Genomic DNA, 144,179 nt, shown 5'->3' on the forward strand with positions numbered 1-144,179 from the left:
CTTTACCCCGCATCTTCAAAAGGTCTTTTTTCCTGCTCTGCACTTATATCTTATTTGGCTACTAGCTGTGGGGGTCAACCTTGAGTGGACAGACGGTCCCTTTGGATATATATCCACTATAGTATATTGGTTGAAATTGGTCTAACGGTTTTATTAGCAATTGTCTGATTATTAGACAAAAATTTTTTAATTAAGGGTTCGCTGAACAAATAATTTCTAGATGGGGGTGTACATTGTTATTAAATTTTTTTTTAAAAAGTTGGAAACGGGTGCATTAGTTTCCATAACAATGATGAGATACTGAAATACAGTTTCTACTTAATTTTACACGTACAATTACAGTGTTATGGTAATGTGATTATACATTCCTATTTGAAATATAATGCTAAATCTTTTGATAAAACACTAGCATTACATTTGAACTTTTTCCCCCCAGGAAAGGAAGTCCCTTCTGGTCAGTCTTAAGCCACGTCCATAGCAGGGGAAGCGGCGCTGAGCCGTGCGGACGCTCCGCGCTGAGCCCCGTCATCCTCAATGAGAATGTCTTTAGAGGGGGCTCACGTGAGCATCCGCAGGCGTGCGGAGGAGTTGGATTTTTCAGCCGACAGCCAAGCTGTTTTTCAGCGCGCTGTCGGCTGAAAACATCCAATCAGCGCATAGCAGCGTCAACGTCACGGCGCCGTGATGTTGGTGCGTCGCGGGCGATTGGCCCAGCGACGTCACTGCCCCGTCTCCCTCAGCCTCCCCCCGCCTCCCGATCGCGCCCGCTGGCTCGCCTGCTGAAGCCTGTGCGATTTGATGCACATGCAGGCGAGCCTCAGCGTCAGCGCGGTTCAGCACTGCTCCCATCTCTATGGACGCAGCCTTAGGAGTCATGGCAACTTAGTAGAAAATTGGTAGATCAGATAAAGAAACCAGCAAACACAAAAAAAGTCCTGCTTGTTCAGCTCGTCTGTAACCTGTCTGGTAGAGGGGTTTTGTGACTTAACAACCATAACCTTAAAGGCTGTTATTCTTTATACTCTGAAGAGGCAGTTTACAGCCAAAAATACCTATTCAAGTCATGGGGGGGGGGGGGGGGGGGGGGTATTTGGCTGGAAACAGCAGCTTCAGAATATATAGAATTACTCCCGTAATGGTGAGAAGGAAACCAGGAACTTAACTGGATTAAAGTTAGCAATAACCTGCATTTTTCTACGTTAGCTCTGTATCACATCAAACTAAAAGACCTTCCTGTACCAATAACAGTATAAAGACATAGCTATATAAAGATCTATAGCTCTACTGATCAGTCAACTTGTGTTCCTTTAGTTATTAATGCAATTTAACCCTAAGAGTAAGTACCTTTACTTCAAATATGATGCTTGTTTTCGCATTCCAAAAAAATTGGAGGGTACAGTATAAAGGCCTTTTATACTTCTGGGGTAAATGTATTAATACTGATTGGAAACTAGATCATAGTATTGTCGTTGGCAAAACTAAATTTCTCACCATACTGTCCTTTTAGCCAGGGCTACTACATCTTCACATTCGTCCATTTGCTGGCCACATAAGGAACCCATATGTACATCACCCAACCGCTGTTACAACTGTACTTCTCCGTAGAGAACAAATACTTGTTTTTTTCTCTATAAAACAGAGCTATAATTCCCTATTTAACCCCTTCACAGCCAGTGGGACTATAAAGACCCTCACATTCATCTGACACAGCTTACTGGACATAACATGGATTGATAACCATACAGGAAATGTGAAGGGTAATGTGAAGCAGACTGCAGTTCATTGGTTTACAGTAGAACTTTGCACACCATAAATACTGAAATAATGACAGGACAATGCAAACATAATTTTGATGATGAGCCGGCTTCTGAATGGCCTCTGGCATTTCACATGGGACCATAGTTTTTATTTATAACGCTAATAGAAATGCCTTCACCATATAGACATGGAAGAAACTAGCAGGCCATGATGATAGCCTTTCTTGGCCGTCCTTTGCATTGTGTCTTCTCGATTAAGGATGGGCACTAACATTGTACAGATGACATGTGTTACAGGCCTGGCAAACACCCAAACATTTGGCTTCTCCAAAGTATTCAGTGATAATACACATTACAATAACCATATAAGGTAACAGTGACATACATGTGTGACTTTCTACCTTATTATTCTTATTTGTGGAGACTTTTCTCTGCTTTCTTATTAGGTTAAAAAATGCAGTCTCGCTTAAGACCAGAATTAACCAACGGCAAAGATATGTTTAGTTGATTAATCTTAATGACTGATGTAACAAAAACAGAAAAGTAATGTAGGTGTTTTTGAATCATTGTTTAATGCAGCCGTCAATATGTTGGTAAATTCTTTAAGTTATGACTTGGGGGTTACATCATCTGCCTTTTATTTGTCCGACTGCATGACACGTACCATTCTCCTTTCCTCATTATGGTCAGTCTCCGATTTTGAGAGCGGTGGATAAATCTTATTAGGATATTATTATTATTATTTGGACAGAGGAAGCAATTTAAAAACATTATCCTTCTCCCGCAAAGGCCTCACTGAAATGCAACATTTTCAAACACTTTAAACCACATTTAAAAAATAAAGGACAAAGATTTTTAGCAATTTGCTTCTGCTCTAGTTCACTTCGGCCCTTTGCAGCAATGCACACATTAACCCCTTCACTGGGGCCCTGCTCTGAACTGCTGCTGTATCCTTTTATAGAGGGATGTATTTGTAGACACGGTCGCTAATGTACAAAAACGTACATCTCCCCTCAACCAGTGGGGGTTAGTTATTGTAATTTCTGAAGGCGGACACAAATTTTTCTGTGTCTCCAGTCTCTAAGAACAAGACTATTTAGGACAATTGGAAGTACCGAAGTCATACTTAGTATTGCTTCATTTTAAAACATATTTTTGCACTTTAGGGCAATTCACCGTCAATACAGCAATCCAAACGTTTTTTCAACATACCATCAAACAAACTGTTTTTTGGAATAACAATGACAATTTACAAATATATATATATATATATATATATATATATATATATATACATATATATATACACATACACACACAACACACATGCGACATACTTCAAAATGAGGGTTTTTTGGGGGGCGCAAAAATGACAGTACACAGTGACATGATCCCATTTACAATGTTCGTGAGTTGATCCCAAAAGTTCATTTCAAATTGATGCCATGCGGTCACGTTAATCATATTGCGATTGCCTGACGCATGAAAAGAAACGCATCAGTACGCTGCTGTCTGCGCAGGACACGCCAACGAAATAGGACTTTTTCCCCCACAGACCGTGTGATAATGAAAGGGGGGGGGGGAGGAAAAAAAAAAAGCCTTTTTATACAGTAAAAAAAATAAATAAATGCAAATGTATAATAAAAAGACACATCTACATTGGTGATCGGAGGCGAGCAATTTTCCTTGGCTACCATACCATGGACTGACACTGTAACCCCTTCTCTGCCAGAAGGTACCGAACAGCATTGACTTCTGCAGCAGAAAAGTAAAACACATGACAGAAAGTGTTCAAATGAACACTGCGCAGATCTCACTTAAACATTTATATTGTCTAAATCCCTAAAATGATATCCTATGTTAACCTCTTCAGTGCTAAAAGGTGCCAGCAGCACAATGCAAAAGGAGCAATCCACCCTAATTAACTGCCATTTCTTTTGTTTACAGCGGGATAGGAACCAGAGGAGAGGGTCTTTCACAGCTGAACCGTGCTATTTTTCAGCTCCGTGGACCTCCTGGTTCCCGACAGATTTTCTGGTGAAGTTACCGGTATTACCTCCTTGTTTTAAAGGGGATTTAAATGGTCACCCAATAGGACACTACAATTTATGATGTTGCACCTTCCTATTGGACAGAAATTTGGCAGACATTTTGTTTCCCCGAGTCAGATTTAAGCCATGTAACTTCACTGGTAAGTATCTTAGGAACATGAAGGTCCCTGTAGATCAAAATAGAGGTGTTTGGCCCAAGGGGACCACAGATTCGAACCCTTTAAAAAACAAGGGGAGAAACTGCTCCTTTAAAGTCGCTCTCCCTTTCAAGAGGTTATTAAGATTAGTCAATGGCAAGGCATGGCACACACAGAAACAGAATGAATGATTCATTAGCTTTAAAGCACCAAGGGGTTATAGGTCTATTCACTCTTAGTTGAAGTAATTAAAATACTCCCATAAATTCCATTTGCAATAAACAGATTGTTGTTTTGATAAATCGGTCTCGGTATCGGCCCTTCCTCACAGCTCCTTTCCAACCATTAAGCTCAACAATGGAGCAATTTCAGTGGTCAAGAGCAGAAAAACAGATTCCAACCAGAATTAAAGCAGCTCATGGAGGATAAATATTGGCTCATAGCAACTTCCTGGCTGACAACTATCAATCATGCTATTACCATAGGCACCATACATTTCATACGCTTCTATGGGATATAAAGTGCCTTAAGGTTTAGCACTACTTTGTGAATAAGTGAAGAATCCCAGCAGGGTATGCAGGCGGAGCACAGTCGATCAAATAAGAGGTTAGTCCAGGGTTACAGCATGTCCATAGAAAAAATACTGTATTAAATAGACATCAACATGGTGCAGGAAGATAAAAAATGGGGACCTCTTACGCGTTTCACGCCTTAGACGGCTCTGACGAAGCGCCGTCTAAGGCGTGAAACGAGTAAGAGGACCCCATTTTTTATCTTCCTGCACCATGTTGTTGTCTATTTAATAAAGTATTTTTTCTATGGACATGCTGTAACCCTGGACTAACCTCTTATTTGATCGGCTGTGCTCCGCCTGCATACCCTGCTGGGATTCTTCACTTGTTCACATCGCGTGATGCACGCCAACGGAGACAGAATGGGTGACCAGATGTGAGTACATTTCCATTTAGATTTATGCTGTGGTTATTGCTGAGTTGCTACATCACAAGATTTTATTTTGTGTGGAGACATAGTCACAATAGGAGAAGTATTAGTGGGATTTTGATAGTATTTCCCATCTACACCACCTACCAGGGCTCATACATGTGTCTCATTGCATGATTATACCTGCGTTCATCAGCACTCACTAATCTCTGGTCACCCATATCATGAACTTTCTTCAATCAAGCATATTCATTTAGTACACAAGCTATCAATGATCTGACTTTTTTGAGCACTGTATATTACAGAACTTTGTTCTATATATACTGTATGCCTCTACTTCGTGAATAAGGCCACCGAGTGTTGGGAATGCATAAGCAAGTTCTGATGACATTGCTACTATCACTGGTGATGATTCTATGTTGCCAACTGGTTTAGTTTCCCAGACCAGTAAGAAAAATGTAACTATCTCCAGCAAAGAGGCTGGTAGGGAGTAAAAATCACGCGCACATAACCCCCACCCCCAACATTTTACAGTTATTAAAATTCTATAGCAAGTGCAGCAATAATCTGAACTTCCACCTAAGAGTGAATGTACCTTACAAATAACTATAAGTGAATTCCAAATTTGATACAGCTAGTTGACACCGGTTTTAACCCCTTCATTGCCACATGGCCAGCTGTGTCTTGTGTCTGCCTCTGGCAAGGATGGGGTAAAGATATCCGCCAGGAATTAGCTGCAGCCGAACCATTATTCCGCATCTATGTACAGTACAAATGCTTATGTGAATAGCTGCAGCCTAATACCAAAAAGCATACATAACGAGGAATTGTCACGTCTCATAACTTATTTTTTAACCCTTTTACAAAGGAACAATACATCTTAAAGATGACTGAACGCATACCGATTATACAAAAATAAAGGTACCATTTTTGTTTGTTCTGCTTTCTCGGAGTAAGAGAGGTTGTTTAAAAAAAAAAATTATGATATTCAAAGTACAAATGTCTTTACGGTAACAGAAGCGCCCTTCGTAGAAACAGTCAAAAATTCCATTTACTGTTGTGTTTTCCAGATCATACGAGATGGTTGTCTATGTTCTTGTAGAGTAGTGTTCATCTGTTCTGGCTTGGCAAAAATGTGATCTAATCGCTAGAAAATACTCAATATAAAGATATTTTACAGGACATCAAAAAAAAAAAAATTTTGAATGTAGACTAGTTATAGCATCCTAAGGCACTGTGCGGAGATAGGGGTCACATTTATACAGAGGAGGGTTTGTGGAGTCTGTCACGTTCTTGCTGTGTTATTCCAGGGGAGCAGCAGGTTCCAAGTCTCAGACATAAGCTCCAAGCGCTGCGTGGAATTCAGTCAGGCACTGTACCAACTGCTGGAACTTAGGTCTCTCTTCTGGGTCCAGAGCCCAGCAGCACGCCATGACAGCAAACCTGGGGGAGAACAAACACCAGGCATGTCAGAGGTGCGGTTACAGTTGGGGATGCATTAATATGAAACATTCCTAAACCAGAAAAAATTAACTTTTCTCCCAAACGATAATGACAAAATGAAACACATTCAGGTTATATTTTTTTCTTCTTTTCTGGTTAAACAAGGTTTCCGTGAGTTAGTGTGCGCTGATTCAGTAGTCAGGCTCCTTGAGAAAGCGCACACACTTGCATGAAACGCGTGGGAGGACTACCCTGACATTTTTAACCACTCACCTATGCTTCAATAAAGCCTTTTCTATTTTCCATACCTGGGTACCCTGTTTTTTCATATGGTTTCTGTTTGAGGACTGCCCGGACATTGTTTGAGTGCCCTGAATCTCTCCAACTCTGCTGTCTTTAGCCAAGCTCCAAGACTCATTATGAAAAAGCCGGCACTGCAGCTACATAACCACCGCAACATAATTTCTTTGCATCAGATGGTATTTTCACAAGGTAAGATATGTTTAATGTTGTATTACAGAGAGGTCTAGTGATCCTAGAGAAGTGTAGGTTTGCTATAGGTTATACCGCCTCTCAAAAGAATCTGCATTGCATGTCCTGCAGAAAAATGGATGAAACTATCTGAGGGATATTTATAATGAACATATGTCCACAGGAATTAACACAGGTAAACAGTACTTAAAACCCCTCCACTGTCCTATCTTAGGTGGTAACACACTGCTGCATTTCTCCAACATCAATCAAAGCACTTACAGTTCATCGGGGCAGTTGATTGGCTGAGCTATTCTGTAACCATCTTTTAGGTATGCAGCCATCTCAAAGGGGTCGATATCAACGTAAGGAGTTTGCCCCAATGTCATCAGCTCCCACAGTGTCACTCCAAATGCCCACTGAAAGAGTCGAGAGAAAACCGCATGATGCATCATGGCGAGTGACATACGTTTATATCTGTTCATGCTTCGTCACTCCTGCTACAAGCATTAAACTATGAGAAACACTGCACTACACAAACTGTATACAACAAATTGTAAGATGCATCACACCCACAGTGCATTTACAATATAAGCATCATTAAAACGTAGCAGACAAAAAATCATGTAAAAACAAACAACGTGCTTAATCTGTGTATTATATGTAAAATGTATGTTATGAACATGGCTTTTATTGTTAAACCGAATAGCTAATTATTTGACCCAAGTAATGCTTTTGATTTTCACATTGCGCCCAATGACTTCCAACAGTAATAGTTGCATCAGTCCCATCGGTTAGAACGCCATCAGCTCAATGCCTCATGGATAAAACCATGAACAAATGAAAAACATGAGGATAGTTAGTGACATACAGAGACCTGCGTAATGGTTCGATATGAAGAATTTACTTCACTGCTGCAAAGAACTTGAAGCAAAACTGCTTAAAAAGTGGCACTAATCCACTGGTTACAACTCAGAATCAGTCTCATGCTGAAGTCTAAGGCTAAGGCCCCGCTCCCAGAGTCAGCGCACCCGCACTGCTGACAGGCGGTGCGCTGAGATACACAGACCGCGATATGCGGTCTGTAGGGAGCGGGAGCCGGAGCGGGAGGTGGGCGGGTGGTGGGCGGTTTGACAGGGACCCGCTACTCCCCCCCCCCCCCACGGACTCGGGCTGGAGCTGGAAAGTAAGTTTAAACACACACACGCAGGCACTCATTCATACACACACACACACACACACACGCGCACACACGCACACACGCACACACACACAGACAGAGGCAGGCACTCACGCACTCGGGCACACACATACACACACAGACAGGCACGCACGCACTCAGGCACACACACAGAGAAAGGCACTCACCTGCTTTCACTCCACACTCCTCCCCGCTCCCCGAAGCCTCTCCTCCTCCCGAAGCCTCCCCTCCCCATTGGCTCACAGCCACACACGTCACGCGTCGAAGCTAGGAAACACCATTCTGTGGTGTCTCCAGCGGCTGACGCGCGACAGCGTGTAGTCAGCTGTGCAGCCAGTGGGGACCGGGACCAGCTCGCGAGGATTCCCCTGCTGGTGGGGAACTCGCTACATTGCCGCCCGCGCCAACGAGCGCAGCGGGACCGAGGCCTTAGGCCTCGTCCATAGTGAAGGCGTGCACGCGCGACCGTTCGTGTGGAGTCACGCTCGCCTGCAGCAGGAGAGATTTCTGTCCTGCAGGCAGAGGCGACGGGGAAGCTTGTCGAGGGGAGGGGCAGTGACGTCACCGAGCTGGTTCGCCCTCATTGGACGAACCGATCAGATGACCCGGTTGCCGCGCAGCAAATTCAAGCAAGGTTGTCGCGCGCAACACTGGTCGTCCCGTCGCGCACTATACACATGGCATGCACATTGCCGTCCTAGTGTTTGTTTTCGGCACGAGCAACGTTGCTTGTGCCATCTCCTGCACTATAGATGCAGCCTTAGAGATTAAAGATGTGGTCCACTTCAAAAAAAAAAAAAGGACTGGCCCTTAAGTGCGTGTGGAGCCATAACATGGAGAATTCCACAGTGATCTTGCCCAATTACAGAGCATCCCAATTTCAAAAGTCCGGGTGTTATTCCGTCAGCCAAAGCTGCTCTTATTTTGTGCTGGGCATGGGAACAAACCTCTCGAAAGTCTCCTTCAATGGAAGGAAGTGCATGATTTCATAACTGTGAAAAACACAACTTTTTTGGAATGTTCTGTGCGTTGGGGATGTCGTGTCCTGTGAGGGAGCTCTGTTCAGGGATCAGGAGCTGATAAGCAGAGGCGGAGTGGTTTCCAGGTACAGTATATCACATGACGTGCATCAGATTGCAGAAACAAAGCAAACAAAGCAACCCTCGACATACAAACCCAGTCAGAAAATGCGTGGCGAGAAGGTGCCAAAGGTAAAAGGTACACCGCCCGATTCAGGGTGAATACCAAGAGTAGAGCAATATGCCAAAGCTATGGTCGAAGTGTGATGATATAAGGGCGTATGTAGTGTGGGACTGAAATACAGCTACGTTTTCGTTTTAAAATCCCACTTTCCCCCCTTTTCTTTAAAACTGATTATCCATCACAGTATTGGTAGAGCATGACATTTTCATTTTAAGAAATGTCAACGGACATCATCCCATTGCTTAAAATGGTCAAAATCATACAGTACAGTTATTTGAGGCACAAACCCACTGGTAACAACTCATCATCATAATTCCTTGGCAGACAAACATGTCTTTATACACAGAAGATTCATTTCATGTTTGCTAGCTTACTTGAACTGGACCTCATCGTAAGATAACTCCTGTGTTTATACAAGAGTTCTGCTAGAAGAGCTATTAAACAGTGAGAGATAGAAGTAGCTTGATGACCGAATTCAAGCAGTTTACATAACGTCCTAATTCAGCGAGAATTTTGTCGATACCCTATTGATGCAGGTTGTAATATTTAATGGACCAACAGAAGATTGCTTTTGACAAACATGACAACTAGAAACTCTATACCATAATGCTGCTCTTGTTCTATTGATTGATTATCTGGTGAACCCCTATGCTGCCAGAGTGGCAGGCGTCGGTCAGCAATGTGTTGCTTGCCTCTCTGACAGCGAAGGAGTTAAACTAAAGAAGGTCGGCAAACCCTTTTGGAACATAAAGACAGGGCAAACATGGGATGACATTTCCTCATAAAATAAGAGACTGGAAGGCTGCCAGGACCTTGATTAATGGAGATTAATAGGTCATATGTATTTACAGGACCTTCCCAGTCGACAGGCAACAGGCAACACAAGGACTTAAATGTGCTCAAGGTTTGATAATAAAATATGTAGTGTGCAATGTTAGCAGCCATTCTAGTGCTGGAAAACCGTACTTCGGTGCGATATCCTTTTCTGGTAGCCATATTGGCCCTGAAGAACTGATTCATTATACTTTTAATTAAGCAATAAGAAAGCTCTTGGAAGAACTCCATAGAAATTGGAGACCTGCGAGGTTGGGAAAGCTCTGTATATTGTAACATAGTTACATAGTAGACAAGGTTGAAAAAAAAGACATATACGCCTATCAAGTGTAACCTATGCTAAATTTAGATGACAGATAATTTATCCTATATCCGTACTTACAGTATATTGATCCAGAGGAAGGCAAACAAAAAACCCCACTGAAACATCTAATGATGTCTCATGAGGAAAAAAATAAATTCCTTCCGAACTCCAAGTATTGGCAATCAGATTACTCCCGAGATTAACATCCTTCCCATATTTACTTATTTGGCATATCCCTGTATATCTTTTCCTTTCTAAAAAGATGCCCAACCTTTTTTTGTTGATATTTATTGTTTCTGCCTTCACAGTCTCCATGGGTAATGAATGCCACATTTTAATTGCCCTTACTGTAAAGAACCCTTTCCTTTGTTGCTGGTGAAATCTTTTTTCCACAACCTCAAGGGATGATATTATCCCATACTAAACCTTCAGGTAGCGTCACCACTATTGGCTTACAGGTCTGCATTTCCCAGGTTGTGATCTAGCTCCCTTTTTAAATATAGGCACCTAATCTGCTTTACACCAATCTTGTGGTACTGAGCCTGTGGAAATGGAGTCCTTGAATATTAAATGTAATGGTTTGGGTCTTTGGTGGGGCGCATGCGCGACGACGGACTGCATGGACGTGTGAGCAGATAGCTCCGTTCGCAGCCGACACTATATAAATAAATAAAGCACTTAAACTTAAACGAGCACCGCCAAAGTTACCTCCCCAGAAAGCAGCTAATCACAGGATGTCGAAAGGGACGAGATCTAAGCGCCCTTCCACGGTATTAACAGACTACTTTGCGAAGGGAGACCCGGCGCGCGCCAAAGGCCACGAGGGACCCACGCAAAGCGGAATGGAGTCGGAGGATGAGGAAGAAAACGATAGGGGTAATCAAGTTATGAGACGGCGTGACATGAAGGAGTTCTGCCTGGATATAAAAAAATGCCTCCAAACTGAAGTAGCCACCCTAAGGGCGGACATTGGCAGCATAGGCATATGCACAGACTCACTGGAGAAGAAGCTTGACTCCACTTTCAAGGCTCTCCACAAAACTGACAGGCAATTAGCCCAGGTAAAAGACACTGTGCGAGACCTCACGGATAAACAAGAAGACTCTGAAAATCGTGAGCGCCGAAACAATGTCAGGATAAGAGGGGTATCGGAAGAAGAGCTAGACCCTGAGGATTTTTTGGGAAGATGGCTGACGCAGCTAATGCCAGACAAAGCCGAACAAGAGATCCACCTGGAACGGTGCCACAGGGCCTTACGATCCCGGCCACAGCAAGGGGACCCCCAAAGGGACATAATCGCACGATTCCATTACTTTAAAATTAAAGAATCCTTCTGCCAGATGACACGTAATAACCCCACATTCGAAGGCCACAAAATCCAAGTCTTCCAGGACATTTCCCCCACTACCCTGATGAAAAGAAAGCAGCTCACCCCCATCACGAAAATTCTCAGAGATGAAGGAGTTAAATACCGGTGGATATACCCGTTCGGCCTCCTGGTTACCAGAAACGGGGCATCCAACACGATAAGATGCCTGGAGGAGGGGGGAGGCTTCCTCACAAAACTGGGCCTGCACAATAAAATCCCAGAGGAAATGGCAGGTGGTGGAGCAGCGCCCGACCCCGCGTGGCGCGAGGCGGGTAAAGCAGACAAGCACAGGCAACCCCGCAGCCCCCGTTGAAGGGAGACTAAAAGGGACACACCACAAGTTTAAAGTTAAAGTTACCCTTACCCTCACCCGGTTCGACCACCCGTTGTGGTCCCCGACGCTGTTACCTCACAAACTGAAACCCCAAAGGAGACTCGATGCGCCCAGCTGGAGTCCAAATTCACCCATGCATACCTGAAAGCCTGGCAGCGGACCACGGAGACTGGCGGCCATCTTGGAGCGGCTCCAGCGATAGACTGGCAGCGAGGTGGAGCCAGGTGACGTCGGAGGGGAGGAACCACCACATCACGCGAGAAGTCCCGACGAGCGGGACGGGGACCCCTCCAAGATGGCGACGAGCGGAAACGGAAGGGGCGGAGCCTAAGGATCGTCGCGGAGGTGCCACTGGACAACGCAAGCACCGGAGAAGCTGCATGCTGTCGCGGACAGAGGGGGAGGTCAAGGGAAAGGCAGAAAAAGGCGGAGGGGGGGAGGGAATAGGATCAAATGAGGAAGGGGGGGGAGAAGGCCAAACGGAGGAAGGGGGGGGGAGAAGGACGGGATGTGGAAGGGGGGGGGGAAGGGTCAAAGAGAGAGGGTGGGGGAGGAACGTAGAGAGGCATAGGCGAACCAGGAGAAGTAAGTGTACAGGGGTAGAAGGTGGGAGACACCGTATAAGCTGGAAAGAGGAGAGTCAAGCTGGGGAAGTTACAAGAAGGGGATGATATAAGGCAGGAGAAAAGGGGCGATGAACTACAATGAACTACAACTCAGGTCTGGGTCCGTTAGGACGGGGATAGCATAGGCAGGAGAAGGGGGGGGGAAGGGGGACCTCTGACTGGAAAAGCCTTAGGCAGGAAAGGACTAGGGAAAGCAACGCAAGGCACCAGCGGCCAGCAACTCCAGCAGCAGGATGTAAGAAGGCTGAGGCACACAGGGACCCAAGGGGTTAAGGGAGGGAGAGGAAATGTTCAGCTCATTCTAGAAGTATAAGGGGTAGGGTATAACGGGGAGGCATTGCTATTAAGAGCTATTAGCACACAGGTTAAGTTGGTGCTTTAGAGGTTCACAAGTTTAACAATAAGATTCACTCTGACTATTTTTGACGAAGATAATGAATTGTCGGCTGGGACGGAAGTCCCGTAGTCACCATGTGTTTACACTCTCGGGCTAGGGCAGCTGCCCTAGACCCCGAGGAAGACTTAGGGAAGAGGTGGAACATGGTAGCCCTGATGAGGAGACAGGAGACAGAGGGTGCTCTCCAGAGTTCCACCATCCTAAAGGCAAGGGGGCGGATGTGGTCTCATGCCACTGATACCTCTCCCACCCGTTTTTTTGTGTTTCTTATGTTTTTTTCCCCCTTTGTGTCCCTTGTCCCCTTTGTTTCGGCCCCACCCCACATTGTCTCCTGCACAGGTGGTTTCCCGCTGAAGTTGAGCGACACACTATGCACTGCAGAGGAACAGAGGCTCCCCAAAATAGGCCTGATTCACCAGGTTGCAACACTACAGATGAGAGGTAAGTTCACACTACCACGATGCCCCTAACCTTTATTTCACACAATGCTAAAGGGCTAAACTGCCCCCGCAAACGTAAGATAGCACTCACTGACTACAAAAGAAAGAAGGCAGACTTCGTATTACTCCAAGAAACACACTTTAGCACCACCAGCTTCCCCAAATATTTTGATAAACAATTTAAACAGGTGTATTTATCCTCTGCCCCAGAAAAAAAACGGGGAGTGGCAATATTGATCCATAACAGAGTGGGGCTGGTGGTGGATAAGGTGAAGACAGATCAAGAGGGCAAGTTTCTGCTGATTACAGGGTCCATAAACGCACAGCCAATAACGGTTGTCACAATTTACGCCCCAAGTGGACACGATCCAGACTTTTTCACAAAAACGTTTGATACTATAAGAAAATACAGTAAAGGCGCTATAATCATAGGCGGGGATTTCAACACAGAGTTAAACGCATCACTGGACAGATCAGGCCCCCCCAGACAAAGAGCAACGCCACGACCCCTAGCCCTGGAACAAGGTTTAAAAGATCTACAGTTGTTAGATGTCTGGAGAGAGATGCACCCACTAGACAGAAATTACACCTTTTATTCCCACCCCCATGACTCATTTAGCAGAATCGACTACTTCTTTGTCTCTAGTAGACTGGTCCCCGTGATCGCTCATACTGGGATCCATGATATTTCATGGTCAGATCATGCACCCATTGAGCTACGGTGCGCACAGATAGGGCTGGAAAGGCCAGGAGCAAATTGGAAACTAAACGAATCCCTCCTAAAGATCCCTGATTTGGAGAGAAAGATCGGAGAGGCGATCAAATATTTCTTTAAAGAAAATAAAAGTAGTGTTCGCTCCCACATAACCCTCTGGGAGGCACACAAAGCAACACTGAGGGGGGTTTTGATCAGCCTCGCGGCCAAAAAGAAAAGGGAAAGCAACGCAAAAATTATTAAAGAACAGGCAGATTTAAAGCAGCTATGGGAACAACACATGCGCTCCCCCCCAAATGTGGCCACTCTCCAACAAATCAAAGATACCCAGATTAAACTGAACCTACTCCTCACCTCCCAGGCTGAGAAATCGTTAAGTTGGTCAAAGAGAAGATTTTTCGAGAAAGCAAACAAACCAGATACCTTGCTGGCTAACATGATTAACTCTAAAACAAATAACTATAACATTCAAACCCTGCGCCGGGAATCAGGAGGTGTCACGGCCAATCCCAAACAGATAGTAGGGGAATTTAAATCCTTCTACGAAAAATTGTACGACGGGGAAAAGGTATCCCGATCTGCCAGTACGACCGAGGCCCTACGGGATTACCTGAGGAACTCGAATCTACCTGGCTTGAGCGAGTCGGATAGAGAGGTAATAGGAAGTGATTTTACAACCGAGGAATTATCAGAGGTTATTAAAAACCTAAAACCCTCTAAAGCCCCGGGTCCTGACGGATATTAAAATCTTTACTACAAGAAATTCAGGAAACAATTAACCCCATACCTTCTCCGTATGTTTAATCAAGTGTTAAGCGGTACCCCCTTTCCCGGCCAGATGCTCCAAGCGTCCATCTCGGTAATACACAAGAAAGGGAAAGACCCTCAAGACTGTAAAAGCTACAGACCAATATCCCTGATTAATTCGGACATTAAAATTTATGCTAAATTACTGGCCAACAGATTAAGTCTTATCCTACCCAGACTGGTGCACCCAGATCAAGTCGGGTTTATACAGGGTCGACAAGCATCAGATAACACCCGACGAATCATTGACCTGATAGAAATAGCCAACTCCAAATCCATACCAATTATGGCGCTCAGTCTGGATGCGGAAAAAGCGTTTGATAGGATAGACTGGCCATACCTGGAGGCCACGCTTGGAGCATTTGGCATGGGCGACAAATTGATAAAAGCTATATTCGCTCTCTATTCAGCCCCGTCAGCTAGGGTTACCCACCAGGGATTTGCCTCAGACCCCTTCCAAATTAAGAGCGGAACGAGACAGGGATGCCCGCTCTCTCCCCTCCTCTTTGCGATGTGTATGGAGCCATTAGCGGCCCAGATACGAGACAGCAAAGACATCACGGGTATTGACATCGGAAGCCAGTCGCATAAAGTGGCACTATATGCGGATGATGTATTCCTGACAATATCTAAACCCCTTACCTCTCTACCAAACCTGTTCGATCTGCTCGGACGATTCAACAGGGTCTCCGGGTTCAAAATAAATCAGAGCAAATCCGACGCCCTAAATATAAATCTCCCCAAGCATATGGAAAAATTAATCGCCATAAATTTTAATTTTAATTGGCAACAACATCAAATTAAATACCTAGGAATCAACGTCACCAAGGCGTATAGCACAATATACCAAGCAAATTATCCCAGACTGATGCAGACTGTGAGAGAGGACATTAAGAGGTGGGCCAAATATAAAATTTCATGGATTGGTAAAATCCATTGCGTTAAAATAAACTTGCTTCCGCGCCTTCTATATCTCTATCAAACCCTATCCGGTGCCTGTAGGATTGAAGGATACTCTCTCGCTCCAATCTGAGATAGATAAATTTATCTGGGGAGGAAAGAAGGCGAGGGTGGGCAAACAAATCATGCGCTAACAAACCGGGGCAGGTGGGCTCGCGGTACCTTGTTTGTTGTCCTATTACAAGGCGGCTCAATTATGTCAAATAGTGCAGTGGCATTCTAACCCAGACTCCAAAAGATGGGTCGCGCTAGAAAGAGAAGTTTGCTCCCCAGTGGAACTGGAGCATCTGATTTGGTACCCCAAAAAGGTGCGAGTAGGCGCCAAATTGCCGCTATCCTCAATGACCAACTCACTCTCGGTATGGGAGGGCACTAGGCTTAAATGTACATTGACCCATAGGGTGTCGGGCATGACGCCATTGTGGGACAACCCACTTTTTGCTCCGGGCCAGTCCAGCACAGAATTCACTATCTGGAAACAAAAAAACATTAAGAGATTGGTAGATCTGGAAGGGAGACGAGGCATTCAAACATTTGATCTACTTAAATCTAATCAAAATATCCCCAATGCCGAGCTCTTTAGATACCTCCAGATCAGTGCATTGTATCAAAATGTCCAGCCGCATACCCCCATGACAAATTTTGAAAAGCTCTGTCGATCGGGACATCCACGGCGGGACTCACATCGCAGATGTACAAAGAGGTGACCGGTTCTAGCGCGACTGTGACGAACAAAACGGGATATATGACTAGCTGGGAGAAAGACTTAGGAGAGGAGCTGGAGATGGAGGAATAGACAAAGATTGTGACAGCGACATCCAAAAGCTCCATGTGCACGACCTTAAGGGAGAACGCATATAAGGTTATGATGCGCTGGTACCACACTCCCACAAAACTAGCTAAATTTCTGCCCAGTTACTCCCCATTGTGTCCTAGACAATGTGGACAGCAGGCAGATCTGTTACACATGCTGTGGTCTTGCCCCAAGATCGTCCCAGTCTGGGACTCAATTAAAGACTGGTTGAATAAGATTACAGGTAAACCCGTACGATTTGACCCATGGCTGTTCCTTCTGAACAGGCCAGATGAAGGGTTTACCAGAGGAGAGAACAAACTAATAGCTCACTTTGCTATGGCGGTTAGGGGAGAGATCGCAGCACGCTGGAAACAGAATGAAATTCCATCAATTACTAAAATTCGGAACCGAATTTGGTCAGTTTGCCAGATGGAGAAGTTGACAAGTTTGGTCAACGACACTGGTACAAATTTCCTAAAAGTCTGGCTACCATGGTTAGCCCAAACAGACATCCCGGGGGTGGAGAGGACCACAATATAGCACTGATAGAGGAAAATGCGTTCTCCCTTGAACGCGCACCCAGGAGAGTTGAACAGGGCATAACATATCAGCTCACATTACGCCCCCAGAAAATACCTAGAGAACAGCAGACAGGGACCGGAAGGTGAATCAGGACCAATATAAGGGGAGCACACTGACTCCCCGGACGCAGAGAGCCAGCTGGAGCACGACAGAGGCGGAGCCACAGTAGGAGAAACCCATACATCCCCATCCCCATACCCCCCCTCCCTTCTTTTCTTTTCCCCCCTATTCCGGGGACTATACGTACGTCTGTTTGTCTGCCCGGTTTGTCTGTAAATGTAAGTCCTCACACATATTGGGGTTACATACGTTGCATGCCGATCTTGTATTATGTTATCAACTGTATGTACATGATATATGAACAAAATAAAAATTTAAGTTGAAAAAAAAAAAATGTAATGGTTTGGCCATTACTAAACTTAACTCCTTAAGAACTCTTGGATGTATGCCATCGGGGCCAGGTGCCTTATTTACTTCAATTTTATCAAGCCGCCTATGAACTTCTTTATCAGTTAACCAATTGTTCGTTAATATAGAGGATGTGGCTTGCTCCTGCGGCACTACTATTGCAATTGATTCTTCCCTGGTAAATCTCCAATTATCACCAATAATTTTCCTGCCCATCTCACACTGAAAGAGTCCTATATTTTCTTTTCAAAATTTTCTGTTATTAAGGTACTTAAAGAACTTTTTAGGGTTGATCTTACTTTATATTGCAATTCTTTTCTCATCCTTTTTTGCTAATTTGATTGCAACGTTTGCAATTTTTGTTACATTTCCTTATAATCCCTCCTACTGTCTCTGTACGTTCTCCCTACCTACCAATTAGATTGTAAGCTCCTCGGAGCAGGGACTCCTTCCTTAATGTTACTTTTACAGTATGTCTGAAGCACTTACTCCCATGATCTGTTATTTATATTATTTGTTATTTATATGATATGTATTACTACTGTGAAGCGCTATGTACATTTATGGCGCTATATAAATAAAGACATACAATACAATACAATACAATTCGGATATGATGCCTCTGTCCCTTCTGCCTAAGAATCTAAACGCCTGCCTCTTCTTGTCCATTTCCTCCCCTACCTGTTTATTTAGCCTGTTTATTTGGTTTAGACTTGTTTCTTTTATACTTATTACCCAACGGTATACACTGATAAGTGTGCTTTTCTAACAATATTTTAAAGACTGCCCATTTATCTTCCACATCTTTCCCTGCAAAAACATCATCCCAATTTATTCCTTGCAGTTTAGTCCTCATTGTATTAAAATCTGCCTTTTTAAAGTTTGAAGTCTTTGTTGAACCCAAGTGATATGGTTCTTAATAATATACTTTAAATGAGACCATGTTATGGTCACTGTTAGCCAAATGTTCCAGGACTTGAATATTTGTTATTATTTTTACATTATTTGATATTACCAAATCCAGTACTGCCCTTCTCCTGGTTGGTTCTTCAATAATTTGTGTCGTGTAATTGTCTTTAAGCACCCCACAAACTTGTCCCTTTTGCTGTAATGCTAATCTTATTGCCCCAGTCTATGGATAATTAAAATCACCCATAAAGCAAACATGACCTAGTTTTGATGCCTTCTCCATTTGCCAAAGTATTTTGGCTTTCTCCATCTGTGAATTCACTACTGAAGAACTGGTATGTTGCTATCACAATCAGCAACTAATCCGATATTCTTAAATTACTATCACAATACATTTTTACTCTTGCCCTCGAAGATGGACTATTTTATGGCAATAACGTTATACACCTGTGCGGTACAAACAAAATAAAGCAAGGCAGCATCTTTCAGAGTAACAACATGTAAGAAAACAGTGTGTAGAACAGACTTATAGCAGAGGTGATGTGGAAAAATTAAAGGACTTTTATAAGGCTTAGACAGGGAAACTCTGAGCCCCCTAAACAATATACGGTGAAGCCGCTTCCTTGTGCTGGAGAAGAGATCATCTCTATTCAAACTAAAAAGTCTAAAATGTTATTCAGCACAGGGAAGCTGATTGACAGCATATTGAAACAGACTCAAGTGCTTAAGATGTACAATACAAATCTAGTATCAAACGATGGTGGGGATTCACCCAGCACTGATGCAGGATATTGCTTTCAAGTCAATGTCAGTTAACGCAGGATGGAAATTCAGTGACCACATCTGTGCTTAGTGCATCCCGTAGCGTCAAGACAGAGTAGAAAAACGGCCAGATTATATAAACCCAAACGGTTCTCATCTGATGTCTATCTTTAGGTTTCTATAACTTGGCATGTACACGTAAGTCAAAGGTCTGGTTTTAGTTTCCTCTTCCACTATTTTCTTTAACTTTTGTGTCTATTAACAGAAGCCTGTGCCCTTAGGTGGTGCACGCCATATGCATGCGCATTCTTGGTGTTAAAAATCCAATATGGAAGTTCTTGTGTTGAATAATCTTGTTACAAAGGGAGCTTGCAGCTTTTCCTTTTGTTTTCACTGCATTTCTCTCGTGATAGCACCTTGTTATTTTACATTATTCCCATTGATTACCATTACTTAATAATAATAACAACTTTATTTCATATAGCACTTTTCTCCCAATAGGACTCAAAGCGCTTCACAATTATAGTATACTGCACAATACATTGCACATAGGAATTTTACAGACACGGTCCCTGCAATCTATATTTACAAGCTATGATTTTAGTGCCTGAGGCACAGGGACAAGTGACTTGCCCAAGGTCACAAGGTGCCAACACCGGAATTGAACCAGGTTCCCCTGATTCAAACTCTGTCATTGTTCACATATAGTCAGCACCTTTACTCACTTCAAAAAGGCATACATTACATCTAGCAAACCAAGAACAGAATATGGGCGACAAACAAGGAGAAGGGGGGGTGGGGGGTGGCGGGGTGGGGGGAGTTCCTGGCACTCACTGACGTGTAGAAAGAAAATGTGAAAGCGGATATGCCAAAAATAATCAATTTAATGTAAGGATAGAGCAAAAAAAGCACAAAGTACTAAACCTGAAAAATGCTAAACACAAGAGCAGCACATAGGACTATAGGAGTCCTCGGTGAAATAGTGAAGGAGAAATACACAGGGACAGGGAAACAAAGGACAACTACACACTGGGTAGGGTAGGTGGGAGCAGGTTAAAAAGGGAAAATAGGGGGGCAACGTTTCTTAGTAATGACCCCTTCCTCAGGCCCGTTCCCAAATGTTATAAAGACCTATGGTACTTCCCTATACCCTGTGTACAAAAATAAATCCCAATCCTAAATATAGTACAAACAAGCTAAAACTAATAGAGCTAAAAGGTCAATAAATCAAGGAAAAAGTCCATCACAGTTTGGCACAAAGTTCACCAACAGCTCAGAGGGAGATAATGTAAAGTATACTGCTCTAGGTTAAGCCGTGGTCTTCCTCTCAAGTCTCCTGCTGGTGGCGTCAGAAAATGGCTGCTGGCATCAGAATTAATTTTTTGTAGAACATGGGCGACGTTTCAGACCTGACGGTCCTCTCTCAAGAAGAGCTTGACACAGGTCCGTCAGGTCTGAAACGTCGCCCGTATTTGTTCTTGTTTTGCTAGATGTAATAAAAGTATACTTTTTTGATACCACACCATAGTGAGTGCTGCAGACTTTTTCTGTTGCTATATATTATCTTGGGCTGGATGGTGATCCTGACCCTGCTGGAAGCTAAGTATTTTTCTACGACACACACATATACACTCACCACATCCCCTGCACTGGAGAATTCCTTATTCACCAGACTCTCAAGAGCCATCCAACGTACTGGTCGGTTCTCGTTGTCTCCGAGGCAATGGTAATCCATGGGGAAGAGGTCCCTAGAAAGCGCGTTGTCTGTTATCTTTACCTGGAGCGACTCGTCAATTCTGAGGAGAAGCAATGTGTGAATCGTCACATCTAAACGACAACCGTAATAAGAAAGCTTAATAATAGGAAAATTAGTGACTCAGTTTTACACACGTGATCTGGACTTTACACACGAGAACCTATTTAAAAACAACAAATCGGACATGTATACGTATTTCAAATATTATACATTTTAAACAAATCTGTTGTAACCGAGCTTGAGAGTTTTTACCATCTGTAAACATTCTGATGACTAAAAGCAGTTTTAAAGCAAACATTTTATTTTTTGCTTTGTTTCATTTTCTGTATGTGTTCAATAGCAGCCTGAGGCTTACAGCCCATAGCAGTGTAAAGTACAAAGTACCACTATACAGGTTGATCTTTAACTTCACCCCTTATCTTTTGCATTTGAAAACTACATTGAATATATCCTCACAATACACAAGAGTGGAGGGTTCTTCTTCCTTGGCTGAGAAAGCACCCCCCTAAACGACCAAATGTATCCTTAATGGTGCCTACACGTTAAATCGTGAACCACTGGGTTATGGAAATGGAGCTGTGATGTTTATTCTGGAGTTCTTAGAATTCTCCCGTGCAGGGATACTTACACACAATTTCTAGCAGCAAGGTCTTTGTGGATGACTTCTCGTCTGGCCAAGTAGCTCATCCCACAGGCAATCTGAATAGCCATGTGCACGAGATCCTGCTGGGAAATGGCCTAAGGAGAGGAACGTGTGTGTGTGTCAAAGCAATGAAGAAGTCAAATGAAAAACAGAGTAGTTCTTACTAATCCCGCAGCCTAGCAGAAACTTTCTGTAGCAGTTAGACCACACACAAAAACATTCTAAGGAACCAGCAAGCCATCTAGTAAATTAACTATTCGTTATCTCGTTCGCAGGTACATGGGTCAGCTAAGTGTTCCTCTATAATATTCACAATGTTACACATGTCAACTGTTTAGAATCAGACTGAATAAAATAGAAATAATCAGGAAGGGTTACTGTATGCAATATAATGTAATCAACAAAACTATTTTTTTTTTATGATCAAACATGATGATATGGATTGGACACCCTTACCATAAAACACAGCCATTGTTTGCACTTTGCACGGTGGTTGAAATTACCCCCTTTTGATTTCGCACCTCAGGACGCGTGCGGTGTAAACAGATGAATAACAAAGCACATTCCAACACATCTTGCACTGAAACGAGTCTGGACATTTCTCTTGCACAGGATGTAGTGGTACAGTAGCTATTATATGGAGGGCAAATAAGTTGAATGGGGAATTCAGCCCCACGCAGAACTGAACTAAACTAATGACCGCAATGTATTTAAGAGCTTTATTCTTTGTGATTGACACTTTGCAGGATAAAAATCGGACATGCAATTATATTGTTTTTATATTTAATTCTTTCCCCTGCCTTTCTTGCTTTACAATGGAGAGTCTGAAACAGGGAAGGGCTGCGACAGTCAATATGGTTTGATTTACCCAAATGATAAGCTACTGAGAATTACTGTACAGTATGTACTTTTCATGATCGTCAAAGGGGACGGGATTTCAGAGAAATAAGGTCAGTAAAAATCACCCATGCTGGTCTGCAAACATATCCAGGATAAAAGTTACAAATTATTTAAAGACATACATTTGTCTGAAGTATTTTTTATCTTTTTTGCCTCGGATTAAACTATTAACATATTACAGTCATTAGATTTCTATGGTCCCAAATGAGTCTGCACCTTTAGGAGGCGGCTATGCTTTTTTTGACCTCACTGTACAGTTAACTGTGCACATGAACCTTAAAAGGCAGCTCTATTGTGTCTGTAATGTTCCAGCACATGCATTGCTGCATACATTGGCAGCTTAGTATAATAACAGGCTAGATTTTATATGCCTGTTAAAACTTCAACATCAATCAAAATCAAAACACAGATCACATTGAATTCCCATAAGGAATCTGCAACATAAAATACTTCACATCCGTCATGCACATCTTTAGAAAGCCAAGAAAACTATAAACTAACTTGTCCAAACTAGCATGAATATTTTCATAGGCGTGAAGGTGGCTATGTGGGGAAAAGCTTTTCCTTTTCAAATGATATAACCTTGTCAAAATAAATAGAGAGATATAAAAAGGTAAAAGAACGTTCAGATTATACGAAGTAAAAATGGAAATTAAACAGGCTTATAAAAAGGAGACCGTGAACAAAATTACTTGGGCCCAGATCCATAAAAGGGTGCTAAATTTGAGCACACCTTTACTCCAATTAATTTCTAATAGAGTAAAGGTGTGCTTTAACGTAAGACCCTTTTGTGGGTCTTGGCCTTAGTCGATTGAAAATGTAAATAATCTTTAGTACAATATATCCCCACACTGTTCTATATAGTTTTAATGTGGATGCTTTATCTGCTTTAGAAATGTTGCCAGTTTTAGGAAGTAATAGTAAAGTTCAATGAGACGGTCTTCATAATGTTGTAAATAAGAAAACCGCAGTGACACAAGACACTATAGAAATGTTTATAAGCAGAGCGGATACCTTCCCAAAGAGGAGGCAATCCAATGTGGAATAAATAGAGGACTTTATCACTCAGTTAAAAGTCAGTTGTGATGTAACCCAGAAAATTTGAAGGAGATCTGGGAAAGACTTCCCAAGCACTCTTTATGCACAGCAATCCTACAGCTGGGATACAAATTATTCTCATGCTTGCCGGTCTTTAGACCAAAGTAATTGTTGGCGATGATGTGGATGGTCTGGCACAGTAGTTCATATTTACTGATCCTGCCATATTACACAACTGCTCTCCTTGGTCACATCGCAGGCACTGTTAGACCCCTGGGTCTGTTTACTGCACAAACCAAGCCTTGATGCCAGCAAGTCTCGTCACTGCCTTACAGCCCAGATCACAGTAGCAACTACTGCAAGAGTTTGAAAATGGTGTTCATGACATACTTTTCTCAGGTAATAAGCAATACCAGTGACATCTGTATCGTGGAAATAACGGTCTAATTGATATCTATATCGATCTAGATCTATAAATACACACTTTAAACATGGTGATGTACTTACTTCTTATTGGAATAACAGACTTGCTTAAGAACAGCTCACACAACTTAGCAAGTACATTTAATACAACAATTCCCACATGTGGTACTACTATGTTTTCTTTGAAATGTATTCTTGTGACACAACATCGACTCCTTTATTATGTTAATGTAACTTTTCCCTGCTCGAAGTACATCCTATCATACAGGTATGTCTTAGGCTACGGCCCCAGTGCCTGTGCTGCACGCGCGCCTGCGAGGCTGGCGCCGGTCTACAGTGAGCTGCAGGGGAAAAGACAGGGGTGTGGGGGGGCATGACGGGGGCGCGGTCATGACATCACCCGGCAGGTTCGCCCTCATTGGCTGAACCGTCGGGGGCGTGGCCTAGCACTCCGTCGCTAGATCTAATCACAATTTTAACATGTCTGAAAAACTTACCGCACAGCGCGGCGGCCGCGCATCGCAGCGGGCCTGGCCCCATTGAGGGGCGGCTCTTGTCCTCGCAGCACCCGCCATAGCGAGCACTGCAGCAGCCAGCGGGGACCAAGCCTAGGGCTGCGGCAAGGCAAGAGCGCGTTGGCGCTCATGCGCGATGACGTCACACGCTCCTACTTGGCCAGGCGATTTGTGGCTGGCTTGAGGCGTGTCGGGGGGGTGCAGCCAAGACGTCACGGACCTGGTTCGCCCTCATTTGGTGAACCGCTCACGTGACGCGTGAGTGTCAGATTCAAATTTGCTTGCTTTTCATGCATCTAAGCGCTGAGCAAGCACAGGCTCTCGCTCACAATGCAGCAATGTGTTTCATCGTGGCCAGCGTGAGCGCGCGCGCCCAGCGCCACCCTGGACGAGGCCTTACTCTACACCCACATCCTGACATTTTTGGTTTACTCCATTGTACGTTCCTTATGTTTTGCAACTATTTCCTTTTTTATAAAATGGTACAACTCTTAAAATAAAGTGGTATAAAATAAAGGATAAGATGGCAGTGGATTATAAGGGACATTAGACTACATGCCAATTGATTTACACTGGGACAGTCTAAGCCACACCTAGTAGGCCACCTAGAATCTTTCGGCAATGTCATAAGTGAAATGAAAAGGTAGTGAAGATAGTCTACAAGTGGATAGTTTCACCTGTCCAACTCAATACTAACCTCTATGGGCCCTCACAGCCTATTCAATTTGCTCTACTGAAGACAATTAGGCATAGCAGTACTAGTCTAGTACTAAAAGTGTTAAGCAATAGGTTTACCAGTGAACAGGCAAACCATGTAGAACACCCAATACACGCGGCAAAAATTAAACTACTTTAACAGTTTGTGGCTGTTTTGATTAACCATGAATGTGAAGGCATCTTGACATGAAGAATGAACCTTTGCTGGCCAAGAATACAAGTCAAAGGGCAACATTTGACTCAGAGGAAAAGCCATCAGAAGCTTGGCACTGTGCTAGCACCGGAGGCGACTTAAAGACTGAGGGCAGAGGAGTGTTTTTTTAACTTTATTTGAGGAGGAGGGTATCAAGGGGAAAACAGAGACTGTTTTCTGTGCATGATAGACATTCAGAGAAATTCAGGTAATATGTAAAGTTCTCAATAAAAATTGCCACACATTCATCTGGCCTCTCCTGAGACCAAAGTTCACATCCTCACATTCAGCTTTTCCTCTGCAAACTGGCAACTTTTTTCAGGTTCAATGGGTTTTCCTACCAACGGAGGGACAGTTTGGGAGCCTCCCTGACTAGGACAGCACTGTGTTTGCCTGAATGAAGCACTACACCCCTGATGACTTTAACCCCTAGGCTACCAGGGGGACAAGCAACACATTGCCGTGCAACACATGGGAGTCCATATCCATAAGTAACAGTGGGGAAAAATCCACTCCAAGGTTCCTCATGGCATAGTTCTCTTTAATTACTTTTCATCACATGCACCCCCTCTATCGCCTCTGCTTCCATTTGTTGTCATTGCTTCTGGGCCCTTCACACTTGGTAAAACATAATGATCTCATGTTTGGGTGCTGTCCGTACCAAACTATTGTTTCCACTGCATCTTCCCAAAAACAAACAGATAACGGAGTATCTTTCAACTGACACCAACATATATTTATCTTATGTTGCAACGTCTACTAGATTAGCTAGCCTTAACGTTTTTCCTGTTTGGTGGGTGTGTGTGTGGGTATATATATATATATATACAGGCATACCCCACATTAACGTACGCAATGGGACAGGAGCATGTATGTAAAGCGAAAAAGTCCCTTATACGTGCATAACTGATGTAAATAACGCATTTGTAACAGGCTCTATAGTCTCCCCGCTTGCGCACAGCTTCGGTACAGGTAGAGGTGGTATTGCTGTTCAGGACGTGCTGACAGGCGCATGCGCGAGCTGCTGTTTGCCTATTGGGCGATATGTACTTACTCGCGAGTGTACTTAAAGTGAGTGTCCTTAAAGCGGGGTATGATATATATATATATATATATGTATATATATATATATATATGTGTATATATATATATACAGTATGTATATATATATATATATATATATATATATATATGTATATATGTGTGTGTATATATATATATATATATATATATATATATATATATATATATATATATATATATATATATATATATGTGTGTGTATATATATATATATATATATATATGTCGGTGTATAAAAAACCAGGATAGGATCATTTAAGTCTTTCTGGGTAAATTGATCCATCTGTTAAATTCTTGGAAGCCTTTATTATTTTATTATCATTATTATTATAAAAAAAAAAAAGTTTAGATAATGGGTGACATACATCGTCATGTAGTGGTTCTGCATTGCACATTGCATTTTCCTAGCATCACAAATTTGGGCGTTTGCAAGGCTCGACAGAAAGGGTATTTTTTTAAGCAGGGAAATAAATGTTTATCTTGTCGTAGCACCGGGAGAGTATACAATACTAATCTCTTCATCTGCCATGGAATGCAAAGTTGTTGAGCGAAACATTGCAAAAGAATGTAAAAACGGTGCTTGCAGGCATGTGTTTTTTATGTAATAGGTGGACGATGGTTTTGTGCGTTTTAACTGTGGCAGCCAAAGGAGGGGTCGATAATGGGAAGTCCAAATTCCTCCTCATCACTAAGCAATGTTTCAGACAAATAATAAGCCTATGACCTAGGGATGAGCAAAATTTGGAGACCTGATTGTTTCCTATGGGTCCTATACGTGTTCAGAATATTTGGATTTACACACACAGGCAGAACCGAAATGTTCCACTGGGACTACTTCTAACTTTGAAAGCCGACACAAATATTTGCATTCCTGTAACTTATGTGGTTTATGATAAAATTGTGCAGAAACAAGTTCTGCTGGAGACTCCTCAGATTAGACGGAGACATTCAAGAAGCAAGGTTTTAGAGGCAAACATTTAGTAGGAAGTGCAACATTTTACGGTTCAAGGCTGGGTATGGTTAACCGTCATGAAGTTTTATCACAATGAAATTTATGACGAACACATCTAATTGGGATTTTCCTGAAATCCGAAAACCCTTAGGGGGTATGAAGAAGCTTAGGTTCCTGGAGGGTGCTTTAGTTTGAATTCCTGCTCAGACATGTATCTGCTGTTACTAATCTTTGACAAAGAAGTGTGCGTATTTCCTGCTCATGACAACAGAGCTTGTTGGTATTGCCCATTAACAAAATGTCAATTAGAGAGAAATCTGTGCAAATTAGGAGTCCGCAAAGCTGTGTTCGCAATGAAGACGCAAGTCTACACAGGATACAGCCCATACACAAGAACGATGATTCAGTACTGTATGTTTAATAAGAGGCATCCATTGGGTAGTGGAATAGGACTCAAATATTGCGTTGATAATATATATCTTCATAAAACAGATACCAGACATAGGCATCCAGTTCTATGAGTACGGTGTTTGCCAGCAGAAAGTGGCGATCCCACATTGTACTTTAACCATATCTTTGAGTCACCCTCCTTAGTTTCAGTTACGTACTTTAAATTACACATTGTTCTACATTTCCCTCTGTCCTTTTTCCCCAGGCATCAGGAGTCTTTGCAGTCTATTCACTGACATGCGATGATAATCAGTCATTACCAGCTATTTATGTGAACATTTATTAGCAACTGATAACCGCTATTACTTTTCAACCTCTTCACTGCCAGGGAGGCCAGAAACACTCACATCATTAGCAGTTTGGTAAGTTTACCTGAGGGTTATTGGCTTCCACTAACTTGCACTGCCGCAGAAACAGCTTCAGGTTCCCCCAGTTCATAAAGGGCAGCAGCACCATTGGTTTCTCTGCGTCCTCTATACAGACGTGACCGATGGGGAGCAGGTTCCTAGAAAGCAAGAAAGAGGAGAAGTCAGTGTGGGACAGGAAGTCAATGATAAATCACCAAGAGAGTCCATAGAAACATAGAATTTGGCAGCAGATAAGACCCCCGAGGCCTACTCAGTTTACTCATTTTCTTATCTGTATTAAAATCTCAGACCCTATTGGATCCTTGGGTCTCTTTCATATTTAGGATGTCAGTCTATCCCAAGCATACTTGATCTCCTCTACTGTATTAGCCTCTAAAACCTCAGTTGGGAGGCTATTCCATGATGTACTTCCTCACATTTCACCCTCCAGCTTCAGAGCATTATAACTTATCATTTTCCCACATTATGCCGTACACCTAACAGAATAAATGGCACAGATGTTACAGTACACACCACTACCATTAGTGTTCATACCAAGCTAAGAAAAATGCAGTGATTTGGGCCGAGTTGTTTAGTTTTTTTCTCTTCTATAGCGCTACGCTGTACTTCAAACAGAACGTTTTAGACAGGTCCCTGCCCACAGAGCTTACAACCTAAATTTGTATGCACTGGCAGAAAGGGAGATGAAGTTACTTGCTGGCCTTGAGATTCAAACCCACTTCAAAGGCAGCAAAATGAACACCAGAGTGTTCCTTACTTGCATTCTAGAATGCCCATTTACAAGGCCAATGTTAAAGGTGTAAGATCACATGTTACATGGGTGATTGCTTTCACTTTCCAGTAACCCCAGTATGTTTTGTGAAGTGTGATCTTTACTCAGAAAATAACTCCTCAATGTTGACTGTTACAAGTTAACAAACTCCTTTGTGCTCAAATCTCTTACTGGAAGCAGTGGGGTTAATATGATAGTAACCAGATTTAGACTTCATTGGAGGGATTAAGACCTCCCCAAACCCCCCTCACAAAAGGCAGGTCGCACAAATTTCACTTAAACCCTGTGTGCTCACGCTGACAGGTTAATGCGCATGGAATAAAGAACCAGGGGCCACAGCAGTCAACCGGGATGTTTGATATGTTTGATACGTAGATTGCATGAAAGAACATGTTATCTGACAAACCCAGATACCTGTAACAGAAAGTGGGATCTAATTACAACCTGTATTCTTTGCCCCACATAAATCAAGGCTTTGCTTTTAAACTTCACAGACATACCAGCTTCTCTTTCATATAAATTGTCTTTATTTTGCAGCAGTTCTCCTCATCACAAACTTCTTGAAGTAGTTTTCTCTTTCGGAACCCTCTTTTAAAAATTTTTTTTGCCGATTCTCCTGGTAACGGAGACTTTTGAAGATTTTGGTTGGTGTACAGACCAACCTACTAACCAAAGTGGTGTATTTTGTATACTATGTAATATCTATTATTGCAGTATTTGCAGTCAGACGTAGATCTGCAAAGTTGCCAAGTTCATCTTAAATGATGGAACGTAAAAACATTACAGATGGTGATACAGTGAGGTAGAATTTTCTTGTTTTGAGTGCTGCAAGTCCCCTTGTTCCTAGAATGAGGTTTTAAGTGCATTTATTGAATATATAACTAACTTCCCCTCACTACTCCACCAAGCTCCCTCAATTCTAATTTGAAGACCTAACAACCTTCATAATGAAGCATTTTTCATAGATACTCATCACAACTTTACTGCACACGCTCAATGCACAATTTCCCCCTCCAACACATGCTCTAGAAATCATTGTACGTCTACATATTGCTACTGCAAATCAACTTAAATTCCACTTCGATAGTGAGCTCTTTAGGACAGAAACTCTTCTCCTAAAGTTTGCTTTTATTTAATCCCCTTCACCTAATTTTATACCACATTTTCCAGTGATGTATCTGGTATATTGTTGAGTGCTGTGTACACAATTGGGGCTAAATAAAGAGAGACATGCTAACATACAATATTCTTGGCTGTGAACATAAAAATTAGCATACCAATACATCAATTCACCATACAAAAGCCACTGTTTAGTGAATAATTCCCTCAGAGGATCATTTATGCTGATCGGGAACTAAAAATGTAGCCGGGTTCTAGAAACCAAGAGAATGAAACAAAATAAAAACAACTGAACCGATTTCTATAACTTACTGATCATGCAAAGAATTGCAAAACCACATCTGTTCAATACAAATGCAGTTCAGAGCTTATTTACTTCATTGGAAGCTAGTATGTTTAAGTGATTGAAATAGACAATGCTAGTTATAATTTGCGTTCAAATCTTTGATGACAACCACAATCTCTCTCAGCACATTACACATCAGTTTAAACTTTCGCCAAGTGACAGATCAACAAGTCGGAGTTCTGCAGATGTGAGCAGCATTGCAAAATGTACTCAAACAAGGGGGAAATAAATTGGTGTTCTTTCAGAGTTCAAGCCAGGAACACTGACATCAAACCCCTTTGCCACAGGGCACAAGCGAGTAAAACAATCAAATCAGTATTGAAGATGTTCTCGGAACACAAACGTGATTTAGAAATATGCACCGACACATGAGAATGGCCCGCAGCATCTAAAACACAGACACAGAAAAAGTACGTAACAGGACCAATTAAGGAAACCATAGAACAGATTAATGAAAAAAATACGAGAAGCAGGAGAAAAGCAGAGTTCTAGGATTACATTGCATTTATTTAATTAATTAAAGAAATCCTGTTTTCTATTTTTTTTTTTTACATTTTTGTATAGTTATAGGATTAAAGCAGGGGGTCTCCGGAGCTGGACTGTAATTTCAGCTCCAGGATCCCCCTGCCTCCCAAGATATTTACTTCCATAGGGGATGCCGGGAGCAGCTCTGGCGAAATGGAGGATTTAAAGCTTCCACGTCATGCGGGCCAATAGGAAGCAGTGACGTCGTTCCCCGAGACTATCTATTGGCCCGCGTGACCAGGACATTTAAACCTGCAGAGCTGCTCCCGGCATCACCTACTGAGGTAAGAATCTCGGGGAGCAGGGGGTCTCCGAAGCGGAAATAAACAGTTCAGCTCCAGAGACTCCTTGATTCCCAACTGGGGGGGGGGGGGGGGGGTGACAAAGATTCTGGTCATTGATAGTACAGTATGTATGTGAATTGTTTGAGCACAGGCTGCAAAAACAGAGTAGGGTCTCAGCACTCCGTTGAAAGTCCTGGGATGCAACATTAACCAATTTATTGTTGGTTGCTTTACAGTTTGTGGTTGTGCCCTGTGAGGGGGATTGGGATTATGCACTAGATAGAACACGGGACAAAAGAAGAAGTGTTATACCAAACCGCGAAATGCTCATCTTGGGAAAAGAAGAGAAAGTCGAGAAAGATTTTTTATTAGGATGATGAAATAAGCAGGGTGAGAAACTGCTCTGTGTCACAGTGGGAATTAAACGTGTGTGTATCACAGTCAGCCTAAATACTTGCTCAAACCAAGATCACAGGTGTAATTATATGGTATAGGGATTTCACAAAGCCAGCTCTGTAAGAGCAGGACAGTTGCTGCTTCCCAATCCTAAATCCGTACTCCTTTCTAATAATGTTACCCTGAGCAAATCCTGACATGCTACAGGAAAATAAGTTTATTATTCTTACACAAAAGAGTGATCACGCTTGCATTTCATTGCTTGGAAAGCTGCACACATTCAAAGGCTGTCTGTGTAAACTTAGAGGCAAGTTGCCACAAAGACAAAATGTTTGTGGGTTCAGAGATATCCTGGCATAAGTACACCGCAAATTAAGATTTTTGTTTACTTTCCATTATCCTAACCATCATTAGCGCTTCCTTGTGTTAAATACTTTTGATTGTCATTTACCAAAGGCAATTGTTTTAATTTCAGTTTTGCACCTATTTTGTAAAGTTTAAAAGAAAACGGTTAAATAATCGAGTTTAACCAATTGAATGCCAGAGCGGCAAATTACACACTGATGGTTGCTCTGGCACTCAAGGGGTTAAAGACTTGAAGATTAAAACAAATTAAATGTCATGTATGGGGAGCAAAAAAAAAGGCACCCAGTAGGATTCATCCAAATTAGTTGGGGTAATGGAGACTCTCACACAAAAATCCTAAGAGACACTTGTTCATATAGTACATGACCGGATAATAACATAAGTGCATTGGTCCATGGACTATCGGGACAGAACAGTCTTATGGTCTTCCATATACGGACTAGACACGTGTACAAGAACCTGAAGGCTGTCCACAGAATATTATCTTTCTGATTTAAGGCTGCAGTATTAAACTGGGTTAAACTGTGCTAATTACAGTGACTTAAAAATAGAATAATGACTAAAAAAAACAGTATTTTGTTGTTGAAAGTCTAAAAACGTTCCTTCATTTTAATTTGCAATGTGAAGTCTACATAGGGCAGGGGTACGTAAACTTTGTTGTTTGCGCCCCCTCTGCCTGCTGCCCCCCCCCTCTTACCTTTCCTCCGGCATAATTTGAAATCGCGTTGCCATTTGACTCCGCGTGGTCACGGTGACGTGTCGCCAGAAGCCGCCGGAGAGCAGGTAAAAGGCAGTTAGAGGCCTCTTGTGCTCCCGCAGCATTTTATTTAAATGTGGTGGGGAACGAGTGCGGGGCCTTTGTAAGTGCCGCCCCCCCAAAAAAAATTCACGCATAGGGGATGATTATTACATTGATAAATTGCATGCCATGAATGCGGTAATCAGATTTATATACATCTGCTACGTGTCTGAGCACCAAATGAGGTAAGGGGATAAAGGAAGATACAAATTCCCATGCAATAAAATAAAAAAATGTAAAAAGAATTCCACATAGTGAAATATAGCAATAACTGGGTTATTGATGCAGGAAAACAGCCATTCTATATTTCACTTCGCCACATTCTGCATCTTCAGTGGGTATATCCATCATTCCTTTGAGCGCCCTTTGTAAATATCTTCTTAGCTCCCCAGTTTGGCAAACAGTGGGTTAAAGCTTTTGGATAATTAAAAAAAAAAAAGTCTGCATGCCATCAATTAGCCTGCTCACCTGGGAAGTGACAGTTTGATAAGGAAGTCACAAATAAACAAACATTCTCCAACAGTGTTTTCTTTCAAGAAACAAGTGACATCTGGGAAGACCATAAAACCTCTCTGCTGTTGACACATATCCTGTGTAATTAGCACTGTAGCGCCTATAAGGGATTAATGCTTGTTCAGGGAACCAGATTAGCCAGAGTTTTTTCTCTGGCAGCAAAGAAAATGCCTATGGTTTAATCTTATATAAATAAAGTAATTCAACTAATTTAAGGTTCCACCAAAAATACGAACTATTCTCAAGACCAGCCAGGTTGCTGCCACCTGTTGTATAATGAAGTCCTTGTATGCACTTAACCTCATGAGTGTCCTCAAACACAGATAGGGTGACACCCTTGCCGTGCCAGGAGAACCCTTAACTCATCGCTATGCGTATATAGCTTCCGTTTTGATGGTGCAATTCTGCGACGAATTTAATTCCTACACTACTAGCTAAACATCCACAGCTCTGGATTCTTAGCATTGAGGCAGTTGTGGAATGTTTTCTGGCATCAATCTGTTTTCCCACTGCACAAGGAAAAAATACAGTTATCTGCGAAGATAACAGGTTAAAAGCCATTTGTTAAGCCATCTGTACTATTACAAAATTGCTTTTACAGAGATAACAGGACGCAGACAAATTCCTTCACAGTGAACGAGATCAAACATGGCAGGAGATTTAGAAGCAGGTTACAGAGATCCTTGAGAGTCCAGTATGAGAACACCCAATTAATGGATTTACTCATTATAATGTTTTAATCTAAGGGTTCCAAGTGAAATATAATATATAGCAGGATAAATTGTCTGGTTTTGTGGCAGTGAAGATTGCTTAAAAAAGGAATATAAAATGACCAAACCGAAAAAAATAGTGCTTATAAGCACTAATGCTGGCAGTGACAAGGCAAAGAGCGAATGCTCAGTAAACATCATCTGATTCAATCAAGACCTACTGTTCCACGTCGCTAAATATCACCGATGTTTAACTCAAGATGACCAGGAGACTGCTTCTGCACTGTGACTGGTATAAACCATGAAACACAAAGTGTGCCGGTTAAATTACTACTTTGTTGTATGTTGGTAGAATTATTTGACAATTGCTTTGTTTTAGGTCTATACAAATAGGCAAAGAACTGTGAGATGACTTAGAAGTATACAGAAATAAAGAGGTTTATTTGAAGAGAAACAATTTGCTATTCTCAAAACCATCAAAATAATGCCTTAGACCAGGGGATCCAAATTGTCACATTGTCGTTGAACACTTAGTAATAATATTATATATAATATATATATATCTTTCAAAAGCTCTGTATTTGAATATGATTATCAGCTATTAGTAGTGGTTGAGAAGCCACAGACTGCATATGAGAGGAATTTGGAATTGTGAAGGGCCTCGTGGAAACCATCAGTGGTCCATGGACCGCAGTTTAATAACCTCTGCCCTAGGAGACAGCGCACCATGGATCCGGGGGCTCACCTGTGATGAAGACCTCGCAGTTTGCAGCTTTCAGTCAGCATCATTGTGATTTGAACTTCAGAAGCTTGATCTAAAAGGGAGGGGAAAAAACAGCTTAGGAAGACCTTATTACTAAATATCAATGGAAAAAAAAATCTATGCGTTTATAAATTGGTGCAACCATCCCAGATTATCAATAGTTTTCAAAACAAAAAACCCTATAAAGAGCTAGACTGATTTCCTACAGGGTACGGTAAAAAAAAATAACACCAGACATTTGTAATAAGAGGACAGGTGAATGATAAATGGTGTCAATCAAAGACTGACGGCACACCAATAATGCTCAGATACAACCTTTAAATGACCTTCGATGAATTCCAAACATACGCAACTAATTCACTGCAAGTGGGTCAATAGAAAGTTTCTCGTCTTTCCAGGTGGGAAACAAAACCAAAATCTCAAAACAAGACTACACATCAGACAGAAGTGTGTGCTGCAAATATGGGGTGCAAAGACCACTCAGAAAATCAATAGTAAAGGCTCTATAGTGCGTGCGCTACGTTGCGCGCGGCAGGGAGCGTGGAACCGGCCGAACGGGAGGAAGATGAGAAAAAGAAAGCATTTGCGCCGCAACCGCCGCTGAAAATGTAAGTATGTGTGTGTATGTACAATGTTATTAAAAAAAATATTAAAGGATTTATTTATTTGAAACCATATTTAAACACACACACACACACACACACACACACACACACACACACACACACACACACACACACACACACACACACACACACACACACACACACACACACACACACACACACACACACACACACACACACACACACACACAAAACGTGTGCAGCACGTGCACGCGCCTTCGCACAGGCATGCGCGCACGGCCGCACACAGTATATAACAGCCCGTAACACCTTTTGCTTCTACAGGGTTAGAGAACAAGAGTGCTGGCAACACTATGTACTGTATGTAAAATGTATGTGCTGCCTTCTAATGTTCTAACGGCTTTGATACCAACATTTCTCCTTTGGCTGGTCATTATGTGCACTGATGTCTTGCTGTGTTCAGAAATAAACAGATGATCAGTGTAATGTTGGGGGGAAAAAAAAGTGGTGTTCGATTACTCAACTACTTAAAACCATATAAATAAATATTGCTGAAAATGTCACTGATGCAAATTAAGTTCCAGGATCTTTCACCATGAAAAGATGAGAGCCTACACAGTTTTGTAATATTTTATTGATGGCTCGTGCATAACTAGCCTGGGGTTGAAGCAGTGAATAAACAGAGGTTTCTATTGTGCTGCTGTCCAAAAGTACCACCATACAAGATATGCCATGTCATATGGCAAACTGCATGGTATAAACACAGAGCCAGCTGCATACTCAAAGGTACATTGTGCTCCTTCAGCATTATAATGTCTGAATACAAGAACATGTTCAACTGAGACCAGGGAGATTCGAGTGGAACAGCGGCGTTCTAACACCAACATTTGGAACAGTACAGAACACTGGTAACTACATCTGAATATTTTAAGGAACACTACAATACAAAAGTTGCTTTAAATGTCATCTATACTTTCATATTGTTCAACAATGACCCTGTTCAAATACTGTCCACCAAAATGCTATAGATCCTTCACAGTGAGAATATGACATTGTGCTTCAAAACCAGGCTCTGCTGTTTACAAAGGCAATGTTCTTACCACCAATCTACATTCTATGATATCTCAGAGAAAAGTATATTTCCTCGTCTGAGCTCTACCTCCTTTTACATTTTAACACTGTACTCAAAAGGAAGGTATCAGAACTTTTGTTTCTAGGAACATCAACATTATATGAAGTTTATACATGGTACTGCATACAAAGTTTTGATAAGGTTGACAACATTGTGTACAGACAGAGGTAAATGCCCACCTTTCCATATGCCATTGTCTTGAGTTACTAGGGTCTGATGCAGAACAATCGTTTATTTTCCTTTACTGACTGTCTGCAGGTGAGGAAGCTATACAAAGGAATTAACTCAATTATTCGTTGCCTTGTTTGGAGGATCACAATACTTTTTAAAAACACTTTTATAAAACTGAAAACATATCTGCTTGTCATTTGATTATTTTGGCGGGGACAGAAATAGATTTATACAATTACTTTATTTGAAACAATGATTTTTCGACCTAATTCAATGTGCTGTAATCATTAGTAAATATAAAAGCTGTATAGGATTCCTCTGCTGACCTAATACGACATTCTCATTTCACCAGGTATCTGCCTTGTTTATATGCCAATGACTAATCACATCATTGTGCATACCAAAATGCAGTACGTTTTTAGGCCCTTGTAACGCTTCTTCTCATGACCATTGTTTGTTAAAGTGCACAACATATAACATAAAAATAAAACACATAAACTATCAGAAGGGAAACTTGCATCTGAGGCTGAAGGGAGAATGCAAGAATGAGCTCGTCACCAGCGGAGAAAACAAATAGAATCACCCAAGTGAGTCTCAAGCGAGCATAACAAAATAAGGACATGTGTACACATGACTGAATATGTCTGGGCTTAACACAATGCTAATCCCGTGTATAATGTGAAGCATATTTGCCTGCCACATATCCTCATTGCCACAGTTAAGTAACAGGGGGATGTGGAAAAGGAAATCACATTCAAATAATGCCCCACTGAACTTTCGGCAGTGAAACCTCCCAGGCCAGGGGATTTCTACAGACGTCAGCTAATGAAGGTCACAGAGTTTAAAGAGATGGGTGCACACAATTAAGGCATTTGTGACCTTCGGTTAACGATTGGACCAGACAACTAGTGTAAGTGACAGACACCAGAATAAGGGATGTATGCTACCTAATTTAAAATGATAGATTAAGAGAAAAAAACGTAGAAATCCGTTTTCCCCCAAGTCGAAAAGTAAGCTGAAGACATTGGTGTATTAGTCCAAAAGACAGAAAAATTGCTTTAATAAAAGTGGCTTTGCAGAATGCATAAACATACAGGACAAAAAAGGTAAACTATCAAAGCTACCTGCAGAGAGATCCTAAAACTGAATCAAGACAGACCTTACAACTCTAGTTTTGGTACCCACTGTCAAAGCTACATGATTTCCCAAAGCAGTTGGAAAAACTTAATTCAAGGTGGACCAGCTTGGCAAGTAATGACGAATTTCATTTGTGGTCTGACCTAAACCATAATGCTGTCTACTGCCTTCCTACCCCTCCCTGCCTGGAACGTTATTGATAAGCAGTCTGTCACTTTGTGACATTTCCCATTTCCATTGTTTCCTTCTAGCTGGATTGGAACGGCGTGATTTATTTATGTTGGAGTTCAGAGCAGTAGATTGCGTTTTGCTAAATTGGATGAGGAAATACAAATCTTATCAGCTGTAACAGTTCCAGCATCCGTATTGTATTTTCTTACCAATATTATTTCCTTCTTTTCTGTACGCAAGTCAACGTGTTCTTCACTTATAAGGAAAAGTTATTACAAAGTCGTGAGAGGCCAAAAAAAAAAGCATTATTTGGCCTCACAGATGAAAAATTCCAGTAATAATTTGTAGGAAGTATTCAAAGTCATCGACTCTTTGCTTGAGCCGGCCTTTTTAAACAAAACCTCGACTCCTGTAGACACTCCACCAAATTACTTTTCAACAGTCTTTCTCCTCCAAAGTTTCAAAAATTCAGAATCAAATTTCAGCCACGCAACGGTCAACTCACAAATCTGATATTTCCTCTGCTGAGCTGACTAAAACTAGGTGCAGCATTTTCAAATCTATCGCTGTGGACGAGATCCTTATCCCTATCAGAGGGATCAAACCATCTACTGTAGCTGTCCAGGTGACCCTATTCCGGCCTGGCTAAAAGGAAGCGGTGTTTGATCTGGCCCCTTTTATTCTAAAAATTGCAAACTTCTCATTGTCTTCAGGCTTTTTACCAACCTCATTAAAGGAAGCATTTATTTCACCTTTCAAAGAAATACTCCTTCGATTCACTTAACACGGACAACGAATCTATCAGTTTCAAATATTCAATTTTTAGCTAAAATCATTGTAAAACTAGCCCTAAAACAGTTGGTGAACCCCCTACCCAGATTTAATCTGTTGGACTCCCACCAATCTGGATTTTAAAAACATTACAGCACTGAGACGACCCTGATAGGTGTCACTGATTTGCTGTTTAACACTGTAGACAAAGGGGGCGCCGCTGCTCTGATCCTTCTCGACCTGAGCGTAGGTTTCGACACAATCGATCATACTCTTTCTGCTGACCAGACGTAAATCGGATGTTGGGTTGAGAGGTAAAGTGCTGTCCTTTCTTAGTGTCTGTAGTCAGAAAATCACCCACAAAGCGAATTCTTCAAACATTCGTCCAAAAAAAAAAAAAATTAGTTCCATCACTACGCGGGTGATATCCAGATGATGTTAGACATCTCCAATGATCTTATCACGACGGTGAACGGTCTGAATAATTGCCTTAGTGACATCTCTAATCAGATGACATTGAATACGCTACAACTTAATGCCTCTAAATCCGAGCTCCTCCCGATAGGCCCTAAAGCACCAACAGATGCTATAAGGAACGCCTTCAGCGATCTAAAAATCAATAACTCTGCCATCCCAAAAAAAGAGAAGGTGAGAAGCTTTGGAGCTATTATTGACAAAACATTGATCAACCTCATCTTGCAGCTATTGTGAAAAACTGTTACTTACAAATCCATCGGCTGAGACAAATTAAAGAGTTTCTCTCGAAAACTAATCCACAAATAGTAGCACAGGTCCGGGTCTCCAAAAACATATTATCAAAGCCCTGCAGTTGGTGCAAAACTACACTGTCCGTCTTCCAGCAGATAAGGAGACCGCATCACGCTAGTATTACAAGATCTGCACTGGCTCCCGGTGGAGCAAAGGATTCATTTTAAGGTCTTGACCCTTACATTTAAGGCCATCCATGGACTAGCCACCCTTATGTTCAGAATGGTTTAATCTGTAACACCCCCAATCAGGCCCTTAGATCGGTCATCGCTCCTCAACTTGTTTTAAGGTTAAGAAACCAGCTGGGAGAGCTTTAAGACCGCGGAATAAGCTCCCTGCTACTTTAAGAAATCCGGATGCTTTGCTTTCATTCAGAAAGGAATGAAAAACCTTCCTTTTTAAACAAAACATTGCAAACAGACCCGGATACCCTGGCACCCAGCTTTCCTGCTCCCGTTTGCGCTTTCGCCCTCTGTTGGTCTTCCTCGTCGTTTCCCTATATGTTTTCGGTAGGTCCCGTTTGTACGTCTGGGAAGAGTGTCCTCCCTAAGTTCCTACATGCACTCTATTACTGAGTTTCGTAGGGAGTAGCGCATTAGAAAAAAATTCTAAATAAATTCAGGCACCATGATGCGCTATATGCTACGTATATTAAGGTTAGGGAAATAAATTAGGACAGAGAGAACAGAAGCTTTTTTACAGATTTTTCCTAGAATGTCTGCATGTGACTGCGACAGTAGTTAAAAAAACAACCAGAAAAAAAAAAAAAGCTGTTACCCCACCCAAGCCTAATTACTACTAGGTAGATAAAGGATCAGTTCATAAAACTCCCAGTTCCAATGTTCTCCCTACCGCAAAAGAACAGAAATACAATTTTCCAAGGGACGGGTGAAACAAATAAAAGGAAGGAGGAATTTGAATGTATAGAATTCAAACTTTCAGGCCATTATGTTCCTTTTTCTTTCTTTGTAAAGTAAATGAATGAGATGGAAAAGTGACATGATTCCATACTTCTGTTTGACACTAAATCAAGTGTATTTTTAGAACATTACAAAGTGTTCAACATTTCAGTCAACTCCAGTGAACCGTCAATAAACATGATACTATACTCGAGCGAGTTCTGTTATTTCCCTGTGTCTGGATTTTGTGGACAAAGGGCAACCTTCTTCATTACAACACAATGTCTCCTATCCATTTTACACGCGCATCTGCTTGCGATACTACCGTTATACTTAAAACTGGGTTAGAATAAAAGGTCTCTGCCGCACACATAATTAACGGTTAAAACTTTTAAGTTCTTCATAGTTCTGAATTGTGTGCAGTGATGATGATGACACGTATCGAGGGTCCCAGCCCCTTCGTCAGGTTTTGGAGGAATACAATATTTAAGTCACACAAAACGAGTACTGTGGAGGAATGGATCCGATAGAACAATTCTATCTAAAGGTAATCTTCCACACTACCTCATTGAGCAAGAACCGTGAAAGCAAGATTAAGAACACGGTACAAAAACAGGATACTCCACAAAACCGTCTGCGTTTCTATGAGTAAACTTCAGAACTGGACATCACACACACTTGATATTTTATGTCTCAGCAAACTATTTTACGTCACTACACAGTGCATTATTTACTCATTGCTACCACTGATTAAGCCCGAGACGAGCACTTTATCCTGCGCACTGTGAAATTCCTGTGTTCCTCAGTGCCTGCATCACATAAAAACAGCTCTTCCTCATCTGTTCCTGAAGGGAACATGCCAACAGAAAAACAATACTATCTGGGAGATGTGCAGTGTTTTGTACTGTTCCACTCACGTGCATTGAGATAAGTAAGAGAAGAAAACTACGCATTTTAAGCTATCAGGATATTTTCTTTGATTAGAACGTTAGCGATTGCTTTTTGGCGACCATGTGTTAAGATAAGTGTATGTACTTCATCCTATCACACATTCAGACTGAAAACAGAACCCCTTCATTGTTTGATGGTGTGCAAAACAAATGCATGGCTGCCCTTTTTTTTTTTTACATGGGTGATCCAGAACAAGTCTAAAGATTGCTTAAAGATAGGATAGCATCCAGCTGTTAAATACTCAAAGAATGAAAAGCAAGGGAAGCACTGATTCACTGTCAAGTCCCAATTAGACATGGTCACTCATGGAAATTAACAAGAAAAATCCCTGGATTTTAGTGTGTGCGCATCCTTTACAAAACTACTGAAACTGCAATAAAAACAGCCTTTATTCTTTATTTCTGTGTGTATTACGCTCATTCACATTTTAATCTGTTTTATCCATTTTCCTCTTTCACCTGCATTGCAGTGAATAACCAAGGCAGTTCCCGTTTGGCCTTTAAATCCTGCTGATTATCTGCCAGACCTCATCATAACAGAAATATGTTATCTATTGGCGCTGTCTGTGGCATCATGATTTAAGAAAGCTGTGCACACACAAAAAACACACACCTGTGCATTTTTAACACCACAGTTCTAGGAGTCTGCATTAAACCCAACTTGTGGTTGATATTTTCTGGTAATACAGAAGCGGGCAAGAGGAAACACAGAGGACAGTCACCTACCCAAAGCAATGACGTTAGAGGCTCAGACAGCAGCACAATATGCTGTACTTAAAAAAAGCCAGTTCTCAGAAACAGGGAGGCTGTCCATTATGTGCGAGGAAAATAACCAAAAAAAAAACTGTGCGTCAGGACATGTGTAACTTGTTTCTTTTCCAGAGGCTCGTCGTATATTCGAAAAACTGCTCAGATCCAGAAGCAACCTGGCCGGTTTGTAGTGAATGTGTGTTTGCATCCTCCCTATGTGCTCTCCCCACTATCTTTTTGTATGACGTTTCTCTTCACTCTACGCATCTCTTCACCCGGAGATCACACCAATAAATATTAATTTTCAGGTTGTGATGCCAAATACCATTCAAACCCCTGAAGTAAAAATGAAAATGCTGCAAGCATAGAAATCCCTGGAGATTTGTTGGTAGTTTTGAATAACCAAATGTGGGGTTTAGAAAATCTCACAAATTCTTCAGAGGCAAACTGGGGAAGAGAGTGGTGATGTATATACAGTAGGCGTATTACTTATAGCAGTGTTGGCAAAGAAAATGACAGACAGATACAGTACATGTTAACTCAATTCATATTGTTTCTCGCTTGATTAGAATAATAGCAGCACTGTATGTGGATCCTATTCATAGGAGCAGTCAGATGTTATCAGTAGAGGGCTTGATCCAAATGAATAATTGTATGATATTGTTTCAGTAGGAATACAGGCATACCCCGCATTAACGTACGCAATGGGACCGGAGCATGTATGTAAAGCGAAAATGTACTTAAAGTGAATCACTACCTTTTCCCCACTTATCGATGCATGTACTGTACTGCAATCGTCATATACGTGCATAACTGATGTAAATAACACATTTGTAACAGGCTCTATAGTCTCCCCGCTTGCGCATAGCTTCAGTACAGGTAGGGAGCCGGTATTGCTGTTCAGGACGTGCTGACAGGCGCATGCGTGAGCTGCCGTTTGCCTATTGAGCGAGATGTACTTACTCGCGAGTGTACTTAAAGTGAGTGTCCTTAAACCGGGGTATGCCTGTATGTAAGATATTTATATGAAATTTCACTATGATTAGGATGTATGTTTCAGACGTCATTATCAGTCTATTTTCAATATACAAGACACATACATGAAATTTCATTATGATTAGAATATATGTTTATTTCCAATATATATGTCTTCCATCTCATTTGCTTTGTTTTTAAACGTTGCGCTTTTGTAATTCTTGTAATTTTTATTTTGAATATTTGTTCATCATATGCTTTTAATGTCACTATATTTGTGTTTTGTTTTTTCCTGAGTGTCTCCATTGTGCTATATACTCCCCAGCTATGCCCAGACATTATATACTTCTGTATTATAAGTGGTAATGGGGTATATACTATCTAACTAACAGGTTAAACCAAACAAGCATCCGATATATACAGAGCGTGTGACGTCACTAGTAGAGGCGGGAGCAAGAGTCCGTGGCTCCAATGCTAGTCTCATTACTTAATTATTCACCCATGCCGTGCGCGATTGGCTGACATGGCATCCAATGGGATGGGGGCCTCCCCAAATCACGCGATAGCAACGAAGCGTGTGACGTCACGGTTGGGGGCGGGAGTTATACTACATAATTGAGAACTCAGTAGACCCGCAGTTACTCTTTGATAAAGGGACAACTGTCCTGAAACGCGTCAGAGTGTTTGCTGTACACTTCAGATGACCACTCAATAAATCGATTTTTAACTGGAACTGGTGTGCAGCCCCGAATTTCTTCAAACAGCAGTGCTCCGCCGTCGGACCCTACGGGACCACCTTCAACTTAACTCAATTCAACATAACTTTAATAAAAGATTATTCCTTGTGGCCACCCCCTCTTCCCGTTTCAGATAATACCTTTTCTTAGACACTGGAAAACTCTGCAACAACACACGCCCACCTTGACATAATCCAGAGGCCGTCTGCTCTTAGTTGCCTGCAATTCTCTAGAAGGACAAGGCAGCCCCAGCACTGCCTGCGATACTCACCTGCCAAAAAGATCTTCCAGTTTTTTTCTTCCTTTTAGCAATTCATTCAGAGTTGAGATTTAAAGTAAATATGTCAGGCGGAGACTACGCCGCGGGGATATGTTTTGAAGCATTTGATATTTGTACTGAGCTTGGATTAGTGTGCGCTCGGCAGGCATTTGCTGTCAATAATTTACAACGTTTTTCTAACATTCTGGCTGAACTTAGAGAGATCATTCTTTTTTTAAAAGTGGGAAGTAAGAACTTCTAATCAGGTTACTTGTTAGATCGTGACAGGATTACAAAATTGACGTGACAAAATTGATGTGTATAATTGTATATCTTTACACATACCCAAGAGACAAACAAGTAAATAGCTTATTCTTTGGAAGAGGGTAGGTCACCTCTATTAAAAAGAGATGGGAGGGGGGGGGGGGGGGGGGGGAGGGGAGAGGAAACAATGGTACATTCTCGTACAAAGATTTGCAATGTGTTTTTTTCTTCGATGCAGAGCAAGAAAACCAAACTAACAACTAAATTCTAATTTTACTTTGTACTACGAATTGAGCCATTATTTAGATAAAGGATGAAATTAAGTATTTAAACTGGCTACAAGCAGCAAGCATGGTACTTTCTTCATCTGTTTTTCATGGCCCAGTGTTCTATTGATATGTAGGTTACAATCCTCAATGGTGTCCAATTTCAAGAAAACATAGGATTGAAAGATTTTGTTCCTTCTGAAGCCACATGCAGTTAAGGCGGAGAACCTGCTGCGGTCGGCGGCGCGCGCAGCCACGTGCGCTTCACACCTGCCCATGATGTCCTCCGAAGCCGGACCCAGTCCCTCCTCACTGCAAGGCTCACTATGCGCTGTGACGCGTCAGCCATCAGGGGATGCAAGAGGATTGTGATCCCGAGCGGTGACGCGTTACGTGGTGCGCTGGTGAGCCTATCAGCACCGGGGGCTGGAGCTGTCAGAGCTTCCCCCACCTCCAAAAGGTAGGGGGGGGGGGTTAAGTGTATGTATATGTGTGTTGTGTGTGTTTCGCACAGCCCGGGGGGGGGGGGGGACTTTACAGCACGATCAATCTGCCCCCTTGTATCACCCCCCACCCATCTCCTCCCGGACCCCCCTCCCACTCCTACTACTCCTCCTCCTCCCTCTCCTGCGGACCCACAACCTCCTACAGCCCTGCCCCATGGCTGCGTACTCCCCACCCCCCTCCCCTTTTTGACCACGCCCCCCACGCCGAAAAAAGTTCACTGCAGACCGCAGATCGCGGTGCAGTTACTTGCACGCGCCACCGGCAAGCAAGACGGCCGTGCGGGCGCGTGCAGCGGGTCCTCAGCCTAAGGAGTGAGAAGCAGCCTGATGGGTTTATACCATTTGTAGGCATATGTAAATGCAACTGGAATTAGCTGGAAAAATACAATTCCTTGGTATTTCAATATAATCAATGAGTGCACACGGCAGGAATCGGATTTACACTGAATAGCTTACCTTTCACGGTCTTGACAAACACGGCTTTCTCTTTGCTAGGGTCCTTCTCGTCAACAAGAATCCCATGAAAGATCCGCCCAAAAGTCCCTGAGAGAAGAGAAAAGACATTAGCACACTGTGCGATATCTGGAACACTGGGATACCGCTTTCAAACTGCAAAATAAATGTAAATGCTTTTAGACCAATACAGCACTGAGAGTGTTAGAACATAAGGCCAGTGTTAGACGAGGACAGAGTAACTGGTCCATCAAGCGCCGTCCTGCTGGCCAGCACTGGAAACTTTTGGAAAGAGGGGCAGGATAAAGCATCCAAATCAGTTACTATTGTGTTTGTTCACTCTATTGTTCATTCCATTTCAGTGCCCGAGAAACCAGCAAAACATGGCCTGACCCCATGGCCGTTTTGTGCATCTAGAAGTTGGGGGGGGGGGGGAGGGTGTCAAATCAGCTCCGTAAATGGAAAAAAAAAAAAAAAAAAACCTCTATATCGAACAGACTGCTGCTTTAACCACTTCAGTGCCGGAGGGACTGTAGCAGCAGCATGCCAGTGCAGTGTGAGTGACCGAAGCTCTTAAGACGGAAGAGGTCTTGCATTCCCCTTCACGGCACATCACGTCCTGCGCTACATGGGAACACAGGACGTGGACCTAATATGAAAAACAAGCTTTCCTTGGGCATGATGCAGCCCCTTTGACGTAGTGACTACGTATTGGGGAACCCAAAGGGTTCACTACCTGATCTTGAATTATATCAAGCTGAAGAACAAGTGTGGAGTGTTTTGCATTTATGGTTTCCAACAGTAGGGACTGTCTAAGCAAGGGTGAAGGAAAAGCAGTGTGTGTTTTTTTGTTGTTGCTCACAACCAGTTATTTTCTATTAAAAAGTTGCAGTTCCAAAAAGTCTGTAAATAAGAAAAAAAATAATAATAATAATTAAACATGGTGATGGAGATGTAATGTCTCACTTTAATGCAACGCGTAATATATTTCAGCCTTTCTAAGCATGTTTTGCACTCGTAAGTGTTATGCAGACGCCTTTAAAAACAAGGTAAATTCGATACCATCACTTTAGGCTTGTATTTACTGTGCAGACACTATGCAGCTCACTGAAAGCATGTCTACACGCCTTTCCAGTGAGAAACATCTCACTAACAAAACACTTCAATGCACTGCAGACCCTCTGTCAGCAAAGGAATAGCACAGAGCTGCAGTAGTTACCTTTTTCGTAGTTTGGTTACCAGAGGATCACTGAATGTATATAAAGGGAATCTAAGGCACACAGTTATCATCTTCAAGGCTCTACACTTGTCTGGTACTCCCCAACCTCTAAGATGCGATTTCTCTCTGTACCCCTTCTCCTTTCCACTCTTTTGCCCGTCATCGCCTAAAAACGTTTTATCTCACTGCCCCCAACCGTGTTACTTGCTCACACACCGAGTACGCCAAGCACCTTCTGTCAACAGCTTCAAATCAGATCTGAAAACACACCTTCTGAATTAAACCTTTCAGCAGCCTGGACTCATGATCACATTTCCCTCACACCCACAGAGGCACGTACTATACGAATCATCATGGTCAGGCACTGCTATACACTGCAATTACTCCTTCCCCTACCGTGTTCAAAAGTTTAGCACCCATTTGCAGATCTGGGCCTTAGATTCCATTTCCTACCACGTGTTTGTATTAAAATGACCTGTATTCTATTGCTTATTTTTTTTTTTTTAAGGACTGTGTATATTGTAGTCATTATATGAATAAACACATAGTTAATTGTTCTATACTCTGCATGTTGAAGTATCCTACATTAGTCTACCCTGTCACATAAATTAGGAGCGTGCGTAAGCAGACTGCTGCAGAACAAGTCGAGACTCGGCCTTACCATAAAGGAAGCAGAGTTGATAAATGAAGGCAAAGAAAAATAAACGTTGGATCATTAAATGCAAAATATTTTCAGCCACCTTCATTGTGCTAAGAGAAGAAAACAAATAACATATGTCAAAACCCATACAATTCTGTTTTGTTAAATAGTTTTTCGGAAGTTTTTGGGCCCTCTTCTCAGGTCCTGTACTCCTTGCCAATTCTCCAGTTAGCAAATGGGTATAATAGTGGCAGTTTGAAGTTCACTCTACTGAAGAGGTGCAGAGTGCATAGCTGACAAATAGGAGAAGTGTGTGTATATATTGTTAATTTTCACAAAGGGATACCACATTTCCCACCCAATCGTCGTCTTTCTTGAGTGCAGCCTATAAGGCAGGGGTGTGCAAACTTGGGGGGGAGGGAGGGGAGGGGGACTCGGCAGTTCCAGAGGCCACGCGCTCTTCCACAAGGTATTTAAATTAAATGACGGCGCATTGCGTGAGGCCTCTGCAACTTCCCTCGTCTTCGGCGACACGACGGCAAATGATGCTGCGGGGTCATTTGATGCCGAAGACCAGGTAAGGCACGAGCTGGGGGGGGGGGGGCAGGGGGGCGGGGGAGAGCAGGCAGGGGGGCGCAGACGGAAATGTCTGTGCACCCATGCAGTATAAGGGATTCTTTTTTGGCTGATTTCTCAACAATTTTTTGTACCGATATTCATTATCTTCCCTTTATGCACCATGTGAATATTATCCATTATACATCTATGCTGTATTTAGTTGCGTGGAAGGTATATTTCTTGTATACTTTAGTCCACAGGACCATAAGAAAAAATATGCATTTAGTGAATGTCCGGCTGTAACGGAGTTTACGAACACAGGGTTAGCAGGCTTGAATAATTTTTTGTTTTATCAAAAGATGCAGCTTAATGACTCCTTTGTAATTAGACTTAGGTTGAAAATATAGAATTTTACTAATAAATTGCAAGCTAATTTGGGAGGAGCGCAGAATTTGTGTATTTGTTTTCAATAATTGTAAAGCCAATTCTATTCCTAGTTGCACACCGCATAAATATATTGAATTATATAGTGTTACCGATACATTCTGTTGTAGTGGTAGGTCTGAGCTCACCTAATTCTGTTTTGTTAAATGTACAGTAGTTGCAACATTACCATAGTATGGATTTTAAGTCCATACGAGTGGCACTTCTGAAGCATACTTAATGTTGTGTATATGTATATTTATACATATGTAGTAGGATTCATTGTGCCCACAGTTAGAACACAGAATATCACATGGTATACAATGGCAGTGTTAATTCAGAATATCCCAACATATCCCACCTAAACAATTCAATGGGCCTGTGCACAGAGATGAACCATTTTTGGACAGGGAACCAAGGTTGGGTGGATGTGTCGATTTAACGTCACATTCTACAGAACCTTCAGCTCACATTTACCTTGAGAATGAGCTATGGCTTTTCTTCCTCAGCCTTGTAAAACACATGGCTGATTCTGTCTGTGTCATAATAACAGAGAGGATGTGCAGTCATTGTCAAGTGGACTCTTATCTTATAGACAAGGTTCATTGCTGACCAGAGATTGAAAGACTTGATACAATTATCAGGAGCAGCAATGGAGGAAATCCAGCCAAGGACGTCAGGCGCTCATGCTGATCGGGCGATTTCCTGGCCAGCTACTTGTGTCCGTAGGGGGGGGGGGCGTGCACGTGACGTCACGTGAGTGGTTTGCCCTCATTGGCTGAACCGCACACGTGACCAGGGCAAGCGCCACAAATGCAAAAATATCTGTCTTGCTAAGCATTGCGCCACTGCGCGCAGGGTCCCAACAATTTACTTTCATTGTTTTGCTCGCGAGCAAGCTCTCAGCCTGGACGCTGCCAACGGTCATGATCATTTGTAGCAGGACCAACTGGTCCATAAATGGAAAGATGTTCAAGTCTTCCCTACAGACAATCAATAATTTTGTTGTATTTACTCTTAGGTAAGGTAACTCACAATGAGTGCAATCTCATACCATGAAGTTGCAATATAGTAAAAACACTGAGCAATTTAAATATGTCTTTCATTATGTTTTTGATTTTATATATTACCTTTAAGGGGTATTTAAGATTCAACAGTTGCAGTAACATCTTAAAGCACTTCAGGGGTCTGTCTTGGGACCTCTTCTCCCTACACACTCTAGGTGGCCATACCATATGTTTAGGGTTCAAAATCACCTCTATGCTGACGACATACATTTACTTTTCAACTTCTGACCGTACACCTGCAGTCCAGATCAAAGTCTCAGAATATCTCTCTGCTAGATCATCCTGGATGGCCATCCACAGACTCAAACTTAACATGTCAGGTGTGGGGAAGGGAGCTTGGAGGTCCTACTTCCTTCCAAGCCTGGCCCTAATAATCCATTCTCCATTAATGTTGGCAGCGCTATCATACACCCAGTAACACACGAACGCTGCCTAGGTGTCACATTTAACCTTTTCTTACAGTCTCTTCTCACATTCACAATGTTGCTAAAACCAGACGATTTTTTCGCTGCGATATTGCCACTATGAGCCCTTTCTTCTGTTACTCTACTGCTGAAACTCTAACCCATACCCTTATTGTCACACGGCTTCACTATTGTAACATTCTACTGTCCGGCCTTCCTGCCCCTCATCGGTCTCCCCTACAATCCATCATAAACGATGCTTCTAGAATCGTGTGTCATTCCCCTCTCAATCTATCTTGGCTTCTCTCTTGCGGGTATCCCTCTTCTGGTTTCCCATTAAAGCCTGTATTACTTACAACATTTCCCTTCTCTTTTAAAGTAGCAATCTAAGCATGCAATTTTTTTAATACCGGTATATAGGATTGAAGCAGGAGGTCTCTGAAGCTGAATCTCATTCATTTCAGCTCTGGGGAAAGCCTGCTTCCGGAGATACTCACCTGCGTAGGGGGTGCCGGTAGCCGCTTTGGCTGAGCAAATAAGTCTTTAAAGTTTAAATCTCCCACGTCAAATGGGCCAATAGGAAGCCCCACCGATGATGTCACAGCTTCCTATTGGTCCGAAGAACGTAAAACCTTTGAACAGCGGACATATTGTGATCCCTGGTAGCAGAGGAGAGCTGCTACCGGCACCTCATTCTGAGATAAGTATCTCTGGAAGCAAGGGGTCCCCGGAGCTGAAATTAACGAAGTTCAGCTCAGGAGAGACCTCTTGCTTCAATTATATATACCTCATTTGGCAGTTCACTCCTCTGCCCCTTCTTACATATGAGATCTAATGTCTTGCTGTATGTACACCTGCTCAAGCGTATCTTTTGTCTGCCCCATTTAGATCTAAAGCCCTCTCCCGCAAAAAAAATCTCACTCCCTTCCCCACACCTCTGAAGTGCCCTTCCCCTCAACATCCAACAAGCACCTTCTCTCAACACCTTTAAGACACATCTTAAAACACACCTCTTTAATGAAGCATTGGAGTACTCGCCCTTTGGATACGTACTTACCATAACACCCTCCTACGGTCTTATAAGGTTCTCCCTAATTAAGACTTGGACTGTATGCTCCTTGGGGCAGAGACTCATGTTACCAATATTTACATTTAGAACTGTAGCGCGTATTCTCATTATATCACCAGTATTACTGCTGTGACGCGCTGTGTACATGGACAGCACTATGCAAATAAAGATCTAAAATATTATTGTACATATATTATTCTCCAAATCAGAGGATTTCATTTAAACACATAAGATGTATTAAGAAACACATGTAGCATTCACATTTTTGTTTGTCAGGCTGCACCTTTAATTCTTTTATTGATATTTAAAGAATTCACCCGATGTCTTGCCAAACTAACATTAACCTTTTACCAGACTCTCCTATCATCACTAGTATTCTCAAGATTAATTTCTTTAACAGGAAAGGGAGCTCCAGTTTAAGTCCCTGAATTGAGAAAGACAAGCTTGCAAACTTAAAGCGCACATATAGTGCCCACGATGGGTAACGTCGCCCAAAAACAAATGCATTGCTGCCGCCGCGTGCTCTTATAGTAAGCGCGACGGCGATAATGCGACGAAGCGACATTGTGTCGTGAATTTTGGTCGCTGGCAATATTTGATTTTTCAAGGGCTGTTGCCTCATGTGACAGCCCCTGAACCCATCAAATGCCATTACGCCTGCGATGCTGCTGCAAAGCGAAATATAACTTTCGCTAGCGGCGACGGGTGACATCACCCGTCGTGTAACTCGGGCACTATACGCGCGGTTTTACTCATCACATACTGATGTGTCTAGAAAACAGGGGACCATATTGGGTCTGAGGTGTTACAGTAGCCAAAGAAAACAGAAAACTGGAACTGGTGCTCATCTGCTGTCAATTTCTCTAAAGTAAATCACTGCAGTTATTACAAAGGTGTTTGATATGGTCTTCAAATCCTGAAGAGTGGATCTTATCAAAAGAAAACATGCAATAATCAGCCACACATTCACACCTATAAATCCGTGCAGGCCCCCTGTGGCTCTATCTATCCTCAGTGGCTTTTCTGTTTTACCTTATGCAAGATCTTTTATTATGCATGCTTCTACACCAAAATCCCCAATGTGTTTCATGCAGGAGGAAGGAAACGTGGAACAACACATCTAGGAGTGTTCTCTGTAGGCTTGTATTTGACAACATTATCTTTGTTCCAGGGGGCTGCCAGAGGGGCCTGCAACGCATTTCAGAACATAAGACAAGAAGTGTCACAAAACACCCAGAGAAACAAATTAGTCATTACCGTCCACACTTAAGGGTATGTGATGTGTCACCGTGTTTGCAATGATTTTAAGCATGGAAATACCACTTTGTAATGGATATTTCAAGATGCACTCAAGTTTACCAATTCATGTGACCCAACAACTTTTATTCTGTGTTTCACTATTCTTTTGTAGATCGAAGCTGCAACTCATGTCTGCAGGACAAAAAAATGACTCCTCTGCAAATGAACTTATGACTATAATGGTGAGAATCTCAAAACACTTTTTGTGATATAGAGAACCTGGAGGAGTCGAAAACGGTCACGTTGAGGATCACTATACATTCCTTGCAGCAGAGTACTGTAATGGTGAGTATCTATATATTCTTTCAGTATACAGCATTGTAATTGTGGGTATCTATAGATTTCTTGTAGCATAGAGTACAGTAATAGTGAGTATGTATCTCTATATACTTTTTGCATAAAGCATTATAATAATGAGTATCCTTGTAAATGTATTGCTGTTTAGTCTAGAGTACTATAGTGATGGGTATCATTATACAATATTTGCTTCCCCCGTTGCTGCTCATTCTTGGAGAAAACTCAATGTAAAAAATTGTCCTTTATCTGCAGATTATTGGCATGCATTAAATATATATGTGCTGTCCCACCAGCACAGACAACGTGTCTGCTAATGGGCATGTGTAAACCTCAGCGCTCCCAAACATGCCCATACCTTCATGCAGGACGTCTTTGAGCGTGACTCTCTCCCGGGAGATTGCGATGTCCTTCACCTTCGCTTTAGCCTCCAGAAGGGTGACACTTTTCAGGTCGTTCTTCTCGATCCGCAGTGTAGGATAACCTGAGGAGCCAACGGAGCCAAACAAGACCAATATGAATACCCATGTTGTGTTTGCTGCTCACAGCTCACAATAAATTTGTATTATTTCATACAATAATTTCTAACTATTCCTATAAAGAGCTCTGCACGCACACACGCACACACACACACGCACGCACGCACGCACACACACACACACGCACGCACGTAAAGTAACCAGAAGGCATTTTAGCTACACAGAACAAGAAACGTATGATCAATATATCATTGCCTTAATAACAATAATGCTCTTTCTTATACAGCCTTTTATATTAGTAAGCTCTTCAATGCCTCATTCAGTTCATTACACCTTATTATCCACTGTGTAGAGATACCTAGTCTATCTGCAAAATTAGAGTGACTTTGCTGGGATTGTGTCAAATAAAAATCATTTTAAGAGGTTCTCAAAACTGAGCCATCTTATCACATAGTGATCTAAAGAATGTAACAGTATAACATTTCTGAGCTGGAATGTCCAACAACTTACATTAAGGCCTTTCACTCTGATTACTAGCAACATACTCTTCATTACTGGGGTGTAACAGCATAGAGTAGCAGCAATTGACTGGTGGAGGTTTTGGCAAAACAATAGACCTTCCACCAACTGTTTCTAGCACCAACCTCAAAGCTCGTAACCACAGCAGATTATAGGAGTAACTCATCCATTTTGTACATGACTTGGATACTCTTTCGATATCCCAAAAGCCTGGTCATTAATGAGGTCTTGCGTATTGGCTGGAGAACGACTGATCTACACCCTTCATAGCTGCAGTGGCACTTCACTGTTTAAGTGCACAGCAAACACATTACTCATACAGATGTCATTTTATTCTGCACAGCACTTCAGGCCAGTGAGGTGCAACTGGGTTATGTTGGGATTACAGAAGTACTATGAACATGTTCCATAGGCCTAAAAACAGGACAAATGTGGTGTTGCCATCTGTGCTTGCTAGTGTATAATAACGTCCTGTCTACTTTCCTTCTCACAAATCACCTTAGATGCAGGATTACTGCTAAACAAACATGTTGGCGTACCTACACTGACATTAATGAACTTGTATACATAGAGCAGCTCTGCCCTCTTCTGGAAAAGACATACTATCTTTGATATCTAAAACCTTTAAATGGAGTTCATGACAGGAAGACATAAGAACTGGAGAATGACGAATAGGATTTTCCTCACTTTGGGGCTAGAGGAAGAAAATAAGCGGTTTTCAATCAAATTTCAACTTTTGCCTAACAAGAGACAGGCTGAAACCTATAGTTATAACAGCCTAGTCTGGTTAATTTATTAAAAAAAACAACCAACACTGCACAATGACAGCTACAGGGAAATATACAACAGTAACTACTTTTCTATTGGCTAGTTAGGAGTTTTAAAGGAGGAAAAAACCTTTGAAATGATCGGGTGAGATTTAAGTCAGTTCAAAATTTACAATGGTCCCCCAAAACATATTTCAATATCTCTTCAACATAGATAACTTTCACAGCTCAGTAGGTCATCGTGATTAAAAAAAAGAAACCGTGAACAACATTTGGACGGCACCTAATGCAACACAAGATACAAGTAAAAGCCACAACTAGTGGCCCTGACACTGCAGGCATCCAGATACCTCAAAGATAGCCGACGCTCCATTGTCTGTGTGTATGGAATTCACAGTCTGTGTATGGTATTCAATCCGATATGTGGGTAGTGTTGTACCAGGTACGAAAAATGACTGGGTAACCGGGGGGGGAAAAAAAAAAAATGACACGGCCGGGTAGTTTTGACTTGCCTGCAGCCGGCGGTGGAGGGCGAGGAGGACCGCGGCAGAGGGTGAGGCACAGCAACATTCTGGTGGTGGTGGGAGCAGCGGAAGACATCCTTCACAGCCGGTGCCGGTGGGAGCATAGGAACATGTGACCGGAGCAGGAGCGTTACTATTGGACAGCCGGGGAGGAGCGAGACTTCTGACTTCCGGTGCAGCTCCTCCTCGGCTGTCCAATAGTAACGCTCCTGCTCTGGTCACATGTCCCTCTGCTCCCACCAGCACCGGCTGTGAAGGATGTCTTCTGCTGCTCCCACTGGCTGAAAAATGACGTCCTCTGCTGCCACTGCCTGAAGGATGTCTTCAGCTGCTCCCACCGCCACCAGGATTTCGCCGTGGTCCTCCTCACCCTCCGTCGCCAGCTGCAGGCAAGTCTTCTGCTGCTCTGCTCCTGCCGTTCTCCAAGAGGAGAACCGAGTGAGCAGAGCAGAACGGAAATTACCCAGCATCGGGTCCCAGCGCCCTGGGCCTGTTCCGGGTACTTTAAATATGGCTGGGTACCTGGTTCATCACTAGATTCTGCTCTCTACAAACTGAACCTTTGGCAAGTTCATGGAGCCTATAGACATTGCTCAATTTAATTTGTCCCTACTGAAGAAAACATATGTGAAGCTTAGCCACAATAGCACATCAGCTCATTTTTTACCAATCAAAACCATTAGATAAACCAAAAACTAGTAAATTATCTTAACATTAAAGTCAGCAATGACCATAATTTTTTTGACAGAGAATACAGCACTCCTGTTGAAATGTTAATACAAGAACCACCAACATTATAAATACTGCACCTCCAGCGTTGTTTTGTAATTATACAAATGCTTTACTTGTGCTCTGAAAGCCTGTACTTGCTCCAGCACTCAGGTTTCACACAGTTGTCCTGGGGACACAGAATGAAGCTGCCTTGCAAACCAGTTCAAACGTAACGCTGGTGCAGAGCTTTTGGATTCCTTCCCAGGCTAAATCGCTTTTAACTATGTCACGCTGTACCAATGCTAAGAAGATACTCCCTTAAAAAGGCAATCTAAACAGCACTTTATAAATAACATTAAAAAAAAAAACACAACATTTTTTGGGGTTTTTAATAGATGCAGCCGTTGATTAACTTTATTGAAAACAAATGACCTAAGATGCCGATCGATTTGTTCTCCCATAATCGATCAGCAAAGATCCTGCTTCCCAGGGTTCACTAAATGGCTGCCTTTCAGTTTCAATCGACCCAGTCAGTCAGTGTAACTAAGCATCTACAATGTATTCTTACTGTATATTATCTATTGTTACAGTTTTCAGCTCAAACTGCTGGGAAGATTGGCACATGTGATCACAAATAGGAAAGTCTTGCAAAAATCTTTCACTGCTGGGGAAGTATGTTAAAACCTGCTATAGAACAGAATGGGACGTTTTGCCACGGCCATTTGGCTGCGATCAAAACACACTTCGCCGCGGGACACTTCACCGCACATCTGACCCAACAAGCCAAGGCAGGTCTGCTGTTCCAACAACTGCATGTTTAAATGTCCCGCGCGGGACAGCTTCACTGCCTAGACAGGCCGCTCCGACCAGCGGGACATTAAAGTTTGCGAGTCGGAGCGGCCTGTCTAGGCAGTGTAGCAGCCCTGCGTGAGACTTTTAAACATGCAGTTGTCAGAATGAGCAGTCAGGCGTGACAGACCTGGCTTGTCGGGTGTGCAGCGGACCGCGGTCGGGCGCAGGAGTAGACATCGCAGCGAAGTGTCCCGCGAAAAAGTGTCCTTGGGGTTAAGTGTCCCGGCGGCGTTTTAGACGCGGCCAGGCGAAACGTCCAAGACCGCTATAGAAATCAAAAGATGCTCATTATATAAAAAATTATTAAAAATGTCATTGACATTCGAATAATAATAAAAAAAATAATGAATAATGTAGTACAGGCATACCCCGCTTTAAGGACACTCACTTTAAGTACACTCGCGAGTAAGTACATATCGCCCAATAGTCAAACAGCAGCTCACGCATGCGCCTGTCAGCACGTCCTGAACAGCAAAGTTGAACTCCCTACCTGCACCGAAGCTGTGCGCAAGCGGGGAGACTATAGAGCCTGTTACAAATGCATTATTTACATCAGTTATGCACGTATATGATGATTGCAGTACAGTACATGCATCGATAAGTGGAAAAAAGGGAGTGCTTCACTTTAAGTACATTTTCGCTTTACATACATGCTCTGGTCCCATTGCGTACGTTAATGCGGGGTATGCCTGTATTATCTAATAGTAGAGGACTGATTTATTTAAAAAAACAAAAAACATTTAAGATATTGCATTGATTGCTCCTTTAACTCCCTTCGGGACGAATCCTCCACGCAGTGCTCCTCGGCGGATGACTTTGACCTGTTCACGTCTGTGTGTTTATTCTTAGATTGGATTGCCCCTTCAATAAGCAATATGTATAGACCCTCAACAGCCATATATAAATCTAGGTTTATCACAAAATTGCTGCATATGTATATCGAATGATTCTGTGGACACAAAATTGTGAATTACTAGCGGTGACTTAATAATGATCAATCCCTTTCCCACCTGATCGGAAATGCCACACTGGCAAACCCAACAAATCTTTATTATGCTCATCATTTCTGACAACAAAGAAGAAAAACTATAAATAAGAAGACTTTGAAGAAACAGCAGGCCTCAGTGTCACAGGAAACATCCCATGCACGGCTGCAGATGACAGCAATGCCAGTCTGAGCACGTGGCAGCGAAAGGGTTCAAATCTAGTTTTCCAAAAAAATAAAATACATAATGATGAAATAAGGTAAAATAGTGGAATCTACAATTGCCAGCGAAGCACAAAAACAAACCTCAACTCTGACCCAGGAGTGAATGCACCTTTGAGGTAAAAGGCATGCAGGCTGAATAACCTGGACTATGGAATGTACAAGGCTACCAACATTGTGAAGAGGGGGGCAAAAGAGCTGTGTTCTCTGAGGCCAAAGCCAGGTTAAATCAACTTGGCTTATTTGATGAACACTTATGTTGTAAGTCAGCAAACAAGATTCCTGCTGATGAAAGTGGCATTCTGCAGCTTTCAGACGTCAAAACAGTCCCTTCAGTAAATATAAGCCAGCAGTATAGCAGCAACCAAAGTTGTTTTCATTATTCACATTTATGAAGGCTGGTTGGTTTCAGAAATCCCCAGAAAGTGAGGTTAAAAATGAAATATTGTATGATCGTTCTTGGTTTGACATTTTTTGTTTCTGGATATTGGAGGACTGAATTTCGATATTAAACCATGTTAAATGGACATGACGTAAAAGGTGACACTGTACTCATTTGCATGCCATTTCCCAGAATCCCTAGCTGCAGTGGAGTCCAATGGTGAAAAGCAGGGTTGCCGACCTGTCCGAGACATGTGAATGCGCTCACATGTGGTATTTTTATGTTAAACCAGAAATAGTTCCTACTTCATTAAAACATACAACCTATCTTACAGGATTCATAACATGGACTAGAGGTGCTAAAATTATTCCCATAATATACGATATGGGAGTAATCAAGAAAATGTACACTGACAGTCTAAACAAACATGAATGCTGCATAATCAGCCTTAAAGAAACCCCGTCTTGTCAAAGGTTATCATCTTGATTGCCACCTACAGGTGGCAAGAGGAAAATGTTTTATTAATTAGGGGAGACTATTTAGGGGTACCTAATGTTGCCCATGCAGCATGACTCAAATACACGGCTAGGTAAATTACCACAAAATGCACATCTTCAACCAATCCTGCCTCATACTGAATGACAGTATTTTATATCCACATTTAAAGTGTTGTTAAACCCGATATGGAAAAACAAAACAAAAAAAAAAACACGGACAACAAATGGTGCATGGATGAGTACAGTAGCTGGTATGACAACCCTCTGCAGCATTAACCTTTCTTCAGAGCATGGAAGCTGCTAACGTGGACTATGAATGAGCTAGTCAACAATGTCCACAGAGCAGGAAAAGAGCCACCGAGGTTTAATGATTATAATGAATCCTGTGTGTTGTGTAAACATTCTGCATTACATGGATACTGTAGAAAGTATTGCGTGCGTAGTTACCACATATTCTATTGACTAGTTGTTGCGGTAAAGGTGCAGAGACCAGTAGTCCCTTTCCATGCTTCACCAGAATACAAAACAAGGCAAGCTTCCAATTTCAACTCACAGAATGTACAATATACCGTGTAAGCACTTAAATAACCCAGCGTTTCACCAGCAGGCTTAAGCAGGACAAATAAAATGCTGTCTGTAACAGAGGTGTGGCGTTAACACTTTGGGCAGCACCAGAGGCAGCATGTGCTTATGAACTAATGCTGGGTTCAACACTGAACACATAAAATTAGGAGACTATTGTAGTGGGTAAAAAACAAAAAATGTTTTTTATGCAACCTCCATGTAATCAACTTCCTTAGAACGATTACATCAGCTAAAATGTTACTTATTTGTATCGTGTGGAAAATTAATCTGTTTTGCTTTTCTCCGGGAACACAAACATATCAGCTACTTCTATTTAACATTTGACTCATAATGGCAAAATTACTTCATAAACCAAGAACAAAACAGAAAAAGCAATTAGCTTTAAGGAATGTCTTGTCAACAAAAGACGAGATGAAAATTGAAAAAATCTTCCATTGTTTACCGTAAAAAAAAAAAAATCAAATACTTATTGTTATTCAGTTTCTTTTGTTTAAAAAAATAATTGTCAATTTGCTACATTTAACCTATTGGACATGTAACTCACCTTAGTACCTCTATACAGATAGTCCTCGTTATCCAACATTTCACTTTACAACAAATGGCATATCCTACGCTTTACAATGCAACCCTACGCTGGAATGCGTTATCCGACGCCGGAATGCGTTATCCAAGCTCACCGCAACTGATTAACATGGGACTCACTTTACAACGGTTTCACTATCCAGCGCTACTTCCAGAACGGGTTCCGTTGGATAACCGAGGACCGCCTGTACTGCTAAACTAACAAGTGCCCATCGATCACTACACGCGTGAAAAAGGAGGCCACTTCCAAAGTTAAATGAAAATAATAGTATTTGCCTTTTATACAAAACAAAGTCACACGGGTTAGAAATACTATAAGATGCACAGACATTACTGTAAACTACCACTAGTGGGTGCTGAATACCACAACATTATATGATCATCTCACTCACATTTTCACACAGCTTAGGCCACGGTTATAGTCCGCTCTCGCCAAAGCGACATATGATCTTGGCTGCAGGAGATTGGGGGGGCGATGAGGAGGCGTGGTGGAGGAGTGGCGGGCGCGTCACAAAGCTGGTTCGCCCTCATTGGCTGAACCTCTCACGTGATGCTGACGTGACGCAACCGCGTTTGAAAATACAATTTTTTTTGGTCTTTTCAAAACGCGGTCCCGCCATCGCGCTCCGTCGTTCACACGCACTAGGGGCGGCCACATAGGGATTAGCTATTTGTGTTTGTTGCACGTGCACCAGCACATCGCACCGAGTATAATCTCAGCCTTAGAAACTAGGACGAAACACATTAGAACGTTACACAAATAGTCCTTTTGTGAGCTGCACCCAAAAATTGATAAATGCTAGAGGCCATTTTCGATATACGCCAACGCAGCCGTCTGCGGTTCAATGGGGATTTGCAGCCAAAAAACTTTGTGAACAGCCGCTTCAACATATATACATTAACCTCCTAAGAGTCATGATATGCATGGCCTTGAAAGCTGTTAAGAGCTGTAGGGAACGAATAAGGAGATATTGCTTAGCATATTGCCAAGTCATTTTTACCACATGTTGGAAGAACTTTTTAGTGGTTTCCCCTACACATACCTGTCAACAGATGCACTGTCCTTACCAGGCTACCCTTGTGAAACAAACTTGGGTACAGTTGATATTAAATCATTACATTTCTGTACTAGGGAAAATCTGGAAACATACATTAAATAAGATATTCAGTGCGATTGCAAATCATGGAGGATCAGAATTAAGGGTGATAAGGACCATATATCGATCTCATTTCAAGGGTGGCCACCGACATTGCATTGCTAAACGGAACTATACTGCTAAATGAACTCTTACTGGTGACTGGCGTTGCATTGTTGGGGGTGTCTGCTCGCAGGTACTGCGTTGTCTGGGTAGACGGCTGAGAGAGACCCTGGGAGCTGCTGCTGTCACTCATGCTGCAAACAAAACAAAAAAGACTCCATGTGAAGTACTGATTTAATGCAAACTGTGTGAGTTCCTGATACTCAGAATGCAAGCTCATCTAATCAGTGTCATTCAGTTAATAGTAAGTAAAACATGTGCCCAGTTCTATAAACCTGTCTAACCAACAGAAACTAAACAAAAAACCTTACAAAGAGTTAACGTGGCATTATCCTTTCATGAACAACATACTAAAATCCCATCATTGCCTTCCAATGGGAGCCCCTTAGTCAGAGGCAGCCTTAGGTTATGTGGGACTTTGGTTGACAAAAGCACTGGCATATTAATAAGTGATGGACACACACCTGTCGTCAAGCTCCACTCGTTTCATGCTGTGGAGGTGCAGAACGGCTAGTATGATGGCCACCAGGAAAATCACCGCGCAGCAAACGCCGACACTGATGTAGAACACGCGGGTGGAGGTAGTGGGGGCCACATTTACCGGATCAACTGGGGGGAACGGGACAAGAAAGAGCAGGAATGATGCCGTTACATAGAGTGTAATGAGCTTACCTTTGGGGCACTCTAACCCTTTCCCTGCCACAGCAGAGTGCAACATATTGCAGTAGCCAACTCTAGTAGCAAAAGGGTTAAAGAAGTCATGGCTCGGACAGAGAAAAATAGAAGGCGGCACAATATTTTACACCTGGGTTTTCACCAAAATTGTCAGGTTGCTGCCCAACCTCACTTGTGGTTCCAGTATTTGAAAATGGGAACTTAGCATGAAATAGTCAAATGGTCCCACAGCTGCGTCAGCGTGTCACTGATAGGTTTGCTGTGGAACGTGGAACTCTTGGAAAAGCTACTACAATGTATTTAGAGTTCAGCAACAACAAATGGGTTATGAATGCGTTCACCTGGCTGCACATTAAATCTATGAATGGACTGCAACCTGAATTAGGACACTGGCCATCAATATATCCTGCTACTCCGTATTGGCATAAGCTACAGATTTTCTGGGGCAGGTTTCTATAACTTTCACATTACTTTTATGTTCAATTAACATATCAGGATAGCAGTAATATTTTTCTGTATGTATTCTTTGCAATTGGCTCACATTTAGTTGGGAACTGGGGTTTAATTTTATGGGTGAGATTCTGTGACCTTTGGTATTGTATTTTTCTCCTTTTGTCCGACTGTAAAAAATTAATTGGGATCACTAAAAGGTGATTGTTCTGTTTACGTGTCTATCAGAAACTGTATAAATAACCTGACCCTTTAATTGCAGGCCCTCTCTCCTCATCCCCCCCTGCAGCTAAAAACTCATACAGTACATGCACTAAATAATGTGTGGGTTTGAAGCAAGGCCAAATGAAACTGGAAGACCTCCCTCGACGGTGCTGAATTTAGTTAACGCCATAATTTGAATACCCAAACAAGACTTACAGTTAATCCCGGAGCTGTTTTTCTCTGGGGATATGGGGACCTTGACTTCTTGTTCGACCTCTGTGAAAAGAATAGGAGACTGCTTGTACGCACTATGAACCATACACAATCATCAACAATAATGCTCCAGGCACAATACACTGTTGATTCTACTTCATTAAAGCAAGCAGCATCTTGAAACTACTGTAGGCAAATACACGATCAACTAACATTTCAAAAGCACATGCGGTTATTAAAAGAAAACATTATAATGGTGATCAGATCTTAAACTGCAATTTTGTGATCTTTAATTTATAGTGAGTGAGCTGCTTTGTGTGGGCTTCCTATCCGCCTCAAATGTAAGGCCTTGTTTAATAGATCTGTGGCTAACCCAGGCTGCCTTCAATGCTACGCACAACAGAGGCCAAAACACTTACTCCTGTAACACATTTTCCTCCGTTTGAAGTTGAGGACTGTGATATTTTTGGCAGAGCTGATCGTTACGTTGAGTTGCATGAGTAACATGACCTCGGAGTCCATTTTCCCAGAGCAAAAAAGGTCGACTCTAAAGACTGCCAGAAAAAAAGAAGGAGGAAAAAAAAAAGGTTGTTAATGAGATTTTTAACAGGTCTGTAAAGAGACACATACCTTTTATATGCTGCTATTCCACCTCATCAAAAGCTCAGCCAAGTTTGTGACACGGGAGCAAATTTGGTTTGCAGTGTCTCTAGAATACTGGCAGAGTCCCTGACTGGCGAAGAATGAAGTTTCACAGTCTGTGACAATACACAGCACTGTACATCTTAAAATGTTACTCTTTACCCTTACCCAGTTACCCCCAACTGTGCACGTGCATGAAAGGCTAGACTGACCCTGGTGAGATGTGTAACAGTTTAGCAAGCACAGATGTTTCAGGATAACACTTTATAAAGCTAAACTATTTGACCAGTTCTGTTGTGTTTTGCTGCACACATCTATAGGAACTCCTGCTACAAAAGATTCACTTTTCACTCCAAGCTAACCAAAGACAAGACAATATGTAATTCGCTTCAAATGTGGCCAAACAATACGTTAACCTGTTCAGAAAATTATTACCATGCAAAATGTGGCCACAGTGTTTTTTTGAACGATTCATCATAATAAAGATGTCAAAACATTCAACAAGCTCCTTCTGAACACCATGACAATTATAGCCTGTTGCAAACTGTAAACCACACCAAACAATCACTATGTGCACTCGTTCAACTTGCTGCTATTGTCATGTTTCATCCTAATTGGACAGAATAGACTGTTTGGTAGGGTCAGCAACTGCTCAAATAAGTACATGAATACTGCACAAATAAGTACATGAATACTGCTCAAATAAGTACATGAATACTGCTCAAATAAGTACATGAATACTGCTCAAATAAGTACATGAATACGATTTGATTTTAAAAGGCTTCTAAGGTAATTTAAAAGCAGAGGAAGTGTTTTGACACAATGTTCCATGATATAAAACAGTTTCTTCTATCTGGCGTACATTGTTATTGTATTAAGAACCTTGTTCCAAAGAGGATGCAAGCTGAAAATTACGCTATTGTGCAGAGTCACATTTGTGTTTAGATCATAAATACATATGTTTTCTGTAACTGAAATTACCTGGTAGTTTACAAAAGAGGAAATAGAACAAACATAAAAGGCCAAAAATGTACTGTCACTTATACACTGTCTAATGCTTAGAGCAGTTTTTTTTTTTTTTTTAACGAAACCTATAATTATATTGTGAGATTCTGCGGAACCCCAACCCTCTCTAATAGCATGTCTGAGATCAGATGCATTGTAATGAACCCCAACCCTCTCTAATAGTGTGTCTGAGATCAGATGCATTGTAATGAACCCCAACCCTCTCTAATAGTGTGTCTGAGATCAGATTTATTGTAAAATCTTCTGCGTTTGTTACCATTTTCAAATGACCTGAATATTGCAGGGAATCCTCGACTATTGTTACAGTTTACAGCTCAAATTGCTGGGAATATTGGCAATAAATGATCACACAGAAAAGTGCTACAAAGATATTGCGCTGCTTGGGAGGTGTGCTAAACCGGCTACAGAAATCAAAGGATGGTCAATATATTAAAACTCATTAAAAATGGCATTAAGAGTTGAATAATCATTTTTTTCTTCAACACTCACTATTATCTAATACTACAGAACTGATATCTCTCTCTCTCTCTCTAAGATTTCATGTTTTGCTGCATTAAAGCAGCAATACTACATGCTTCCTTTTTTTCTTATTTTAATATGTAAAGCATGTGACAATGTAAAATTCTACATTCTTGCCTAAGCTGCCAATCGTTTGGTGCTCCTGTTATATGTAAAAATCCTGATTGTGTGCCTAACTAATTGGCTGCCTTTCAGTTACAATCAATCCTTCAGTCAGTGTAACTCAGCAGCAACACTGTATCTGGAAACTACAAAGGTAACATTGACTATTGTTACAGTTTACCGCTCAAACTGATGGGAATATTGGCAACAAATTATCACCCGCTATATTATTAAACCTGCTATAGAAATCAAAGTATGTCAGTTTATTTGAACTCATTAAAAATGGCATTAAACGTTGAAAAAAAACAAAAAAAAAACGCAGTCACTTATCTAATACTACAGAACGCATATAGATATATATAGGTATATATCCATATCGGGAAATGGTAACATTAGGCGTAAAACCTAGACAATATAGAAATATAAAGTCCTAGTATATTGGTAAAATAAATGTTGAAATAGGTGATCTTAATAGACTTCTGAAATAAAGGAAGAGACCAATATAGTAAAGTACTGTTTTGTATGTTGATATCTCTATATATATCTACATCTATATCTATATCATAAGATTTCATGTGTTTTGCTCCTTTATGGATCCGGCGTGTAATAAGGGTTGTCTTTTTCAAACACCAATGTTTACTAGGGGCAGTGTTTAAAACGGTCACAAGGCGTCACTGTTGCATAGTTAATAACGATACTCAACTCCATGATTCTTGAGTAATTACTTTTAGGCATGTAATATAGTCCTCGCTGCTGTGCGTGCGAGCACCCGGCGTTGTGGGTGCACATGTCGCACGCGTTTAGTTGCTAGGGTGCAAGTGGTGACGTGCGCGGTTAGGGGACGTGACTCACGTCACAGCGTTAGGCCGCGCAGTGATTGGTTCGCGGCGTGGCAGCTGTGCGAAAATACAATTTCATTGTATTTTCCCTGGTCTGCCGCACCACCGCTCACGGGCGTGCGCGCGTGTATTATAGCAACTGAAGGCTCATACCCTGCAATTATAATTGACACGCGGACGGTAGCACATGCGTGAGGACTATATTACACGCCTTAGCCTTCACCTCAGAAAATAAGCAAATATATTTTAATATAATTTGTGTACAAGGTTGCAGACTGTTCAGTGGACTATCCCCCATTTGTTCAATTTATTGTGAACTAACATTTTCAGCAAGAGGCTTTCTGCTAATCTCGAAAGAGAATATGATTTTGCGCCTGGGCTTCACTGATCCAAATAAATAGATCCGATTAGCGGATCTTACACAGATTTTTTTTTATATACCAAAAGGCAATTCCCACATGGAAATTCGAAGGTGGATTGGGCACTAAAATCAGCTGGTTTAGGGCACAATGCTAGAGCTGCTGCCCAGAATAGCAGAGGTTGTGGGTTCAGATCCTGTTGGGCCCAACACCAGTACCCCATTCCTCACATTGTGCCTTGTACTTGTCATTATAGCCTAAAGCTGTTAAATTCCGGGCATTATTGAAATCCCTGCTCTCTGATTGGTTAAAATTACGGACATTATCCATTCAGTAATGGCCCGGAATGTGTGTCTGTGTGTCTGTAGAGGTGGCAGCAGTCTGTTTTGTTGGTGTGTGTGTCTGGTGGGGGTAGAGGGTGGAGGAGGGCTACAGTGCATGTTTTGTGGGTGTAGAGGGGGTGCTGCAGTGTGAATTCAGTGTGATATATAGAGGGGGCTGTGTGTATGTAAAATTTCATTTTAATAAACAAATGCAGTAAAAGCAAAAGAATGTAGACTATCATGCTGATAAAAATCAATGACTACAAAAGTGTCTATCTTTTTTTATGAAAAAAGTAAATAAATAAGTCTACATTTAGCCTATAATAGTAATCTCCCAGATATCTCATGTGTGCTCCTTTTTGAGCCCAGGTGTGTCTCCATATGTTGTTTGAGATTTGAGGGGATAGATCTCGTGCTTGGAAAGCTATGAAAATAGGTCTTGTTCTCTCTCTCTCTCTCTCTCTCTCTCTCTCTCTGCAAAACTCATACTCCAGGGTTCAGAATCCACAAACAGATTCAGATTTGTAAAAATCCAAATCTGTTGGGGGGGGGGGGGGGGGGGGTTTGTTGCTGAAAATCCACCAAGTTTGCTTTTTTGAGACTGATCCATGGAACTCTGCAGCTGAAAAAAAACGTGCATATTCGCAACGGATTCAAATAAAACAATAAAAAAAATTTGCCCATCTCTACAAATGACAAGAGTTGTACTTCTAAATCCAGCCAGAACTAAACAACTTTTGTTTTACATTTGGGTGGTTAATACTGTACATGCAGCTAAATGTACATGAGGGTACTAATGGTTATTGCCAAAGCAGAAACACAGTTGCGCTCACCAGATAAAGAGTAAGGGACATCCCCCTGCATGGAGATGTTGGCCTGGGGTGTGTCCACGGCCAAAGAATGGTCCACCTGCAATCCCAGTTTGTATTCCACCTGAAACAAAAGCAGGCTTGTAGAAAGGGGAAGAGAGGAGAGAAAGGAGCCATGTGCTGCAAAATGTGCTATTTGATGCATCTGGTGACGTGTTCAACCCTTTGCTGGCATAGGGACCTGTATTGCATAGCAGATCCCTCTAAACATATTTAAAGGTGTGCAGGATATACACCGTTTTGCATATAACATGTATAAGGTAACCTGTAGAGTATTAGAAGGTATATCACACCCCCTTTCTTTGTTCCAGTGTACTCAAGTAGTACTCCTCACTTACTGCTGCGCCAGCCTTTATTCTAAAACTTGCCTTGGAAAATCTGGGGCAATCACCAACATGACTCAGGTACATGCTGCACATTTCAGTGACATTTCTGCAGAAAGACTAATGGCCCATCTGATTAACACAGGAGGGGTCCCTGGCAGTCCCATTCAGTTTGAATGGGACTGCCAGGGACCCCCGCTGTGTTAATCTGATGGGCCATTAGTCTGTCTGCAGAAATGTCACTGAAATGTTGCAGCATGTACCCAAGTCTTGTTGGTGATTGCCCCAGATAAATTATAGAATACTCGTCGGCACACCTGTAAGTGCTATTGAACCCTTGGCTGTGCTGATTGCCTTTCATACTTACCATGTCCACCCTGTTCATCAGTGATCCCCTACAGCATCTCCCCCTCATAAAAAGTGATGTTTTTGACTTAATATGATTGCTTCTCAGAACTCCTCCTTCCTTCCCACCAGTCTTGTCTGTTTTAGGTTGCGACTGTTCTCCCTAGTTTGTTACCATTATGCTACCACTGCACAGAAAACCTTATATCACTAAAACAGGTACGTTAACAACCCCGTCTATGGCTGCGGCCCCATTGCCTGCGCTGCAAGCGCACATGCGAGGCTGGCGGCGCATGCAGCCAAATTTCCCGGTCTGCAGAGAGCTGCAGGGGAAAGACAGGGGGGGGGGGGCGTGACGGGGGAGCGGCCGTGATGTCACCCAACAGGTTCGCCCTCACTGGCTAACCCGCCGGGGGTCGTGGCCTAGCGCTCCGTCGCGCCTCCTGATCTCAATTTTCTTGAGAGCAGGAGTTTGTCAGCACGGCAGCCCCCCCTCGCAGCGGGCCTGTCCCATTGTGGGGCGGCTCTAGTACCTGCAGCATCCGCCACAGCGGGCACTGCAGTAGCCAGCGGGGAACTGGCCAACTACAGCACGAGATTATGGGGGCAACAGGTGGCTCTACTCACAAGACCCTACAGCTTCTCATGTCTTCACTCAGAACGGTGTTACGATTACAGAGTAAGAAAAAGGTCCACACTGTAGACTTAATGCTCAAATGTCCAGGTGATCTGTACAATTGAATGTTTGAAGTGGAAGTTAAGCCCACAAAATAAGAGAGGAGCATAAATACAGCACAAGGAAATGAGAAGTAGACACACAACACCAGGAAAATGAAGAACCTGGAAACCTTCTGTTGGACATACCTTAGATTTAGCATGCCAGCTGAAGTGGAGGCTGTTGGTCTCACTAGGAACAAGCAAGTTGAAGGAGAGCGCATAGTGATTAATGATATCGTTCCTTACGTAATACAGTTCTGCGTCTAGACCTGAAGGAAAGGGAAAAAAAACAAAACATTCAGGATTTTTGAAAGAGAAATAAATAAGTTATAAATGCAAGCTGTGACACAATGACCACAAAAACAGTACAGTGTGTTTTATAGCACGGGATAGTGCTTGATGATAGCCCTCCAGGCCCAACCACCCAACAGTGTGCAGCATTCATGCAAATATGACCATTCTTTCTTGATGTTCCCATTTATGAGCGTTTAGCAGTACTAAGATTATTTTTCAAGGTTTCATGGGCAACTGCACTCAAACACAAGACACGTTCTTACTCCGGAAGCCACCTTACGGCCTTTTTAAGTAAACAGTTACTTATACAATAAGTACTACTTAGTAAATATGGTCCCTAATCTTATCAGCCTTTTCACCCAAGGTAACTGCTCTTGAATTTTAAGCATTCTTATAGTCCCTTTGCACCCTCTCCAGCTCCATGAAGTCCCTTTTGAGCCGAGGTGATCAGAACTGTAGTACTCTAGTATTCTAGATATGGGCACACAATTGCTTCATACAATGGCATTATTATACTTTCTATTTTATTTCCAAAACCTTTGTTGATTATCCCCGATTTATTTGCCTTCTTGACTGCGGACGAAGAGCCAATGTTTTCATGGCGTTATCTACAATGATTCTAAGATCGCTTTCCTGAGACATAATAGATCATTCAGATGTAAAGAGTACAACAGGATTTATTTTTTTGCAGCAACATTTCTCCCAAATGGAAAATTGCTGGATTAATAAATGTGTGCAAGGAAGAAAGGGAAAATACAAAAGTAAAAGCAGTTTGACAACCAAAAAAATTTAATTAAAAAAAAAAAATGTGTGTTGAGTCCAGTGAGTGGGACCGGGGTTATAAAGAGTGAAGCTCAGCTTGTATACAAAATAGGAGTACAAAGAGGGCAAAGTATTCACTTCAAATGCAAATAAGGCTCCGGGGGACCATCAGAAATGCTTGTTACCAGCTGGCACACTATTCTTCAGGTTTATAATTAGGCATTTCTACCTCTTTGAATAAATTAGGTATTTCTTCAATGGCACGAGGAGTTTTAAAAAAGGTTTATGAATTCCATTTCATTATGTTCTTGTTTTATTGCAACCCTTCCACTGCCTGTATCCTTCTTATGACGACGAGAAGAATCTCAACTCCACAGCTTCAATCCATTCAATCATCCACCCGAATGAATCTTACAATCTGTTTTGTGTATTAAACCAACTGAGCCTAATTCCTAGCCTAATGGCCTCCTAATAAGCTAGCGAGAAGAGAGTGATGCTCACAAGAAACCTTGGACTAATTGGACCAATTAAAGGAACAGTATAATCCCCCTGAGCACCTCTCGCTGGCAGCATTACAACACCGTGGTGGCATTGTTCATTAGGCACCCTGAGGGCTTCAGGGGGGGAAGCTTAAACAATCTCTTTTCCATGTTATTTCACTAATCCATACAACTGCATTACCAGGGTTTTATCTGTGTTGTGGCTGTCATTAATTCTGACTGATGTTTTCCAGGATCTTTTAAGGCTTTGTCTAGTTTACCGAGGCACCGTACGTCTATTTACTTATCGGCTTCATTTGACCCATAGCAAAAGGTTACAACTTAAAGTTCCAGTCCCGGTTCAAAAAGTAAAAACTGACTTCCCCCCTCTACCTTCTGATTTTGCACTTCATACAGTCAGTATAGATGCACAATCATTATGGAGGGAACGTAAAAATAAAATGATGCAATGAATGCAAACTTGGAGTAGCTTATACAGTCTTTTCTCCGTTAGAACAAACAGCATGACAAGTGCGGATACATACAACAAGGACTGTGTTTTCATACTGTAGGTATCCTTGGCGTCAGGTTGTCAGGACTTAATTTAAAAAGTTCTAAACACACCTAACCTATTATTAATCTAATGTTAAAAAAAGTAGAGATGCTGCATTGTGCAGCAGAGCTTTCAGTTTGATGAATATTTTAAACTTGCTAAATGAAACTGTACCATTAATACCTCAATTACCAGAGGGACTAGTATTACGTGACTGAGGTCCATCCGGTACCAAAATAAGTAACTTCTCATCCAAACTGATGTCTGAAGAAGGGTAACAGATTTTGATATGACAAACCTTGTGTTTTTGGTACACTTCTCCATTATCCATCCCTTACCCAATGACAATAACCACATGCAATGCATCTACTAAGGCAAGCATGCATGGTCATATGTAGTGATTTTACCCCAACTCAAACACTGCAGTCATAAAACATTACCACACCATTCTGCTGTCCCTATTGTAGTTGTGACTGCCCAAAGATGAGACTGATCATTCATCATAAGAGCAATTGAAGACTTGTGATGACCAACTAGTCTCTCCAATGCATGTGTAATGAGTTCACCTATAAAATGGAGAGATGACAGTGATACTGTATTTCAGAGGTGAGACATGGGCTACAAGTAAGGTCAGTAAGGTCGGTTTGAAAAGCTGAGTCAGTGAGCTCTCCATAGTCACTTTGTTTGCAAGAGTTACAGCAAAGTGGCAGGTTCAAAGAAGGCTTCTGGAATGCATTTGTTTGAAGACTCCTTTGCGTTCACCCAACAAATGTTTGGAGGGACAGCTTCTTCAAGAAATCATTGTAAATTGTGCCCCCACAGGGGCTGTAACACCTCTGAATAAAGCCAACCTCACGCCTAGATCAATATACTGAGCACCGTCTTATGTTGCTCCATAGCAGTGGTTTGAATTTCCCAAATCGCAGTGGATCCATTGGAAATCTTTTTTGCACACTGCTGTTGCTATAGACGTCAGATCTTTTCCAGAGAAATGCAGGCTACACAAATAATGCTGAGATATAATCTTTTCCTTTGCAAGTGCGGGAGCAAAATCAAATAGCAACAATGGACTTGGGTCTCCAAACCAAACGCTAATGTTTGTAAGGAGCTGTAGAGACAGACATATGGTTGAGAGAGGGAGGAAGCAACAGGGAAGGAATTCACTGATCACATTAAAAACCCTCTTTTCAAGCAGTGCTGAGAGGGATCACAACAGCAATAACAAAGACCTAATGTGCTGATTGATAAGGCCCCCCACTGTAGTGCTGTGGCTTTAAAATGTAGCCTATAAATAGCTACTATGGATGAAGTTGAAATGTTAACACAGAACAGGGCAGATGATTATTCTCTATGCCGACTGTGAATCCATGAGAGGTTTAAAATTGCCATCCTTTTGATCTGGGACAAACCCAGACTTTTTGTACAACACCCCGAGACACTGAAAGTGTGACCTTTCTTTTTAACCCAGGAGACGGAAAAATCTCACTTTACAAGAGGTATTCATGCAAGACATTTTTTTTGTGGGGGGCTCTTACAAACGGTCTGCCAAATTCATCCACACCTCAGCTGTGAGCATTGCAACTTTACAATTAGAATACAAACTACAGCAGTAAGTATTGTACAGTGTGCAATATTTGGTACTTTCCAGGAATCAAATCTGATCAGCTTTCAAACTCAACTTGCATCAGAAGCGCATCGTTAAAAATGGTACAGTGTTACAATAAAGTGAAAACAATCTGGGCAACCTTAATGTTATCAAGTGACACTGCAGATTTTTTTTTTTTTACGTTTGCAAAAGACAACTGCTAGTAGTCCGAGAGCAGTTAACCCTTTCTCTGTAAGAGTGCCAAAGCAATGTGTTTCTGGCCCCTCGGTCATCCAAAGGATTACTTCATTATTTGTAAAAAAAAATCTTAAAAGCCCACGTCCCCTTCAGTCTGACATCACTAGAACAGATACAATTATTTTAAAAAGAGCCAACTCATTCCAATACCAGTTTCAGATAATCAGCAGCCAACAACTTGTAGAGATGGGAGGCAGGTACGTTAGGGTACCCTTCCTTAAAAAGCGAGGCTCTGTGGCAACCAAAAATATTACCGCCATACAATGCAGAAATTATTCACTCGTTAAGTGGAACAGCCCTGAATCAGCTCAAAGAAATTATTTCTCTCCTCTGCCAACAAAGGAATAAGCGCACACACACAAGCAGAGGTTATGGCCTGTGGTGACTAGCCTGTACAAAGCTAAATAGATGAAAGGTGTTTTCAAGTTGAATGCCGACATTCAGTAAAATACCTTGCTTTCAAAGGCATATCTGGCTGAGTGCCCGGCTTCCATTAAATGCAGTGTTTATTATTGCTATGTTTTGCCCACAAACCTTTATCATCTCAGTTGTTAAACTGCAAAAAAATAAAAAAAAGTTTTACTCAAAATGTGTGTAGGGAATGCTGGTTCAGAGGACTTGTCACCTCATAAAGGAACATAGCATACCGCCTCTAACAAGATTAGTTTGTCCGCTTCCTGCAGCATTCCCCATCACTGCAGAATTGAGTGCAATAAAACGCAAATGAGAAGGTAATCTTTGTAAATATGTGTTATTGTGCTTTCACTGTTAGGCCGAGCTCATGGCTGTGGCGCGTGCAAGCCACCGCGCGCACTCCTGCAGCTCCAGCGAAGTGTAACAGGCTGCAGGAGATTGGGGGAGGGCCTGGCGGGGGCGTGGTGAACACATCACAGACCTGGTTCGCTCTCATTGGCTGAGCCAGCTCACTTCAGAGCAAAATTTCAAATTGGGGTGTCACGGCAAAATGTAGCAGCGTCGACGCTCGCAGCACCGCAGGCACTTGAGGAACTACCGTAGACAATCAGGTAAGAGTCCAAGTGCGTGCGGATGCAAGCGCGCGCATGTAGCAAACCCGCCACCATAAGCTCGCCCATAGGTTCTCCAAAACATAACTTTCTGCTGACCCACCCCTCCCTGCCCCTAGGGCTTTGTCACCGCCTTCAAATACTAGCTGAAGGAATGGATGCTTATTACCCTCCCAAACAGCATGAGTACGGTAATATGAATCTAAATTCACATCAGACCTAGAGATTGTATTTAGGTTGTTATTAAAGGCTCTGATGATTTACTGCATTTTAATTAAGATATCAGCACCTAGTAATATTGTAATGGATAACTGTGGAAAATATATAATAGTATTAGTGTTTAGTAAGAGTGTAGTATCTCTAGTAACCCTGGGATAGTTCTATATGCAGTTGAGGGCAGTGGTTCTCAGCCCTCTCCTCAGTGAGCCAGCAAACACACAAGGTTTTAGGAATAATCAATGCACTTGCACACAGGTAAATGCACCAATCTTTCCTATTTACAGCATGTTGGGTTTACTTAGAAACTTGGTCTGGCTCAGGGCCAGGGGATAGGTTTGAGAACCACTCGTTTAGGACAACCCAAGATTTACTGTGGTGGTTTAAGAGTTGTGCCAGTGCTCGTGTAGAGTCCAAAACATTTAGGATGCTTGTCCTAGCTATATGGGGCTGTAAAAGCCAGATTAGTGGAGTTTCGATGCCCCGTATAGGTGTAAGAGTAAATCACATTTTTTGGAGTTCTGGTACACAACGGGTTCAATGACTCAGCATGGTTAGTTGCTATGGGATACAAGGGGAAAAGTACAGTTACGAGCACTTACAAATTTAATGGAAGTCACGCCAATGGCATTTATTAAAACACAATCAAATTAATTAATAACAAGTGTTTAAAATTACTTTGTGAGATATACAATGCGGTACAATGCACAACTGTGTGCAATTATAAATGGATATCAAGACAGCAAAAAAGCTGCAAGCAATCAGACATGTTTCATTAACTTTGCTGGATGGCCTAGTCGATTTACCTTTTTAGATGCTCAAAAGCAGAGGTCAAGCTGAGAGATCAGACTGCAAATGAGGGAAGGTTCAGAATGCTAAACTTACACAAAACATGGGAGTCATTTAACTGAAATGTTGCATGGATTACATAGTGAGCGGAGATCCCTACCAATCCGCCAACTTCTGCTTTGTCAGGAATAACACAAACCTTACCCCATTTTTAATTGCAAGCACCAGTTTAAGACAGGGAAAAAATAGGTTTGTTGTTGTTCTAGAAGCAAAACCCATACACAGAATGTAAAAAATTGTGAATACACTGCAGACACAAAAGACCTCACAAATAAAACATGGATCTCTCCTCACATCTGATGATCATGCAATGCTATTCTACCAACTACTGTACTTTTAACAGTCATGTTGTATACCTGAAGACTTTGACGTGCATATATACATGCACACCAAGGGCTGCAGCTTACATTTAAAGGTGTGGTTTCGCCTATGTTTTTTTCATCTTTGTACTAGGTTTGAAGCAGGTCGTCTCTGGAAGTGAAACTGTATTAATTTCAGCTTGGTGAAACCCCTGCTTCCCAAGATCCATACCAAGTGTAGGTTCTCCCGGTACCGTGCCTCCAGGGTGAACAATACAGCGGTTTAAAGGTCCCGCGTCACAAGAAAGCTGCGACATCTCTCGCGGCTTTCTATTCGCCCGCAGGATCACTTATACCTCCATGAAGAACCAGGGCAATGACTGAGGTACATGTCTTGGGTAGCCGTGGTTCCCAGATTCGAAATTAACGTAGTTCAGCTCTGAAGGCCCCGATTCCCACCTTAAGCTCTTTTAAAATGTAGGCAGTTTAAGAAAATGGAATACAAAGATCAAGTACAACTTTATAAGATTATGACTTAACTAAATACTTAGGCCCCGTCCATGGTGGATCCGACTGTGCGAGTGACCCAAACCAATGTAGGCCAGTGCACGTCTGTAGTGTGCACGTGTGCATGTGATGGCCGATGCGGAGCGAGACAAACTGGTTTTTGTTTTTGACGCGCGATGGCCGGGTCACGTACGCGTTTCAGCCAATGAGGGTGAAACGCTCACGTGACGTCACGGGCACGCCCCCCCCCCCCCCCCCATCGCTCAACACTGCAGGAAACAGATCTTGAAAAGTACCGGCGCGCTTGACGTCACGCGTACTGTGTTCGAGACATCAGACTGTAAAAACTCTGCAGTACATTGATTTTACATGTACTTTTAACATACAGCACAGAATATATTGCCAGAATTATATGGATATAAGGTAATTCATTAAATATATATTATTCTTCTAGTTATACTTTAGCATTAACCACTTTATATTGAACAAGGTGAAGATGAATGAGATCTTGGAGACAAAGAGCCAGTGTAATAACGTGACGCACAGCTATGACCAAGATACACACTTTTCAATATGTTGTAACTTTTCAACTTTGTTTTTGCACAGAAGAAAAGTTTGCTGAATACATTAAGCTGTGGCTCTAAAAAGTCTGTTTCCTGTATTCACAAAAATCATTTCATGAATACATACATTTCGCTCGTATTACATTTCAGTTTAAAATATAGTTTTAATCAACAACAAAAGTCTCGGTTTTGATTCTAAACTTCCTAAAGCACTTATTTCCTTACAAAGGAGAACCTTCTCAAATAACAATTCACATGGCCAGCAGCTTTTCTCAACAATTGCCTCCATAACAATATCCATTGCCTGCAGGGACTTGGTTACTATACATTTACAGTGGTGGGGGTGGGAACCCAGCCAGGAAATAAATGGTTGGGTTACCAAAAGGTCAGTGAAGATGAGTGAATAATGAACTTAATAGTTTGACCTTTCTTCGTTTATTTATTTTTCAGTAGACAATTTTTCTTGCACGTTTTTCTTTCCTTCTAGGTATCCATGTTAAAATGGATAAGCACCATAAAGTGACAATATGAGTGCTCATTTGCATGTCATTACCCAGAATCCATGGCTGCAGTGAAGGTCATGTATGTTTAAGCGATTATGGGGAAAGCCAGGTTTGTGGCGCTGAGACATGTGAATGTGCTCATAAGTGTTAATTGTATTTGCTCTTTTCTATGTCAAACGATTTTTGCTTTGGGTACTTAATAGTGGACGTTGTAAACTACATATGGTGACCCATCAGTAGATTGGGGGATGTACCTTGAATGTAAGTATCGAAACAACTGTTTAAATCAGCAGCATCTGATATTGAGTGGTGCTGGCCCCTGTTCACCTCTATAGCATGCAAGAAACCAGCAGGAGATTTCTTTCCCACAGTAAAGATTGCTATTTTGGTATCTTGAGAGTTAGAGTGATTTATAGGTGAGTAATTGTATGACAAAAAAGGCCTGTCCACACCCATGGAAACTGACCCACACAAACAGACATGTAAAACATGTTGTTGGAATGTTTATCCTCCAACTATCCTGAAGAAACAAAGCCGCATTTTCATATCTATGTGCCCTGTTGTTAAATGCAAGCCACATACAATAAATTATGTGATATAATGCAAGCCGCGTGCACACTTGTCAGTCAAGGGTACAGACAGACATGGCCACTCCCAAGAAGCTAAAGTGTTTCATGCCAAAAATATCATAAACATGAAAGTACAATTTGATTGATAAAATACAGTGAATTTTGATTGTGAAGGCGCGTGTTCGGCACATACCCCTTAGATTTGTGTGTGTATATGTGTATATATGTCTATGTATATATGTATTTTGTGTGTATGTGTATGTATGTGTATGTATATATATATATGTATGTATGTGTGTATGTATATGTATGTGCATACACACGTGTGTATGATAGCATACCAGACAGGGATATAGACAGCTTTCCTGGGGCCCAGGACAACAGTTTCCCCTGCCCTCCCCCCCCCCCCGTGTCGGTGGCTTTTGCGAGACTCCCCATCTATCTCTTCCCCCCGACCTCTCACCTCTCCCTCAGTCGCACACAATATCCCCTGCACATCACATCCCCCTGCACCTCACATCAAATACTCCCCCCCTGCGCCTCACATCGTCCTCACTCCCCCCCCCCCTTAATCTCACATCACCCTCCTCCCCTGCACATCGTGCACGCACCTTCTGTACCCTGCCTTCAAGCCTCCGAACTTTCGGCACGGCCTACACAGGAGGCCGCCCGCAACAGCACCGGAGAGAGGCCTGCTGCAGGAGGGGGAAAGCTGGGGCCCGGTACCCATGCGTGGAGCTGCCGTCCCCGGGGCACCTGGAGCCTGGCCAGAGGTCAGGTAACAGCCAGTGACGGCCGTCTGGCTGGCCGGGCCCACCCCGCAACCTTGGGGTCAGGGACAATTGTCCCGGCTCTCCTCCCCTGACGGCGGCCCTTATACCAGAGCACTGGTCAGGATCACAGACAGTTGTCCCCCTGACACTGTGTCCTCCACAGTGCTTACTCCAGGGACCACCATGCTTGAGCAGGCACTTGGCATGGTGAGTTGCGGCCCCTACACCTGCAGCTGTGGGCCGGTGCTTACAACGCAACTGTGAGTGGAGGCCTAGGGCCGGGACTTTGGCCCCGTTTCCATCTCACACCCCGGACAGGAGACCCCAGGTAGCCGGTCACAGACAGAAGCACTGGGCTCTCAGGGTGTCAGTCAGATGCAGCGGTACTGTGCTCCGGGAGGGTCGGGCCCAATCATGCAGTCCCAGAAGCGCACATTCTGGCTGCAAGGACAGTGTGTTTTCCTAGGGCCGGAATGTAGCTGATGTGTCTGTGCATGTGCTGAGTACTGTGAATGTTTGTGCGCATGCGCAAAATACTAGAAATGCTTCTGCACGAGCGCAGTCAGTTCCGTCATTTTTTTCGTGACAATTTTCAGGTTTTTTTCCCTATGAGATTTTTTTAGATGGCACTGCTTCAAAAGGATTGAAAGAGGGAGGAGGAAAGGGTTACTTTCTTATTGCTGAAGAACTGTTGTGAAGTGAAGAGTAGCACTATGCTTTTTAAAAGTTCTGCCAGGATATGGAAGTAAAAGTGACTGCACTTTTACAGCATAGGGCAAACACAGAACTGCTATATTGCTGTACTCCATAGATTAGATTAACATGTAAATGAAGTGTATGTCAGGACCCAGTAAGATCAGGCTACAAAGTTTTATTGTAAAGCATTGTACTGCAACAAAAGAAAAATAATGAAGTACCCAAGAAGTGTACGTTTATGGTTTCTCAACATACAAATCAATCTTGCTCCATTGGACACAAAGAGATCGCAATCCATATTTTTCATATGACATAGTAGACATGCAAATCAAAATGGAAAACAGCAGTGATCGTGAAATAGAATTTCTAATAAACGGACCTTTTAATGTGAGTTTATAGAAGTGAATGCACCTTGCAGAGGAATCACAGTGGGTAGGCTAGCGTTTCCATGAATGTGAATGCTAGAAGAGGTCAGGCTTATTTCTTCATGGAGTATACAGATGAAGTCAACGTTATTGCAACCTGTGGAGCGCTGCAGCAGGACATGCACAACGCACCAGAAGCGGCCATGGATGAGCAGGGAGTGGGGCTGTTACAATCTCACCCACGGGAACGTGCCACTATTTGGCATAGAGGAGAGAGCGAGACAGGGAGAGAGGGAGAGATTGTATGTATATAGAGATTATACACACACACTATTATCCAATGGAAATGTTTACATACAAACGAGTCTTGTCCATAGAACAAAACAAAAAAAACAGCCTTGAATAGCTGACACTAAAACTACTGGAATAAACAATTTAATTTCTCCCTTATTTAGTCATAAGAAATGTTTGTTCTCCTTTTTCTGAAAAAAAAAAAAAAAAAAAACAACTAATGTCTCTCCGGCCCTGCATGTTTAAATTGAAGAGAAAATTAATGTACATTAGAGGAATTCATTTTCACAGAATGGTTTTGCAACAGATATTACATACCACAAGCAAAATCAACGCATTATCTGCAAGTTTATAATCCAGGAATCAGATAATAGTTTCTTCTTCATACAACATATAAAACTGTGTGTATGTGTCCCAATACATTACGATATATGTTGACTGCACATTTTCAATTTACACATTAGATAATCCATACCAGAGTTATATATGTTGCTGTCTTTCTCAAAGTTCGGCTATTGGTCCAAACCAACAAAGCTTTGATCCTCATCTAAATGTGTGTGAATTATAGATGTGCCACATTGATGCTGGTCTAACATGGTAACAAGGTACACTTGGTGAATCCCCATGAACCCCAGATAAATATATTACCATATGAAAACCCTACGTACTTCTAAATTTAGACTTTGTAATACAAGATTAGCGAAATACAGAATCATGCACATGGAATATCTATGGCAGATCATTAAATTATCAGTTTTATATGTTTCTTTGAAAATGGTGACAAATCCAGTGGATTGAACATCTGGCAATTAGACAAAGCAGGCTTACAGGAAATGCCTGCGATGCCGGCACTTTGACTTACTGCTGGAAGACGCTTTTTAAACTACCAAAGTTAAGTAACAAAAACCAGTGGGAGGGCAAGCATCTGGGTCAATTTACAAAGAACCTATAAGAAAACAAAGTAAAATGGTTCATGGATTCATTCTGGGGTGTTTAAAATAAGGTGCAACGGACTAATGTAAGCAATCAACAAACTGGAAGGTTATAAAAATTGAAAAAAATTAAAAACCAGGATAGAGCGCAAAAGTGTCGGCATGACATATAAATGATGGCAACCATTATTTAAAATGTACATGGATTGATATGAACAATACAGGAAACTGAAATGCTTTCACCAACATGGTATAGGAAAGTTATTAGTACTTCGAACAACCTTACTACTTGTTCTTCAAATTTAAAAAAAAAATTGCACGCCATTTAACATGCTGTATTTATATCAGCATTTCTCGGAAATTCGTAGGGGCTAAACAAATGAGTTAAGAGGTCAGATTAAGATAACCAGATAAGATAAGCATAACCGGCTTCATTTCCAGTCACCAAAATTAGGTTTGCTAAAACATGTTACTAAAGTTCTGTATCTGTAAAAATACTTCATTTGTTTCATGTCTAGACATTAATAACACACTGAGAAAATGTGCCTGTGGTAGAGAATGGATTTTACTTTTCTTGCATGCTTTGTTACACAGATCTGCACAAAAGTCTGTTACATTCCAGCGCATTTGGTTTAGATGAAGCCTGCATGACTACATTACTCCCACCCTGCAGGTCTGGCCTCTTTATCAACTTTCATTATAAAAAGCACACTGTGCAGGTTGTGATAAAATGTACATGTGGTACATATTAATTCAAATTCTATTGCCTTGCTTGCTCTTCCCTCCGCCTCACCAAGATCAACAAGGACTGGTTTTCTTAATGGGCTCAAGACCATCTCCTTGTAATCAGAATTTATCATACATGTCAATTCTTTTGTAATATTTCAACCAATAGCCCAACAGCCTGGCTGCCAACATCTCACGTCTGCTCCTAAGATAGACATGGTCACCATTATCCTCTCTCTAAACACATTCACAACACTGAACACTTATTTTGCCTAAGATCCAAAAGTTGGAAAAACATCTTTCTGCTCCATCAAGTTTCTCATATTGCTCCTTCTAAAATGGGACGTTTGGAAATGGTCAATTGAAATATGGGAATGAAGGCACACATACACACATGATTAAATATGTACCTTTTGCTCCTCGCTTAAATAACCAGCTCAAGCAGAAATGTGGGTTAAAGCAGATTAAATTAATCAGAAATGTAAAAATAGAAAAAGTGGTTCTTTAACAATGGTTGTAAGAGACATCGTGACAACATGCTATTCAAATGAGCCTAAAATATTTGTGCAAGACGAAGATGGTAAAAATCGTACTCACAAAACAGTGTAAAAAACAAAACCATCATGGGATCTGTTTTCATTTTGGACGTAAAGATAATGGCAAACAATACAATGTGTAGTTTTACTATTCCAAACAAACCAGAATCATGCTGTAGAATTGACGACACTGTAGGATCTTACACTGTGGTGTCATTAAACATTTGAAGCACATTTCAGATGCTCTGGTGAATAAGAAACTCAGTGGCTCAGAAAGGATTTAAACGAATGCCGGAGTACAGGACAAATACTTTCTTGCAGCGCCACAAAAAGACTTTCTGTACAGCTTCCTTAGAGAATAAACATTGCATCATACTAAAAATGTAATCACACTGCCAAGTTATTTGCTCTTTATATGCTTTAGCATATTTCACAGGCTTTATTTATTGCAAGTCTCAGTTTCATCTCTAACCTGTTTTCCTTTAGCAAAATTATTCTGTGTGTAAACCAGCAATATCTAAAGAAAGCTTGTGTAGAACACCATATTGTTTGCATGTTACGCAGATATATTTGCCCCAAAGAAAATTAAAAACACTCACTGACTAACTTATGTCACGCCAATCAGGTTTGCCTACAATATGTTTGGCCTACATTATGTAACCCAAGATGTATTTAGAATTAGATTCTCAACTCCATACAACTTTTTGTCTGGTAAAGCATGTAAAAAAAAAACAAGCCTTGGAGGGAAGATATTTATATCTGTAGGTTCCTCAATACAACTTTTAGAAATCTCTGCTCCAAAGAGCTTACGATCCTTTCACCAAATGCCTATTATAAAATACATTTGTAAAGAGCGAAGTACAAAGCTGGTGCTGTATAAATCTACAAAATATAAAATATGAGTGGGCTATTAAAACCAAAGTTCTTCCAGAATCAGACAACAATCGGTTCCAGCTTCCTATTGGACGGCCATATAAATATCCTTTTAAAATCAGGAAGCAAACCCTGTAACTTTACAGGCAAGTATCTCGGAAATTGGGGAGTGCATAGAGCTGAATATAGCCTTGTTCAGCTCTGGTGGACGACCTTCCACCCCCCACCCCCCAATCCTGTAAGAAAATAAAAATTACGGGGGGAGGGGGGACTTTACTTAAATGGTGCAGTCCCACATAGGCAGACAGTTTAATTTCTTAGGTGCCTCTAAATGGGGAAATGTTTGTCAATCAGGTGTTTTCTTTCCCTTATCGGAGAGGCAATAAAGATAAGGGATGCAGGGAAGGGGGGAGGAGGGGAGCGCTCTGGTCGTACCAGCATTTGCTGATCACACAGGGACATCACACAACAGGGAACCGAGGAAAATCAAACCCCTGCCACAACTTAACTTTACACCAAAACATGTAAAATACGTATAGGTGTCATATTTGGGTTAAAAAAAACAAACAAATGAATGGATGAAACCGCTTAAATAGATCACTGGAATTCGTGCACTTATGACGGATTGCCCTTTTAAGGACACCACAATGAGTCTCATATATTCAGACCAGTGATTATCAACAGGAGTTCCGCGAGCACCCCTCACTGGTTCCGCGGTTGAGCCGGGACAACTCTCCCAGCTTTCCCAGACCCGGAGGCAACCCCAAAGTGCAGTGACCCGGCGTCTCGGAGCTCAGCAGCAGCAGCCTGGTCACTGCTATCCTTCCGCTTCCTGCTTGTGCCGTCAACTTGCAGCTGACAGGGGGGAGAGGAAGCATCAGCAAGAGAGCCGGCTCCCATGCTGCCTGCTCGCGAGACGGAGCGCCGTGACATTGCGCTTGCTTGCAGCAGAGGCGATTCCTGGACTGAGCTGATCCGCGAGGGGCGTGTCATGGGGCATGGCCATGACATCACAGAGCTGGTCTGCTCTCATTGGGCGAACCGCTCACGTGGCCCGCAAATACAAAATAATTTGTCTCGGCAAGAAGCTCTCCGGCCAACGCTTGCGCACACCATCCATGATCACATTACCCCAATGTGATTCAACGCACAGCTCTCTCTCACGCAAGCAAGCAGCATGGATGAGGCCTTAAAGAGACAGTGTGTCGGTGTGGAGGAGAGTGTGTGTGTGAGGGAGAGTGTGCGCATGTGTGGGGAGGGGGGGAGAGAGTGTGTGTGGGCGAGGGTGTGTGTGTGTGTGTGTATGGGCGAAAGTGTGTGTGTGTGGGCGAGGGTGTGTGTGTGAGAGGATGTGTGTGTGTGTGTGTGTATGTGTGTGGGCGAGGTTGTGTGTATGTGTGTGTGTGGGCGAGGGTATGTGTGTGTGGGCAAGGGTGTGTGTGTGTGGGCGTGTGTATGTGTGTGGGCCAGGGTGTGTGTGGGCGAGGGTCCATCCGCAGGGGGGTCAGCGTTTGTTTTTCCCTGACTCCCCTGCGGGTGGACCCCTCAATTGGAAGATCTTTACCCTTTGGACATTTTACTATCACAGTGTGGCATGGATGGTCTCATGGACTATGGTAACTGATGTGAACTGTTAACCATTCTTGATCCCATACTAACAGTCTCTTTTTGGTACTGTGCCTGGTTTGCCTTGATTATACCAACTGCATTTACGGTGTATGTATATAACATATGTATTTGACATCAGCATGTATTAGGCAATTTGGTGCATGTGTTATCTATGCTTGCTGTGTGGTTTTATATTCACTAGGGGTGAGGCCGGCCTTGTAGGTTCAATGGGTTATTGTTAACTCCTTGTACTACATATATTTTGTGCTTATAGGCTTTTTTTTCCCTTGCCTTGGGTATTAGGGGTCCATCAGTATCTTCATAGGGGATTTCCCCTGTCTGATACATATTCTATCACAGGAGGATGTCAGGGTTTGTTTTAATATTTTTTGTATATTATGTGTGATTATTTGTGCTGTTAAATAAATCATAATTTTCTTTGATATTTGTTCTGAGTATACTTGAGTGCTGAGTTGGGACGCTTTTCTTTTTCTTTTCATTGGTATGTGTATGTGTATGTAAATGTGTATGTGTATATATACACACACACACACACACACACACACACACACACGTACGTACGTAGAGGTATCAGTACCGTGTTAGCCGAGCTTCAATAATCAAAAAATAAATAGATGATACCGTTCTGTGGCTAACAAAATACTTTTATTTGTGCGAGCTTTCGAGATACACTGATCTCTTATTCCGGTGATGTAACAATGAATGAAGCAAGCAAAGGGTATACTTAAAAACAGTGTCTCTTGGAATGTAATCTGTGCTTGTCCCTCCCCCCGTGTGTGGATGTGATTTATGGCTAGAGGTGTTAAATGGTTCCTGAAAGTTAGTGATGTAAGAGTGTGTGGGAGTATCTGTGTGAATATAAATGAATGGAGAGTCCACCGTGTATACAGTGCTGTGGTGCAAAAAGGTGTGTGTGGAGTGGGAGTTAATATAAATGGTGTGGGTAGGTGTGGAAATGTGAGAGATTGTAGCATAACTAAAAGTGTGTGTAGATACTATGTGGTCCCTATTGGTGTTTAGGGATGGAAAAACAAGGAGTATTTATATGTGTAAGAGACAGCTGTGTGTGCATACATATAGCACAGTATGTACAGACATGGCCTTTAGCGCTCATGGGAAGAGAGTTTACTTGTGTCAGTAATGACTCATAAAATTTCGATCTCTGTTTAGGCCACCGCTAAGTGTCCCGAACAGTTGCTTAAATTTGTATTCATGCAACCGTCTCTCTTTTGGTGTTTTAAGATTACCTTTGAGTATAGCAACCCTCAGATCGTTCATCTTATGGCCAGAATCAGAGAAATGTTCGCCGACAGGACCGTCTCTTGTTCCGCATGGTTTGCTGTGGCGATGCAGGTTCATTCTCTTGTTTAGCCCCTGCCCCGTCTCACCTATGTAGTAGCAGCCCCCTGGGCATTTCATGAGGTACACGACATTGCTGGAGGAACCTTCCTCTGATTTTGTATTCCCGATTCCTGTGTGGTATTTGTATTGTGTCCGCTGTGTAGAGTATTGAGCAGGTTTTGCATCTTGCGGCCTGGCATGGTTTTGTCCCGCATTCAGTTGTACTGCTGAATACTTTACTCCTCACCATAATATTCTTGAGATTATGAGGTTGTCTGTATGATAATAAGGGTGTTTCAGGGAAGACCTGTTGCAGATAGATATATATACAGGTAAACCCCGTTATAGCGCGGTCCTCGGGGTCCACCCCGAGACCACCGCGTTAGTAACGGGGTCGCGCTAATTTTTAAAAAAATGGCTGATCGGGAGGGAGCGAGGAGGGAAGGAAGGAAGAGGCCTGCACAACATGCAGCCCGTCTGGCCTCTCTGTGGGGCCCGCGATGACTCTGGCCGGGCGCCAGTTAATTAAATAAATTTTAAAAAAAAAGTTTAAAAAAACGGCGGCGATTCATCCCTCCTAGCCCCCTCCCTCTCCCTCCCAGCCCCCTCCCTCTCAGCCCCCTCCCTCTCCCTCTCAGCAGCCATGTGTTTTTTTTTTCTTCCGGAGAGGTCAGAGCATGAGGGGGCGGGGCTTAGTACCGGTGCTGATCTGATCTAAGGTAGGTGGTGTGTGTGTGTGTGTGTGTGTGTGTGTGTGTGTGTGTGTTTGTGTTTGTGTGTGTGTTTGTGTTTGTGTTTGTGTTTGTGTTTGTGTGTGTGTGTGTGTAAAACGGGCTGGTGGGGAGGTGTGTGTGAAAAACGGGCTGGTGGGGGTGGGCTGCTGACATGTGAGGGGGGGTGGGCTGCTGATATGTGAGGGGGGATGGGCTGCTGACATGTGAGGGGGGGGGGTGGGCTGCTGACATGTGAGGGGGGGGTGGGCTGCTGACATGTGAGGGGGTGGGCTGCTGACATGTGAGGGGGGGGTGGGCTGCTGACGTGAGGGGGGGGTGGGCTGCTGACATGTGAGGGGAGGGGTGGGCTGTGTGAGTGTATTGTGAGAGCTGAGTGCAGTGAGAGTGTATTGTGAGAGCTGAGTGCAGTGAGAGTGTGCTGTGAGCAGTGTGCAGTGAGAGTGTGCTGTGAGCAGTGTGCAGTGAGAGTGTGTGCAGTGAGTGCTGGGAGAGTCTGGTGTGTGCAGTGTGAGTGTGTGGAGTGTGAGTGTGTGGAGTGGGAGTGTGCAGTGGGAGTGGGAATGTGCAGTGGGAGTGGGAGTGTGCAGTGGGAGTGCGTGCGTGCAGTGGGAGTGCGTGCGTGCAGTGAGAGTGCGTGCGTGCAGTGAGAGTGCGTGCGTGCAGTGAGAGTGCGTGCGTGCAGTGAGAGTGCGTGCGTGCAGTGAGAGTGCGTGCGTGCAGTGAGAGTGCGTGCGTGCAGTGAGAGTGCGTGCGTGCAGTGAGAGTGCGTGCGTGCGTGCGTGCAGTGAGAGTGCGTGCGTGCGTGCAGTGAGAGTGCGTGCGTGCGTGCGTGCAGTGAGAGTGCGTGCGTGCGTGCGTGCAGTGAGAGTGCGTGCGTGCGTGCGTGCAGTGAGAGTGCGTGCGTGCGTGCGTGCAGTGAGAGTGCGTGCGTGCAGTGAGAGTGCGTGCGTGCAGTGAGAGTGCGTGCGTGCAGTGAGAGTGCGTGCGTGCAGTGAGAGTGCGTGCGTGCAGTGAGAGTGCGTGCGTGCAGTGAGAGTGCGTGCGTGCAGTGAGAGTGCGTGCGTGCAGTGAGAGTGCGTGCGTGCAGTGAGAGTGCGTGCGTGCAGTGAGAGTGCGTGCGTGCAGTGAGTGCGTGCGTGCAGTGAGTGCGTGCGTGCAGTGAGAGTGCGTGCGTGCAGTGAGAGTGCGTGCGTGCAGTGAGAGTGCGTGCGTGCAGTGAGAGTGCGTGCGTGCAGTGAGAGTGCGTGCGTGCAGTGAGAGTGCGTGCGTGCAGTGAGAGTGCGTGCGTGCAGTGAGAGTGCGTGCGTGCAGTGAGAGTGCGTGCGTGCAGTGAGAGTGCGTGCGTGCAGTGAGAGTGTGTGCAGTGTGCAGTGAGAGTGTGTGCAGTGTGCAGTGAGAGTGTGTGCAGTGTGCAGTGAGAGTGTGTGCAGTGTGCAGTGAGAGTGTGTGCAGTGTGCAGTGAGAGTGTGTGCAGTGTGCAGTGAGAGTGTGTGCAGTGAGAGTGTGTGCAGTGAGCAGTGTGTGCAGTGAGCAGTGTGTGCAGTGAGCAGTGTGTGCAGTGAGCAGTGTGTGCAGTGAGCAGTGTGTGCAGTAAAAATTATAACGGGGTTTACCTGTATATATATATATCTATGTGTGTTCGACAAACCTATACATTTGAATGCCCCGGGCGAGTGGATTTAGCATCGTGGCAAGCTCCTATTGGCCCAAGCAGCACACGTGTGGTACTAGGTGGCGAGTAGATTTTTTTTGTTCGGCGAGTAGATTTTTGGGTGATTTCTTGCAGTTCTGCCCGTCAGTTCCTCATTTCCAGCTGCGTGTGTTTTGCTCTCTGCACACACACAGTGCCCGTGTGATAGACACAGTGTTATTTACCGTCCCAGCAGCTTGCTGTATCAGAAATGCAACATTATTGCTACATGTTGTGGTTTCCTTAGACATTTCAGTGAGTTGCTATGGCAACCCCAGCCTCTCTCTCAAATGAGCTAGTCTGCCTTCTCCCCCTCTGCTCTGCCCACAGATGGTCTGTCCCCAGGCTATCTTGCTACCCAGCATACATTGGGATTTCCTTTTCCACCTTCACCACGGCTGAGTGAGTACCCTGCTGTAACTGCTCTAGTGGCAGGATTACCCTTTTCACCTGTCCTTAACTACAAAGCACCTACAGAGAGACATTATCTAAACACCAACATCTCTTCACAAGTGCCTGTCTTTATGCTGCTTTCCCCAAATAAAGTAAAGAAAAGAAACAGAACTTGTTGTGCTTTGAAAAGAGGGCCGAGTTGAAACTATCTGGGCTAATCATCTTACACATGACCCTGGCCTCCAGAATAGTGAGCGTAAGGGAGAAAGTGTGGGGGAGACGGCGCGTAAGGGGGAAGAGTGTGAGGGGGGGAGAGACGAGAGATTGGGGGGGGGGGCGCAAGGGTTGTGGTTCCCTAGAATTTCACCATCGAATTCTGGGGTTCCCTACCCAAAAAAAGGTTGAAAACCACTGATCCAGACAGACACCACCCTGCTAATGTACTTTAACAATTCAGAGTGAAGAGAGCATTGCAGTGTACATTATAATAAGCAGAGTCTGAAGAATGCTTAGGCACTGGAATTTATTTTCATTATATATGCGTATATCCTGTATCATCAACTATAAGTATCAGTTGTGCTATACAAACTAATGTGTTCAAAACATTTTAAACACATTCCAGGGACATGATCAGTACATAGACTATAATATTGCCGATTAAATAATTTTGATGGCTTCTTGAAAGTGGAAGGCTGCTAAGGAGGATCAAACAATTTGTAGATTGTTGGAGCAAAATGTATTTTCTATGGTTGACAGAGAAAAGTTAAATGTATTTACTTGCTTTGGGAAGATTTCATGTGCCATGGGAATACTTTTCTTGGCAGAAAGGTATTTAAAGCTATAGTAATTAAATAATATGATGGAGAAAGGAAACATCTAATTTCAATAGTGATTACTTTCTAATGGAAACAGCTGTACAAAGTGAGACCATATATCCTTCTTAAAAAGAAACCAATTCCATATTTAACAAATATCAAAAGCTACATAGAAAAACAATTCTAAATAGAGCAAAATGTGATCATTTAGTTTCTCATAGCAATAAAATTTATTTATCAATACAATCGGAGTAGTGGAGGGAAGCAACAGAGTGCACTTTATTACAGGAAACAAAGAAAGTCACCCCATAGATGTCATTTTTAAACAAACAAGACATTAAACATTTTCATTTTGAGCTTCGCCAAATGGAATCTCTCCTGCTGCTGCTGCCTAAGGCCGCGTTCACACAGTGGGCTTCGAGACGCACCGTGCGCGCGCCTCCATCTGCTGGGCGATGTGTGATCATACACAGCAGTGTCATCATCCCCAGCAGACGGAATGATCTGACACAAGGCGACATCCAAGAAGGAAACAAGTGCCACCTTGTACTTTCAATTTGCTAAGAAAAGCAATACAAAATAATTAAATCGCTAAATAAAATATCTTCGACTAAATTAGCAATTTCTTATATCTTTTCAACTTTGGTTTTATAAAATAATGTTTGTTTCACATCACACAGTCCCGGATTTATATGAAGATCACTATACAGTCACTGTGCAAAGCAATTCCAGCATCTCACAATGTCCAATACTGAATACTACCATTGGCTGCCAGGAGTCTGTGACGAACGCGCGCACGCACATGTCGTGTAGTGTGCTGTGTGAGCGGGCCCTAACATTTGACAGGTAGACTTCTGCTTTTGTAATTTGGTAATGCAGAAAGTGATTTTCTTCTGTGGAGACTTGTGTGCCAAGCTTATTGTGCATGTTGCAGAATAAAACACTGTTAACCATCACGGTGTTTCCAGCAAAACGGTTCCCAGGATATATTTGTAGTTTTTTTTGCCAGTTGACAGAAAATTAAAATAAAAAATATGGCCGATTTGTTATGAACGGGAAGTAGCAACGTCATCTCCTGTTCGCTGGAGGGAGTCCTAAACTCACGTCCATTTTGTGTCTGCTTGATGATTAAGAGCCAGGAGGCTCCCAGATGTTGGGGGACTGCAGGTCATCTCTGCGGAACCCAACAGGTAAATCAGCAAGTAGCATGGCCTGCCACTTTAAACAGTACACATTTGCAAGATGCTTTATTAATAATAAAAGCATCATCAATCACTACGAAGTAGTCAATATTTTAGGGATATTGCTAAAGCTTCCACTTGAACTAAAATCTTGGCAGCACATTTCCTAAGCACTGGGATCAACATGAATTTCCCAGGTGGAAATGGTAACCAACCATTAGTACCCAACTGCATGAGAGGAAACGCAGTTATAGAATAAATGGAACAGATTTTGCAATACAGCATTCATTTAATTTAAAGAAGAAAGGATCTAGATTTGATTTATACCAGGAGTAAACGAATATTACATAAAACATCTGAACATCTACTTATGATTGCCCCACTTTTTCATTTGAATTGAGTTTTCCCAGTTGGAAAGAAACTTTATCCCAAGGAATTCCACTAAAAAGAGGCTTAACATAATGTTAATTCCCTTCTTCAGTAACGAAAAGAAATAAATCCACAGCAAGTCTAACCTGTCATTAATTTCCCTTGTTTTTAGACTGCTTAGATTTGAAGGTTGTCTCCACCAAAAGTGATGTATTGTGACAGCCTCGGGAGACCTCTGATTATGCAGCATTCCAGAGTGTGTGGGGAGAGAGGAACAAATACCTAGATCATAATATCTAATGGACTCCACTTCGATATTTTATGATCGTTCAAAAAAAAAAAAAAAAAAAAAAAAGATAGGATATGCAGTAGATCAGTCCCCGAATGCAACAGCTACAATGCTAAAAAGGACCAAGTTGTTTTTTTTTTCATGTACATCACATGAACCATTCTCCACTGTACAATGATATTGAGGGCCTAATTCAACAAATCGCTTTTGCGCATATGACCAGTATTTATTGAAGACATTGGGGCCCATATGAACCAAGCAGTGCTATCCAACACACAAGACTTTTGGGCCCACAGAAGCCAATGCTCCATAAATTTCCCTAGCCAATTCCAATCTGGCTTTTGCCCCAAAACACTCAACGGTAACTACCCTCCTAAAACTTTTCAATGAGATCCAGTGTAGAATGGAACAACTTGCTTGTGCAATATTTCTAGATTTTGGAGAGGCTTTTGATACTGTTGATCATGCTATTTTGCTATCTTCCAGTGCTCTGAAATAGGGAAGCATGTTTTAAACTGGTTTCATTCCTACCTACAGTATCAGGCAGATCCCAACATGAGTCTCTCGGGCACTAACTCCAACACCTCGGATATCACCCGATTTAACTGATTTCTCGCGCATCATGCGCCCCCACCCCCCTGCAGTGTCCCGCAAGACTGTTCTGGGGCTCCTACTTTTCTCAGGTGTTCATTAATGATCTTTGCTACAGCTTGTAAGGGAGCCCCAATACACATGTATGTGGATGACACAATCTTATATGCAAATAGGCCTAACCTCTCTGACCTTGGACACGTACTTCAATCTGACTTTGAGACTTGAAAATTGGATTTCCCAAAACAAACTGTTCCTAAACCCTGGCAAGACTTAGGGCTGTTATATACAGCATGCGGCCGTGCGTTCCTATGCGAATGCGAGTGCACGTGCCGCATGCTTTTCCTGTCTATATAGCTGGGAGCTGCAGGTAATGTATGTGTGTGTGTGTGTGAGTGTGTATGTACATGGGTTGTGTGAGTGAAAGAAAGTCCTAAATAAGATTTTTTTAAAGAAAAAAAAAAAGTTTAATAAATATTTTTTTTTTAGTTCTGCAATCATTGACACACACACACACACGCACACGCACACACGGGCGCAAAGATGATTTTCCTCATCTTCGCGGTTGTCTGTCGGCTCCCCTCTTCCTGCCGTGCGCTCGCAGCCCTTGTATAGAAAGGCTGACTAACGTCAGCCAACTAAAATTCCGCGTGTGCACACAGCGTAGCATGCGCCCAGCACTATAGAACGTGCCTAACAATGGTATTTGGGACCAAGGCTAAATTTCTAAAGCTTCCAATGAAGGAGCTAAAGATAAGAACTCTAATACTATCCTAGCCCGTTACTAGTTTCAAATATTTGGGCATATGGTTTGACTCCCATTTATCATTTGGGTTGCACATTGATAGTCTGACATCCAAAACCTATGCCAAACAAGCTGTACTATATAGGAACAAATCCTCCCAAAATCTGCTGGTCAGAAAGTGCATCGCACAGCAGATGCTGATGCCAATTATAGACTACTAGCTGAGAGACCCGGCGTTGCCCGGGATGTAAATGCGTAATAGGTAGTATTATTTATAAATCATGGAACAATAGATGACTATTTGTTGTAAAGGTTGGATAATAATGTTGAAAAGAAAGATGGAATAAAATGTAATACGATGTTGTTTAAAAATGGTTTATTGTAAACATACCACAGTACAATGTATATTTTGGTGACATAACAGATGTAAAAATGTGAGGCGTGTGTCCTGCTAGGGTGGTGGCGCGTGGGTTGTGAGTGCTGTCTGTGAGTGGGGGTCCTGCTAGGGTGTGATGCGGTGGGTCAGTGATGTCGGTGCGTAGGGGCGGGAGGCAGCAGGTGTGTGTGGCGGCAGGTATGTGTCGAGTGTGGCGGGTGTCTGTTGAGTGCGTGCAGCGGCTGTGAGGCGATGGGTGAAAGGCAGAGGCGGGCGGAGTAAGTGCGGGTGAAAGGCAGAGGTGGGTGGGCGAGAAAGGGGGGGGAAAGGGGGAGGGGGGGAGGGGAAGGGGAGGAGGGGGGGAAAGGGGGAGGGGGGGAAGGGGAGGGGAAGGGGAGGAGGGGAAGGGGAGGAGGAGGGGAAGGGGAGGAGGAAGGGGGGTGAGGAGGAGGGGGGAAGGGGGGAGGAGGAGGGGGGGAAGGGGGGGAAGGGGGGGAGGAGGAGGGGGGGAAGGGAGGAGGGGGGAGGGAGGAGGAGGGGGGAAGGGAGGAGGGGGGGAAGGGAGGAGGGTGGGAAGGGGAGGAGGGGGGAGGGAAAGGGGGGGAAGAGGAGGAGGAGGGGGGAGGGAAAGGGGAGGAGGGGGGAGGGAAAGGGGAGGAGGGGGGAGGGAAAGGGGAGGAGGGGGGAGGGAAAGGGGAGGGGGGGAGGGAAAGGGGAGGAGGGGGGAGGGAAAGGGGAGGGAAAGGGGAGGGGGAGGGAGAAAGGGGAGTGGGGGGGGAAGGGGAGTGGGGGAAGGGGAGTGGGGGAGGGGAAGGGGAGTGGGGGAAGGAGAGTGGGGGAAGGAGAGTGGGGGAAGGGGAGGGGGGGAAAAGGAGTGGGGGGAAAGGAGTGGGGGGGAAAGGAGTGGGGGGGAAAGGAGTGGGGGAGGAAAGGAGAGGGGAGGGGAAAGGGGAGTGGGGGGGAAGGGGAGTGGGGGGGGGGGAAGGGGAGTGGGGGAGGGGAAGGGGAGTGGGGGAAGGGGAGGGGGGAAGGGGGGAGGGGGGAAGGGGAGTGGGGGGAAAAGGAGTGGGGGGAAAAGGAGTGGGGGAGGGGAAAGGAGTGGGGGAGGGGAAAGGGGAGTGGGGGGGGAAAGGGGAGTGGGGGGGGAAAGGGGAGTGGGGGGGAAAGGGGAGTGGGGGGGAAAGGGGAGTGGGGGGGAAAGGGGAGTGGGGGGGGGAAAGGGGAGTGGGGGGGGGAAAGGGGAGTGGGGGGGGAAAGGGGAGTGGGGGGGGGAAAGGGGAGTGGGGGGGGGAAAGGGGAGTGGGGGGGGGGAAAGGGGAGTGGGGGGGAAAGGGGAGTGGGGGGGGGGGAAAGGGGAGTGGAAAGGGGATTGGGGGGGAAGGGGAATGGGGGGGGAAGGGGAATGGGGGGGGGGTGGAGAGCAGTGGGCATATGTATTGTCATAATTTATGTATGTGCATGCCCCCCCACCCCCGTCCGGGCGTCCCCCCCCCCGCTGGTTCGGGGGCTGGCCGCTCCCCCGTTCCCCGTGACTCGCCCCCCCCCGTTCCCCGTGACTCGAATCCCCCCCCGTTCCCCGTGACTCCCCCCCCCCCCTGGCGCCCGCTTGGTCCCCCGATGTGCCCTCCGGCTGAGTGAGGCGCGTGCAGGCGGCGGCAGGAAGCGCCCTGTGTGGGCCTGAGGCGCGAGGCTGCGCGCCTGAAATAGGAGAGTTACTGGCGCCATAAGCGGAGGCGGGACGCGCAGTGGTGTGACTTACCTGAGTGGGAGGTAGCGCCGGGGAGGTAAGGGAGCGTTGGCGGCTGGGGTAGGAGGGCCGCGCCGCGCTTCCCCTTCGTCCGGAGCAGGGCGGCGCACGTAATGGGGGGGACGGACAGAGGGTGTGTGTGTGTGTGTGTGTGTGTGACCGGCCAATGAGAGGTGTGCGGGGGCGGGCGGGCCAAGGGAGCCAATGTGATTGTCACTAGACACAGGGAGACACATACATACAGACAGACAAGACAACGACACATAGGACACTTTGAGAAATATATAGTAGAGATAGTAGAGATGGGGACATATTATATGGCACCCCAAACTTGATACCCTCTACAACTCAATATGCTGCTTAGTCCTCCAGTGCAAGTACAACACACATCACTATGAAATGCTCAAAGAACTAGATTGGTCATCACTTGAGTCTAGGCGCAAAGTTCATCTCTCCTGTATGGTCTTCAAATACTTTCTGGGCAAGCTACACGCCTATCTGAACAAGCTCCTCACCCCTACCACATGCAGCACTTCTCATCTGAGATCTGACTCCAAGAGACTGGTAATGGTCCCAAAGTTCAACAAAGTCTCTGGCCGCTGCTCCCTCTTTCCATGCACCCCACAACTGGAACAGTCTACCAGAGACTCACTGCCGCCACCAGTCTAAGTTCTTTCAAAACTAAAGCTGTCTCACATTTTAATCCGGTCTGTAACTGTTATATAAGCCTATAATATATATTATCGTTAACTGTGCATGCAATGTCTTGTATATAACCTACTGTATAACCTTTTTCACTCTTAACTATGTACGGTAGTTGTAACCATGTATTTGTCCTCTATGCCCACGACATACTTGAAAACGAGAGGTAACGCTCAATGTATTACTTCCTGGTAAAACATTTTATAAATAAAGTGTGGGCTGGCATCAGGTCTTTTATAGAAAAGCAACTCTTAACATTGTGAAAAAAAGATTAGGTTGTCAAGTTGCAATTTCACACAAATCAAAATGTGTGGATGCCTTTTTAATTTTGACCAGACTAGAACACCAGACGCCTACATTGACAAGGATGGGAGGAAATTAGCACACTTATCTTGCCAAGGAATCTAAAAACAATGTCTGTTCTTTTCAAGGCATCTCTGCATATAGCACATGTACAGGAAAGATTACAAGTCACATAAAATCAACATTCTGAGTAGTAAAGATATCTGGAGAAAGTTGATTAACTGCTGTAGACCTACACCACAATCCCAGTAGTTCAAGTATTAAACATTCTTAACAGCCCAAAAAGTAGGTCTTTAACTGATAATGGAATTTCTGAAAAATTCAAGGATAAGAGAGCAAATTGTCAGGGGTCAACAGACAAGTATTGAAAATGACAATTTAAGACTGCAATGAACTTTAACACTGGTGAAAAAAAGTTCTTCAGTGAATACATTTGAAAGATATAAATTATTTTAACTAAGTAAATGATGTCCTCGTTAGTTGCTCAAGAACAGTTAAGAAATTCACACCCTTGCAGTGTTCAAACCCTAGATCAGGACTCTTTAACTGGCAAAGTGCAGGCCAAATGCCATTACAATAAACTGGTAAACTCTACTCCTAAATGTTTTCTTATCTTTACCCTTTGAAGAACTAGTTGAACAGCGCTGCCCTAGATATTTCAACTTTGGCATTATTAGACTTCTATCCTCAGTTGCTATTGGGCTCCCAACCCCAAGCGAGATGACAAAACAATGTCAACATTACTGTTTATTTATAAGGCACCAACATATTCTATAACACAGTATAATCAGAAATGAAAGTAACAAAAACAAATGAACAAAATAAAGCAGATAAGTTATCGCATTCTGATACAAAGAGGTGAAAAAAGTCTCTCATCTCATGATGTATGTTTTTTGTCACAGTGCATTTGGAGCCTACATTTGCAAAGATAAACATTTTAAAATCATAAAATATTACAAATGTGTCAAGTGTCTGCGAGGAGTGGCTTAGTAGTAACATCATTGTGGTTTTAGTGGGAAAAGTCAGTCAGACATGCTCTGCAAGCGTCTAGTGAGAATCTCCATATGCCGCGGTATAACAAGGAAACGTCCTGTTACCAGAGACTACAGGTTTAATAAATACCTGTAGCTCATTCCTGGGCTCCCAGGGTGTTGGGCTCAGGTGGGATCCAGCTCACTGACCGAAAGCATTTAAAAGCACAGCTGGCAGCCTCAAACAGAAACAGTCTCTCTGTTCTACTCTGCACACAACAGCTGAGACTGCCAGAAGCCTGCACAGCCATGCTAGAGTGTCAGCCCAGCTGCCAGGGGCCTGTGTATATACAGCAGAATGGACGTTCCCCCAGAGGGGTGTCGCTTCAGTGAAAACTAGAAAAAAAAATTATAACATGAAGAGACCAGGTTCAATAAAAAGGTCACTTTATTTCAACAACACATCTAACAGACCACCTACGCGTTTCTTGTCCTTTGGGTGTTTTGTTAATGCAATGACATGGCCATCCTAGTGTCAGCCCAGCCGCCAGGGTCTGTGTATATACACTTTGAGAGTACTGCAGTATATTTCATTTGGACTGTTTTCATTTGTTCCTTTTTATACTGATTGATGAGTGTTCATCCAAACTTCTGCATCCACACTCTGATTCACCCCACAACAATCTAGCATGCCAATTTAGACTGCAAGTTCTTCAAGGTAGGGAGCATACACAATTCTATAAACAGCACTACACATCGCCAGTAAAACAAATATTCTTTAGAAATTGATAATGTATATATCAGGGGGGACTCCATTTTGACTGCTGTATAATCATTTATGCTAACACTGCCATTATGCTTTTTAGTGATATTAACTACCCCTTTTTCATATCTAATGTTGGCTGCACTTATGAACTGTAAAAGGAAGTATTGACCAAATAAGGCACAAACGGGAAATTATGTACGGTCTCAGCAATTTAATCTTGAATCATGAGATGTGCGGGAGTTTCCAAATAAATGATTTTCTATCTGATATATCTAGGATAAGCATAAAATAAGGGAAATAGAACTTGGCATGTATTCGCTTTTTGTTTTCGCTCGCCTATATAACCTGACTGTAATGGTATAATAAACAGGAGAGGTTTTTGACAACGCTCATTGCTGTCAGACTCAATTATTTCTCCTCCGAGCCGCTCGTATACCTTTCCAGCGCCGTAAAAGTGGGAAAGGCCTCCCGGGGGGTAAAAGACCATCCGAGTACTGGAGAAGGTCCCTACGTATACCGAAGTAGAGGATAATTATTAACAGAAATTATATTCTATGACCAAATGCTTTCACTTTATTGCAACCTGTAACTTCAACACATGATGCTTATTTTGATTGAAACATCCAATCATGTGTACCTGTGCTTATGCTGCTTGGTGAAGAAGGAATACTAAAATTCCTGATATCTTCACTGAACTGGCACAGACTTCAATACAACAAAAGGGATAATACTATTTAAAGGGCCATTAACCCATTTGTTTAGGCAGATAGCAGTGGGCTGTACTCTGATCATGTTTACCAGGCACTTTGCTGCAATATACCGAGGATAACGGCGATTTCATTGTTAAGCAGGCTCCTACGAGATGTTTAATCCAGTACACTGTATATCCAAATTATTATTATTTATTTTTTTAACATGGTTTATATCCTTTTACACAAATTCTTTGTCAGAGGTCCAGCTGAAAACATAAAGCAGCATGTGGCACAGAACAAAATGTCTTAGGTGGCTGGAAACATTCACAGCATAGATCACTATACTTAACCCCGTCACTGCAACTGCAGGCTGCAATGTGTTGATTTCCCCCTTGGCAGCATAGCAGGAAAAAAAAATGGTGTTTGCGACAACTAGAAAGACTATTTTTAAATTGGATTTGGAAAAACAAGGATTAAAGGGAAACGACACATGCTTCCCAAACGGCATTTGTTTAGAGCAAGACCAATTTCCCTGCCAGGACAGTTCATATGCCCTAAATTATGTACTGTTACAATGACATTTTGAAGATAAGTGTACAGGCATACCCCAGTTTAAGGACACTCACGAGTAAGTACATATCGCCCAATAGGCAAACGGCAGCTCACGCATGCGCCAGTCAGCACGTCCTGAACAGCAATACCGGCTCCCTACCTGTACCGAAGCTGTGCGCAAGCGGGGAGATTATAGAGCCTGTTACACATGTGTTATTTACATCAGTTATGCACGTATAGGACGATTGCAGCACAGTACATGCATCGATAAGTGGGGGAAAGGGAGTGCTTCACTTTAAGTACATTTTCGCTTAACATACATGCTCCGGTCCCATTGTGTACGTTAATGCGGGGTATGCCTGTATTTATTTTTTAGGGATATTTCCACCCGTTGAATGCCACAGTTTAACCCCTTCAGTGTTGATTCGAGTGCATATAACGGTTCGCTGATAGGTGGGCCTGCTACGCAATGCAGTGTAAGTACCATGTGTAAATAATGAGTACGCTCAGACACCTTTTAACCTACAGTCACTAATTAGAAGTGCAATATCATGCAGGAACATAAATTAGTAATGCAATAATCACAGAACACCGTATAACATCATCTACCATATTCTAGAATGGTTTTATAAACGTGTAATAGATTTTCAAAAGTAGATCGTAAAACTCAACCCCAAAGCAAACAGAATATGAATGTGAGTGGATGCAGGGGGCAGGCCATCCAGCGAGGGGGCGGGTCATGCAGCGAGGGGACGGGCCATCAGGTGAGTGGGCGCAGGTCATCTGGCGAGTGGGCGGGCCATTTAGCGAGTGCACGCAGGGGCAATTGATGGATGTCATGGGCAGAGCAAAGGGCGTTTAGGGATATTTGGGGACGATTGCTGAAATGTATGTGGGGAGGGGGAGGGGGGCATCGTCGAGAGCTTTATAAGTTAGAGCTAGGGTTTCTAATGTAATTGTAGACGGATTTGGGAAGCCAGTATAGGGATTTGCATAGTAGAGCAGCAGAAGCGGAGCAGCGAACCTGGCAGCAGTATTTTGTATGGATTGAAGTTGGGACAGGCGGACGAGGGGAATTTCAACTTGGAGAAAATTGCTGTAGTTAAGGCGGGACAGGATGAGAGTGTGAATTCGGATTTTAGTTGCGACCGAGAGAGAAAAGGACGTATCCTAGCAATATTTCAGAGGTGGATGTATCAGGATTTAGTGAGGGTTTTAATCTGAGGAAAGAAGGAGAGGGCAGAGTCAAAGATGACCCCTAGGTAGCGGGTTTGGTGTATTGATGAGGTTGTGGTATTATTGTCAGTGAGGAAGCGTTTGAGTTAAAGTGGAAGGGGGAAAAGATTAATTTGGTTTTGGACATGTTGGTTTTGAGGCAACGGTGGGACATCCAGAAAGATTGCAGAGACTGTTGGTGACACCAGACAAAGAGGCAGAGAGGTCAGAGGAGGAGAGGTTGATTTGGGTGTCATTAGCACAGAGATGATACTGAAAGACTATATTAGTTCAGCAAGAGGTAGAGAGTGAGAACAGCAGAGGGCCAAAGACAGTCTTGCAGGACCCCAAAAGAAAGAGAGAGTGAAGAGGAGTACAAAAAGAATGGTTGGATAGGTAGAATTTGAACCAGGAGACGGTTGCGTCCCAAGGTCAATGGAGAATGGAGTGTAGATTGAGAAGGCGATGATCAAGTGTTGAAGGCAGCAGGGAGATCCAGGAGAATTAGTAAGTACAAATAACCCTAAGGGCCGTTCTATAGTGGTGGGGCGTGCTACGCCGTGCGCGCGCACGGCAGTTATAGATGGCAGAGGTTAGTCAGCCCTTCTATACAAAGACCGCGCGCACGGCAGGGAGCGTGGTGGCGACAGACAGCGGCGAAGACAGGAAAATAATCTTTTAGCGCCGCTACCGGCGCTGAATATGTGTGTGTGTGCGTGTATATATATATATATATATATATATATATATATATATATAAATATATATATGTGTGTGTATGTATGTGTATGTATGTGTGTCTGCACAAATTTAATAAATATTTTATTTTTACCAATGTTTTTTTAAATAAATAATAAAACACAACACACGCGCACGCGCACACGCACTCTACTTACAAAAAGCATGCGGCACGTGCACGCGCGTGCGGCCGCACACTCTATATAACAGCCCTTAGACTTGCGAGTAGGTTGTTCACCACTTTTGTTAGTGCAGTCTCGGTGCAATGTAGAGTGTGGAAACCAGATTGCAAACAGTGAAACAGGGAATTTTAGAGAAAGTGAGATAAGCGGTTGTATACAAGCCGCTCAAGTAGTTTGGCGGCAAAGAGGAGACATGGGGCGGTAGTTAGACAGAAAGGGCTACTTTAGAATGGGTGTGATGAGTGTGCGTTAAAAGGAAGATGGGAATGTGCCAGAGTTGAGGCTAAAAGGGTGACTTGGGGCAGGGCTTAGTGCGCCAGAGAGGGAGTGGAGGAGATGTAATGGTATAGGAGAAGGAGCAGCTCAGTGAGTAAAGACACTGACTCTGGCACGGAGTTTGAAGCAGGCCTTGTGACCTTGGGAAAGTCACTTTATCTCCCTGCGCCTCAGGCACCAAAAACAGATTGTAAGCTGTACAGGGCAGGGACTGTGTCTGCAAAAAAATGTCTCTGTAAAGCACTACATAAGACTAGCAGCGCTATACAAGAACAATTATTATAGGGGGCAGGTTGTAGGGTGGGATAAGGAGCACGGAAACCTCCTCTCTAGTCACAGGGGAAAATGAGCAGAGTGGATTTAGGTGTACGAAGGGAGGTAGGTGTTGCATGTGGAGCATGTCAAGTCTGATGGACGTAATCTTATCTGTGAAGTAGGCGACAAGATCCTGTGCCATGAGGGTGGAAGGTGCAGTCAGGCAGAGACCGGAGTTAAAAGGTGGCAAATAGGCATTGAGGGTTAAAGGACAGAGTTAGTATGAGAGAAGAACCATATTTGTTGGCTTGATAAGGGAAAGGGCAGTGTTATAGGAGGTGTAGGAATTTAAAGTCGAGGAAATCAGCTTTAGAGGGTGTTTTCCTCCAATAACGTTCAGCAGTGCATGAGAACTTTGAGGTAGAGTGTGCCATGGTTGTGACTTAAGTTGTCGGTGGAGAACGTGTGGTGGCAGGAGCTGTCTTGTCTAAGGCTGCGGTCCCACTAACTGCTACAGCGTACACCCCGGCGTGCGCTGTGCATATAAGCACCGCCCCTCAATGGGGCTGGGCCCAGTAGCACCTTCCTGCTGAAGGTGCAGCCGCGCCGTACTGACAGGTTTTTTTTAACTCAATGAAATTGAGTTTAGAACTGGCCCCGGCGGTTCACCCAATGAGGGCGAACCAGCCACGTGAGGCCATGGCCACGCCCCCGCAAAACCCCCGCCACGCCCCCTCCCATCGCAACTTCTCCCTTCCTCCCAGAACCGCGTGTGCAGCGCTGTGCACGCGCCGCCCCCTCTGCCTCCGCCGGGCGCGCGTGCACTGGGACTGAAGCCTTAGGCTGCGTCCATAGAGCCTCAGCCCGCGCTGACGCCGAGGCTCGTCTGCCCGGTCAGGAGCGATCCCATGGACTGGCAGGCGAGCCCGCGTGCGCTATTGGGGAAGTGACGTCGCTGAGCCAATAGCCCGCGACGCACCGACGTCAACAGCACGGCGCCGTGACGTTGACGCTGCTTTGCTGGGATTGGAGGTTTTCAGCCGACAGCGCGCTGAGAAACAGGCTCTGCTGTCAGCTGAAAATCCGAGCCCCCTCTAAAAACATCCTCATTGAGGATGCAGGGGCATAGCGTGGAGCGTCCGTGCGGCTTCCCCTGCTATGGACGTAGCCCAAGACTGATGAAAGTGTACTGATGTATACAGAGGGTGCCTGGTATGGGCAGGAAAGGTTATATATGGGAGATGTTGTAAAAATGTTGAAGATTGGAAGGTGTCTAGAGCATGTAGGTTTCTGTATGTGGGTGTTGGAGAGGGTGCAGAGGATAGAGTGAGGTGGCGATCAGAGAGTGAAGGGAGTGTTAGCACAGTTAGAGACTTGGCAGAAGAGGGAGAAATAGGAGATTTTCCAGCGTAGCTTGTGTGTTAAACTGTTGTAATATAATGTACAGTAAATAAAAATACCACTTGTGGTGCATTCACATGTCTCAGACGGGTCTTGTCTTTCCCCATTATCACTTAGCAAAGTGTTTCCAATGCAGCCAGGGATTCTGGGTAATGACATGCAAATGAGCACATTGTGTCACACTTTACTTCTGGGGAAAGACAGGGTTGCAGACCTGTCTGAGTAATGCAAATGCACAAGTGGAGGGTTTGTGCCACTTCTTTTGTAACCTGAAACACGAAGATTACTATAAAGTTTGAGTTCAAACTGTCCTGGTGAAACGCACAGCCAAAGACGAGAACGCCGCTGTCTGATTGAATAATTAATAACACGTTTAATGCAGCTGCTCCCACTCTTGAATACGTTATTTTTTATGGATTCATTTGCTCAGTCCTCCTAGTTACCATCCTTTATCAGGAGCCATTTTAAGCAAGCGTTTTGGCCCATAATTCTTGCTCTGTTCACGCATTTTATAACGTGCATCTTCTTCGCTAAACACCATTTTGTAACTGTGCCCTTTCTGGGATCATCATGCCGTCACCAATTCCAAAGAATATTTATTACATTATCAAATAATTCTTAAATGGAATAATCTACTGTGACAGACATACAATTGCTCAAGTTTTCATGAAAATGTAGTGATTTTTCTGCAGGATATGACGAAACATAAAAGGGATCCCGTTTTTTTCTGAACACAGTGTATATACACAAGGCTGTCATTCGTATAACTGAGCTTGGAAAGGAAATTTATAGAGAGACGAAGAGAAAATGGCAAAATGTGTATTAATTGTATAACCAGAACAATGCATGTATCAACTACTATGGAAAGTCGAAACTGAATCCAGTAGGCATTAACTATCCTGAGTGCTCCTATTTTTATACAAAAATGTCTAGTATGACACAAAGTGGCAAGAATTCTTCTCCCCCATCCCCCATCTAAGCATGTGCTATTTGAAAGAGGAGTGCAAGGAACTCAGTTAGGAAAAGTTGTATCTGCCTCTCGGATTTCAATGTTGTAGGCCAAAGTATTTAACAAATGGTTTTGCAGACTAGGAAGCTATAAAATTGCTATTAAATGATTCACGGAAAATGCCTCTATATGAAACAAAATCGGAGCTCATCTTACCAACAGGACTTGAAATATGTTTCAGATTAATACTGCACATAATTAAAGACACAAAATCCTTATTGTACAGCTCACCAATCTGGCACCATTTAATGGCATCCTACATCTGAAATTTAATAGCAATGATTTTTTTTTTCTATTTAAGGATGGAAATTAATATGTCTCTAGTTTGTTATGCTTTGCGTTTTTCTTTTCTTTTGCGCACTGCTGCCTATTTCCTCCATTCATACATTTAACATTTCCTTTTTTATGAAGAGGATGAAGCAGGCAACTTTTATTAGGATTAAAAACAACAATTCAAAGGCTTTTGTCTAAATGGCAGACACATGTTTACAATGAAAAAATAGCTGGTTATATTTACAGCTTTTGAACTCTGATCTCTCTTAGAGTTGATCATTTAATTGTTTCAGCAATAAGGAACGTCTACATATTTCAGATTTGTTTTTATATTCTGAAAGAGGGCGTTCAGAGTTTACAGTGCAGCTTTTGTCAAGCTGCCAATATCTGCTGTAGTTTGAGACCCTCTAGAGCAGGGGGGCGCAAACTTTTTTCCCTGCGCCCCCCTGACGGCTGTCCCCTCGCTCCCGCGCCCCCCCCCAACCCCAACTTACCCGCGCTCCGGCGTAATGACGTCACGTTGCCATAGCAACGTGACGTCACATGACCTCGCAGCGTCATTTTGACGCCGCGTTGCCATGGCGACGCCGGGAGGAAGCCGCCGGAGCCACGGGTAAGTATGGTTTACAGAGGCCCTGCAGCTCCCCCGGCACTTAATTTAAGTGCCTTCGGGAAGCGCGCGGGGCCTCTGTAAACCCCGCGCCCCCCGTCGGCAGTCTCGCGCCCCCCCTGGGGGTCGCGCCCCACAGATTGCGCACCGCTGCTCTAGAGTCAAAAAGTTTTACTTATGTTGAACTTTTTTTTGTGATAACATTACTTCAGCATACATGCATGAGTCACTCAAACATGTACAGGCCTCAAGTTTCCTGTACAGCATATTTATGGAACATGCTAAATATTGAAACTATCCTACAACAAATGCGAAATAGCTGCAATTCACATGCTTAAATACATAGAATATTTCAAATGTGGTTATGATCATCCTTTCAATGCCCGTTGAATTACAAAAAATGGACGTTAGGAGTTATTCACTAAAGGGCAATTTATTATCTACTGAAGCAGCGGTTTAGGATGTTTTTAGTCGCAAATGCCCATAGATTTCAATGGGTCTTTCTGCCCCGGCATACAGGCAGTCCTCTGTTATCCAACGGAATCCGTTCTGGAAGTAGCGCTGGATAGTGAAACCGTTGTAAAGTGAGTCCCATGTTAATCAGTGGCGGTGAGCGTTGGATAACGCATTCAGGCGTCGGATAACGCATTCCGGCGTCGAAAAACAGCCCACAGTAAGGCATTGTAAAGCGTTGGATATTCCATTCGTTGTAAAGGGAAACGTTGGATAGCGAGGACTATCTGTAAACATAAGACCCAAAATGGTTTTCCGTTTACGATCATCCACGTTATTAAAAATCGCATGCTCCTATGGAAATGTTTTTTTGGACACAAACACACTTTTGAATTAATTAGTTTCCAGCCTGAAAATCTTTCAAAGTGAGTAAAATTTGACCTAAGCTCACATGTAACCTTTTTTGACAACCGACCAAGTGACGGGTAAAGATCTGTTCTGTGTATCAACCTTGTTTTCAGAGGTTAAGTCAAATAAGTTGTCATCTTGAGAAAAAATATCCTGTAGCAAAAGTAAGGACCACAGCAGTTCTGACATTTAATTAACACCAAATCACATTGGGGGCTATTTATAAAGGATATGTTTATTTTATTTTTAAAGAATTGAAAGAGTGCACTGCATAAAAATATAATTTCTTACCTAAAATTAGCGTCATATGTTGGTTCATTATTATTCATGTTCTTACATTTGGCGCATGCTTATTCTTTTTATGGTGTGCAGCATATTCAGGGATGGAAAAACCCAAGGAGCCTGGTGGCCTAAAATGTTCCCCTGGTGCCTGCTTTCAAGTGCGGCTGTGAATTGACCGTTCAGCTACCACCACGCCTGGCAACGCGCCCTGATCCTGCTTCCCTGTTGCGACATCAGACGCACTTTGACCAACCACAGCGGCGATTGCCGACAGGTTAAGTTACCGGCGCTCCACTTCGTGTGAAGTGCGTGGGCAGCAGGAAAAGGGAGATCAGAGGCAGAGGCGGGCAAGAGCTGGGTGCAGGAATGAGGGGGAGAGCTCCAGGACTTTGCCCGCCACTGCACTCAATAAAGGTTAGTGTTAGTGTGTATGTGACACTGACGCACGCTGACATACAGCTGTCCCTCTCCAGCGGCTCAATTTGGCCCCTAAAAATTCTTGCTGGGTCCTAAGTTAAAAATTTTGTTCACCGCTTAATGAATGCATTAAGAATGGTTTGCGTCTACCTATTTTGGTCGTTAAAATCTTGACAGAATTTTAAACACACACGAAAGTGACGCATGCTTGAAGTTTAATATGACATATTATTTACATAGATGTACCAGACTTCATTGCTCTCACTGGGAACACAACATACTGCGTTATAAACAGACTATTCATAGGCTTCAAACGCATCAGTAAACCAGCTTTGCTAGATATGAAGGTGCGCCAGACCATATTTAAACTCCACCTCGAACTCCATCCCCTAGCATCTTTTATATATTTGTGAAAAATAAGTTGACGCACACATTGCACAACACAAGAAATGGGTTGCATACATTGGTGCAGACACACTTGCTATTCTTCTGTGCGCCCATTTTACAACAAAATCACTTATAGCAACACTTTATACATTGCCCACTGTAACACTATGCCCTTTGCTTCAGAAATTTCAAGAATTGTTTTGGGAAATGGTAATATGAAGCAATGAAGTCAGATAAAGGAAGCACAAGTTAACTGCACATATAATAGAATATAATTCTGTTAAATAAACTTGCATTAAAATGTTTGAAACTTGATAAGCTTCACAGACAGGAAACTTTTGAATGTACTCACTGCATGCTTTAAATATGTTTGATGAGTGTAAGGGAGTAGTACTCAGCCCATGAGAAATTATGAACAATGTTTAAAGATTACATTTGAACATTGCAATCCCACCTACACATTAGGCTACGCTTAGGCCGTGATTATACAGGAAACTTCGTGCGGCCCTGCGCCTGAAAAATAACTTTAAAAAAACAATAGCAGCGCACATACCTGCTGCTGCGTGTGCTGCATGGAGCCGCAGGGCGGCTGTCTCCTGGCACGATCTGCAGATTTGTTCTTGGCTGGCAACAGCCGCGTCACTTAAGTGGTTCCAGCCAATGAGGGCGATCCGCTCACGGCCACACCACCTTGCCTGCTCTCCACCAGCTCCCTGGTATAATCACTATGTTGCTCAGCGGTCGCCTTGCAGCATTTGGTATAATTGAGTCCTTATAGTGCAGGCGCCGTTTTAATAGCGATTCCTGCACTATGGTGCAGGAGACAAGAGGGCGACAGGGGGGCGTGGTGGAGGCATGGGCGGTTCGCCCTCATTGGCTTAACCGCTCATGTGCCGCTGACGTCACTCGGCGATCGCCAAAAAAGTCAAAATCCTTTTACCACCGCCGATTGCGACCGCGCTATGGGCACCCATTATGGACTGCGTGTACTTGCTACAGCGCTGCGCGACATCGCAGTCGCCAGCACTATAAGCACAGCCTTATACAGCATGGGAATTGAGGGATCCTCCGGAACCAAACTGATATATTTTGTTTTGGGGATACCCTGGTTCCCAAGATAATTACCAGTTTAGTTACTGATAATCTCAATATGAATGCCAAATTTTCAGGATCCAACGAGTCAAAAGGAAACCACATCATCATTGTTAGAGGCTTCCTATTTTATGGCTATTTAAATACACTGGGGAAACACTGATCAACAGTTAAGTGTCTCAAGAACCAGGGGGTTCCCCGTGATAAAAATAGCAGCTTTAGTACCAGGGGGCCCCAAGTCCGAATGCCATTTAAAAAAAAAAAAAAAAAAATCATTTGCTAAAACAGAAATATTTAACGCTTATTCTTTGACATATTATACATTTAATAATTGGGCAGCAAAACACCATTACTTTCTATAAAATGACAACATATTTGGCCCTTACAAATTAAACATCTCTAAAATATTGACACAAATGTAACAAACAAAATTATATCAACATTCTGAACTACTGATCGAATCATAAGTGAAATTCTAGCCTTCCTTTTTAAGTCTTGATCATGCATGGGTTTTCTACCCGCACTTTATCTTCAAATTACAATTTTGCCTCCAGTGCAAATCTGACATTGCTTACTTCTAATGGTCAACACCTTTGATGTTAAATAAAGTAAATTTGAATCTGGGATTGCAAGCTCAACCTTATATTATTCATAGATTTCAAACGTGTGAATTACAGATTAAACTTTTGTCCACTAGCATGTTTATATTAAAAAAAAAAAAAAAATCATGCGTTCTAATAGGATATCTAATGAAGAACAATTTCAGTGCCATAGACACTCACTACAGTAGCTATCACGTGATCACTTCCCGCTTGGGATAACTGGAAGGGGAGGTTCCTGAGAACGCAGCATTGAAAACTAGCAGAAGGCCACGATGTACAGCATACGTCATAAGGGTGTGTACATAACATCTTTTCTCTCTCTGGTATTAGAAAAGAGCCCCCCAAAAAATTAAACATGTAAATATAAAAATCAGAGAAAAAAATATTAAATTTCTGATTGTCTAAGTGGGACTAGGGCTTGAATTGACCCGAGGGGTATAATGGTCTTTGCAAGCAGCAGTTATTAGTCAGCGTTAAGCAATGCGCTGCAGGCTCCTTCAGCAGAAACCGAGTCTACTTTGGTCTTGTGGTTAGCCAGATTTCTCTGGGTTTTTTCAAATCTCTTTGAACTCTGAATGCCAAGTTCACAATAAAACACAGACCGTACATTAGAAAATGTTCCAAGTCACACGTCGTACTGAACAAAGAAAACCTAGTACTGAAAGTGACGTTGCATAATCATTTTTGCCTCCCCTGCAGACTTCCTTTATGATCCCTCCACTGAAGAGGTGAAATGACTGATAAACAAAATGTACAAATCAAATTAGTCTATTTCAGAGAATGCAAATCTACCACAGATCCATATTCTCATACTGCATTTGGTTGCAAACTTTAACAAACATTACATAATGCATACACAGATTCTCAGATCCCTCCATCATTTTACAATACAGATATTATAGGTCTCAGGGAACATTAAGTGCCTATCATCTCACTGTCATTGGTGTGTGTTAGGCCCGGGCCATAGAGGGGTGAGGCGATCCGAGCCGCGCTGACGCTGAGGCTCGCCTGCTGAAATCTGGGCGATTTCATGCCCATACAGGTGAGCCAGCGGGCGCGATCGGAGCCGGGGGGATGTGGTTGGAGGCGGGGCAGTGACGTCGCTGGGCCAATCGCCCGCGACGCACTGACGACGTCACGGCGCCGTGACGTCGACACTGCTGTGCTGTGATTGGAGGTTTTCAGCCGACAGCGCGCTGAAAAACAGCTTGGCTGAAACCTCCATCTCGTTAGCACGCCTGCGGATGCTCGCGTGAGCCCCCTCTCAAGGCATCCTCATTGCGGATGCAGGGGCTCAGCGCGGAGCCTCCGCACGCCTCAGCACGGCCTGTCCGTCTATGGACTCGGCCTTAGTTATTGTACCAAACAGCTGGAAATCAAGCATTGAGGATGCCCACAGTTTACACAGCGTTTGTAGATCAAAAACGCTAACCCAAATAGAGCACAACACAGCATTACACGTTAAAAATGGCACTACAAATGGGACCACGGGCACAGAAAAAATATTTTTGATGTTACTTTTATTTTTAATTAAACAGAACATTGTTAGGTATGGTCTGAAATACGACCAATACATTTGTCTTAATTGCTTCGGCAGATGCTGCAAGCACTTAGCCAGTCAGACAGTGAGTGACCAGGCATAAGAAAAGACAAGTCTTGACATAAAGTTTTAATCATTCTAAAAACTAATTTCTGCTTCTTCACTATGAGAAAATGAATGAGATGTTACCTGGAGGATTTTAGTCACTTTATTCCAACTAACATAACTTGATAAATGGTTTTATCTCCTTTTCAGAGCCTGGGGGTTGTATTTTCTTGCTCAGTTTGCCAAGCAATGTAGACTGGGCATTGTGGAAAATAAATCTTTTGTGCTCATTGATCTGACTAAAATGTACTACCGAAGGAAATGCATTTCCCATTGCACACAGCCAATGAAGTTCTCACATTACTGAACTCAATCTTGAGCCATCTCTTAGCCAACTTGGTTAATTTACATGTAAGAGCTATTGAATGTTTTGTATGTATTCTTCTATTTTTGAGCTGTGCAACATAATCTTCCACAGAGCTTTGTCAGGAACCTGAAATCTTTCAGATGATATCACGCAATCAATTGTTGGATTCGTGACTCAGTTATACTACCTTAAAAAAATAAATCTAAAAAAAAAAAACAGGCATCACCTCAGGAATTGCTACCTAGAAATACTTACATATGTTACTTCACCCAAAGCAACATGAGCCTTCCTTACCTACAGGCATTAAAAGGCAATTTTCCCTTCTTTCTTGTTTACAAAGCAAGCTTCATAAATCTTACTAGTCAATTATGTCAGAATGGATGAGCCAGTAAGCATAGTTGCAATCTACTTCAAACCTGCTGTGTAAACAAGATGTTACAGAAGGATGTACCATTAACATTTGCCACACTCACACGGTTAGTAAAAGTCGAGGAACAAAAGAAAAGAATGTTGCTTCCTCACATGCAACGTATGGACACTATGTGTACCCTAGAAATAAATACTGGTTGCACTCCAAACCAAAATGGTGTTAGTGGTGCAGTTCCACCTAAGTAGTCTGATATTGATCTTTGGTTCTTCTCAAATTGCATTTATTTTACATTCTTAGATTATAAAATAATTCTAATGTTGGGGGGATATTTGTGCAACATATTTTGAAAGCTCTGCAAGGAAAAGCCAATTATGATTAATGCTCTATATACAATCTTAACTAATCATTTTAACTTTGGAACAATTGTTTCCCCAAGTAAGGTTTCTCTGCACAGTCTCTAATGGAACCACCATGTACTTCTGCTGCTCTGCTGTTCTTCTGTGTTGTTAAGCTTTCTAATCTAACTTTGAAAAGCACATCTTTCATTACGGAAGAAATTTTGATAATGGAACAGGATGGATAAGTGCTTTTATTTCCCCGCAGGATTACTAGAGGATGCAAAATATGTGGCTTTGCCCAGAAGCATGTGTATAAAAGAACGCTTAGTGTTGAATGCCAAAGCTACAAGAGTTAGTGCATTTTCACCTTTACGAGCCCAGCAAACAGTTGACATAACAGATCTTCAAAATAGGTAAATCTTTAAAAATTATTAACTAGGATATGAATGAAAAGGTTCAAGTAACATTTGTAAATGGGACTAGTAAAATCTGCAAACCGATGACGAGCTATGGAAATCCGAGAAAAAAAAAAAAAGAAAAAAAAAACACTATTAAGATTTGCAAATGTCTCTTAAATAAACACACCACATTAGGTCTCACTGTTTATAAGGCTCAGACATTAGAGAGGGTAGGTTTTGTCCTCATCAAGTTACAAGTTTACACAAGACAAACTAATAGAGGCCCAGATGTACAAGACAACTGAATCCTTAGGGAGAAATAATATAAACAAAATGATGTCACACGTGCATCAACCTTTCCTGAAAGTTCATAGCTCGTTATACGCTGTAAGTAACACAAAAATTGTCAAAAACATTTGGTTTGAATCACAACATGCACTTCAGGAGCTTCAATTACAATGCAGCTAGTCAAACTGAAAGAAAGGTTTCCAGATAAAAAAGCAGCAGTTATGAGAAAAAGGAGAAAGGTTGCAGTTAGCCACCAAGAGACCTTTAAACATCAACCTCAAACTATTCCTGTTGCATGGAAATATGAGAAGCTTATCCCCTAGAAAAAAATGGATTGAATATCTTTTAATAAAGTGTAGAACTTGTACAAAAAAAATGCATTACAAGAAGCATATTTCTCAGATCACATTGTGCTAAACATATCTGTCCATTGTGTTTCCAGAACGATTGCGGTTTCTTTATTTGTTCTCCTTGGAATGCTTTAATTTCTCTGAAAACGTTGTCCTCTTCACTTATCCATAGTTGACAAGATCACCAAAAAGGGGCTTACTGTCACACTGGTGCAACCCAGAGAGGCAAAAGTAGAGAAACACAAAAAGGTACATCTTTAACCCAATTCTTGCCCAAAGGAGCTTGCAACGCATTGAGGATGAGATGTGTGACAAACAAAAAATTCCATATATTGCAACAAGTGAATATTTCAGGCGATGTTAGCCAACCCTTCTGAAACCACAAGACTTTTTTTAACGCAAGATTTTAAACTTAAAACTTACATAACATGAACTTGGGTTGAACAAAATTATTCTCCATATACTTTCGGTTTCCACACGGCTATTTTTAACAATACTAAAAGCAGACATATGGACCTGGAAGCAAGCAATGAAAGAAAATGTTAAGGCAACAAAAATCTAATTAGGTAAGCGAGCCAGCAAAAAAATGTTTATACAACTATCAGCCCTCAGGCTTCTTTAAGTTGAACACTGGACACTTTCTGGGTTGAATTATTTCACTCGCTTCAATTCGAACGCCCTTATTTTTGCAAATTAGGGCCTGAATGTTATTTTAAAATCAGCACAGATTGAAAATAAACTCTTCAAGCTCTTTGCAAAGTTTCCACAAACCAGAAAACCCAAACCACAGCAAAAGCTTCAGCACACAGCTTCCTAAATTGAACTTCAGCTCAAGAGCATGGACACTTGAAACAAACCAGGCAAAAATATTTGCACATATATCCACAAGAAAATACCTCTCCAATATATACATCTCATCATCCATATCTTGTCGCTGTGTCTGGCCCACTGCCATTTTAATTTGTTCACCCATGTGATCGTGTCACAGACTTGTTTGGTTTCATAACCGTTAGTTGTTTTTTCTGTCTCTTCAGGAAATACCCAGCATACATTTCTCTATACTACTTTGCGTTATCTGAAGCTCCTGAATTATCTTTGCACTTATGGTCCAAGTTTCAGATCCATATGTGAGCACGGGCAGATTACACTTGTCAAAAATTGAGGCACAGTGGAAGGATCCCTTGAAATAGTCTTGTTTCTTCCAAACTCTCTCCATCCCATCTTCATTCGCCCACTGATTTCATTCAAAAGGGTTCCTCCATCAATTGTTATTTGCCAGCCTAGATAGACAGTCTCCGACTCCTACCTCAAATCCATTTTGTTTGTTTTTTTAAATCTTTGCAGACTTTGGTCTTGCTGAAATTCATACTGAGGCCCACATTCTTACATACTCCGGCGACTTCTCCAATTTGTAGCTGGAAGACTTCACACTTGTGGCAAAAATAATGTAATCTGCCAATTTTAGGTAACTCAAATATTCACGGTTGCTTTTGATTCCTTTATCTTCCCAATCTAATGTTTTGAACAAGTGTTGCAGTGAAAATCTTTGGTGACCTGGTATCTCCCTGATGCACTCTCTTGCTGATCTGTATATTGCTTGCATTTTCATGTAATCTAATGGTTGATGTGGCATTCTCGTAAATGTTTTTTATATCAATGTACACGTTTGGGCAGGTAAATGGCAGATGAGGTTTAACACAGATAAATGTAAAGTTATGCATTTGGGAAGCAAGAATAAACAGGCGACTTACAAATTAAATGGGGATGAATCCTTGATGGAGAAGGATTTTGGAGTGCTTGTACATAGCAGGCTTTGCAATAGTGCCCAAACTCATGCAGTAGCTGCAAAAGACAAACAAGATCTTATCTTGCATTAAACGGGCAATGGATGGAAGGGAAGTAAACATAATTATGCCCCATTACAAAGCATTAGTAAAACCACACCTTGAATATGGAGTACAATTTTGGGCACCAGTCCTTAGAAAAGACATTATGGAACTAGAGAGAGTGCAGAGAAGAGCCACCAAATGAATAAAGGTGATGGACAATCTAATTTATGAGGAGAGGCTAGCTAAATTAGATTTGTTTACATTAGAAAAGAGGTGTCTAAGAGGGGTTATGATAACTATATACAAATATATTCGGGGACAGTACAGGGAGCTTTCAAAAGAACTATTCATTCTGAGGGCAGTCCAATATGATCTACAAGTCATTTTAAAATTCATAGATGACGAAAAAGCATTTGATTTTGTCTACACGTCAGCGGTTCTAGATGCATTGACAAAATGTTACAAAGGACTCTGGGGCATCCCTTAAGGTTGGAGGAAAGGAGATTTCACCAGCAACAAAGAAGAGGGTTCTTTACAATAAGGGCAGTTAAAATGTGGAATTCATTACCCACGGAGACTGTGATGGTAGATACAATAGATTTGTTAAAAAAAATGGACATCTTTTTAGAAAGGAAAGATACAGGGATATACCAAATAAGTAAACATGGGAAGAATGTTGATCATGGGAGTAATCTGATTGCCAATTCTTGGAGTCAGGAAGGAATTTATTGTTCCGCTTATGAGATATCATTTGATGATATGACACTGGGGTTTTTTGTTTGCCTCTCTCTGGATCAATTAGTAAGTATAGTTATAGGATAAAGTATCTGTTGTCTAAATTTAGCATAAGTTGAACTTGATGGATGTATGTTTTTTTTTTCAACCTCATCTATGTAACTATATACTGTATGTAACTATGTAACATTTTCGTCAATGCATCTAGGACCACTGACGTGTAGACAAAATCAAATGCTTTTTCGTAATCTATGAATTCCAAAATGACTTGTATATCATATTGATTATTTTGTGAAATCTCCACACACAAATAAATCCCAAGACCTAACTTTTCTGTGCTGACAGTGTTGACTGACCTGTCCCACGCGCTTAATTATGCCTTACTAAAAGCGCAATGCATGACTGGGAGTGTTAATGCCGGCTGCGGCAGTGACTGACAGGTTAGTCAGCACCGCAAGTCTGCATAGCAGCGCTTCGGGACAAAGTCCCTGCAGTTACCTTATGGGAGGGGAGCGAGGTGAAGTGCTACATACAGGTAGTAAGGGAGGAGTTTGTGTGAGCCACTGCGCATGCGTATTTCCCTGCGCCAGTGTGTGTGTCACAGAAATACTGTGACAGAGCCGCCGAAGGGTGGCGGGGTAGCCGGATTGCCTCCCTCACCGCTTAAAATGCTGGATTAAAAGCATTTTATATTTTTGTAGCCAGTATGTATACAAAAGTGGTTGTCAACTTTTTTTTGGTTAAGGGACCCTATAATTATATTGTGAAATTCTGCAGATCCCCAACCCTCTCTAATAGCGTATCAGAGATCAGATGCACTGTAAGTTCATCTGTTTTTGGTACAATTTTCAAATGACCTGAAAATTGCACAAAACCCTTTAAGTATGCCCGCAGAACCTTGGTTTTAAAAATCACTGGTATACACACAAGAGACAATTATACAATCACCCAATGTAGCAGCTCATAAGTATGAGCACAGCCCCCCTGAAGAATATGGATACAAGGAGTAGTGTATTGAAGTCCAAACAGATGTTTTTGGTCAGCTATGGGACCTTCATAAGGATTAAACAAAAATGCTGCCCAGAATATGAGCCCAGTCATCACATTTAACTACTGTAATTATTTTTGTATCCGAGTCACCAATAATTTTTAGTTCATGATTATTGTATTTAGATCAATGCCTTTGCCTTGCAGTAAGTTTTGGATTTCTGACATGCCTTTATTTTTGTTTAATCCTCACTTGATATGTAGTGACAATTGTATGGGTTTGTTTACACCGATCAATGCCTGCAGTCCGCTTTGGTCATGCGTTTGTGGGCCAATGTCTGTCTTACTGATTTAAGTCTATATATTTTGGCGTTCTTCTATGGCTGTACACCATCATGATGAAGGTCCCACAGCAGATCGAAATGTGGGTTTCTTTAGACTTTAGTATACTACTTATTGTATCCATATTCGTCAGTGTGCTGTCAACTTGGAGCTGCTGATTTGGTTATGATACAAACACACACCTTTATTTTTTCCATGAGGAGCGCCTACGGTTTAATATACAGTATATACACACACACACACACACACACACACACACACACACACACACCCTCCGAATAAGTACGTAAAGTACGATACACGTCGAGTTCACGTGATGTGTGTCCATCTTGCGGGGATACCGGCGGTCCATGGATGTGATTACACCTGGTCCGGACACACGGAACTTGAGTGTGCCCTTAACCCAAATGCGCATGTTGACATAAAACCAGCTTTTACAATACATACTCTCCCTTGAGGGTCAAGGGAAAATAGGGAAAAACAATAGTGTGATACTGTAAAACACATATATTGAGAATGCATGAATGGGAACACACAAATGGATGTTCTTTGACAGCAGTAAAACCAATGGAGGATCTGGCGTGTGGACCTGCTGGTCTCCGGCACAGTTTTTAAACGATTGTCTGTGAAAACAGTCCTATTAGGCTTGTAAATCCTGTGCATCTCTGTTGCTTCTTGTTCCTTTGCTCTCTGCCACTCTGGTTGATCCACTCACTGTCCGGCGTGACTGAGCTACGGGACCGGGATGATCACTCTCAGTGGAGGAGACAGAAGCCGTGCAGATTCTGCACACCTCAGAGACACCAGAACTATTGATGAGTGCCAATAGTTCCGGTGTCTGTCTGAGGTGTGCAGCGTCTGCACGGCTTCTGTCTCCTCCACTGAGAGTGACCATCCGGGTTCCGTCTGCCCGAGTGGCAGAGAGTTAGGCCTGGGACATAGTGGTGTGAGCAAGGCTGAGCCGTGCTGAGCCGCGCTCACACTCGGCACTGAGCCCCTGCAGCCGCAATGAGAGCGGCTTTAGCAGGGGCTCGCGCACGCGTCCGCACGCTTGGGGAAGCGTGTGTCTCAGGAAGATTTCAAATTTGGCGCTCGCCAGAGCGCTGGGCCGGTCACGTGAGCGGTTCGCCCAATGAGGGCAAACCAGCTCCGTGACGTCACTGGCCCGCCCCCGACACGCCCACGGACGGCGCGCTGTGTAAGGCCAGGGAAAGCACCACTTTCCCTGAGCCTCAGCGCGCCTCCGCACTGATTAATTCACTATGTCCCAGGCCTAAAGGAGCAGGAAGCAACAGAGATACATAGGATTTACCAGCCTATTAAGAATCTTTGTGCCGGAGACCAGCAGGGTCCACACGCCAGATCCTTCATTGGTTTTACTGCTGTCAAAGAACATCCGTTTGAGAGTTCCCATTAATTCATTATCAATATATGTGTTTTACAGAATCACACTATTGTGTTTTTCCCCTTTCCCCCCCTATTTTCCCTTGAGCATCAAGAGAGTACGCTTCAAGATACGCTGGTAGAGGGGTCACACACACCCCCAAATCTCCCCATGCCTAACGTAAGACATTATATTCACTTATTGACTATTTAATGTTTGGTTTGTGTCCCGAATTTCAGTTTCTGTATTGTGTATTAAGACTTGGGTGTGCAAACTTTTGCTCCTGCGCCCCCTGCCTTCTGTCTCCCGGTGCTTGCGCCCCCCCCCCTTCGGCTAAATGCGGCGTCAAATGACGCTATGGCAATACGCGTGATGTCACGTCACATGATCCTACGGCATAAAATGTTGCCATGGAGACGCGTCCAGGGCCCAGCTGAATCTCGGTAAGTTGAGGTTGCAGAGGCCTCACGCGATCCCCCAGCGTTTTAATGCCTTGGGGAAGAGCGCGGGGCCTCTGCAACCACCCGTGCCCACCAAGAAAAATCTCACGCCCCCCAGTTTGCGCACTCCTGTATTAAGACAAGGGAATTTGTCTTGTTTTGAGAGCTGCACCACAACCTCATATTTTCTTTTTAAATCACAAAATGTTATCACATTGCAAGCCTGTTAATTAATTTGCGCTTATATTGCCTCACTTTTACAATACATGGCTGCTGATACCCAATGAGTTTATCTTATTGTAAGTGACTACTATGTATTTCCTATTGTGAAAAATTACTTTTATACTTACCCCCGGTGCGCACTTGTGTACATTTGTGTTTTTACACCCACGAGGAAGTGGGAGGTAGACAACACACATAGGGCAGCAGCAGTGAATCCCTAAGAAAGATGCGACCCTGGTCCTGTGGCGTCAGCCATCAACGCGAGACCAGATTAGGCATTTCTCTTACAGCGGAGCGCTGAGAAATCCCCCGCGGCAGGAGAGAATTGAGGTAAAGGGTTTGGAGGGAAAAAAGATGTGATCAGCTGGACGATCACTGATTACAGGCATACCCCGGTTTACGGACACTCACTTTAAGTACACTCGCGAGTAAGTACATCTCGCTCAATAGGCAAATGGCAGCTCGCGCATGTGCCCGTCAGCACGTCCTGAACAGCAATACCGGCTCCCTACCTGTACCGAAGCTGTGAGCAAGCGGGGAGACTATAGAGCCTGTTACAAATGCGTTATTTACATCAGTTATGCACGTATATGACGATTGCTGTACAGTACATGCATGGATAAGTGGAGTAAAAGGTAGTGCTTCACTTTAAGTACATTTTCGCTTTACATACATGCTCCGGTCCCATTGCGTACGTTAATGCGGGGTATGCCTGTATACTGCCTGGCATTCATAATTACATTGTGTGAGAATTTTAGATTTTAATATGGCTATTTAAAAAAAAAAATAACAATTATTAGTCATTAGAAGCATCTCGTGCTCATCTCTTGCAGTTAGATATACATACATAAACACACAGACACACACACACACTTTTCATCCATATGATCATTTATTGTTTATACCAACAGTGCAAAAAGTGATGACTAAGGAAACATCTCACATGCAAGGAGATAATGATGCTGCGTACACTAAATTATTTACTTTTGTATTTTATAAGTGATCCTGTGTTTTTTGCTCGGTTAGGCTGCGTCCATGGTGAGTGATGCCGGGCGGAGGCGCGCTGAGGCTGAGGGAAAGCGGGTGCTTTCCCTGGCCTTAGACCGCGCGCCGTCCGGGGGCGGGCCAGTGACATCACGGAGCTGGTTCGCCCTCATTGGGCGAACCGCTCACGTGACCGGCCCTGCGCTCCCATGAGCGTGAAAATTTTACATTTTGCTAAGACTTACGCTTCCGCACGCTTGCGTAAGCGAGCCCCTGCTAAAGCCGCTCTCATTGCGGCTGCAGGGGCTCAGTGCCGAGCGTAAGCGTGCCTCAGATGCCCGAGGCCTTAAGGTAGTCATGTGGCCGACACCTTTTCTGCAGACTCTTTTGGTACGTGCATTCCTTTTTGCATTTTAGGTCCACAATGGCCATGATGAAAGACAGAGAGGCCCAAAACATTGTGTTTCAATGTAAGAGAGATCACATGACTAAAATTCAATTTAATCAAACACACGTTATAATATGCTGTATTTCATCTGCTACAAATATTTTGAAACCTCGTTTCAGAGATGGAAAAGTATTCCTGTTACCTTTTGCAAGTCTTTGTGTATACTTTTCACTTATGTTACTAGACAATTTTGATTGCATTCAAACATATACATGACCGACTACGTTTTAATTCTGAAAGTTGTTTAAGGGCTCAATTATACCAAATGCTGCAAGGCGGCAGCGCTATTCAGTGATGTCACCTAGCGAGCCACCGAGCAGCATAGTGATTATACCAGGAAGCCGGTGGAGAGCAGTCAAGGAGGTGTGGCTGTGCACGGTTCGTCCTCATTGGCTGAACCGCTCACGTGACGTGGCTGTCGCCAGCCAAGAACAAATCTGCAGATTGCGCCAGGAGACAGCCGACCTGCAGCTCCACACGACACGCACGCCTCAGCAGGTATGTGCGCTGCTATTAGTTTTTTTTAACGTTGTTTTTAAGCGCGCGTTTTCCTGTATAATAACGGCCAAATGCATCAAAACAAATATTTAAAGAGCAGTTTATTTCCACATGTCACGACATTGACTACTTTAACCATCGACACACAGAGGCTATGATGTCCATGCCTCATTGGCATCGGAGGGAGATAAAATGCTGTCAGTTTGGTATGGGAGATAGGAATAGGGAGCGAGAGTTATACTCCTCCATATTAAGCGTGATGGGAGTAGGATAAAAAGAATGCTGGGGGTTGCACTTGAGATAATGCGAGTTATACATGTCCAATCTAAGGCTGCGTCCCCGCTGGTGCTGAGCGTGCTGTGCGCTCGGCACTTTTACTTATTGCAGTCTTTATGTGGAAGTTCCCACATACGCGGTGCGCGCGCTCGGGAACGCACGCTCAACCAAGCTTGTCGCTTGGGCAGACAAAAAAAACCTGACTTTGAAGCACGCTCAACTTGCCCGCAATGCCCGGTCCGCGCTTGTGAAATAGGCAGGACACCTGGCGCTCATGCTTTTAGAGTTGGTGATGTCACCGCTCAAGCATGAGCTCGGTCAGCGCCAGCAGGGACGCAGCCTAAAGGACAGGTAGGGGGGACTGGTTCACTTCTTAACTGGAAGTGGAAACTGACAATGGGGCTTACATTCAGCCCTTAAAATGGGTACTATAAGAAGGTTGGACCCAGTTTCTATCCGTAATTCTACGGTGATACTCAACCCACTGGAACCTTATGTTTATTTTATAGCACTAAGTGTATGCAGCGCTGTACACTGCATTTCTCAGGCACAACGGGAACTCTCCCCCGTAAGTCTTACAATCTAATTTGTGTCCAAGATTGACCGACTTGCGCAAAATCACGAGAGCCAACGCTGGAATTCAACCTGGGTTCACCCACATACAAAGCAGTGGCACTACCATTGGATGTATCAATTCAGGGTTGATCCATAAATTGGGGGACGAACACAGAATAGAAGCCACTACCATGGCACTCCACTTTTACAGAGCCGTAGGAAACTACAATGGTATGGAGACACTTGGCATGGATATGACAAAACGAAGAAGCCCTGTGATGTTACCAATGGGATGATGTCAGGCCAAGCAACAAATGCCCCCCTCCCCCCCCAAAAAATCAGATCAGTCTGTGGCCCATCAAACTTCCATAGGGCACCTTAAATGGATCGCCCAATTAGACGCATTTGCGACCCCCCTCCCCCCCAATATCCCAACCCCTGTGCTTGTAAAAGGGAGCTATTATTCAGTGACACCCCCATTTACCCCCCCCCCCCCTCAGAAATTCACTGGGGGTCTTTATCCGTAATAATGTCCCCTGAATAACCATCACAAAGACCACCTGCTCCCTCCCGGGTGTCCAGTTGTGGTGTAAGGGTCAGATCTCACAGAGACCCCTTTATCTCCCCTCGCCCCCCGTGTGTGGTATACGGATCCCCGTAGCGATCAAACCTCACTCACCGATCAGTCTCCGCACCTCCTCCTCGCTCATGTACACGTTGAGTCCGGGGTCGCTGTGCGTCCCGGGTCCGGACAGGAGAAGAAGCAACAACATACACAGCCCGGGGCCCAACCGCCTCCTCCTCCGCCGCCAACCCCCCGGGGGGTCCGGGACCCCGGGCAGCATGTCTCTCACAGGCCGTGCGGAGGGGCGCCCCGGACCATCCCCGCGAACACCTCTTCTTTCCCCCCCGACTACTCCCCGCCCGCGACAACCTCCTCCAAATCAGAAGAAATAATCCGGCAGCGGGTGATAAAAACAAATCTCCTCACGACCGCCCGTGTCTCCCGCCGCTGCCTCGCGCACACTCTGCGCGCCTGCGCGCACTCTGTCCCTCCCTTGGAACTCCGTCTCTGTGCGCGAGGCGCGTTCATCAGTCCCCGTTCCTAGTCAGTGAGCGCTGCCTCGCGCACACTTGCGCGCGCTGGTCCAACAAGTTCCCAGCCAGCGTTCGCTTCCCTCTCCTTTGATTTGCTTTCTGCCTCCTCCCGGCCACCGTCGGCTTCGACTGCCGCCTCAAGGCAACAAACAAGAGTTTAGTAGCGGGTACGCGCAGTGCTAGTGTCTGGTTTACTTTTTTTTTTTTCACCCCTTCAAGGAATCTTTATTGCTAAAACAGTCACACTGAACACAGCCCGCTGCTGTGATGTAGTGAGAGTGCTCAGCCATGTAACACCTTTTTGTGCCACACAATGCAGCACACAAGGACTGGTCAACCGCATTCGCTATCAATGCATTGGGTCAAGAAACCTGCGTGATTGCAAATACGCTGTGGTCTGAGAGTGGGACACATTCAGAGGCATGTTAAAGGAAAGATGGTATGGCCATGTTTTAAAATGCCCCCGCAACAATTAATTTGGACACTACCGCATCGATCTGACCCCAAAAATCATCAGGGATACTACCTGTCTGATGCATTAAGGCCGCAGCCATAGTAAGAGCTACGGCGCGAGCGAAAACAAAAGGTAGGAAGCAAGGCGCATGGCCATAGACCGCGCGTGCACGAGAGCGCCAAGGAATGGCGAGACAAATTTGTTTGAATTTGCCGCGCAATGCCCAGGTCAGGTGCGCGGTTCAGCCAATGAGGGCGAATCGCTCACGTAACGTCACGGGCATGCCCCTCGGTACGCGCAACCCTGCAAGCCACGGATCACTCCTAGTACAGGCGCATGTGACGTCACACGCTCGGTCAAGCAACTACTATGTACAAAGCCTAAGGATGCGTCCGGGTGCAACCGAGCACGCTGGCGCTCAAGCACTGTGACGTCAGGCGTTCAGGTTGCCCGGGTGATTCCTGGCCAACTAGTTGCGCTCGTGAGGGGCGTGGATATGACATCACGGAGCTGGTTCACCCTCATTGGGCGAACCGCTCGTGTGACGCGGCAGAATAAAATTGATTGGTCTCACCAAGCAGCTGAGTGCCGTGCACTCACGTGCGCACGCTGGTCAAACACATTGTTGCAATATGTTTGATCATGAGCCCTAAGACTTTGATTATACCAGATGCCGCTGGCCAGCAGCGCCATCTGGGGACGTCATCCTCACGCTGCCACCGAGCAGCATCTGAAAAGGCAGACAAGACAGGGAGGCGTGCCCATGAGCGGTTCACCCTCATTGGCTGAACCGCTCACATGACGCGTCCGTCGCCTGCCAAGAACAAATTCCTCTGTCTCCTCTCCAGTCTGCCGCCCTGTAGTTCCAGGCAGCGCGCATGTCGCTCGTGGTATGTTTGCCTTAATTGGATCAGTGTATTTTGTTTTTGCGCTGCGCAGTGTCCCGACACGCGATGCCACCGGCGTTTTTTAGAATAATCATGGCCTGAGGGTACAACGGCAGCAGATAGTCAAGTCCATTGTGGGTGAGTAAGGCTGGTTGCCATCACCTCTGGCGCCTTAGGGCTATAATATAGAGTGCGCGCGTGTCAATGATAATTGCAGGGTATGAGCCTGCAGTTGCTATACTTCAGACGCGCGCGCATGGCCGTGAGCGTTAGCGCAGCAGATCTGTGAAAATACAAGAAATTCGTGTTTTAGAGCTGCTGCCGCGCTGCGATCCAATCACAGCGCAGCCTGACGATGTGAGGTCAGAGCCACGCCCCCTAGCTGCACGCACCACTGCTTGCGCTATATCAACTAAACGCGCAACGCTGGGTGGGCGCGCGCCCGCATAAGCACTAGCGCGTACTATATAACAAGCCTTATGCTTCTCTTAGCAAAGAGCGCCGCCTGGTGAGATGAATTGGACAGCGCACCCAGACTTTAAAGGGTCAGGCACGCTAGGACCCCAACAGCCACCTGTTTAACAATTTGGGAGTCCCAAGACATAGTCATTACATCATGAGTTCAATAGAAAAAAAAATGGAGTCCCCTCAGCACTCCAATGAATCGTTAAGACCAATTTATTTATACTAATACATAAGTTAGTAGGTTATGTATTTGTTGTTTCGTGCAACAAATGACCTTCGTCCAACTTTAAGGGCATTAGGTGCCCGAAAAGTCCCCTACTTATGCATTAGTATTTTTTATACGAATAAACCTGAAGGATTTTTTGGACTGCTGAGCGGATCCCCTTTTCTCTATTGACTTAATTTGGTCGTTTCTTGTGATGACCGGCTGCCTCACGTGCACCAGTACTGTTGTCTATGTAACCCCCCATGATACGATACAGAGTGTCTTCACTCTGCATATTCTAGAGTCAGGGACTGATGGGCATGCCCTCTGGCCAATAGCTGTGACTCAGGAGAGGAGGGGCCAGGAGAGGGGGTGATGAAGAGTCCCAAGTGGAGCACGTGGGGAGAGAGCTACAGAGACTTTGGAGATTGCAGTCTCTGTCCCAGAGAGTTGCTGAGACAAAGGAGGAGTGTGTGCCAGTGAGCAGGAAAATTCCAGGCTAGCTGATCTGTGGCAGTCACAGACAGGGCTGCCAAGGTCTGTCCCGTGTTCAGGGAGTAGTGAGTAACCCCCCAGGGGATTTCCTTTACAAACACATTGGTACAGTGGATTTGCCCGTACAGAGTTGTTACCGTAGAACCAGGCCTGCTATGTTTAGCCCAACATACATTAAGAGCTCCAACGCCGTGCAGGCACCTACAAAGGGCCCCTATCATTGTAACTAAGGAGAGCCACTGACAGATGCGTGCAGCAAATCTTGTTGACGTATAATTGCATATGTCATATTGTTGATGTTATATGATTCTCCTGATTGATTTCAAAAGAATATATAAATATACGCTCCGGTTATCCAAAGCCCTGTGTTGTGGCGTATTGCCTGACCCTCCACCACGCTCTCAGCTAGTGGAATAGTATATCGTCCATATAAGGGAGTAGGACTTGGGCCCTCGCCCCAGCACATAAGAAGTCAGTCTGGGGTAAATAGAGGGGTTACATTTACATGAGGTGAGAAGTGCTTTTCCACATTTTTCATGACATGAGTAGTAGCTACATCATGCCCTAGGAAAGCTTGTTTTTCGGGTTAGATCGCGTCCTGCGTTCCCGCGGAGCACAGGAGGAAGGAAGGAAAATGGAAGAGGAGGATTCCTTCTGTTTCATGGTTAAGATCCACTGCGGTCACATGACTGCGCTGTGCCGGAGGGACTGTGGCACTCTGGTGATCACACAGTGACATCACACAAAAGGGAGCAGCCAGAGGAAATCAAACCCTCCCAAGTCTATCATTAAACAATAAATGGATATTACTTATAGGTGTTAGATTTGGGTTAAAAAAAAAACATCTCCTGTTATATTGAGCTGACTGATACCTTTAAAAAAGAAATCGGACAAGTAATATGTTTTTTTAAATATTTTTTTTAAACTGGTAACGGGTGCCCGCCACAAACTGGACTGAACCACGAGGCTGAGGTGGGGTTCAGAAACACCAACCTGAGGCCGCGAGGTCGCGTCCGGAAGGCAGAGTCGTGGTCATGGGTAGCCGGGTCAGGGTTGGAGAAGGGAGAATCGTAGTATTACTTGCCGTGGTCGTTGGTAGGAGGAGGTATGGATCGTTGGGGTTACTAGCCATGGTCGAGGGTTGGAGAGAGACAGAATCGTTGAGAGGTAGCCGTGGTTTCCGTAGAACTGAAAGATAAAGGAGAGCAAAGCAGGCAAAGCAAGGCCGACATCACAGGAAGATAGCAACTATGCTCAGCCAAATTGGCAACAGCACTAGCTGAGCATATAAAGGGAGATGAGCCAATCATAAAGGGGTCCAGCAGCTGACGCTGCTGCAAGAATCCGCCTCTTGATTCATTGCTGAGAGAGCTCAGCACAGCAGGTCGTGACGAGGGATAGCAACAGTCAGTTTGCATCAAAGTCTGGAGCGGAGTCTGCTGCTGATGCTGCCGTCTCGGGGTGATGCCTGCGTCCGATCCTCACACATTTCCAGTTAGTCCTCGAAGCCTGAATCACCTTGTTCTGTCCTTTGTTTGCCAAGCCGTCATTTGTCAGACAGATGAACAGAAGGAGCTGTTAAATTGAGTGTTCCGAACAAAAAAAGCGATAAATATACATTTTTCACATGATACAAATAAGTTTAAGAAAAAAAAGCCGGACTTGCTCAGGGCAAGATACTAACATTATATGAATTAAACTCATATAGGCTTCTGGGGGTGGGGGAAGATTACTGCTTTGAAACAAGAATCATTACATACGTTCTCCTGCATGATAAACCACATTTTAATCGTAATTGCGTAATAGAGTAGCAATCAATCGTCTGTTTCGCAAAGCGACAACTGAGATCCTGTTAGCCCGCTAAATATGGGCAATTAACTTGTTTTGAGATTTTCTGATTCCCTGTACAGGTCTACTTAACAAAACTGACCAAGAATCTAATGGTAACGATACATTTTACTGAATAAATAGGCACCAGTATATCAGCAGTTATAGTGTTGCAGTCACCTGGACAATATCTAAATTCGTGTGCTTGTGAGATCCGTTCAGATATATATGGTGGGACACAATGTTGAAGCCATAATATGATCTTCATTATTTCAAAACACAGCACATAGTCTTCATCTCATCAGCAGCCATGACTAGGTTTATTAACCGGTGCTACGACTCCTGAGAACCTCATCAGAAAAACAGATGAAAAGTAACCTGTGGATTGAATTGCCTCCCTATTGAATATGGTGAGCAGCATGCATCAGATAAAACAGCGGAAGTGGAATGGATATCAACAAGGATTAGGCTGAAGCAATTACCAGTGGATGAGTTATTAAAATTTGAACCTAAGATAACCCACAAGAAGATATCGTTGTTGTAGAGGTAAAAATAATTAACTACATTCTGTGAGTACTAAGGAAAAGGCGATTAAATATTCTTTTTGACAGGGAAAATTATGTATTTTAAAATGAAGGTATTTTGATGTGGCAAATTCTGACGATAAGGTGTCTTTTTAATGAGTTTTTAAATAGAAATATAAAGAAATTCCAAGTCAGGAAGTGCATTTAGCGAGTTTTTACCAAAAATGCACTTAATTAGTTTTACCTCCACAACGACGATATATAAATCGCTGATGAGATTAAGAATATGTGCTGTGTTTTGAAAGAATGAAGAACATGGTATGACTTAAAGTCAGAAGGGACGGAGGCATCGTGTCAGAATTATAAGAAATGTAACAAAAGTTGCAAAAGGGCAATCAAATTAGCAAAAATTGGAAATGAAAAAAGGATTGCAAAGGAAAGTAAGATCAACCCTAAAAAGTTATTTAAGTACCTCAATAACAACAAAAAAATAGTGTGAGATGGGCAGGCAGATTATTGGAGATAAGAAAAAAGCAGAGGTATTAAACAAATTCTTTACCTCTGTATTTATCAGGGAAGTATAAATTGCAATAATAGTGTCACAGGAGGAAGCCACAACCTCTATATTAACGAACAATTTGTTAACTGAGGAAGAAGTGTTTAGGTGTCTTGATAGAATTAAAGCAAATAAGGCACCTGGCCCCGATGGCATACATCCAAGGGTTCTTAAGGGGTTAAGGTCAGTAATAGCTAAACCATTACATTTAATATTCAAGGACTCCATTTCCACAGGTTCAGTACCACAAGATTGGCGCAAAGCAGACGTGGTGCCTATATTTAAAAAGGGATCTAGATCACAACCAGGGAATTAAAGACTTGTAAACGTAACATCAATAGTGGGGAAGCTACTTGAAGATTTAGTATGGGATAATATTCAGGAATACCTAATAGAAAACACAATTATTAGTAATATCATGGATTTATAAAGGAGAGGCCATGCCAAACTAACCTTATTAGTTTCTTTGAAGATCTAAATAGGAATTTAGACCAGGGTAATACAGTTGATGTGGTCTTCTTAGATTTTGCAAAGGCTTTTGATACGTTATACACAATAGGTTAGTGTACAAAATAAAGCAATATTGACGAAAAGTCCTCCTTGGTGCTGGTCCTCAGAGTGATATTATGAATGGTGATAAGGATAAAACACAAATAATAAACAGTGTAAATCCTCTAATAAATCTACTCAAATCAATGAAGACCTCAACGTGCGAACCTATAGTGATACAACACCTATATCCAATGTGTTACAATCTAATCAGAAAAAAATACCCAGTGAGACTACTCACGACTGCAATAAAATACAATCATTAACTGTAACTGTGCTTGATAATAAAAGTGCCACAAGCGCTAGTGCCCTGAGAACAACGTGTACATATTAAGCCTTCTGTGGATGTTGTTACGCATACAGTGCTTGAATAGACTCTAATGAGAAGCTGATAGCAAGTACTTGGAAAACACAATAAAAGCATATACTTAGCTCCAAATTGGAGAAGGATTGATGTCCAAATAGGAATACCATAGAATGAGGGGGAAAAAAAGAAAAACTCACATGGTACAATAACGTAAAATATTTAATAATACCACAAAAAAATAGGAATTTCACTCACGAATTTCCAATAAAAATGCGCATGTAGATCAAATCAGATCAAGTGTGCTGGTGTGTTGGCATCTCTGTGGGTCTGCGCGGTTCAGGTGCGGGTGCTCCGGTGTCAGTATATGATATCAAACTTCTCCACAGAGCTCTCCTCTGCTTCCTCGTTCCCGTCCACTTTCAGAATCTGCCTCCCAGCGGGGCTTTCTTGCGCGATGATGCACACAGGCGCCCCCACGTGTTGTGACGCGATCGCTCGTCAGACCGCTCTGCTCGCTCCAATGCCTCACTGCATGTGCGCATGCGCGCCACAGAACAATGCGTAACTCCTCCAGAGAGACACCTCCTTCTCCCAGCACACTGAACAGTCACTCAACGTGTTTCTCGAGACGTGTTGCTCGCTTCCTCAGGAGTATACAGATAGTGATGGGCTAATCATTTAAATAAAGAGAAATGGAGGACAGGGCACACGGAATTGAAAATAGAAAATAGTTATTTAAGCTAACACAACGTTTCAACCGACATGGTCTTTCTCAAGTGCAAAAAAGCAATTTTTTGCACTTGAGAAAGACCATGTTGGTCGAAACGAAACATCATGTTAGCTTACTGTAAATAAATATTTTCTATTTTCAAATCCGTGTGCCCTGTCCTCCATGTCTCTTTGTATGCCGTGGATTGAATGCAGCCTTTCGTTCATGGATGGGAGCACCGGTAACTGTATCATCTCTAATTATACTACTTGGTGTGCAGCACCTATCCTCTCCCCCCTAATCCTTTAAATACCCTCACTCATCAGTTACCAATAAATGTGTAATCAAACAGTTAATGTCTCAAACTATCATGAACTGTAGAACAAAATGCATGTACTACCTATCGGGCGTTTTAAGACCTTCCTAGGCCCTAGGCACTTTTATTTCTAGAGGCCTGTGTGTCCAATATTTTTACTAATTTTTATGCTAATTTCATCGTTTGCTTGTTTCTTTCGATACTAGCGATATTTGGCATCGATACTTTTGTTTCGATATTTAAAGGTATCGATACTTCGAAGGCATTTTAAATTAAAATTTGCTGTTTTCTCTTATTTTGTGATTTTTTTATTGTTTAGGTATTTTTTCAAGTGAAATATTGTTGGCCCTAAAAGGTTTGTAGGCCCTGGGCACTGTGCCTAGTCGGCCTAATGTATAATGCGGTCCTGCCACCTATGTAACCACAGGAGGGAATATCCTTAACAAATACAATGATTCTAATGAACATATATCAGACATGTGGGGATGAACATGATACCAAGAAAGTATTACACTGCTACCAATAATGCATCACCACACAAAAAGATTATATCTCGCCTTAAATAAATCTATGTATACATAACACCTAGATGTAATTACTTATATACATATACACTATATATAATACAACAGGAGGGACAGGGGGAAAGATTGTGTTCATATACAGTTAACTCTTGAATATACTCCACCACATACAAAACACTTACAGAATATAATAGTTAAGTGTCAGTATTATACGTACTCACAAATAAAATACTTAATGGTGATGGAGACAAAAGTAAAGTAGAGGAATGTGTTTCGAGTGGACTTGGAACTTTCAATACGGATAGAGACTACTACAGAGTGACATATTTGATCCCTAAGGAATGACCCCAGGTCGAAGTCTAAGTTCAGACCTAGGGGCGACAGAGTTTTCAATTGGTATATCCCATATGTCTCCCTTTTAGATATCGGTGTCACTCTGTTACCACCCCTCCGATTTGGTGAGAGGCATTCTATACCCAAGCATTTCAGACCCTCAGGATCTTGATTGTGTGCTAATTTAAAATGATTAGACACACGATGGGTTGTAAGACCACGCTTGATGTTATAGATGTGTTCTGCTAGCCTACGTTTGATCTGCCTACTGCTCCTCCCCACATATTGAAGTCCACAGGGACACTCTAACATATAGATAAAGAAACTACTACAGTTTATGAATGATAATATATCATTCTCCACACCGTTAACACTGGATCTAAATGTCTTTGTAGTACTGCTGAACTTACAACCATTACAACTTGAGCATGTATGATAGCCATTCAGGCCTTTAAGCCAACTGGACTTGGTGTCAACTTTTTTGAAACAGCTCGGTGCTAGGACCTGTTTTAAATTCGGCGCTTTTCTAAATATCACCTGGAGATTACTAGGTAAAATGGTCCTTAAATGCTCATCCCTAAGCAGTATTTTCCAGTGTTTCTTTAATACTTGTCTAATCCCTGGTGCCATTAAACTGTAGTCAGTTGTAAAAGGTATCATAGAATTTGGAATTTCGTCTTCTTTTTTTATTTTAAATTGAACTAAATCATCTCTGTTCAATGCAACTACTTTATCAAGACATATTTTTAAATCTTACTCCATGTAGTTCCTTTGTAGGAATTTCATTTTTAACTCAGAGGCTTGCTCATCAAATACTTCATTTTTAGAGCAGTTTATTTTTAGACGTGCAAACTGACCCTGAGGGATGTTCCTAATCCACCTAGGATCGTGGTGACTTGATGCTAATAAATAATTATTTGCGTCAACTGGCTTATAATAGGTTTTAGTCTGTATTTCGCCATCCTCTATATAGATAACAAGATCGAGAAAATGTATCGACTGAGGGTCAGTATTGCATGTAAATTTCAAATTTAGGGAATTACTATTTACATATTCTTTAAAACTTGTCAACTCGTCCAATGTGCCATCCCAAATAAAAACTATATCATCTATGAAATGTCGCCAGAGCACCAGGTTCGCACCAAATGGGTTACCAACCAAATATGGTTCTGTTCCCATGCACCCATGAATATATTAGCATAGCTGGGTGCGAACCTGGCCCCCATCGCCGTTCCACAGGTCTGTAGAAAATATTTCCCTACAAAGCACAAATAATTGTGTTCCAAAATGTACATAACTGCATCTAGAAGAAAAGTTGCTAAATCTTCGGGGACATCCCTATCCTGCTCCAGCCCCTTTTTAATGGCATCACATCCCATCTGGTGCTCAATCACCATATATAGTGATGTGATGTCGCATGAGCCCCAAATGTAATGGGATTGCCACTTTATATTTCTAATGGTGTCTAGAACATGGGTGGTGTCCCTCAGATATGACCGCAACTTTATGACATGTTTCTGTTAAAAATAATCAATATACTGTGAGAGGTTTGATGTGAGTGATGATATACCAGAAATTATGCGTCTTCCAGGGGGGGTGCTCACATTTTTATGAATCTTTGGTATAAAGTAAAAAATCGGCACCCTTGGATCTGTTATATCCAGAAATTCTAGTTCTATTTTGGTTAGTATTTTGTTGTCCATCCCCTTTTGTAGGAGACCCTTCAATTCAGCTGTAAATCCCACAACTGGATTGCCTCCTAATCTCTGGTAGGTGTTCACATCCCCCAAAAGCCTTTCAGCCTCAGCAATGTAGTAGAAATGATCCATCACTACAATGCCTCCGCCCTTAACGGCCATCTTGATTACTATGTCATTATTTGATTCTAGTGCTTTTATGCTCTCCCTCTCTTGTTTTGTGAGGTTATTATGGGTACATTTAAAGTCACTACATTCCTTTTCAAAGTCTTCCACAACCATTTTGGAGAAGGTTTCAATAAAACGTGGGATTAAACGTTGACGGCACCTTGAAGGGTGATTGGGATGCTACAACATTGTTGCTAGCTATATTCATATTAGGAATATCCATAGCAGTACTTACAGTTCTTCCTATCTGCCCAACAGATCTACTTACAGTATCTTCCAAAAAAAACTTTTTTTCAGTGTTAGTTTTCTTACAAACTTTTGTGTATCAATGTAGAGATCAAAGGCACTTGGTTTCCTGGTAGGTGCAAACGTTAGGACTTTATTTAGTAAAGGTGCAATTCAGAATTGTATTGGGACTTTTTTTTGTGCATATTTTTGTATATTTTATTATCCTGTGGTTACTAGTTCTAGGTTGTGTATACTCCATCACTATACATCCACTACACAGCAATCTGCTTGTCCACAGGTCTTAATTATGAGTTTTTCACTCATGTAGATTAGCCCAAGTAGATAGTATTTTTTCATCAACAGTTGTTGAAAATGATTTATTAATAGAAGTAGATCATGTTAATATAGACACATTATTTTCCAAATTAGGGAAATTACTCATTCAGGCAACTAAACAGTGGTGGGATACCATCACACTTTAATCTGGTCTGTAACTGTTTCATACGCTCATAATATATATTTTCTTTAACTGTGCATGCAATGTCTTGTATATAAATGTATACCTTGTTCATTTATGTAACTGTATTTGTAACCATGTATTATTTGTTTTACTCTGTGCCCAGGACATACTTGAAAACGAGAGGTAACTCTCAATGTATTACTTCCTGGTAAAATATTTTATAAATAAATAAACCTTGGAAAAATACATAGAAAACAAGCGTATCCCAAGGGGTTTACGGATCATCAAACTTCCAACGTTTGATCAAGAGAATGAAGGATTTGTGCAGGAATGGAACAGAATTCTTGACAATGGTTCATTTGAACTGATGAGACTTCTGGTCCAACATAGAACAAAATCCCTAAAGGGTATTGAAGCAGAAATTGCTGAATTGAAAGCTCAGCTAGAACCCTTCAGGGAATTAGAAGAATTCAAAACCTTAGAGGGAAAGATTGAAAACAGATTGGATAAGATAGAAAAAGATGTTATGTTAATTAAACATAAAAAGTTTCTTCGAGACCGAAGAGATTAAGAATCAAAAAATCAGAGAAACTGGAAACCAGCAGGGAATACTACAATTGAAGTAAAAAATACATAAATTGTATGTAACCCTGTTTCTCCACCCCCTTCCCCCCCCCCCCCCCCCAATCTCACATAGGGTCTATCATGGGGGAACATGTGCTGGTTACTCATGGTAGTGTGGTGCAGACCAGCTGGTAACAGGGGCCCCTGAGTCTCCCGCATGGTGTTATAGAGGATGGCAGGACAGGTTTCTGGGGTCTTGCCCGAATCGTACTCACGGTGACAGTGCCTCCATCTCTTGCAGCCCTCAGGGGTGTGGGGAGAAGTTCCTGCTTGAGAATCTCTTACACCTTCTTCCCAATAGACTTCACTCTCAGGACACAAGTATAATAAAACAGTAGGGTCTTTATTCTGGTTGCTCTCTCTCAATCAATGGCAGTGTACAGTTTACACCGAATCAATTCTTTAGCAATCACCCTCACCTTTAGGATGTCCCTGGACCTACACTCCCGGCCACTGGCCACCAGGAGCAGTCCTTGTTCCTCCCTTATCCTCTGGTAGGGTAAGGGGAATAGTTTCCCTTCCTCTCCCCTAAGAGAGGGCCCAAAGTAAGCAGAGCCCTGCAGACTGTGTGGGGTAGACTTTGCCTCTATCACGGTAGAGGCACAACTGCTAAATAGAGGAAGTGCAGCTCCTTAAGTCAATTCCAGTAAGAACCAGCCCCTTGTCCCTGATTGGACACCAGGCCTGATTGCACAACCTTCTATGACTCACTGAGCTGCAAGGTGTGGGTAAAACCCATGATTACTCCTGGCAACCTACCCTTAATAGGGATTATTGCCAGGAGGGGGGCAGACCTATAGCCCAAAACCAACCAGGGCTACATGTAGAAAACATAAAAAATATAAAAAAGAAAAGGAGAAATGCCTCCAATTCACGTGAAAGACCTAGATGGGTCTCTAATGATTCTAAATATGATTCCCAAAAGGGGATAAATCAGACAACTAATCAGAAATATGACTATAAAGAAAGGAGAGATAAGAATCAGAATATGTCGCATAGAGATCAACATAGAAATTATGAGTCCTATAGAGATAGGGATAATTATGATCATTCTAGACGTACGCCATTAAGGACAGATCATTGTCCAAATTATAGGGACATTAGAGAGAAACAATTTCCACCACCACATCCTATTAGGAAAGATTATTCGCCTTTTTTAGGAGAGGAAGAGAGGAGGGACAACAGATGGGACAGGACGAGGGAAGAATCAAGAGAATTAGAAAGAATCAAAGCAAAATCAGGGGTAAGAAAAAGAGAAGAAGACTCAGAGGAAGGAGAGGGGGGAAAAGAAAAGAGTATACATAAACAGCCAACAATAATCAATAACATTTTCAACATTAGCAAGTACGTATTCTTTGATGTTAAAAGAGCGTTCTAAATAAAGGCCTAGCGTTTGCACCTACAAGGAAACCAAGTGCCTTTGATCTCTACATTGATACACAAAAGTTTGTAAGAAAATTACATTAAAAAAGTTTTTTGGGAAAGATAATGTTGTAGCATCCCATTCACCCTTCAAGGTGCCGTCAACATTTAATCCCACATTTTGTAGAGGTAACTTTATTGAAACCTTCTCCAAAATGGCTGTGGAAGACTTTGAAAAGGAATGTACAGGCAGTCCTCGGTTATCCGACACAATGCGTTACTCAAAATGGCGTTGGATAGCGAAACGTTGTAAAGCGAAAAACATTTTCCCATAGGAACACTGTTTAAATGAAAGCTTCCATTCCTGAAGGCATTTTTAACACTAAAATACACCAAATATGTTATGCAGGCAATAAGATATGCAGCACACACATAAATTATATAGTGTATATACTGTATTATATATATATATATATATATATATATATATATATATATATATATATATATACAGTGGTTGACAAATCACCAAAAAATCTACTCGCCACACAAAAAAATCTACTCGCCACCTAGTACCAAACGTGTGCTGCTTGGGCCAATATTTACTCGCCCGGGGGTTAAATCCACTTGCCCGGGGCGAGCAAATGTATAGGTTTGTCGAACACTGTATATATATATATATATATATATATATATATATAATATAACATAATAAATAATATATTATATAGTTTAATATTATATAGTATAATATAATATTATATATCCCCTCTTACGACGCTTTGCAACGTTTTGTGTATATATATATATATATATATATATATATATATACAGGTAAACCCCGTTATAACGCGCCTCGCTATACCGCGATTCGGTTATAACGCGGTTTTCCCGTGGCTCCCGTTTAAAAAAAAAAAAATTTAAAATTTTTTTTTTTTTAATTTTTTTAAGTTTTTTTTTTGCACACTGCACACACTGCACACACTCACTGCACACACACTGCTCATTGCTCACACTGCACACACACTGCTCATTGCTCACACTGCACACACTGCACACACACTGCACACACACTGCACACACACTGCACACACACTGCACACTGCACACACACTGCTCATTGCTCACACTGCACACACTGACACACTGCTCATTGCTCACACTGACACACTGCTCATTGCTCACACTGCACACTGCACACTGCACACACACTGCTCACACTGCACACTGCACACTGCACACACACTGCTCACACTGACACACTGCTCATTGCACACACTGACACACTGCACATTGCTCACATTGCACACACACTGCACACTGCACACACACTGCTCATTGCTCACACTGCACACACTGACACACTGCTCATTGCTCACACTGACACACTGCTCATTGCTCACACCGCACACACCACAAACACACACACACACACACACACACACACACACACACACACACACACACACACACACACACACACACACACACACACACACACACACACACACACACATAAATCAGCCTTACCTTGGGGATGATTGGTGAGGCATGTGGCTACAGGGGGGGGGGCGCTACGTGCCGCTGGGGGTGGTGCTGCGGTGGAGGGGGGTGATGGCTGAGGGGGCCCCCGATGCTGCGGGGGCTGGTGGGATGGCCCGGTGCAGCGCGGGGGGCAGGTAGGTGGGGGTAGGTTGGCGGTACGGCCCGGGGCGGGGGGTGGGACGTCATTGGGGGGTGGGGGGGTGGCCGGGCCCTGCGATGCGGCTGGGCGAGGGGGCCCGGTCCTGCGAGGGGGAGGGTGGTGACGGTGCTGGGGGGGTTGGTGCTGCAGGGGTCGAGGCGGCTGATCACCTCTTCCCCGGGCCTCCCTCTCGCACCGGAGCTGATGACTTCCGGCAGTTTTTTTTTCTTCTGTTCCCCGGGCCTCCCTCTCGCGGGAAGGGGCTGGGAGGGAGAGGGAGGGGGCTGGGAGGGAGAGGGAGGGGGCTGGGAGGGAGAGGGAGGGGGCATGTGGCCCACATGTAGGGCTTCCGGACACCTCTTCCTTCCTTCCCTCCTCACTCCCTCCCGAACAGGCACGCGGCGGCCATTTTTTTTTAAAATTAGCGCGACACCGTTATTAACGCGGTGGTCTCGGGGTGGACCCCGAGGACTGCGTTATAACGGGGTTTACCTGTATATATATATATATATATATATATATATATATACAGTGGTTGACAAATCACCAAAAAATCTACTCGCCACACAAAAAAATCTACTCGCCACCTAGTACCAAACGTGTGCTGCTTGGGCCAATATTTACTCGCCCGGGGGTTAAATCCACTCGCCCGGGGCGAGCAAATGTATAGGTTTGTCAAACACTGTATATATATATATATATATATATATATATATATATATATATACTAGCTGATATACCCAGCGTTGCCCGAGATTGAATGGTCCCGCTCCCCCTCTCGGTCCACTCACCCCCTATCTCTGCTCCCCATTGCCCTCTCTCTGTGGGTGGGTGAGTTAGTGACAGGGTGGGTGGGTGAGTTAGTGACTGGGTGGGTGAGTTATTGACTGGGTGGGTGGGTGGGTGAGTTAGTGACAGGGTGGGTGGGTGAGTTAGTGACTGGGTGGGTGGGTAAGTTAGTGACTGGGTGGGTGGGTGAGTGAGTTATTGACTAGAGTTAGTGACTGGGTGGGTGAGTTAGTGACTGGGTGGGTGGGTGAGTTAGTGACTGGGTGGGAGGGCGAGTTAGTGACTGGGTGGGAGGGTGAGTTATTGACTGGGTGGGTGGGTGAGTTAGTGACAGGGTGGTTGGGTGAGTTAGTGACTGGGTGGGTGGGTGAGTTATTGACTGGGTGGGTGAGTTAGTGACTGGGTGGGTGGGTGAGTTAGTGACTGGGTGGGGGAGTTAGTGACTGGGTGGGTGGGTGGGTGGGTGAGTTAGTGACTGGGTGGGTGAGTTAGTGACTGGGTGAGTTAGCGGGTGGGTGAGTGAGTTAGTGACTGGGTGGGTGAGTGACTGGGTGGGTGAGTTAGTGACTGGGTCGGTGAGTTGGTGACTGGGTGGGTGGGTGAGTGAGTTAGTGACTGGGTGGGTGGGTGAGTGAGTTAGTGACTGGGTGGGTGGGTGAGTGAGTTAGTGACTGGGTGGGTGAGTGAGTTAGTGATTGGATGGGTGAGTTAGTGACTGGGTGAGTTAGCGCATGGGTGAGTGAGTTAGTGACTGGGTGGGTGGGTGAGTTAGTGACTGGGTTTGAGTTAGTGACTGGGTGGGTGAGTGAGTTAGTGACTGGGTGGGTGTGAGTTAGTGATTGGGTGGGTGAGTGAGTTAGTGACTGGGTGGGTGAGTGAGTTAGTGACTGGGTGGGTGAGTGAGTTAGTGACTGGGTGGGTGAGTGAGTTAGTGACTGGGTGGGTGAGTGAGTTAGTGACTGGGTGGGTGGGTTAGTGACTGGGTGAGTGGGTGGGTGAGTTAGTGACTGGGTGGGTAGGTGGGTGAGTTAGTGACTGTGTGGGTGGGTGAGTTAGTGACTGGGTGAGTGAGTTAGTGACTGGGTGGGTGGGTGAGTGAGTTAGTGACTGGGTGGGTGGGTGAGTTAGTGACTGGGTGGGTGGGTGAGTTAGTGACTGGGTGGGTGAGTTAGTGACTGGGTGGGTGAGTTAGTGACTGGGTGGGTGAGTTAGTGACTGGGTGGGTGTGTTAGTGACTGGGTGGGTGAGTTAGTGACTGGGTGGGTGAGTGGGTGACTGGGTGGGTGAGTTAGTGACTGGGTGGGTGGGTGAGTTAGTGACTGGGTGGGTGAGTTAGTGACTGGGTGGGTGAGTTAGTGACTGGGTGGGTGAGTTAGTGACTGGGTGGGTGAGTGGGTGACTGGGTGGGTGAGTTAGTGACACTTGAGTTAGTGACTGGGTGGGTGAGTTAGTGACTGGGTGGGTGAGTTAGTGACTAGGTGGGTGTGTGAGTTAGTGACTTGAGTTAGTGACTGGGTGGGTAGGTGGGTGAGTTAGTGACTGTGTGGGTGGGTGAGTTAGTGACTGGGTGAGTGGGTGAGTGAGTTAGTGACTGGGTGGGTGGGTGAGTGAGTTAGTGACTGTGTGGGTGGGTGAGTTATTGACTGGGGGGTGAGTTAGTGACTGGGTTGGTGAGTTAGTGACTGGGTGTGTGGGTGAGTGACTGGGTAGGTGAGTTAGTGACTGGGTAGGTGAGTGTGACTGGGTGGGTGAGTTAGTGACTGGGTAGGTGAGTTAGTGACTGGGTGGGTGGGTGAGTTAGTGACTATGAGTTAGTGACTGGGTGGGTGAGTTAGTGACTGGGTGGGTGAGTTAGTGACTGGGTGGGTGGGTGAGTTAGTGACTTTGAGTTAGTGACTGGGTGGGTGGGTGGATGAGTTAGTGACTGGGTGGGTGGGTGAGTTAGTGACTATTGGGTGAGTTAGTGACTGGGCGGGTGGGTGGGTGAATAAGTGACTGGGTGGGTGAGTTAGTGACTGGGTGGGTGAGTTAGTGACTGGATGGGTGAGTTAGTGACTGGGTGGGTGAGTTAGTGACTGGGTGGGTGAGTTAGTGACTTGGTGGGTGGGTGGATGGGTGGGTGAGTTAGTGACTGGGTGGGTGGGTGAGTTAGTGACTGGGTGGGTGGGTGAGTTAGTGACAGGGTGGGTGGGTGGGTAAGATAGTGACTGGGTCGGTGGTGGAGTTAGTGACTGGGTGGGTGGGTGAGTTAGTGACTGGGTGGGTGGGTGAGTGAGTTATTGAATGGGTGGGTGGGTGAGTGAGTTAGTGACTGGGTGGGTGGGTGAGTTAGTGACTGGGTGGGTGGGTGAGTGAGTTAGTGACTGGGTGGGTGACTGGGTGGGTGAGGAGTGAGTGACTGGGTGAGTTAGTGACTGGGTGTGTGGGTGAGTGAATGGGTGAGTTAGTGACTGGGTGAGTAAGTGGGTGAGTGAGTTAGTGATTGGGTGGGTGGTTGAGTGAGTTAGTGACTGGGTGGGTGGGTGAGTGAGTTAGTGACTGGGTGGGTGGGTGAGGAGTGAGTGACTGAGTGAGTTAGTGACTGGGTGGGTGGGTGAGTGAGTTAGTGACTGGGTGAGGAGTGAGTGACTGGGTGGGTGAGTGACTGGGCGGCATTTCCCCCTCCCCCCCCATACCGGAGACGGCGGCCTGAAGATAGCGGGCGGGCCGGCATTCCTCCCCCTGCATCCCCCATATGTCATGCCACGGCATGAAGCTAGAGGGCAGGCCGGCATCCCCCCCGCACTCCCCATACCTCACGTGGCAGCGGCATGCAAATAGTTAGCACCCCGGCATACCCCACACCTCAGGCGGAGAGGAACCTTTGGGGAGGCGGCAGGGTGTGTGGGAGGCACGGGGGGGGAGGGTGACGACAGTCAGCCCCGCTGCGGCCGCCACTGCTCTGCTCCGGTAATAGGGCGGTAAGAAGGCGGGAGAGGGTGGTGCGGCTGTGGCGCCCCTGAGGTCTGTGAGGTGAAGGGAGCAGTGGCGGCGCCCAGTGGCAGGGAAGCAGCCACCGTGATCGGGCAGAAGGTGGACACATCACCCACCCGTCCCCCCACGGGGGCAGCGCAACTCCCCTGCAACACACACACACACCTACCTCTACTTCCGTGCGCCGCCATCTTGGGCACTCGGCGCCGCGAGGCAGTTGCAGCCTGCCTGGCCACTGCCTGTTCCCGCGCCGGGCAGGGAGGTGAGTGGAGCGCCGGGGATGGAGGTGAGTGGAGCGCCGGGGAGGGAGGTGAGTGGAGCGCCGGGGAGGGAGGGAGGTGAGTGGAGCGCCGGGGAGGGAGGTGAGTGGAGCTGATATACCCAGCGTTGGCCGGAGGCAGGGAGGGGGGCGTTAAAGGCAGGGGGGGCGTGAAAGGCAGGGGGGGCGTGAAAGGCAGGGGGGGTGTGAAAGGCAAGGGGGGGCGTGAAAGGCAGGGGGGGGCGTGAAAGGCAGGGGGGGGGGGCGTCAAAGGCAAGGGGGGGTGTCAAAGGCAGGGGGGGGTGTCAAAGGCAGGGGGGGGTGTCAAAGGCAGGGGGGGCGTCAAAGGCAGGGGGGGCGTCAAAGGCAGGGGGGGCGTCAAAGGCAGGGGGGCGTCAAAGACAGGGGGGGGGGCGTCAAAGGCAGGGGGGGTCATCAAAGGCAGGGGGGACATCAAAGGCAGGGGGAGGGCGTCCAAGGTGGGGGGGGGGCGTCAAAGGCAGTGGGGGGGCGTCAAAGGCAGGGGGGCGTCAAAGGCAGGGGGGGCGTCAAAGGCGGGAGGGGCGTCAAAGGCATGGGGGGCGTCAAAGGCAGGGGGCGTCAAAGGCAGGGGGGGCGTCAAAGGCAGGGGGGGCATCAAAGTCAGGGGGGGCGTCAAAGGCAGGGGGGGCGTCAAAGGCAGGGGGGGCATCAAAGGCAGGGGGGGCGTCAAAGACAGGGGGGGCGTCAAAGACAGGGGGGGGCGTCAAAGGCAGGGGGGGGCGTCAAAGGCAGGGGGCGGCGTCAAAGGCAGGGGGGGGCGTCAAAGGCATGGATTCCTCCCCCTGCATTACCTCACCTGCCAGCATGCCACGCTCCCACTGGTTCTCGCCCCCCTCGTGGCCTCCGCCGACTCCCGGTGGCACAAAGAGGTATTAACTCCCTGCCGCCCTCCGATGTTGAGCCGTAGAGAGCATGCTCTGGGAGGTGGGGGGAAGTGGGGGAGAGTGGGGGAGCAACACACACGCGACACCTACCTCTACTTCCGGGCGCCGCCATCTTAGCACTCGGCGCCGTGAGGGAGGAAGGGGGTCCTTGAGGGCGCCGCCATCTTAGGCGCTGCGAGGCAGCTGCAGCTTGCCTGTTCCCCCGCCGGGGAGGTGAGTTGGAGCACCGGGGAGGAAGGCGAGTTGGAGCGCCGGGGAGGGAGGTGAGTTGGAGCGCCGGGGAGGGAGGTGAGTTGGAGCGCCGGGGAGGGGAGGTGAGTTGGAGCGCCGGGGAGGGAGGCGAGTTGGAGCGCCGGGGAGGGAGGCGAGTTGGAGCGCCGGGGAGGGAGGCGAGTTGGAGCGCCAGGGAGGGAGGCGAGTTGGAGCGCTGGGAAGGGAGGCGTGTTGGAGCGCCGGGGAGGGAGGTGAGTTGGAGCGCCAGGGAGGTGAGTGAGCGCTGGGGAGTTGAGTGAGCACCGGGGAGGGAGGTGAGTTGGAGCGCTGGGGAGGTAGGTGAGTTGGATCGCCGGGGAGGGAGGTGAGTTGGAGCGCCAGGGAGGGAGGTGAGTTGGAGCGCCGGGGAGGGAGGTGAGTTGGAGCGCCGGAGAGGGAGGTGAGTTGGAGCGCCGGGGAGGGAGGTGAGTTGGAGCGCCGGGGAGGGAGGTGAGTTGGAGCGCCAGGGAGGGAGGTGAGTGGAGCGCCGGGGAGGGAGGTGAGTGGAGCGCTGGGGAGGGAGGTGAGTGGAGTGCCGGGGAGGGAGGTGAGTTGGAGCGCCGGGGAGGTGAGTGGAGTGCCGGGGAGGTGAGTGAGCGCCGGGGAGGGAGGTGAGTTGGAGCGCCGGAGAGGGAGGTGAGTTGGAGCGCCGGAGAGGGAGGTGAGTTGGAGCGCCGGGGAGGGAGGTGAGTTGGAGCGTTGGGGAGGGAGGTGAGTTGGAGCGCCTGGGAGGGAGGTGAGTTGGAGCGCCGGGGAGGGAGGTGAGTTGGAGCACCGGGGAGGGAGGTGAGTTGGAGCGCCGGGGAGGGAGGTGAGTTGGAGCACCGGGGAGGGAGGTGAGTTGGAGCGCTGGGGAGGGAGGTGAGTTGGAGCGCCGGGGAGGGAGGTGAGTGGAGCGCCGGGGAGGGAGGTGAGTTGGAGCGCTGGGGAGGTGAGTGGAGTGCCGGGGAGGTGAGTGAGCGCCGGGGAGGGAGGTGAGTTGGAGCGCCGGGGAGGGAGGTGAGTTGGAACGCCGGGGCGGGAGGTGAGTTGGAAAGCCGGGGAGGGAGGTGAGTTGGAGCGCCGGGGAGGGAGGTGAGTTGGAACGCCGGGGAGGGAGGTGAGTGGAGCGCCGGGAGGGAGGTGAGTTGGAGCGCCGGGGAGAGAGAGGTGTGTGTGTGTGGCCGAGGGGGAAGAGAGTGGCAGTTGGGTGACGTCAGACCCACCAATCTGATTGGTCCTCAGCCTCTGGCCAATCAGATTCACCGCAGATAGCACTAACCTTTCAATCTACTATATATTTCTGAAAGCACTCTATGTCTGCGTCCCTAGCGGCAATCTCATTGGTCCCTTGGCCTGCCCGCCCCCGCACCTCTCATTGGCCTGAGGCAGAGTGACGGGCAAAAACACACACACACACACACACACACACACACACACACACACACACACACACACACACACACACACACACACACACACACACACACAGACACACAGACACACACACACACACACACACACACACACACACACACCCTCACACACACCCCCCTCACACACACACACACACCCCTCACACACATACACACACACACCCCTCACACACACACACACACACACACCCCCCTCACACACACACACTCACCCTCACTCTCCCCCATCAGTTGGACCGCAGCTCACCTTCCACACACCCCCCCCCTCCTCTCCCGGTGCCCCTCACTCTCTCCCCCCACCTCACCCAAATCCCCACGCTCCGCAACATCCCCAGCCGCACCATCACCCTCACCGTGCGCCGCGGCCCTCCTGCTCAGCAGCAAACTCCAGGCTCCTCCCCCCTCGCGGCGCGTCCCGGGCCTCCTGCTCTCCCCCTCACGTGCGCCGCTACCGTAGAGGGGAAGCGCGGGCCGGGCCTCCTGCTCTCCCCCTCACGTGCGCCGCTACCGGAGAGGGGAAGCGCGGCGCGGGACTCCCCCTCACGTACGCCGCTACCGGAGAGGGGAAGCGCGGCGCGGGACTCCCCTTCACGTGCAGCGGCTACCGGACAGGGGAGCACGGCGCGAGACTCCCCATCACGTGCGCCGGCTCCCGGACGGAGGGGAAGCGCAGCGTGGGTCTCCTGCCACTCTTGCCCCCCCCAGCTTCCCGAACTCACCTCCTGCCCCAGCCAGATGCCACGGGGTCAAGGTAAGTCACCCACCATCTCCCACCCACGCACTGTCACCCAGTCACCCACCCAGTCACCCACACACCCACCCAGTCACTTTCACCCAGTCACCCACCCACCAACTCACTCACTCAGTCACCCACCCACTCACTCAGTCACCCACCCACTCAGTCACCCACCCACTCAGTGACCCACCCACACACCCACTCAGTCACTTTCACCCAGTCACCCACCCACTCACTCAGTCACCCACCCACTCAGTCACCCACCCACTCAGTAACCCACCCACCCACTCACTTAGTCACCCAAAAACTCACTTAGTCACCCACCCACTCACTCAGTCAAGTCACCCACCCACTCACTCAGTCAAGTCACCCACCCACCCACCCATTCACCCACCCATTCACCCACCCATTCACCCACCCACCCACCCATTCACCCACACAAGAGTCACCCACCCAGTCAAGTCAGTCACCCAGTCACCCAGTCACCCAGTCACCCACCCAGTCACCCACCCACCCAGTCACCCACCCACCCACCCAGTCACCCACCCACCCACCCAGTCAGTCACCCACCCACCCACCCAGTCACCCAGTCACCCACCCAGTCACCCACCCACACACCCACCCACCCAGTCACTTTCACCCAGTCACCCACCCAGCCAGTCACCCACCCACCCACTCACCCACCCATCCAGTCACCCACCCACCCAGTCACCCACCCACCCAGTCACCCACCCAGTCACCAACCCACCCACTCAGTCAACTCAGTCACCCACCCACTCACCCACCCACTCAGTCACCCACCCACTCAGTCACCCACCCAGTCACTCAGTCACCCACCCAGTCACTCAGTCACCCACCCATTCAGTCACCCATTCAGTCAGTCACCCAGTCACCCACCCATTCAGTCAGTCAGTCAGTCACCCACTCACCCACCCAGTCAGTCACCCACTCACCCACCCAGTCAGTCACCCACTCACCCACCCACCCAGTCAGTCACCCACTC

The 144,179-nt window shown here is 44.1% G+C and overlaps 1 protein-coding gene across 2 annotated transcripts; it reads right to left on the minus strand.

Annotated features, from left to right (window-relative positions):
- Nucleotides 1-5,714: 5,714 nt before the first annotated feature.
- Nucleotides 5,715-121,565, minus strand: RYK (receptor like tyrosine kinase). Of its 2 annotated transcripts, none has more exons than XM_075570273.1 (15): nucleotides 121,034-121,565; nucleotides 68,966-69,087; nucleotides 67,398-67,497; nucleotides 63,174-63,308; nucleotides 62,758-62,817; nucleotides 61,677-61,821; nucleotides 61,246-61,346; nucleotides 53,207-53,332; nucleotides 45,879-45,965; nucleotides 35,062-35,131; nucleotides 28,491-28,623; nucleotides 21,833-21,942; nucleotides 21,085-21,244; nucleotides 7,084-7,220; nucleotides 5,715-6,330 (listed from the first exon to the last, which is right to left on the minus strand). In XM_075570273.1, the coding sequence occupies exons 1-15, from the start codon at nucleotides 121,197-121,199 to the stop codon at nucleotides 6,219-6,221; spliced, it is 1,764 nt and encodes a 587-aa protein (XP_075426388.1). In that variant the 5' UTR covers nucleotides 121,200-121,565; the 3' UTR covers nucleotides 5,715-6,218. The 2 variants fall into 2 exon arrangements, with proteins under 2 accessions (XP_075426388.1, XP_075426387.1); XM_075570272.1 differs by having other exon boundaries at nucleotides 53,207-53,340; nucleotides 61,245-61,346.
- Between the last annotated feature and the right edge of the window lie 22,614 nt (nucleotides 121,566-144,179).

The sequence above is a fragment of the Ascaphus truei genome, chromosome 14 (genome assembly GCF_040206685.1).
Source record: "Ascaphus truei isolate aAscTru1 chromosome 14, aAscTru1.hap1, whole genome shotgun sequence".
Classification (NCBI taxonomy): domain Eukaryota; kingdom Metazoa; phylum Chordata; class Amphibia; order Anura; family Ascaphidae; genus Ascaphus; species Ascaphus truei.

Excerpts from the sequence above, each read along its gene's own strand:
- RYK (XM_075570272.1), bottom strand. The coding sequence starts at position 121,199 with ATGCTGCCCGGGGTCCCGGACCCCCCGGGGGGTTGGCGGCGGAGGAGG. Across the intron at positions 61,822-62,757 it reads AAACAGCTCCGGGATTAACT|TTGATCCGGTAAATGTGGCC; the intron begins GTAAGTCTTGTT and ends CGTTCCCCCCAG. Across the intron at positions 45,966-53,206 it reads CAAAGACGTCCTGCATGAAG|GGACTTTTGGGCGGATCTTT; the intron begins GTATGGGCATGT and ends CTCTTCTCTCAG.